This window comes from Quercus suber, unplaced genomic scaffold (assembly GCF_002906115.3).
Source record: "Quercus suber isolate HL8 unplaced genomic scaffold, Cork oak 2.0 scaffold_490, whole genome shotgun sequence".
In the NCBI taxonomy this organism is placed as follows: Eukaryota; Viridiplantae; Streptophyta; class Magnoliopsida; order Fagales; family Fagaceae; genus Quercus; species Quercus suber.
The window spans coordinates 98203-242381 of NW_027069939.1; the positions used below are offsets into that span (position 1 = coordinate 98203).

General features: G+C 34.8%; 4 protein-coding genes and 1 non-coding gene across 6 annotated transcripts in view; 3 read left to right on the top strand and 2 right to left on the bottom strand.

Annotated features, from left to right (window-relative positions):
• The first annotated feature begins 9876 nt into the window (after window positions 1–9876).
• Window positions 9877–10494, top strand: LOC111992221 (uncharacterized). The gene has a single exon (XM_024024087.1). It carries the CDS (start codon window positions 9877–9879, stop codon window positions 10492–10494), a length of 618 nt encoding a protein of 205 aa, XP_023879855.1.
• A 37098-nt stretch (window positions 10495–47592) lies between these two features.
• LOC111984273 (uncharacterized) lies at window positions 47593–48467 on the bottom strand. The gene is made up of 2 exons (XM_024015898.2): window positions 48077–48467; window positions 47593–47897 (listed from the first exon to the last, which is right to left on the bottom strand). The coding sequence occupies exons 1-2, from the start codon at window positions 48465–48467 to the stop codon at window positions 47593–47595; spliced, it is 696 nt and encodes a 231-aa protein (XP_023871666.2).
• A 7437-nt stretch (window positions 48468–55904) lies between these two features.
• On the top strand, window positions 55905–115435 carry LOC112025419 (probable LRR receptor-like serine/threonine-protein kinase At1g07650). The gene is made up of 26 exons (XM_065763058.1): window positions 55905–55972; window positions 56054–56145; window positions 57193–57481; window positions 73470–73682; window positions 91151–91222; window positions 91311–91382; window positions 91461–91532; window positions 91644–91715; window positions 91846–91917; window positions 92039–92110; window positions 92212–92283; window positions 92416–92487; window positions 92580–92651; window positions 98452–98520; window positions 99213–99278; window positions 100032–100094; window positions 100178–100213; window positions 100322–100359; window positions 100512–100894; window positions 101088–101283; window positions 101603–101749; window positions 102725–102843; window positions 102980–103196; window positions 103304–103541; window positions 113482–113636; window positions 114677–115435. Exons 1-26 carry the CDS (start codon window positions 55905–55907, stop codon window positions 115048–115050), a joined length of 3411 nt encoding a protein of 1136 aa, XP_065619130.1. The 3' UTR covers window positions 115051–115435.
• LOC112025428 (small nucleolar RNA U19) lies at window positions 92975–93085 on the bottom strand. Its single transcript, XR_002884252.1, has one exon. It is a non-coding gene; the product is annotated as a small nucleolar RNA U19 (small nucleolar RNA).
• A 19483-nt stretch (window positions 115436–134918) lies between the features above and the next one.
• The window catches only part of LOC112025406 (probable leucine-rich repeat receptor-like serine/threonine-protein kinase At3g14840), a 15037-nt gene continuing 5776 nt past the window's right edge, over window positions 134919–144179 (top strand). For both annotated transcript variants that reach the window (XM_065763064.1, XM_065763065.1), the window contains exons 1-13: window positions 134919–135179; window positions 139986–140163; window positions 141131–141202; window positions 141297–141365; window positions 141441–141512; window positions 141618–141689; window positions 141826–141897; window positions 142011–142082; window positions 142173–142244; window positions 142363–142434; window positions 142523–142594; window positions 142823–142891; window positions 143771–143836. In XM_065763064.1, coding sequence (XP_065619136.1) covers window positions 135077–135179; window positions 139986–140163; window positions 141131–141202; window positions 141297–141365; window positions 141441–141512; window positions 141618–141689; window positions 141826–141897; window positions 142011–142082; window positions 142173–142244; window positions 142363–142434; window positions 142523–142594; window positions 142823–142891; window positions 143771–143836 — 1061 coding nt within the window. In that variant the 5' untranslated portion in view covers window positions 134919–135076. The remainder of the gene's footprint in view (window positions 135180–139985; window positions 140164–141130; window positions 141203–141296; window positions 141366–141440; window positions 141513–141617; window positions 141690–141825; window positions 141898–142010; window positions 142083–142172; window positions 142245–142362; window positions 142435–142522; window positions 142595–142822; window positions 142892–143770; window positions 143837–144179) is intronic.

A 144179-nucleotide genomic window follows, 5' to 3' on the forward strand; every position in this document is an offset into this window, starting at 1 on the left:
AACAACTCAAAAACAGGAGCATGAAAGTTGTCTACCTATATTTTGTTCATCACTTTAATGAAAATTCTCCTTAAAGTATAACAAATTGGTGAATTTGCGTGATATTCTCTATTTTTGTACCATTAACCCTATATGAGTGAGTAGTGGGTCTGACTCTTCGCATTAGAACACAAGTTGGTTGGTCCTAATTTGTTATTCCTAATCTCGCTCCAAAACTAACCTCAACATTAGTTTTATCCTTATCATGTGGAAAAAACAATAAAAGTTGAAAATAATATTAAAACCCCATATTTGTTCCTTTTCCTTCCTCCTTTTACAAGTGTGTTGTAGACACTCGATTTTGCACCCATAATTTAATTAAGGAAGATAGCTAAAGTGATCATTCGTATACCCGGAAAATCATAGTTGCATTACATGCATTAATTCATTCATTGCTTATCATAAAATTGATCTTGAGATTCTAACGGTTACGACGGTATGCCCGATTTCCAAATTGGACCATTGGATTGAAAGATATCGCATGATCAAGTTTGCACAGTCTACATGCATTTTGTTTGATTGGAACCAACCACACATGATTAATTTAAATTAATTTTGATTGGTTAGACAATTAAAATTGATTAAATAATTTTGTGATTGGTTGTTATTTAGTGTCAAAAATAGACTTGCTTACATGAGAATAAAGTGAATAATCAGATAACAACAAAATTGTGGATAATCAAGACTTTTTGGAGTGTTCATCTACAAGATAATCATTATTGTAAAGACTTGAATCATCTGAAAAGGGGTTTAACTTTTAGAATACATATTAAAAATGCATCTAAGTGCAAGTCTTGGCTCAAAAAAACCTCAAAAAATGAGTCCAAAGTGGACCAAAATTTAAACATGGGTCCGGCACCTAAGAGGGCCATCCAATTGTCACAAATGCAAGGATCGGCTTGAGGGCTTCTAGATTGTGATAAACTTACATTTTTCAATTTTTTAGAGATAAGGATGCGTCCTAGTTCATATTCTGATCATTCAGCTAATTTTTTGAAGCACTCTAACCTCTATAAATAGAGGATGCCTCTCAAAATTTAGCACACTTTTTCACGCTTTCTGTCCCCCATCTTTCTAGCTCTTCTCTTCTTTTGAATTCCCCCTTATGTTAAAGATGTTCTAGAGGCTCTTGCCTTAGGAATTTCTTTTTTGTAAGCAAAGTATTTTAGGCTTCAAAGAGTTGAATAAATTTCATTGAATCCTAAAATATTCTTTCACTAAGAAGAGCACACTCATGGAAAAGGTAATCTATTTCTTTTCTTTTTCTAGTCTTCTCTATTAATTTTTTTGATGATGCATGTTTGATTATTTCTGATTCTTGATATAATTGCCATGTTTTGTTTAAAACTTTTCTTTAAATATATTCTTAGATGATTTTTTTTTTTTTTTTTTTTTTTGTGATTTTTCTTTTGAATCTCAAATTCTTTCACAACTAAATTAAGATAAATTTATTCTACATACATCACATATTTAGAAAAAGACTTCAACAAAATTTAACTTCTTTCTTAATCTTTAAATTTGCAATTATGTCACAAAGAAAACTTTTCTAAAAAAAATCAGATCTGTATTTAATAAAAAATACAGGATAATTTAATGTATTAAAACAAAATCAGATTTGTATTTAATGAAAATACATATCAGTTTTATGTGTTAAAAAAAATCAGATCTATATTTAATGAAAATATAGATCTGTTTTGTGTGTTAAAAATCAAATCTAAAAAATTCAGATAAGTTTTTAGTTTAAAGAGATCTTTGACAATTAGCAGAATTTGAGATTCAAAAGAAAAATCACAAAAAAAAAAAAAAAAAAAAAAAAACAACTAAGAAAACCTCAACTTCATTAAATTGAAAATTAACTATATTGGTACAAAAATGACAGTTTACATGGCATTAAATTCTAATTACAACTAATAAAGAAATAAAAATTACATCNTTTGTCATGTATATTTAACATATCATTCATGTTATGCAAAAAAGGGTATATTGGTCAATAGAGTCTAGAAGACCAAACTCTGTCTGGGCGGAATAGGTGCCTAACACCTTCTCATTCTGTAACCTAACTTTCAGGCTTAGGATTTTTGGATAGGTAAATTAATGTATTATTTATTTTCCCTTAATTTTTGGTAGATTGTAACTAGGAACAAAAGCTTTGTATTCTTTTACATAAATTGTAATTAGGACTCAAAACCTTGTAAGGTTTAATTTACCAAGATTGTATTTATCATTATTCAATCAATTGACAATGAAGTATTTTGGTCATGTGTTTTGTATTTTAATTTTCCTTATTATTTTTTTTTTTGGTATAAAAAGTAAGTGGCGACTCCACACCACTTCCAAGCCTATTACTCCTATTACAATACTGAAGCCTATGAGCGTAGAAGACACTCCGTTGTTGTAACATCACAATCCCATATTCGACCAACAAGACAGTTCAAGCCACAAGAAGTCTAAAGATCCTAACACTATGGCAAAAGGGGAAGAGCATCTGAACATCGAAGACCCTTATGGTGCAACAGTTTTAGAACTTGAAGAGTAATTAAGAAGAGAACAAGGCTGACCATAATCCACCAACTATGGAGAGTGAGAAGAAGATCAACAAAAGGATGAACAAGATAGAAGAGATGATCAAGAAAGCTTGTAAGATGGAGGATCTCGTGGACTACCAATCACTCTCACTTTTCCAAGATTGTGAGATTGCCTCCCGAGTTCAAGATGCCAACCTGATGAGAATCAACAAGCATTTAATGATCCATTACATGTTCCAGTTGGGCCTATTACTAAAGCAAGATCCAAGAAGATCAAAGAAGCACTTAATGGGTTGATTCAAGAGATTTGGGCTGATTCTAACGCAGGACATTCCAAGCTTGGCCCAAAGTAAGATGAAGGCATAATAAATTTAATCCAAGCTATTGTGGGCTGATCTGGTTTAATCGAGTGTGATTTATGGCGTGGATTAATGGCTGATTGACTTTCCAACTCCATATCAGTTAATAAACATTTTTCTTGTTCTAGAGCTTCTAATTTCAAACCAAATCTACCTTAATTTTAGGCTTTTATTATTTAGAATTTTTTTTGGCTATTTTCCTATTTTGGATCTGCTAATTTCAGATCAAATCAACTTTTATTTAGGGCTTTATTATTTAGTACGTTTTTTATATTTTCTATTTTTAGTCATGTCTTATAAATAGCATGCACTCATTGTAATAGAGGATGATTGAATAATAATAATAATAATAAAAAGGTGAGGCTTTGCTTTTTTTTTTTTTCTTTTTATTATTATTATTATTATTCAAGAATTGTGAACTTATCAGGGATTCTTTCTTGTGGCGTTTAAACTTTATACCTTTGGTTCGTGATTTAATTATAATCATTAGGTTAAGGTCTGTTACTTATACTTTTGGTTTGTGTTTCACATATAAACGTTGGGTCAAGGTTCTATCAAAATCCGAATTTTAGCTTTCTTGGGCAATTATTCTGAATGTTCAAATAGTATATAAAACACTATGAACATTTAGACCCCCAATTACAATATTATCAATTCAAGCTTAATGTCAAACAATATATGTGTAGAAAATGAACACAAGCTAATAATAGAATTGATAAACAATCTAAACCAATTAAAATCACATCCACAGCAGAAATTAAATGGCAAAGATTAAGAGAAGATAGATGCAAACACAAGGACAAAACAACAATGTGTTATCGAAGAGAAAACCGAAGCCCTCGGCGAAAAACCTCTCCGCCACCCTCCAAGCGGTCAATAATCCACTAGAAAATGTAGTTGGGATACATGAACAGCAATAGACCCTCCAAGCCTAATTTACCCAGTGTACCTAAGGCCTCCAAGCTTCTTGCTCCAACGAGGTTACGCCGAACCTTTGTCTTTTCTAGCTTACTGGATTCCGCTATAGCCCATAGCATCAACCAATAACCATTGGTCCTTTCCTAACTGCTTCCTAAAGCACCAAAAAGCCTTCTTATAGATGTGGGTATGGTGAGAAAAGGATTTGGATAGGAACCTCTCAAGGATGTAACAATGGAGAAGGTAAGAGTAGAGGAATTTGAAGAGTCTCTATGAAAAGATTATGGATGAGTCAATCTTGTTTTTCTCTAGGGTTTCTCTCTCAAAATTCTCTCTGGAAACTCTTTACATTTCATGGGTATAAAAGGTATTTATACTAGGGTGAGAAAGGAATGCGAAGAGTCAGTTTTTCCAAAACAGAGCTGGCTAGCGACTTGATTGAGTCGCGAGTTTAAGCTGCGAGCTAACTGAATGGCCAGTTTGAACTTTTTGTCCTATAGCGCAACAGTTGGCATGACGGTTCAGCTTCTTTGCATGCTTCGCTCGTGTGCATCATCTGGCGGCTTGCTAGTCACGAGCCACCCGCGAGATACAGTCGTGAGTCTATTCTTAAGCATTTCTTCACACTCTCTCACACACTACCCTTACAAGATTTGCACCTAAATACAGGCTTTCTAAATGCTGGATTACAAGAAAATTTGGCACGGAATAAAGCCAACAAGATGGTAGATTAAATTCAACTTTACAATCTCCCCTTTTAGCTATTCCGTGACAAAATCCTACAACAAACTCTACACTTAACGTGTGAGTTGGGAATAGTTGATTAAAACTCACTCACACCTAACTCTAGAATCTGTGAAGCTCTTGAACCATAAGAACAAGTATCTCCTGAAACACAACAACAGAATATGATCATTGTATGCAAAAAACTTGTAATGCATATGGAGCAAGCACAATGCGATCAGGCAAAATGGAAATAAGTAATAAACCATGGCTTGACCAAAAACGAACAATCACTATAAATAGTGATCACAATGCTCATTCACACATGGAATGAACATCTGGACATGCAAGCTAAAAAACTCAATTGTAAAGTATCATTTGTATGTCCAACACTCAACCAATGCAACAACACAAGGTAATTGCATTAAGGATATAAAATCCAACACAGGGTAAAAAAGTGACGTACTTAAAGAAAATGCATGACATTTAACAACAAGTACAAAAGCTACAAAGCATGGGTACAAAAACCTTAAAAGCTTACAAAAGCAAAAAGGAAAAAAAAAAAAAAAAAAAACTAAAACTGAATATATCATCTTATATATATACCACAGAACCAGCGACTTTAACCAATCCACACAAGAGTTTATAAAAACCAGCAAGCAAAAGGATAAGCAAAATAAAATTTTATTTCTATCCAAAAGTATGTGTGACTGTATATCAGCTTCCTCTTCTTGAGCACACAACTCCCCCTTTCAGTATGCACACTCTTGATTCTTTTGTTGCTCTCCCCCTTACTGTATGCTATCTCTCCCCCTTTTTGGCACGAATAGCTAAAGACTTTCTTCTAGCTTTTGCTGAATAGTATCTAATTATGTCTCAATGGCTATGAGACGCATTTGAGTTTGGTTGTTGATGGAGTAGAGAAGCCGTTCTAAACCGGAAATCTGTTGAAACACATTTTCAATCAGAGTGCTTAACTTATCAGCTTGAGAGCTAAGAGGGGTAGATGGAGTGCCAATTGTTCAAGACCCAATAATTCCCACTACCACACCACATTTAGGGCTAGGGTATAAGCCTACTGATGATGGCTTGTTAGGGATAGAGGTGAGAAGAATGGCTCGAGCTAAAGCCAAAGCCAAAGCAAGGGGACTTCCTTGTCCCCTAGAACCCCTAAAGCCCTATACTCCAACATTGAATGGAAAATTTGTCAAAACTGGAGATAGTCAATGCTATTAAGGATTCCCTAAACTGAGATTTGACCCTGAGACAAGATCAATGGTGCCCGGATTTGAGCTATTATTTGATTGCTACAACAAGCTTCCAGAACTAAAGAAGGAAGACATAAATTGGGTCCTTACTGATTGGGCTGATTACATGGACCTTGATGCAATGACTACGCTTCTAGGAGATGCCATTTGCAATATAGAAGAAGAAGAGTACTAGGAAGCTTGCCAACATGCATTGAAGAGCTCGTATGAAGCAAGCACAAGTGATAGAGAAGCCCTTGGTGATGATAATGAAGGAAGTAATAGCAAGAGTGATAGTAGTAGTAATAGCAATAGCAGTAACAATGGAGATGGAGAGGATGATAGCAACAGTGAGAGTGAAAGCAACAATAGTGAAGACTATGATAGCTACTATAGTGGCAACGATTAGGGTGAACCCCCTAGTGATAGAGATGATGAAGATGTAGGACTCTTTTGTGAAGATCGCTCTGATGATGATGTAGACTATTATGATGGAGATATAAAGGATGATGCTAAAACTAAACCATAAACATGGAGAGTGATGCTGAAAGTGATCAATATAGGCTAGTAAATGTGCTGGAGGCTACAGGAGAGGAGGTTGAAGAGGCCAACAATACAGATTATGTTGATCACCCTTATAGGCATCCCTTCGATTGGAGCTGTATTACTGATGTTAGTTCAAGGTTTGGTCCTCGATATGACAAGCATGGTAGAGAAATTCTTGAGTTAGGATCATTCCACAATTTAAAGCTTGGTTCACTGACCCCATACACTACGGAAGAAGATGACATAGACGCTAGATTGGCCACCCTAGACAGAAAGCTGATGATCCATAGTTTCAAAATTTTAACATTAGAGAGTCTTGAGGATGAGAGAATGAAAGGGAATGAGTCAGAATACCTCCCCCAATATATCCATTTAGGTAACAAAAGAAAGCCAAATTTATTTAGTGAATGGATGGACAGCATAGAACACCTAGATGCTCATGAGACTGACAAGCCCATAAATATGGAGATTGATAGTGAAGGCATGGATTATATGGATGAAGATCCCCTGGTACTGATGCTGAGGGAAGAAGGAACTCGCAGGGAGCCGCCTGCCATCGTTGAAGCCATAATTGAGTTGAAGAAGTGGGCATGGGAGGGAGCCACCCACCCCATGGAGGACCCTGTCAAGAAGATCAAGACCAATCAAGCCAGTCACTCCTGCCAAAAACATAGTTTCAATTCCTATTAACTATGTTTCTGCTAGTATTATTGTTCCAGATTAAAAATCTCAAACAAAAAGAACTACCTGCTATGATACCACTATGTTGGAAATTTAGACCCCTTAAACACACAGATTGCGTAGCCTAGATTAATTAGCCAAGTTGTTACTTAGTCAAATTAAGCAATTCTAGGTTAAAACAATCCAAACAATCATATCAAGAATATAAAGCAGCGGAAAATAAATAACACAAGATATGATCACCCAGGAAACCACACGGTAAAAACCTGGGGAGGATTTGACCCACCGATCCTCAAGGCTAACCTGAATTCACTATGAAAGAATTGAAGTTCATACAAAAGGACTACAAGCTCCCCGCTCGACTTCCTAATGCTACCCACCAGTAGAACTTCCTGACACAACCACGCGCAGGCTCCGAATCCACGGACTACTTCTTTCTCGAATTCTTCAATCAGCTACAAGCTCCCCGCTTGCTTTTCTTTTAAGTTCCAATGGTTGCAACAGTAATGATCTTCAAGATGTTGAAATCATCTCTACCATGAAAACCCTGAGTTTTGTGTAAAGGAAAGCTCCTCAAAGATCTCACAAAAGATTCACACAAAACTGCAATGTATGAGCAACAATACAATATGGACAACCTCCAAAAACGTGACTAGGGTTTTGTTTATATACCTAGGGTAAAAACATAAAACCCTAAACGTTTAATGAAATAGGGCTGAGTTGGAAATTCTGCAGAAAATTCAACCTGTACAATTTTCGATCGATCGAGTCTATTCTTCGATCGATCGAGCCAGGCCGAAAGTCCCAAGTACTTCTGCAGCCACTCGATTCCAACTTTACAATATTAAACCAACTTTGAGCAAGTCTAAATAAGACTAAATACAATGTTTTGATCATGGTTTGCCAACATTACAAATTAGAGTTCTAAATACATAAAATCCTAAGACCTTAGAACCTAACAAGATGGATATTTTAGACATAGTTAAAATATGTATTTATAGTTTTAATTGGACTATTATAGTTAATTTTTCTATTTTTTACTAATTTAATATTTTTATATATATTTAAAATAATTATTAAATTAATTATGTCGTCATCACAGTTCGACCTTGGTTTGACCTCAGTTCGACCTCAAAAACCTTGAACCTCTTCCTTTTATGGTTCAATGAACGGTCCGGATCTGAAAACCATGGTAAACATCACCTGCAAGAAAGCTAAACCACTACACGATCCGAGAGGAATAACACATAAAGGCAAGTAGTCTAACATCCCTCTCTCTCTCTCTCTCTCTCTCTCTCTCTCTCTCTCTCTCTCTCTCTCTCTCTCTCTCTCTGTAACCTGTGCGATTTTCGATCGATCGAGTCTATTCTTCGATCGATCGAGCCAGGCCGAGAGTCCCAAGTACTTCTGCAGCCACTCGATTCCAACTTTACAATATGAAACCAACTTTGAGCAAGTCTAAATAAGACTAAATACAATGTTTTGATCATGGTTTGCCAACATTACAAATTAGAGTTCTAAATACATAAAATCCTAAAACCTTAGAACCTAACAGTCTATTTCTATAGATTTTGTTGAGTTTGTTAAGAACTCTTTTCATTATAATATGATTTCTGATACTGCTTATTTGCTAGCTTTGAATGTTATTATTTCAAAAATTGGTAAAGAAACTCTTAATAATAAGAAATCAAAATAAGGGCATTTAGAACCTATAAAAGAAGGAACCTAACCTATTAACCTGGGAACTGATGATGAACCTAAAATGATACAAGTGGGCAACACCCTGACCATCTCTAAGAAAGAAGCATTAGTTGCCGTACTGATAGAATTTAAAGAGGTATTTGCATGGTCCTATGATGACATGCTGGGGATTGATACAGATATAGTACAGCTTTGCATTCCAACATATCCAACCATGAAGCCGGTCAAGCAGAAGTTAAGAAGAATGAAACTAGAATGGACTCTCAAGATCAAGGAAGAAGTCGAGAAACAATACAATGCAGGATTCTTGAGGGTGGTTAACTACCCAGAATGGTTAGCTAATGTGGTTTAGGTGCCGAAGAAGGATGAAAAGTTAGAATGTGTGTAGACTCTTGAGACCTGAATAGGGCTAGCCCAAAAGATGATTTTGCCTCACATTGATATCTTGGTTGATAATACAATAGGACATGCTTTGCTATCATTCATGGATGGATTTTCAGGATACAATCAGATAAAGATGGCTCTAAACGATATGGAGAAAACCTTGTTCATTACTCTATGGGGGACATATTGCTACAAGGTCAAGCCATTTAGCCTTAAAAATGCTGGTGCTACTTATCAACGTGTAGCCACTACTTTGTTACATGAATTGATCCACAAAGATGTAGAAGTTTATGTTGATGACATGATAGTGAAGTCCAAAGATCGTGAGGGGCACATACCAACCTTATAGAAGTTCTCCGAAAGAATCCAATTCTATAAGCTGCGGTTGAATCCCAAGAAGTGCACTTTTGATGTAACCATCGGAAAGCTATTGGGATTTATGGTGAGCCAAAGGGGAATTGAAGTTGATCCAGAAAAAATCAAGGCCATTGTAGAGATGAAGCCTCCCAGGATTGAGAAGGAGATCCGAGGGTTTCTAGGAATGATACAATACATTAGCAGATTCACAGCTTAGCTCACCATGACATGTGAGCCACTTTTTCGGCTGCTTAAAAAGAAAGTTCCCATGGTTTGGAATGAGCAATGTCAAGAAGTTTTTGAAAAGATTAAGAATTATTTGATGAAGCCACCAATACTGGCTTCACGATATCTAAAAAGCCATTATTGTTGTATCCCAGAACTATGGACACAACAATGGGGGCTTTGCTTGCTCAATACCTAGAGGAGTCTAGGAAGGAGAATGCGATTTACTACATCAACGAGAAGAAGTTGGCCTATGAAGAAAAGTATTCACTACTTGAGAAGACATGTGTAGCGCTTGTATGGGCAACCCGCAAACTTAGGCATTATATGCTTTCTTTCAAAGACTTTTTGATTGTGAAGTATTTGATGGAAAAGCCCATGCAAGATGGGAAGACAGCTAAATGGGTTTCACTTCTGTCAAAATTTGAAATTAAATATGTGACTCAGAAATCTATGAATGGGAGAGTGATTGTTGATCACTTAACCTACTATTCACCTAAAAAAGTTGAAGAGATCCAAGGAGACTTTCTAAATGAGGACATCATGGGGATTGAGGTAGAATCATGGATGATGTATTTTGATGGAGCAACTAATCAATATGGAAGTGGCATTGGAGTTCTCTTAATTTCTCCAAAATGGACACACAACCCATTTTCTGGTAGGCTCAACTTTCCTGCCACTAATAATGCCACTGAATATAAAGCTTGCATTATGGGGTTACAAGCAACCCTAGGTCGTGGAGTAAAGGAGTTTGAAGTATATGGTGACTCAGCGTTGATAATCTCTTAGATTCAAAATAGATGGAAGATCAAGGAAGAAAAGCTGATGCCTTATCATGAATGTCTTCAGAAGTGAGCCTTAAAATTCAACAAGAACCAATACCAATATGTGCCAAGGATGCAGAATCAGATTGCAGATGCTTTAGCAACAATGACATCCATGATGGATGGGCCAAAGGAAGATGTAGCTAGACCAATAGGTGGAACAAAAAGAAGAGCCAGCTTATTGCATGACAATAGAAGAAGATAAGGAAAAAAATGGAAAAGGTGAATGGTATTCAGACATCTTATAGTGTTGGGAAATTTAGACCCTAGTTGGTAGAATTAACAAGTTTTAAACCCAAGTTGTTAATTAGATTTATTATTAATAAAACTTGTTAAAACAAACAAACATCAATATCATTTCAAAATCATACAGCGGAAAAAATAAATAAGACAAGATATGATGACCCAAGAAAACCAATGAAATCAACCAATTTCACAGTAAAAAGTCTGGGGGGAAACCTTCCCAAAAAGTAATCCACTATAGTAAAGAGAAGTTTCAGATCTAGTACAAAACCTTTGTCCCTAGACTCTACAATTCCGTAGATGAACTCACAGCAAAAACCTTCTATCGGTTCAGAACCTCTGAACTCTTCAATATATGAATGTCACCCTTTGATGTTACATGGATCTTAATATGTGACTAACTCCTTTGCACGAATCCTAGTACGTAACTCACTCACCAACTTAAGGAAGAAGAATGTTGGCTGCAAAGTTCTTCACTTCATCACCAATGAAGATCAAGAAGCACTTGGTTACAAAACCTTAAGGCGCAAAGACGCAGTAGCTTCTTTCAGAGAGAATAAGGCATTGGTCACCTTTTGCATATGTTCTCCTTGTATTCTCTTATATGACAGCCTCTAAAATAAGCTTTATATAGGTCTAGGGTTGTGAGAAAAGAAACCCTACACAGACACAAAAGCCTGGCCCAAAAACAGAAATCTGAATTCCCGTAACCTTGATAGATAGCAGGTGTCAAGCAAGTGTTGAGGTTTAATGAATCTCAACAAATATAGCTATCGAAGAGGTGTCAAGAAGGTGTCGAGGGGACAGAAACTTTCTCGATCGATCGAGAAGCTATCGAGATTGCGATAAGAATCAGCTGAAGAGCTCGACAAATAGCTAAGTGTTGAGGAGGTATTGAGCAACTATCGAGTTTTAAAATTCAGTACTTTCTCACTTGATTCTTGGACAGACTTGCATGGCTTTAAAACTTGAACTTGAAATAAGGTTTCTTGAAGTATTAAACACATTTTAGATCTGCCAAAATACAAGTAAAGTGTGTTTTGTCAAAGGATTAGCCAACTACATAAAATAGTAACATATGTTCTTAACAAATGAACCACATATGTCCTAACAATCTCCCCTTTTGACAATCCGTGACAAAACCACAGCTAACAAATGACCATATGAGAGAAGTCATAAATCATTCAACTCATATTCACTTGTTGAATACAATAAATTATATCCTAATACAAACTTTTGAAAAACTTTGCAAGAAGAGAGTTTATGGCAAGTAGACTTTGACAACCTGTATTTTTGAAACACTTTAAACAAAACTCATCAAGACATCTTGTGTGAAATAGAAATAATAGATTGCATACAAGTATAATGAACATGTGTATAAAGATAGAGAAGAAACAACACATGTAAAGGTATGTGAAGAAAACATACATCAACATATAAAGAAGATAAGGTCAATGTATGTAAACAATGGTCACAAGACCCAAGGTACAAGAACAAGGAAGCAAGCACTCCCCCTTACAAAGGAATGTATTTCTCCCCCTAATATGTAGAATCTTTAAAAGGAAACCACATATCTCCACAAATTCTCCCCTTTTTTGTCATGATTGACAAATGGTACAAGAAGCTAGAAAGCTTCACCCGAGAGACATAAAGATGATCAATGGGGCACAAAGAATCCATATAAATGTATGAATGTAATGAAACAAGATGCTATGGATGACAGGATAAAAGAAGGATGCAAAACATGTAAAAAACACATCTCTCAACAAGAAAAATGTTAAACACATAGATCCCAAAACACACGCACACACTAAACAAGTTTAGCCAATTTTATATTTCAAAAACAAGTCAAGATAGTTTAGTGAGTATACATTAGCACATGTAACACCTTTGTGATGGCCAAATCACATTGTACCTGCACATGTATCAAGAGTAGTAAAGAATATTGCGTGTAGTGTGTGAAAAATATTGCAAGATTGCATATGTGTATACATGTTATGACGATCTAAGATATGAGAAAATAACTTTAATTCATACACAATCATAACTGTTTAATGGGGACTATCACCTTTGAGTTACATCCTATAACTCCCACGTCTCCTAAAACACACGCTTGCAACCATATTTAAAGCATTTTTGATCTTTTTGCTTTTTATTTTTCTTTGCATATTTTTCTTTTATTTAAGCATATCATGCATGGGCATAAAAAGAGAGAAAAGAAATACCCAAGATGTTAAGCATTTGACATCGCACTTTTCCTATGCCGAAGCATACGAATGTCTTTGACACTGCACTTTTGCTATACCGAAGCATACAAGTATCATATTATGATTGACGGGCAACAGTGGTGAGATGGTTATTTATGCCTTTCTCTTAGGATTTTCTAGTCCTACCCATCAAAAAGAGTGATATGAGTGTTAAGTTCAAGAGATAACTTAATCTTACTTATCACAAACAAAAGCCACAAAGCTCACTTGCTTAGTCATTCATGGAGATGCTCATCTAAGCTACACAAGATACAAAATTTAGAAACTTTGTTTCAATGGCCATCCAAGGTACACAAGTACCAAAGTACACAAAACACACACTGTTTTTGTATTTTTCTGATTTTTCTCTTTCTTTTTATTATTTTATTTTGAAAACAAAACTAAATAAAAACTAAACAACCAAACAAAAACAGACAAATAACATGAAAGCATGAAAGAAATATGCATATGCATCAAGGTATGATAGAAATGTGCAGATGCATGAAAAACAAGAGCCACAAAGCTCACTTGCTTAGTTGTTCATGGAGATGCTCATCTAAGCTACACAAGATACAAAATTTAGAAACTTTGTTTCAATGGCCATCCAAGGTACACAAGTACCAAAGTACACAAAACACACACTGTTTTTGTATTTTTCTTAAATAAAAACTAAACAACCAAACAAAAACAGACAAATAACATGAAAGCATGAAAGAAATATGCATATGCATCAAGGTATGATAGAAATGTGCAGATGCATGAAAAACAAGAGCCACAAAGCTCACTTGCTTAGTTGTTCATGGAGATGCTCATCTAAGCTACACAAGATACAAAATTTAGAAACTTTGTTTCAATGGCCATCCAAGGTACACAAGTACCAAAGTACACAAAACACACACTGTTTTTGTATTTTTCTAATTTTTCTCTTTCTTTTTATTATTTTATTTTGAAAACAAAATAAAATAAAAACTAAACAACCAAACAAAAACAGACAAATAACATGAAAGCATGAAAGAAATATGCATATGCATCAAGGTATGATAGAAATGTGCAGATGCATGAAAACATAATTCCAAATAAGATAAGAAATCAAGCAAAGAGAGTCCTACTTTAGATAGAAAGAAATAAAGCACAGGATAAATAGAAAAGACAATTAAGTCTTAGGCTCTTTTTTCACCCACACAGCACGAGTCTTTGGCCGTGAAGATGAAAAGGCACGTGTCCTAGTATGTCTACTAAAGGACATAGAAGAATTAAAATTCTCTTGAAATTAAGTTAAAAAGCTTAAGACTTCTAATAACTCTCCAAACAAAGGTGCAGATCCTCGAGAGGAAACCTGTGACCGTTTGGACAATTGCTTATGAGGATACAACTTAAAGCAATCAGGACGAATGTGCCCAGCAACACCACAATAATAACAAACATTAGGTTTAACAAAGGATTTAGAATTAGCCAGACCAGTTTTGGATTTCATACCTTTATTACCTTTCTCAGATTGTGGCACAAAGACAGTCTTTGATCCAGAAGCCGTGGAAGAGGAGGGCTAGAGGATACAGCATATCCTAAGCCAGTCTTATCAGAACTAGACTTTTGAGCACTCAATACCTCATCAAGCTTTGCACTAGACATCCTCTCTATTTGAGTTCTAGCTTGACTAAGCTCAATCTCAAGATTCTTGACCTTCTCTTCTAACGAGGCGTTCTCCACAACAAGAGTCTCAACTAACCTTGTAGTCTCATCCAGTTTGACTAATAGATCAGCTTTTTCAGTTTTTACCTCATTAAGCTCTTTTCTACTAAGATGAGAAATCTTCTCAAATTTTATAAATTCAATGCATATCTTATCATAGGCTTCATGAATGGTCATCTTCTTGGGTATTTCATCATCAGAAGAATCCTCACTGTCACTAGCACTCTCCACAATCACCTTATCAGTTGTGGCAGTAAAGGCCATAACTTGACGACATTCATCCACAAACTCATTAGAAGAGTCATCCTCAGTATCACTCCAAGTAGCAACCAACCCTTAATCTTTTGACTCCTTGGTCTCTTTTTTCATGAGGTAATTTGGGCACTCTATTCTCATATGACCAAAACCTTTGCATTCATCACATTTGATGAGGGGTTTCTCATTCTTGCCATTCCTAGAGGATTTAGGTTTCCTAGGATGTTTTCCCTTATCCTTTTTCCTAAACTGAAGAAGTTTGATAATCTCATCAGTTATGAAGGTTAGATCCTCATCCTCATCTTCACTATCATCTTATCTTCAGAGTCCTCAATCTCTTCCTCTATACCCTTAAGAGCCAAGTTTTTACTCTTTTCACCTTTCCCCATTGAGCCTAATCCTATCTCATAGGTTTGAAGGTTCCCTACAAGCTCAGTCAAAGAAATTTGATCAATGTCCTTTGCTTCTTCAATGGCAGTGATCTTGGCATGGAATCTTTCAGGTAAGGACCTAAGAATTTTTCTAACAATCTTGGATTCTGCAATAGATTCTCCAAGGTTGAAAGTAGAATTCACAATATTCTTGAGTTTAGCATAAAACTCATCAAATGTCTCATCTTTCTCCATCCTTATTTCTTCAAAACTACTAGTGAGTTGTTGAAGCTTCACAATCTTTACTGCTTAGGTACCTTCATAGGTGGTCTCAAGAATGGTCCATGCTTCCTTGGCAACTACCGTGGATGATATTTTCTTGAATTCCTCATTGGTCATCCCACAAAACAAAGCATTCAAGGCCCTACTGTTGAAATTTGCCGCAATGATTGTTGCATCATCCCAATCCATCGGCGCTTCCTTTGGCTTAATCCAGCCAACTTCAACAGCTTGCCATACTTGTTCACCTAGAGCCTGCAAAAAGACTTTCATACGAACTTTCCAGTACGCATAATTAGTGTCATCAAATAAAGGAGGTATAAATAAAGATTGTCCTCTATCCATGACAACAGGGGTCAATGGATCACACTCAGGAAATTAAACCAATCAGAGTGAACTTGCTCTAATACCACTTGTTGGGAAATTTAGACCTCGGTTGATAGAATTAACAAGTTTTAAATCTAATTTGTTAATTAGATTTATTATTAATAAAACATGTTAAAGCAAACAAACATTAATATCATGTCAAAATCATGCAGCGGAAAAAATAAATAAGATAAGATATGATGACCTAGGAAAACCAATGAAACCAACCAATCTCACAGTAAAAAACCTGGGGGGAAAACCTTCCCAAAAAGCAATCCACTATAGTAAAGAGAAGTTTCAAATCTATTACAAAACATTTGTCCCTAGACTCTACAATCCCGTAGATGAACTCAAAGCAGAAACCTTTTACCGCTTCAAAACCTCTGAACTCTTCAATATATGAACGCCACCCTTTGACGTTACACGGATCCCAATACGTGACTAACTCCTTTGCATGAATCCTAGTATGTGACTCACTCACCAACTTAAGGAAGAAGAATGTTGGCTGCAAAGTTCTTCACTTCATCAACAATGAAGATCAAGAAGTACTTTGTTACAAAACCCTAAGGCCCAAAGACGTAGTAGCTTCTTTCAGAGAGAATAAGGCATCGATCACCTTTTGCATATGTTCTCCTTGTATTCTCTTATGTGACGGTCTCTAAAATAAGCCTTATATAGGTCTAGGGTTGTGGAAAAGAAACCCTACACAGATACAAAAGCCTGGCCCAAAAACAAAAATCTGAATTCCTGTAACCTCAACAGATAGCAGGTGTCAAGAAGGTGTCGAGGTTTAATGAATCTCAACAGATACAGCTATCGAGAAGGTGTTGAGGGGACAGAAACTTTCTCGATCGATCGACCACTTATTGAGAAGCTATCGAGATTGTGATAAGAATCAGCTGAAGAGCTCGACAGATAGCCAGGTGTCGATGAGGTATCGAGCAGCTATCGAGCTTTAAAATTCAGCACTTTCTCACTTGATTCTTGGACAGACTTGCATGGCTTTAACACTTGAACTTGAAACAAGGTTTCTTGAAGTATAAAACACATCCTAGATCTACCCAAATACAAGTAAAGTGTGTTTTGTCAAAGGATTAGCCAGCTACATAAAATAGTGACATATGTTCTTAATAAGTGAACCACATATGTCCTAACATATAGTACCTTAAAGATGGGCATACCCACTGTTTGTAGACAAGAATGACCAATTGACCATCAAGAAGTTGTCCACTAATTATATTATTTGTGGGGAGAGGCTTTACAGAAGATCATATGATGGAATTCATCTCCTTTATGTGATCACCAAGGAAGCATAGCAAATAATTGAAGAAGTCTATGAGTCAATCTATGGGCCACATATGAATGCACACATGCTATCACGAAAGATAATGAGGCAAGGGTATTACTAGACTACTATGGAAGCAGATTGCATAGCTCATGTTTGGAAGTGTCATTAATGCCAAGTCCACGAAGATCTAAAGCACATGCCAACTATGCACATACCATGACTTCACCCTGGCCGTTTTCTACATGGGGAATAGATATTTTTGGGAAAATTCACCCAACAACATCTAATGGCCATGAATTCATACTTATTGCTATAGATTACTTCACTAAATGGGTGGAAGCTACCTCATACAAGGTTTTGAATTCGAAGAAAGTTACTCAGCTTATTCAAACTAATATCATTTGTAGATATGGGGAACCACATGAAATTATCTTAGATAATGGTTTGCATTTTAAGGGAGAAACGGAAAGGCTACTTTGACAGTTCAATATTCAACACCACAAATCTTCACCTTACCATCCTCAGACTAATGGAGTATTTGAGGCTGCAAATAAGAATATAGGGAAAATCTTGAAGAAGAGCATGAAGAACTACAAGGATTGACATCTACCATTACCCTATGCACTTTGGGGGTATAGGACATCAATTCGATCTTCCACAGGAGCCACTCATTATTCATTGGTGTATGGAATGGAAGCAGTCTTTCCCATTGAAATGGGTGTCCATTCACTAAGGATAGTACTAGAAAGTGAAATTCTAAAGTAGATTGGTTGTAAAGCAGATATGACCAATTATGCATGCTGGATGAGAAAAAACTGAAGGCCTTGTACCATATTTAGGGTTATCAAAGGAGGCTCAGGAAAGCTTTTGACAAGAAAGTAAGAACTAAAGATCTGAAGTTGGAGGATTTAGTGCTGAAAGAGATCCGAGCCCTGATTCAAGAGACAAACAAGAAGTTCAAGCAAAATTGGGCAGGCCCATATATTATCAAGCAAATATACTCTGGGAGAGCAGTAAGGATGATGGACTTAGATGCAAACCCTTTCACTGAGCCAACCAACATGGATCAATTGAAGAAATACCATGTCTGAGGTGGTAGTTTGAAAACACCACGTCTAAAGTAGTTGCGAATTATCCTATTTCCATTCATAGGTTCATAAAAAATAAATAAAAACTAAAAAATAAAAAATAAAAAGGGGTAGCTTGAAAACCCGAAAGGGTGATCTACGCAAAAGGAGAGTAAAGAAAAAGAGAGAGTGTGAGAGAGCCTACTAGGTTGAAAACCCAAAAGCGCGGCCTTGGAAAAAATTAAGGCACACAAAAATGAACTACGTGATGACCTGATCCTTCTGCCAATGAGGGTACTTAGGCAACCATACATTGGTCCGGTCACAACTTCCCCAAACCCAGCATTTACCCATTAAATTTTTTTTCTCTCCAAAAATTCAACCATTCCATTAAATCATGCCATTACATAAAACCCAAACTCTAAACCAAAACCATAACAAAAAAAAAAAAAAAAAAATAAAAATAAAAAATAAAAAATAAAAAACCAAACCAAACCAAACCTTAAAAGTTGAACCTTAAAACAGAACCCTTAACCTCAAAGTCCTAAATAATTCCTAAACCTAAGAGTTTTGCATCAACTTTTAAAATAAACATGTTCAAAGCCAAAAATAAGAAGATCACTTTATCTTTAGTCTTTTCTCTTTAGGTTGTTTATTGATTCCATCTGAGTTAGGTACTTTGTCATCTTTGTCCCTCCTTTTAAATTTAGCCTCCTTGTCAGCAATCTTGTCCACCAACTAGTTAGAGCATTCTGTAGTCATCCTGTGAAAGTGAACCTTGACAAAAGATTGATCCACTCAGTCAGCCATCTCCAAGCCTAATAGCATGTTCCTTATAGAAGTAGGATTTGTGTCCACAAGAGTGAAAGGTTTTCTTCCTTTTCCACTGGGCATTCCTTACTCATATTGGAATTGCCTCAAGAGTCTATCTGCCTTATAGGAAGTTGCCCCCTTAATCCAACCATGAAAATGTGATCTGATCCTTGAGACCGTAGCAGAGGGGGTGGACACTTCCACCAATAACAATTCCATCAAATTGAAGCACTAGATTTCTTGTTCAGAAATTTCACCCAGTTGCTTTTAGTTTGACACTCAGTTTTGACGACAGTCCTACTGAGGAAACTGCTAGGACCATAATTGCTAATTGTAGGCCTGGCAATCATATCCAGTCTTTCCATCAGCCATATCTGTAAAGTCAAGGGACTCCTAAGAAAGTTTTGTGACTCTCCACCATGAAATACAGAGTCCAATCCTAAAAGAGTTTCTGCTAGGATAAGAGAAATAGGATTATCATCACCCTTAATTTGACTCACAATACTTATGACTTAAGCATATGCAAAACTGGGCCTTCCAGAGTAAAGAAAAATTTTCCCACGAGGCAAAGAGCCAAGCCAAAATTTTTTTGCATGTTGTTAGTCACTCCATAAGTGCGTTTGTTAATCAGTATTGAAAGAATTGCATGAAGATTCACCATATGTCCTTCAATCATACTACTGGTAATTGAAGTAAGAAAACCTAGAGCATTAGACAAAAATTCCCTATACCTAGGATCACAAAAAACTGCTACAGATTTCTTGCTCAGATCATAACCCAGAATAGCTGAAAATTCTTCAATTGTGGGACAATGTTTAGCAATTTTAAATCGGAACACATGATCTTCAAGATCCTAGAACTTCACAGTAGCATGGAGGAAGTCCCACTTGATTTTGACATTCTTCAAAGCCTTGATTCCCTCTAGTTTGTAGGCTGTAAAATTGGTCTTCGTACTATAATCAAAGTTACGAACCTATCTGTTGATATCATGAATGGTTGAATGAGAAAATTTTTGGTTGTTAGCCATGGATAACTTTTGCTTGTGATTATTGTGTCTTGCTAACCTTGATGCAGAGATTTGTTTGTAGGATAGATGCTAAAATAAGCTACCTCAATCCTTAACAAGGTTTAAATAAGTTTCAAGAGTTTGTAGTTGACTAGGAAAGTGTTTCATGGTCACAAACGAAGAAAATATTTTTTTCAAAAAAATTCAAAAACGCAAAACACATGTTGGAAAAGCATGAGGAGCTGGCCCACAATGGGGTATGCCAGTTGGCACTCCCAAGTGCCGATTGGCGCTCAACTCCACCAAGGCTCACTTATCATGTTTTATGTTTTCGGGCACCTTTCTGATCTGTTTTTGACTCTATTTAACACTCAAAAAGATTTTTTTTTTTTTTTTTGGTTCAACTAGAGCATTAGACATGTCTTGTCCATTTGTGAAAAAGGTCACCTACATCATTGTTTTTGAAAGGAGAGAAAAAAAATCAAATCGAGATTTTTCAAAGTCATGTGTTCATCTCTTAAACTAGGGGCATTCGGCCATACCTTACCACTCTTTTTGGAACAAGTAAAAATCACTTTTTCTTTTCAAAAAAAATGAAAAAAAGAAAGAAAAAATAATTTTTTTTTTCAAAAATGAAAGGTCATCGTGCACAAGTCTTTAAACTAGGGGCATTTGGCTATGCCTCATTCAAGTAAGAGCAAATTCCATCAGAATTGGTCATATAAGTTTAAATTTTTACTATAAGACTTCATCAGGTAAATTCTAAACTTGTCTCATCTAAATTTTTAACAAGATCAAAAACAATTCAAAGGACAAAGTGTTTAGATTAGTGTCCTTAAATCCTATTGTATGATATTATGAATGGCTTAATGTTATGATTAATAAATTTGTTTCATTATTATCTAAAATAATGGTAACATTAATATTTGGAAATTATCATATAGTCCATGAGATGCATAGTATGTTATTTCATCATAGAAGATATAAATCACAAGTTCTTTGTAAACTCAGAATTTTAGATCATAGTTAGTGATGAAATTGGGCATTTCATCTGCGAAGACTATAACATAACAACTAAGATGATTTGTCTTGATCATGAAAGTGGAGACTTCTAGTTGATACGTTAATATGTTTTAAGAGTTAAGACATGTTGAACTGGACCACTATGGGATTCATTATTCTCCTAACAACTACCAAATGAATAATAAATCTTACAACTTCTATTTACATCAACTCTTAATCCTGAGAGAATAATGGACCTGATCATGAAGTGTAGGTTACTTTTATTATATCAAGAGTTAGATCTAAAGTTACGATCAAAACCTCAGTATGTTGGGCAGTCACATTTAGTGTTGATAGAACATATATTCTTAAGATGAAATTCATAGTCACTTAACGGAGATATAAAATATTCCCTTGAGATAAGTTTAATGGGTTTGATTATTCAGAATGTTAGGCCTAATTACTTTAGTAAGGAGTTACTAAAGTATATATTTATGAAATTGTATTTCATAAATATATGATGGATAACTTAAAGAATTAAATCGGGTACTCAAAGTGGCAGTATACATTCATGACTTTGTATTACTACTAATATTTTAATGAAGTTGTTGCATATATAATAAAGTCTTGGGTTATAATTTATTAATAAGGCCTAAAGTGCAATTATATTTATATAGTGGTATTAAATATAATTAATGGTAATTTTAGACTTGTTAAGAGTTGACAGAAAAGCCCAATGCCCATTAGTGCTAGTGTCTTATTTGTTCCCTTTTGGTCCCACTCCAAGCCACATACTAAAGCCCAATTGGAATGGTCCAAAAGGCTAGCCCAATTAGACAATCATTTATAAGGAGAGAAACATATAAAATTTTGTAAGAGAACGAAATGGTTTGTATGTGAGTGTTGGACACTCTATTATTCTCCCATGAACACATTCATATAAACTGATTGAGAGACCACACTTCTTGGGCGTTAGTGGAATTGGAGTGAAGATTAAAAGCGTTCCCAAGTATTTCTAATCTTTTTTTTGAAATTCACCACACCAAGGTATACTCTCTTGTTCTTATATTTTGAAATTTACATAGTACAAGTTATCAATTGCGAATGAAGTTGATCTGTTACTTTTTCTACTGCGTATGTTTTGTATGCGATACAAACATGTATTTTTCCAACACAAAGAGCTAAAAGCTGAAATTAATACAAATTTATCTAAGAAACGTTTCTTCTTGTTATTGTAGAAAAAAAAAAAACATAAGTCAAGCATCATTGGGACTCCAGGTCCACTTGCGTGAAGATCTCCTCGATGCACCTTTGGAGGAGCCACCATCAGTATCTCCTTCCTGACTTGAATAAAATCGAGATTCCTGTTGTTGGTTCTGAAGTTCAAGGTTTATGATCCTTTCCTCTAAGGACCTTGTGTTGGCATCAACCAATGCCATTCGGCTCGCCTGAAAAATCAACAAGGACAAGTATTAGATAGATTATCAGGGAAGTCCAAGTGAAGACACCCAGAAAGCATCATCTCATACCCAGCTCACTCCATTGATCACATATTACGAAGATTGAGTGTGTGCTTCCAGTTGCAAACCTCCAATCATCCGTATGCTTTCTTCCACAAGATCAACATTAACCTGAAACACAAATTTACCAGATCGTGAGCAGTTCAATGAGCCAAGAAGAAATGAGAACAAGGAACTAAAAGATTCAAGAACACACTGGATCAAGCCAAGGGACATTTGGGGTGTGTTTTGGCCTATCTAAAGTCATGGAGCTGTACGATCCATCAGGATTCATCGCTTCATATTGCCATGCAGGAAAGTGAGGACAAATCTCCATGAATAAATCTTCAAAGGATAAATCTCCATGAACAAATCTTCAAAGGACAAATCTCCATGAACAAATCTTCAAAGGACAAATCTCTTTGAATAAATCTTTTAAATGACACATCTCCATGAACAAATCTTTAAAGGACAAATCTACATGAACAAATCTTCAAGAACAATTCTAGATTCCTAGGTTCCGAGGTAGAGAAGCCCCTTAGTTACCTTCCATCAAGATCAAGGTAGAGAAGCCCCTTGGTCGCCATAATCCAGGTTTCGAGGTAGAAAAGCCCCTTGGTTACCTTCAAACAAGATCAAGGTAGGGAAGCCCCTTGGTCACCACAATTTAGGTTTCGAGGTAGAGAAGCCGGGTTACCGTTCAACAAGATCAAGGTAGAGAAGCCCATTGGTCGCCACAATCTAGGTTAAAAGGTAGAGAAGCCCCTTGGTTGCCACGATCTAGGTTCCAAGGTAGAGAAGCCCCTTGGTTACCTTCCATCAAGATCAAGATAGAGAAGCCTCTTGGTCGCCACGATCCAGGTTCCGAGGTAGAGAAGCCCCTTGGTTACCTTCCAACAAGATCAAGGTAAAGAAGCCCATTGGTCACCACAATCAAGATCGAGGTAGAAAAGCCCCTTGATCGTCACAATTCAAGATTAAGATAGAGAAGTCTCTCAATTGCCCTAGGTTCTGAGGTAGAGAAGCCCTTTGGTTACCTTCTATCAAGATTGAGGTAAAGAAGCCCCTTAATCGACCCCTCACATTCAAACTGAGATAGAGAAGCCTCTCAGTCATCTCAGATTTCAAGATTCACTTCAAGATTATCAGTTATCAATTAAGTTTAGTATTCACAATTTTCACTTTTCAAAACAGCAAAACACTAGTTCTATGTTCCAAGGTTTTAGGTACTAGGGCTAAGTAATCTTTAAAAAGTCAACCTCAATTAAATCATGGCTGCTAAAATTAGTGTCTTTGTTTTACATTGACATTTGCTTTGCAAGCTCTATCAATGAGGGGGATTCTATAGACACTCGATTTTGCACCCATAATTTAATCAAGGAAGATGGCTAAAGTGACCATTCATATTCCCAAAAAAATCTTAGTTGCATTACATGCATTAATTCATTCATTGCATATCATTAAAATGATCTTCAAATTTTAATGGTCGGACGGTATGCCCAATTTTCAAATCGGACCATTGAATTGAACGATATCGCATGATCAAGTTTGCATAGTCTACAAGCATTTTGTTTGGGTGGAACCAATCACGCATGATTAATTTAATTTAATTTTGATTGGTTAGACAATTAAAATTAATTAAATAATTTTGTGATTGGTTGTTAGTAGTGTCAAAAATAGAATTGCTTGCATAGGAATAAAGTGGATAATCAGATAACAACAAAATTATGGATAAACAAGACTTTTTGGAGTGTTTATCTACAAGATAATCATTACTGTAAAGACCTGAATCATCAAAAGAAAGGGGTTTAATTTTTAGAATACAGATTAAAAACACATCTAAGTGCAAGTCCTAGCTCAAAAAAACCTCACAAAAGGAGTCCAAAGTGGACCAAAATTCAAACACGGGTCCGACACCCAAGAGGGCCATTCGGCACTTTCCAAGTGCCGATTGGCACAAATGCAAGGATTGGTCTGAGGGCATTTGGATTGAGATAAATCTTACCTTTTTTTATTTTTTAGAGATAAGGACACCTCCTAGTTCATATTCTGATCATTCAGCTAATTTTTCAAAGCATTCCAATCTCAATTGATAGGCCAAAAACGTATTGACTCCTTATGATGAATTAATTTATTAATTAGACAAGTTTAATTAATTAATCAAATTAACATGCAAATGCATGGTAGCACAAACATATCACCAATTAAACTAAGTATGCAGTGAAAAATAAATTGACACAGTAATTTATTTACGAATGGGGAAAACCAACACGGCAAAAACCCCCACCGAGTGATTTTAAGGTCACCACTCTCGAGAATCCTAATACCTTATACCAACCTACAGTTGAACCCTTACCCCAATACCCAATTAGACTTGTTCTGTAGTGACAATCTCTCCTTTTGATGCATGGCTCCTAGTAAGTGACTAACAAATTGCGTGGATCTCAGTACGCGACTTCAATCACCAACTAGAGAAGATTGTTGGCTGCAAAGTTCCTCAATTCATCCACATGATGAAGATCCAAAAGATGCTTGGTTACAAAACCCTACAGTGCACAAACACAGCAACTTCTTCACAAGAATGATGAGCTAGAGCAAAACTCTGTCTCCAGTCACAATTTGCTTAAACAAACTTTGCTCAACACTTGTGCAACTTGTGTCCTCTTTGACGGCCCTTAAAATAATCTTTTTATATGTTTAGGGTTGTGAGAAAAGAAAGCCCAAGCACATAATCACGGATTAGAGTTAAAACAGAACTGAAAATTTGTTTTTCTTAAACCTCGACAAATGCCTAGCTGCCGAGCTACTGTTAAGCCATGGGGATGATCAACTCTTTAAACCTTGACAGATGGCTAGCTGTCGAGCTAGCTGTTGAGCTTTAATGACAGGCACTTTCTTGGCTTGAAACTTGGACAGACTTGCATGGCTTCAACACTTGATCTTGAAACAAAGTTTCTTAAAGTATTAAACACATCCTAGATCTACCTAAATACAAGTAAAGTGCGTTTTGTCAAAAGATTAGCTAATTACATAAAATAGTGACATATGTTCCTAACAAGTTCATCATATATGTCCTAACATCTATAAATAGAGGATGCCTCTCAAAATTCATCACACTTTTTCATGCTTTTTGACCCCCTTCTTTCTAGCTCTTCCCTTCTTTTCAATTCCCCCTTATGTTAAAAACATTTTGGAGGCTCTTGCCTTAGGAATTTCATATTTGTAAGCAAAGTATTTTAAGCTTCAAAGAGTTGAATAAATTTCTTTGAATCCTAAAATATTTTTTCACTAAGAAGAGCATGCTCATGCAAGAGGTCTATTTCTTTTCTTTTTCTAGTCTTCTCATATCAATTTTGTTGATGATGCATGTTTGATTATTTCTGATTCTTGATATAATTGCCATGTTTTGTTTAAAATTTTTCTTTAAATATGTTCTTAGATAATTTTTTTTTTTTTTTTTTGTGATTTTTCTCTTGAATCTTAAAATCTACTAATTGTCAAAGATCTCTTTAAACTAAAAACTGATTTAAACTTTTCAGATATGATTTTTAACACATAAAACTGATCTGTATTTTCATTAAATACAGATCTAATTTTTTTTTTAACACATAAAACTGATATGTATTTTCATTAAATAGAGATCTAGTTTAAACTAATTTGTATTTTCATTAAATACAGATCTGATTTTTTTAACACATAAAACTGATATGTATTTTCATTAAATATAGATATAATTTTATTTTTGTTAGGTTCTAAAGATTTAGGAATTTATGTATTTAGAACTCTAATGTGTAATGTTGGCAAACCATGATCAAAACAATATGTTTAGTCTTGTTTAGGCTTGCTCAAAGTTGGGTCTTTCATGTAAAGTTGGAATTGAGAGGCTGCAGATGCATTGGTGAATTTCGCTCTGGCTCGATCAATCGAAAGAAAGACTCGATCGATCGAATCTCGGGCAGAATGTTTTTCTGTAGAATTTCCAACTCAGCCCAAGCCCATTAAGGATTAAGGTTTCAAATTTACTTCTCCCACTATATAAAGGAAACCCTAAGCCACGTTTTTGAGACTTTTGAGAGAGAGAAGAGAGTGCCTTTTTTGTATCTAGGGTTTTATACCCAATCCTTTCTAAGTCTTTGTTGCTTATATTTGCGGTTTGTGTGAATCTCTTGTGAGATCATTGAGGAGCTTTCCTTCACATAAACTTAGGGTTTTCAAGGTAGAAATTATTTCAATATCTTGATGATCAACTCGGTTGCTACCATTGGAGCTTAAAGAATAACAAGCATGGGTACTTGTAGCTGATTAGAGAATCCAAGAAAGAAGGAGTCCGTGGATTCGGAGTTTGCATGTGGTCGTGTCAGTAAGTTCTACTGGTGGGTAGCATTAGGAAGTCAAGCGGGGAGCTTGTAAGTCCTTTTGTATGAATTTCGATTCTTTCGCATAGTGGATTCAGGTTTACCTTGAGGATAGCTAAGTCAAATCCTTCCCAAGTTTTTACCGTGTGGTTTCCTGGGTCATCATATCATTGTGTTCTTTATATTTCTGCTGCTTTGCATGATATGATATATTTGTGTTAACCTAGAATTGCATAATTTGACTAAGTAACAACTTGACTAATTAACTAGGTTAATCCAATTGTTGTTTTAAGGGGTCTAAATTTCAAACAAGTGGTATCAGAGCGGGTAACTCTTCTGTTTTAGATCTTTTGATCTAAGAACTGATCCTTGACCCCTGTTATCATGGATAATTTGAAGTGTCTTTCTACTCATGTTTGTGATGATTTGAATAAAAAGGACATTGTTGTTTCTGTTGATTTTTTTTGATGCTTTTGAAACTCTTCGTAAGGAATTATCTAAATCTTTAAAAATTTCTAAGAAATTCAAGGAAGAGTTAAAATTGGCTAATCTTGAAAAAGAGGATTTCATTGTGAGATTAGATGAGTCTAACAAAAAGGATGAATTTTTGAGAAATCAAATTTTCTCTAAAGATGAGAAGATGAAAAGTTTGGAACAAGAGTTAGTTGAGTCTAAAACTAAAATTGAAAATTTAACTAGTACCAAGTCTGTTGTTGATAACAGAAGTGTTTCTGTTTCTCTTAAGCCTAAAATTGAGAAAGTTTATATCCCTCATTTCAAGAGAAATAATAAAGAAAATGCTTATTTTGCTAGGTTAGACAAAGGTAAAGGTTCTGATGTAGATGCTGAAGTTTCTAAACTTAAGTCTAAACCTACTGTTAGAGAGCATAATAAATCTGTTTTTGTGCCTACCTGTCACCTTTGTGGTGTTGTTAGTCATATTAGACCAAACTGTTCTTTGTTGAGGCAAAAACCGAAATCTGAGACTAGACTTGTTGTTAGAAATACTGATGTTCCTAAATTTGTTCTTGTTTGCCATTTTTATGGTGTCCGTGATCACATTCGTCCTAATTGTCATAAATTGAAATTTAAACATTCTGTATGTCAATCTAGGATATGTGATGATATTTCTCCTACCATAAGTCCATATAAATTGTTTCATATTCTTTTGAAAAATTTGAGTTTGTTGGCTTGTGAAAGGAATTTGCAGGATTTCAGTCTTTCTCAGAAGATTGGTGTAATCCCTCAAATACACTCTGCTTCACATGGATTTTCACCTACAAAGCCAAAGACTTGGGCTAGATGGGTGAGAAAAGATTCTCCAAGGTGAGTGTTGCTGACTTGTCCCTGAATTAATTCTTTCAATTGTTTGTGGACATGTCTTGTTTTTGTTTTTGGTTGTTCTGTTTTTTAGGTTTTTTTTTTTTAATTAAAAAAAATCTAAAAACATTGAAAATTTTTCAAAAAGACAAAAATATTTTTATTTTGAGTCTTGTTTTATTTTTCTTGAGGATTATATGAATTATGATATATCTCTCTTGATTTAGAACATGCTTGACATTGTGGAGAAACTTGACTAGCATGTGTTATATAAGTGCTAAGCTATTTTTGATTTTGTGAGTATGTACTAATTTGTACATGTTCTCAAGGGTTAATTAAGAAATTGATATTTCTTGTTTGTGTACCCTCTATAGCTTAGTTTTGCACTATCATGCATTGCTTTTGCATTGTTTATTTAGCGTAATATGTGATTTTTGTTTTTGGTCATAAATTTTCTTTTAGAACCAAAAAGATTTTTGTGTTATAGATCTTGGATTTGAAATCAAGGTTGGCCACCTTATCTTTACATAACAAGTTTATGTACCTTGTTTAGCTTTGATGAGCTTATTTATTGCACTTTACTAGTTGAAACTTTGTAGTGCATGTTGTGTGGGAAAGATGTTTATGGTGTTTATCACTTTGTCTTAATCTTGAAGTCACATGTTATTTGACTGTCGGACTTAATCCTTTTAAGAAATGCATAAATAACTATCTCACCACTGTTCACTAGCCAATCATGAACATCTTAGTGCATATCTTAAGATTTTGTGCTCAAGAAAGTATAGCACATGCACAAAAAGAACATAAGGTGTAGGATCGAATCTCGGGCAGAATGTTTTTCTGTAGAATTTCCAACTCAGCCCAAGCCCATTAAGGATTAGGGTTTCAAATCTACTTCTCCCACTATATAAAGGAAACCCTAAGCCACATTTTTGAGACTTTTGAGAGAGAGAAGAAAGTGCCTCTTTTGTATCTAGGGTTTTGTACCCAATCCTCTCTAAGTCTTTGTTGCTCATATTTGTGGTTTGTGTGAATCTCTTGTGAGATCATTGAGGAGCTTTCCTTCACATAAACTTAGGGTTTTCAAGGTAGAGATTATTTCAATATCTTGATGATCAACTCGGTTGCTACCATTGCAGCTTAAAGAATAACAAGCGTGGGTGCTTGTAATTGATTGGAGAATCCAAAAAAGAAGGAGTCCGTAGATTCAAAGCTTGCACGTGGTCGTGTCAGTAAGTTCTACTGGTGGGTAGCATTAGGAAGTCAAGCGGGGAGCTTGTAAGTCCTTTTGTATGAACTTCAATTCTTTCGCATAGTGGATTCAGGTTTACCTTAAGGATAACTAGGTCAAATCCTCCCCAGGTTTTTACCGTGTGGTTTCCTAGGTCATCATATTATTGTGTTCTTTATATTTTCGCTACTTTGCATGATATGATATATTTGTGTTAACTTAGAATTGCATAATTTGACTAAGTAACAACTTGGCTAATTAACTAGATTAATCCAATTGTTGTTTTAAGGGGTCTAAATTTCTAACAGTTTTAACACATAAAACTAATTTGTATTTTTATTAAATACAGATCTGATTTTTTTAGAAAAGTTTTCTCTGTGACACAATTACAGATTTTGGAATTTAAAAGAAGAAATTAAAAATTAGGTTGAAGTCTTTTTTTTTAATATGTGATGCATGTAGAATAAATTTATCTCGTGAGTGTGAATTCTCTTTCAAAACGTCTTTTTTTATGTTATGTCCAACAATAGATTTGATTTTTTTATACAAACCAAAAATCATTTTTTTAACTGTCCAACAACAGATATGATTTTTCTTGATAAAATCACTTTTAAAAAAAAAAATTACACAAAAACATATTTGACATTTTTTAAATAGAAATGTTGTTCTTTTTAATTACATCAAAACATATTTGATTTTTCTTTTCAAATCTTTTTTTTTTTTTTTCATAAAAATAGATTCGATTTTTCCTTACAAATCTTTTTTTTTTTTTTTATTCACAAAACATATCTGAATTTTTCTAAAAAAAGAGTATACATTCATAAGATAAATTTACTTGAGTTAGTTCAGGTTAAGTGTTTGTCATGTATGTTCAACATATCATTCACATCATGCAAAAAAGGGTATATTGGTCATTAGAGTCTAGAAGACCAGGCTTTGTCTGGGCAGAATGGGTACCTAACACCTTCCTATTCTGTAACTTAGCCTCTGAGCTTAGGATTTTTGGATAGGTAGATTAGTGTCTTTTTTTTTTTTTTTTTAATTCTCTTTTCTTAATTTTAGGTAGATTGTAACTAGGAACAAAAGCTTTGTATTCTTTTACAGAGATTGTAAGGTTTAATTTACCAAGATTGTATTTATCATTATTCAATCAATGACAATAAAGTATTTTGATCATGTGCTTTGTATTTTACTTTTACTTTTTTCTTTTTTTTTTGTATAAAAAATAAGTGGCAACTCCACATCACTTACCTAGAAAGAGAGGTGCCCTTAAAAGCACCCAAATCTCTTTTTTGGAGAGCACCCTTTCTCAAGAAGTTTGTGGTCCCTCACATGTGCAAACATACTAGAAATAATATCTTATATTTCTTATCATTCAATTCCAATTTATTTATTTATGAATCATCTATTCCATTGCGTTTAATTCTTTTCAAAACTCCTAAACATAGTGCATGTGAAAGAAATATTTTGTCTAGGGGACTAACATTTTATCCTATAAGTTAGTTTCATAGGACATGATATGCGATACATATTTTATTGATCAGTGAAAAAAGTACATATTGTAGATATGTATTGATTATGCTCTAAATACACAGTTGCGTATTATATGAATCTTATTATATCGTAAAATTGTACGTACTGTACGATATACAGAGATTTATGAATTTAAATCGATTTTTTTTTAAAAAAAAATTATGCTTTGATTCGAGTTCAAAAAATTGTTAAACTTATTTTTAATAGAAAATTGTAGGGCTACTTGATTAAGCCCATTAAAAACAACATGCCCATGAGTTTTTCTTTTCCCCTTTTCTCTCCTTCAAAATTTGGGCTACACACTACTTGACTCTTCACTTTCATATTTGAAAATTTATTTTATATACTACAAATAAGGTACAATATGATAATATTATTATTTTTAATTTTTTTTTGTTATTGATATATCTAAGAAGCTAGATTGTCAAGAATAAATAAAAAGAAAAATTATTGAAATAAAAGAACACAAAGAGAAAGTAAATGATCATTATGATGATGATGGACAAAATATTGATGAAGAAATAATTTTGCAAGATGATGAATGTGATAATAAAATTGGCATAGATGGAGACGATTAAGCATGATGAGAAAGAAATCATTACTTTGTTTCATATGTCATGAATTATCACTTTTGAGTTTAATCAATTTTAATGTGAGGACTATAAACATATGTTAATTTGATTTATTTAATTAATATTGTCAAATATTATTATATAAGTAATATTAATTAAATTAATCATGAGTTCCACAAAAAAAGAGTTAAATATGTTTTGATAAAATGAATATAATTTTTATATTTGTAAATCTATAATTTTTTTAAAATTTTTTAATATGTATTTATGTATCTTATGATACATGANTTTTTTTTTTTTTTTCATAAAAATAGATTCGATTTTTCCTTACAAATCTTTTTTTTTTTTTTATTCACAAAACATATCTGAATTTTTCTAAAAAAAGAGTATACATTCATAAGATAAATTTACTTGAGTTAGTTCAGGTTAAGTGTTTGTCATGTATGTTCAACATATCATTCACATCATGCAAAAAAGGGTATATTGGTCATTAGAGTCTAGAAGACCAGGCTTTGTCTGGGCAGAATGGGTACCTAACACCTTCCTATTCTGTAACTTAGCCTCTGAGCTTAGGATTTTTGGATAGGTAGATTAGTGTCTTTTTTTTTTTTTTTTTAATTCTCTTTTCTTAATTTTAGGTAGATTGTAACTAGGAACAAAAGCTTTGTATTCTTTTACAGAGATTGTAAGGTTTAATTTACCAAGATTGTATTTATCATTATTCAATCAATGACAATAAAGTATTTTGATCATGTGCTTTGTATTTTACTTTTACTTTTTTCTTTTTTTTTTGTATAAAAAATAAGTGGCAACTCCACATCACTTACCTAGAAAGAGAGGTGCCCTTAAAAGCACCCAAATCTCTTTTTTGGAGAGCACCCTTTCTCAAGAAGTTTGTGGTCCCTCACATGTGCAAACATACTAGAAATAATATCTTATATTTCTTATCATTCAATTCCAATTTATTTATTTATGAATCATCTATTCCATTGCGTTTAATTCTTTTCAAAACTCCTAAACATAGTGCATGTGAAAGAAATATTTTGTCTAGGGGACTAACATTTTATCCTATAAGTTAGTTTCATAGGACATGATATGCGATACATATTTTATTGATCAGTGAAAAAAGTACATATTGTAGATATGTATTGATTATGCTCTAAATACACAGTTGCGTATTATATGAATCTTATTATATCGTAAAATTGTACGTACTGTACGATATACAGAGATTTATGAATTTAAATCGATTTTTTTTTAAAAAAAAATTATGCTTTGATTCGAGTTCAAAAAATTGTTAAACTTATTTTTAATAGAAAATTGTAGGGCTACTTGATTAAGCCCATTAAAAACAACATGCCCATGAGTTTTTCTTTTCCCCTTTTCTCTCCTTCAAAATTTGGGCTACACACTACTTGACTCTTCACTTTCATATTTGAAAATTTATTTTATATACTACAAATAAGGTACAATATGATAATATTATTATTTTTAATTTTTTTTTGTTATTGATATATCTAAGAAGCTAGATTGTCAAGAATAAATATAAAGAAAAATTATTGAAATAAAAGAACACAAAGAGAAAGTAAATGATCATTATGATGATGATGGACAAAATATTGATGAAGAAATAATTTTGCAAGATGATGAATGTGATAATAAAATTGGCATAGATGGAGACGATTAAGCATGATGAGAAAGAAATCATTACTTTGTTTCATATGTCATGAATTATCACTTTTGAGTTTAATCAATTTTAATGTGAGGACTATAAACATATGTTAATTTGATTTATTTAATTAATATTGTCAAATATTATTATATAAGTAATATTAATTAAATTAATCATGAGTTCCACAAAAAAAGAGTTAAATATGTTTTGATAAAATGAATATAATTTTTATATTTGTAAATCTATAATTTTTTTAAAATTTTTTAATATGTATTTATGTATCTTATGATACATGATATGAAACACATTACAATTTTCCTTTTGATAAGGGAAAAAATAGTATTTATTGAAGTTGGGACATAAGCTGACGGTATAGGCAAAATTGACGGTCTGAAGCTGACGGTTGTGGTTAAAGCCATCAGCCTCCATTGTGCTTCCATTAGTTAATTGGTAGGGATTTGGTTGACGTGCAAAACACACATGAAGGACGACGCCACGAGTTAGCTGACAACAATAATGCTGAAGGGACTGGGATAAAGCCAACGACTCTGATATGGATTTGCCTTGGCCTCCACACTTGGATATATAAGGAAATGTCTTGCATCCCACGATTGGTGTTAGTCTCTTACAAGGAAAAGATTCCGTAATATACGCTCACAGAGATTCTTATAAGGAAAAAACTTCTAGTCTAAGGAGGAGATGTCAATCCTCTACTACTATAAAAACCCCAATACTCTAACAAATCAAGATACGCATAATTAGACCCTCTCTAGCACTCTAGAGTTGTAAGAAGTTCTAACTTAACCTTCGGAGGGTATTTGGCCGGCACCACACCGGTGTCCTCTGTTAGGTCTTCTTTTTCTTTTGTGCAGGTCACGTTTTGAGCGCGCGAGCATTGTATGGCTCACTGGTGACATTTTCAACATTATCACCTTTTGATAACTATGCTTATAAGTATTGGTGTACAGGAGTTTTGGAGGTGCAACTTGCCTGCATCCTCTCAGGTTAACTCTGCATATGATCCAAGGGTTTTTAGGTTGTGGATGTAGGCTATAACTTATAAAACTATATCATGCTCGTTAACCTATGGTTACTTAACAACCATTTCAACACTGTACACCGTTACTGCAATGAGAATTTTTTTTCGGATGCGGATCCGAATGTGACATACCAGTGACACTCAGAAGAAGAAAATCTGAGACACAAATTGCGTAGTTTTTCTTGAAGTAGAAGTTAGACCTTTATTGTTGCAATTGTCAAAGTATGGTGTTTTGAAAATTAAAGTGTACCATCTTTGGGATGAACGATGCAAGATTGCAATATAGGCTTGGTTACTATTGAAGTTTGCTAACTCTGACTAGGTCAAATTAGAACTACAAGGCTCCATTTTGCTTTTCCAAGTACAGGAGGGATCTTCAAAAGGAAAATGGGAAATAATCATTGCTATATATGAGGTGGTATAATTTATAAGAGATATAGGCTCTTATATAATAATGCACTCGCCTCTTGCCTCTTGCCTCTTGGTAGCATTCGATTAAGCTATTGGATAGGGTTCATCAATATTAGATGGTCTAATCGGGTGGCCTCCACTTATATACCACTATCCATAATGATGTCCTTTCGAAACCAGTATAGATGCAAAGTGTAAAAAAAATATAACGGTCTAAAACGTGTATTGTAGGTGTTAAGAAAAGAACAAAATGACTTATTCCTCAAGTGAGAATGAAGCGTTAATTGTTTCCGTAAAGCGAACAAATGTGCAGATGCTTTAACAAGAAAATATCCAAATTTAATCCAAAATTTTATTCTTTTTAGCAGTCCATCTGTGAACTTATGTATACTATTATTTTATGATAACTCTGGATTGTATTATGAGAGGTTGCGGCCTTTGCACTCTTCTTAATTTCTGTAATGATATTTGGTTTTTACCCAAAAAAATAAATAAATAAACAATTAGTTTAAGTTTAAAGAGCATGATCAAGTTTTGCCACGTTTTTATTTTAATTGAAAATATTATCAAAGTTTTCGATAAATGCTACTAATCCCCTAGCATATATTTAGATCCTTTATTTATTTTTATTTTTTTTTTGGTGGAAAGCGGGAGGTATTTTTTAAATAAAATTGAGTTCATACACTACCAACACCTGTACCTGGAACACATAGTCTAGTGTCCCCCAGGCCAGTCAAGTCCCTAACATATGATACATCAACAAAAGTGGGACATTCACTATATACATCCATCAGATTCCTTTGGCAAGTCCCCCGCTTCGCCAGAGCATCAGCACATCCATTTGCCTCACGATACACGTGAAGCACGTGCACTTCCCATTCCTGTTCCAAGAGGTTCCTGCAATAACAAATCAAAGGCATCATATTAGTAGGGTAATTCATATTGTTTTTTGTTAGCCAGCTGATAACCACCTCTGAATCCAGCTCAAGCTGAAGGAATTTTGTGCCTGTATTCCATGCCATTACCAGACCTTGTCTAACCGCGGCCAACTCAGCCATATTATTTGTTGCTAGACCCACATGAAGAGAGAATCCCATGATCTACCGTCCCTAGTGGTCTCGCAACACTCCCCCTGCGCCAGCTGTTCCAAGGTTGTTAAGGGCACTACCATTCGTGTTAAGTTTAATATAGGGGTAAGGGGGCGCATGCCATCGAAGAAGCTGAGGAACCAGAATTGGGGCTCGTCTAGTGGAACCGGCGAGGAAATGGAATTCTGTCGCCGCTTGAGCGGAGGAGTAGATAAGGCTATGTTGGGAACGAGATGGATTCTGGAATATTCTTTCATTGCGTGCTAACTAGAGTTTCCAACAAGTGAAAGGGAAATAGACTTGCCAAGGGGGGTGATGGGGCAAAGTGGCCCTATCCAGCGTAGTGTTGTGTCTCAACCAGTCTTGTAATGGCATCCGAAAGAAGGAGAGGGGCAAGATTCTCAGAGATTGGTGCCATACCTCTTTTGCCCACGGGCAGTCACGAAGAATATGGATAGTCGTTTCCGGGGACTAGCAACGCGGGCAACAGGTATCCATAGACGGGCGCCCAAAAGATAGGTATGTTTTGGTGGGAAGACGGTTACGCATTGCCTTCTAGAGGAAGATTTGGATCTTTTTGGGACAAGGGGCATCCTAGATCCAGTTCCACACGGCTTTGTTCCATGGGGTCTGATGTTGGTTAAAAAGAAATTTGGACGCAGACTGGATAGAACACGTACCCTTATTGTAAGGCCATAGGAAGGTGTTGGTAAGGCGAGCAAAACGGGCCACTAGGATACCTAGAAGTAGGTCTTGGAGATGGGGGGAAAGAGAGAGGTTTAGGGAATCAAAATCCCACGTAAGGCTAGCCCAGAGCAAATTAACCCTACGGTCTTCATCATGGAGGAGGAAGGGACCCTCAATATAGTTTCATAAGGAGCCGTTGGGAAGCCAATGGTCCTTCCAAATTCTAATAGTCGCTCCGTCTCCTACAACCCACCTCATACCATCAAAAAGCAATTTGGCCCCAATCGGGAGAGCGGTCCAAATATGGGAGCCTCGTGAGGTACGAGGACTAGTAAACAGGGTAGTGTGAGGAAAATATTTGGCTTTAAGCACCCGGGCCCATAACGAAGTAGGGTTGGAAAGGAGGCGCCAGGCCTGATTCATAAGTATAGCATGGTTTCTGTGCCTGGTGGAGGATAGACCCAACCCTCTAGCCTCTTTAGGACGCGTGACTGTCTCCCAGTTAACTGTGTGGCAGCTCCTGTGATGCTCGGTATCTCCCCAGAGGAAGTTACTGCATAGCTGGTCTATTTGGTGGCAAATTTTTTGAGGGAGAAGCGTGGTTTGCATGGCATATATAGGGATAGAGGTGGCAAAAGCTTTAACGAGGGTGGCCCGACCAGCCATCGAAAGATATTTGGCCTGCCATCCCTCAATTTGCTTGCGAATATTATCCACCAGATATTGATAGGAGCTAGTAGTGTGGCGGGTGGTAAAAATGGGCATTCCCAGATAGGTACCAATATGGACCGTGGTGGGAAGGCCCAGAATTCTAACCACCTGCTCTTTTAAGCGCCGAGGAGTGCGGGGAGAGAACCAGGTTCTGGACTTATTAACACTTATGAGCTGTCCGGACGACTCGCGGAAATTTTGTAAGAGTCTATAAAGATTCTTACAGTCCCTAGTTATGGCTCTCGTAAACAGGAAGACGTCATCAATAAAGAATAAATGCGAGAGGCGGACCCCAGTTCTGAAGTTTATCGGGTGGATAAGTTTATCACGGACAGCCTCATCCAACTTGATGGACAATCTCTCCAAACACAGGATAAACAGGTATGGGGAAAGAGGGTCACCCTGTCACAGCCCACGACTAGGCACGACTTCTGGGAGAGGAGACCCGTTCCATAGAATATGGAACCGAGTAGAGGAGATCATATTCATGATGAGGGTGATGAGGGTTGGAGGCAGTTGGAAAAATTCAAGAGTTTCCTAGATATATGACCACTCGAGTCGATCATAAGCTTTTTCAAGATCCAGTTTGAGCGCAACATATCCCACCCGTCCCCGGCGAGATATAAGAGTCTTAATAACCTCTTATACTATGATAATATTATCGCTCGTCCGACGGCCCGGAACAAATCCCGCTTGACAGGGGTTGATGGCCTTGGCCATACAAGGTTTGAGACGATGCACAATAATATGGGACAGAAGTTTGTAGAGGGTATTGTAGAGGCTAATAGGATGAAATTGATTGATCAATTCAAGGTGGGCTACTTTTGGAATAAGGACCAAGCTCGTGGTACCCCAGCTTGGAGGGATAGTGAGATGCTCAAAAATATCTTGAAAGACCTGAATGATGCTCGGGCCTAAACTAGTCCAATTTGATTGGAAAAAGAGAGCATGGTAGCCATCCGGACCAGGGGCCTTTAAGGGAGGGAGATCCCGAAGGGTCAGGAGAATTTCTTCAGGTTGGGGGATCCTAGTAAGAACCTGAGCTTGGGTAGAGAAGGGGCTATTGGGACAGCAGAGCCTCGTAGTCCTAGATGTAAGGGGTCGAGACGCAGATGTGGCCTGGAATAGATTTTTGAATGCATTGTGAATATGGTGGCTTAAGGACTCCCTAGTAAGCCATAAGCCCGTGTCATCTTTTAAGGTAACAACCCGTGAGTGACAGCGACGTTGGATGGTTTTGATGTGAAAATATTTAGTATTGGCATCCCCATAGTTTAACCACATGATACGCGAGTTAAGACGCCAGTATAAATATTCTTGATGGAGAACAGTATTATATTCTTGAGTAAGCTGGGTCTCGAGCGAGTAAAGATAGGCGGTGGGTTTCCTAGCCAAGGCCACTTGAAGACCCCGAAGTCTCGCTAACAGACGGGTTTTGCGATGGAATAAATTTCCAAAGTGGTTTTTGTTCCAGAACTGGATGTTTTTAGTCAGCGCTTCCAGGCACCGAGGGAACCTCGATAAGGAGGAGGAAGTGGAGGGAATCCGACCAGAGGCTTGCCAACTATCCTCCACAAGGGAAGGAAAGGTGGGATCGGTCAGCCACATTTGCTCGAACCGGAATGGTTTGGGGGGTCTTTGCTCAGAAGGGTCAGTGTTAAGCAAAATGGGGCAGTGGTCAGATTTAACCCTAGGGAGATGGTGAATTTCAGCGGCAGGAAAGAGCAACGCCCAGTTGGCATTGACCAAGCCTCTATCCAATCGCTCTTTAATGGTGGTTTGCCAATTTGGGCTTTTGTTGGTCCACGTGAAACGAGGACCATGGTAACCAAGGTCCATGAGGCCACACTTATCCATGCAATTACGAAAAGCTAAGATGCGAGTCCTATTAACCGGAAGACCTCCAAGTTTTTCATCATCCGACAGCATATCATTAAAATCCCCTAATAGGACCCACGGAAGAGATATATTCCTAGCATAGCTTTGTAAATAATCCCAAAAAGTTTTACGCTTATAAAATTGAGGGGGGGGGGGGCGTAAACAGCAGTAAGTAAAAAGGAAATGGACAAAGAGGATACCGTCACAAGAGCGTGGATACTATGGTCGCTGCAGGTGATAATCCCAAAAAGTTTTTCTGGCGGCATCTGGCTGCTTTGGAATGAATGCCCAAAAAATTTAATTAGATCCTTTAATTAAATTTTACAGCTTAAACAAAATTAGACTAAATCCATCAATAAGTCCAATATAAACCAAAATTTCATATCGCAAGCATATTCAAAAATGAATTAAAGCATGCAAATAGCAATATATGAATGCAGAAAAGAAATCAAACTACAAGCAAACACCAAGACGTATTTATGAAGGAAAACAGAGTACTTGGGTAGAATAAACCTTTCCATCAACACCCTATCAAAAAAACTCCACTAGTATGAATAGTTGCAGTATAAGGATGATTATGAACCTTTCAAGCCCATATCCTCATAAGTACTTAAACCCTGTTCTAGCTGACAACCGATTTCATCGAGCCCCTCAGAGTCATCTTGAGCTTCCAATAGAAAAACACCAAACTTGATTTGGACTTCAGATGGCTCCAATGGTTTTCAAACCAATCAACACTATAACACTCAAATATGGTGAAGAATATGATGGTTAAAATCTCTTCTCTGAGATATATCAATGTGAGAGGGTAGGGAGGAGAGAATGAAAGAATTTCACTCTTAAGGCCATGGGCTCTATCTCTTATACAAAAGGCTAGGATGTATACATGATCTCTTTAGTCTTATAAGCTTAGCTCGTACTCTTTTCCCACGTCCTACATTCCGAAATTATGTACTATTAATTACAATATAAGCCAAGTTTGGCTTATGTTGTAATTTATAGTACATAATTTCTCTCTGTTTTCCAGTCATGACCTGTTGCAACCTAGCTACGTCGTGACTTGCACTTGATAAAAATTTTACCTTTGGCTGTCACGTGTCCAATCCGTGGGTAGTACATATCATAGACATGTCACGTAATTCACTTCCAACAGTTTTGATCAGGTTCAAGTACATTCTATCCTCAGAAAAATACATTAAAATGAGAGAATAAATTACAAACAAATTTAGCATATAATTAAGCCAACAAAAACATGAAGTTAACGGTTCCGAATCATCTAATCTCCGGTACAGTTATTGTTTCAGTAAATTTGAGGCTTTCATGCATGGCATTAAGATAATCATGACGGCAATATTAGAATGCATGATCACTAGCTGATGTGAAGTTCCAGGTCATGATGAAGTTGATAACTTTAATACCCACCAAAGAAAAGGCAGAATAAAAGCCAGTGCCATTTATGTCAACGTCAAGCTTATTGGTTAGATCATGAATTGAATGTTACAGAATAAATAGAATGAGACTTTGTGAGACTTATCAGAATATAATATCTAGTCAATAACATTACTTTATGCACAGTAAGTCCCATATGTTAATGTGTCGTTTCATGCTTCTTTATGGTCAGATAACCACTCAATTAGAAACACCAATGTCTCCCATGGAATGTAGGGTTTTGAAAGTGGTTACGTGCCAAATTATGGGTAAGAGTTTAGCTGAATGGCTTATGTTTTTATATTCTCATTTTGTAGCATATGCGCTTGGTTCTTTGGGGTAGAAAAATTAGTTTAGCGTTTTTGATGTATCATTATCATGTGGGTATATATAAAGTTAGTTTAATTTATTTGGATGGTACATCCAAAAAAAAAAAAAAAAAAAAAAGGAAAAAGAAAGAAGTAAACGAGTTCGGAGCCTTAATTTATACGACGGTAGTGTCTTGCAGTTAGGCTACATTGTCTTGGACGGAAGGTTGTTTCAAATGAAAACAGTCCTTATTAATAATTCCAGTAGGACAACTGATGAGTAAAAAAAATAATCTGGGATTGTCATTTCCATTAATGACGATTAAAGCAAGCGTTACACATTTATTGCACGTATTGATGATGAAATGTAACAGATGGAGCAATGGTAACAAGTGAGCTGTGTATTTCAGAACTCCCATTGATAACGTACTAGTTGTTACTCATAAATGCTGGAATTCATATTGTCCATAAAGCCAAGGAACAATGGAATCCAAAGGTAAGGAACAATGGAATCCGAAGGTATACACAAATACTCATCCTGACAACCTTCCAAGTAGGATTGCTACTAGGAGATTTTTTTTCTCAATCACCAAGAGTCCGCTAAAAATAGTAGCGGAGCTACTTCACAAGGCCTAGAAGTATATGAATGCAGAGGATGCAGTGACCGCTAAAGGAATGATGACCAAAAGGAAGCAGGATGAAGGTGTTGGGATTAGTGCCCTTAAATCCTATTGTATGATGCTATGTATGATATTATGTATGACATTATGTATGACATGATGTATAACTTAATATTGTAATTAATAAAGTTGTTTTATTATTATCTAAAATAATAGTAACATGAATATTCGGATATTATCATTTAGTCCACGAGATGCATAGTATGATTTATGTGATTTAGTCACAGAAGATATAAGTCACAAGTTCTTTGTAAACTCAGAATTTTAGTTCATAATCGGTGATGAAATTGGGCATTTCATCTGCGAAGACTATAACATATCAACTAAGATGATTTGTCTTGATCATGGAAGTGGAGATTTCTAGTTGATGTGTTAATATGTTTTAAGAGTTAAGACATATTGAACTGGACCGCTGTGAGATTTATTATTCTCCTAACGACTGTCAATTGAATAATAAATTTCACAACTTATATTTGCATGAACTCTTAATCCTGAGAGAATAATGGACCTAATTATGAAGTGTAGGTTGCTTTGATATATTAGGAGTGAGATCTAAAGTAATGGTCAAAACCTCAGTATGTTGGGCAGCCACATTTCGTGTTGATGGAACATATATTCTCAAGATGGAATTCATAGTCTCTTAACAGAGATATAAAATATTCTCTTGAGATAAGTTTAATGAGTTTAGTTATTCAGAGAGTTAGGCCTAACCACTTTGGTAAGAAATTACTAAAGTATATATTTATGAAATTGAATTTTATAAATATATAATGAATAACTTAAAAGGATTAAACCGGGTACCCCAGGATTAAGACGTAGTAATCTTTAAAGTGACAATCTATATTTATGACTTTGAATTACTACGAATATTTTATGAAGGGGTTGCATGTATAATAAAGTTTTGGGATATAATTTATTAATAAGGCCTAGAGTGCAATTATATTTATATAGTGGTATTAAATATAATTAATGGTAACTTTGGACTTGTCAAGAGTTGACAGAAAAGCCCAAGGCCCATTGGAGCTAGTGTCTTATTGGTCCTTTTGGTCCCACTCTAAGCCACACATTAAAGCCCAATTGGAAAGGCCCAATAGGCCAGCCCAATTAGATAATCAGTTATATATAAAGGGAGAGACATACAGAATTTTTTTAGAGAAAAAGTGAAACACTATTGTGAAGTGGTGTGTATGTGCGAGTGAAACCACTCAATTATTCTCCCTTGGAAATTGATTGAGAGACCACACTTCTTAGGCGTAAAGTGGAATTGGAGTGAAGATTAAAAGTGTTCTCAAGTACTTATAATCTTTTGTTTTGAATTTCACCGCACCAAGGTACGCAATCTTGTTCTTAAATTCTGAAATTTACATAATGCAAGTTATCTATCATGAATGAAATAGATCTTTGTTTATTGCTTCCGCTATGTGTTTTGTATGAGATACAAAACTAGATTTAACCAACAATTGGTATCAGAGCCAGGTTTTCATATCATGATTGTATAGCATGTGATTGAATTTTAGAATCAAAGAATATCATTTTCTTTGTGTTATGGGATTCTTGAATCTGCCGTGATTGTTCTATATAATCACATTTATAGGATTTTTGATTTCATAATTATTTTTTGGAGATTGACTTTGCGTTGATGTGAAGTGAATTCCTTTTAAAATGGAATTCCATCTTCAAAAGCATTTATGTTGGCCCACGGTTGTCTTTTGTTGTCTTAAAGGATTCATTTGAATCCTTGCTATATAACAATGATTGAAGACCATTCGGTTATATAGATTGAAGTTTCTATAGACTTCTAGATGATGTTGTTATATAACCGTCAAGATAGAAGTTTAACACTTAATGGTTTGGACAAAGGCACTGTTACGGGATAACACTTTCATGGCCTTATGTCACTTCCAAGGCAATAACTGTCATGTGCGTGAACCAAGTAATTGCACTGCTTGGATTTCTCTTTTGCACCGCTTGGCTATTTCGAGTTATAAAAAAAAAAAAAAAAAATTCTAAAGCCCTATAACAGCGTTTTTAAGGACCTATAGTAACGTTTTCAGGACCTATAATGACGTTTTGTAACTCGACTTCCATTAAATTGAGTTATAGGCAATTTTTTTAATTTTTTTTACCTATAACTCGATTTCATATAAATCGAGTTACAAAATGCCACTATTGGTCCTGAAAACGTTACTATAGGCTCTTTAAAAACGCTGCTATAGGGCCTAAATCGATTTTGAGAAACTCGATTTTCAAAAGACGGGCATTTCCCTAATTAGTTTGAGAAAGAGGGCAAAACGCTGCTTAGTTTGCCCAAAAAGGGCATTTAGCAATTTTGTCCGTGCGAATGTTCAACTTACTAATGATTTTTATGCATTATCAATTCATAAGCTTGGATAAATCTAGTTTGTTTGCTTCAAATTAGGGGAGTTCATTCTTAGTTTCTCAAGAAATTAAAGAATCAACTAGCTATGCCTAAAGATAATTACCTTAAAGGCCAGGAATTCGGGGGTTCCTTTGTTTTATCAAGTGAAAAATCTTAGGACTTTTCGTTTGAAAAAAAGAAAAAAAGAAAAAGAAAAAAGAAACTAGAGGTAAAATTAGCTCATGGAAAAGCAAAAGCTTTTTGTGAATGCAAGATAATTTACATTGAACGCATTTGTTAGTCTACGATGTTACATTCTTTAGTTTGATGCTTATATTGATAAGGATTCTTTGGTTTGACGCTTTTGGTGGAAACCAAAGAAAGACACGGGTAATTTGTTTTATACTCATACAGCCAGGTCTGAGCATTGTGGACCGATGAATGAAGGAAAATTGGGGTTTAAAAATTTTGGTAACTTTGTTTTGTTAGTGAAGCGTACATGGAGGGTTTTGTGTTTGTCCCGGAAAAATAGATTATGTATTAAAGTCCTCACCGCTATGTATAAGGTGGGCAAAAATTGGCTCAAAGTAGGGGTAGCTAAGTTTGGAAAGGGTCAGCCTATTTTGTTTGGAAAAGAGCGTGGACAAAGTTTATTTACAAAATTAGTTGTAACTTAAATCTATAACTTTGCTCAATATCTATTAGAAGTCAATTTTCACAAACCTACCATTAGATTACATTTTCTTATTACAGTTTAAAATTATGCATAAAATATAAGCTTATAGATCATATAGTAAATAAGATCCGATTGACATAAAATTTGATATGTGTATTCATAGCGTAAAGAATATGCAATTCCACAGTTAAATTTTCAAAATACGTAGTAATGTTTATTTTATTGAATAAGGTTGTAGCCTTAAGTTATAAATTTTGTCCAAAGAACATTTGTAAAATTGTGGGAAAGATAGACAAAATGTTGTAATGAAATGAAAATATTTGCTTATTTCCAAAAAGGATAAAATTGTTTGATTTTAAATTTTAGGAGAAAAAATTGTAACATACTCCCAAACATAAAAGAAAGTGCTTTTTTCCCTTAATAATGATAGAATTTTGAACCAAATACTCTAATGGTGTGTTTGAATAACATGATTTGGGCATTTGGATTTGGATTTGAGTGATTAAAATTCAAATAACTTATTTGGGAAGTTTAAAAATGGTCAAAGATTTGGATTTGACAAATCCCCAATGATTTTAAACCTATAAAATGTTTGGATTTGAAATAACTCCTAAAATCAATGAATTTGAAATCCCTTGATTTGAAATCTATTAATTTGAAATCCGAATCCAAATCTAAGTTCCCAAACAACACCATAAGAGAATTGATTTAGCAAATAATTTAGAAAAAAGTGATATTAAAAACTTTTAAAAAATAATTTATTAATAATTTTTTCTAAAAGGACACATTAACCGTGCTCATAATAAGATATAATAGTATTATAATATAATATTATTATTATATATCATAATATACAGAGGTAAAAGTTAATTGATGCCATATTAGTTTAGAAACTATTCTTAAAAAAATTTTATTGGAAAAAAATGTAACTAATTTTTTTGATAATTTTTTTTTTTATATTTCTAAGAAAATAGTATTAAAATTTCCTTAAAATACATAAAATATAGGAACTACAAGAGCCATAAACAAATACATAAACAATTAACAGTAGTTAATTAATTGAGCCATGCGTTTATCACCTGTGCCGCACTACAAAAAATGATTGCTATCTAGGAGAATTCAGCAAGCACTACTGTTATCTTCAACTCAGCCAAATAAAAAATGCTAGCTCTGCCTTCCTCATAGCCGTGCATGAGGAAGTGGATGGTGGGACATTGTAGGTAGTCTATAATTTGGGGACTATGGAAAGAGGCTTTTAACGAGACATTAGTATAGATTTCCTGTCAATTATAAAAAAAAAGTATAGATTTCCGGTCTCTGCTCCAGAAGATTCTTATTCTATTTATCTTTTAGTTGCTTTTTGGGAAAAGTTAACTAATATACCAAATTTAAAAATTATTTTTAAAATTTTTTATGTAAAAATAAAATTAATTATTTTTAATGATTTTTTGAAATTAATAGAAGTTTTAAGAAAATTCGTTTAGAATATATTTTTATTAAATTTTTATGAAAAAAAACACGACATGAATTTCCTGTTCCGTCTTTGCTAGTTGAATGACCTCCACAGAGTCAGAGTTCCACAAAAGCCAGATACCTCCTAAGTACCAACAGTATCAGCATGGATTGCCCCGTCAAATGGGAATCTATCAGTAATTTGCTTTGCCCTCTCCCACCAACTCGAGTCTCTATAACAATTACCAGCGCAAGAGAATAAGTATTACCCAAATCAAAAAGAACACGTTGAAAACGAGGGTTTAAAGCCCCTTAACAGTTCCACAAAAGTACATTCCTTGGATCAGATTGAGTGGGTAAGGTCCAGTCTCACTGGGACTTTGGGCTCCCATCTTGCTCAACGCCTTCCATCCCATCTCCCTCAAGATTTTCCTGGAAACTCCTCCCCTTCCCCCAAGATTATTGCATGCTCTAGTATCCCTAGTGGGTATTCCCTTAAGCTTATCAGAAGGTTGAGTGGTGGAAGTGGGGCAACCATTTGCAGTAGCATCTTGTTCCTCATATTCCTCTTGCAACCCACAGCAACTATCCCGGCATTCATAATTCTCCTTTCGACGGCTTCGTCCAAGCTACTTGAGGCTTTCAAGCGTAGCTCCAGAGAGAGAGGTGATAGCGCTCTCCACCCGAAGATCTTGGCCTCTGCTTCCGTTGGCCTATCCAAGGGGAAGACCCACCAATGCTTTATCCACTCCATCCATGCCGGGTCGCTTAGAGGGAGCGTCCCTAACTTTTGGCTTACTGGCGTCAAAGGAAAAATGTGGCTCCAAGCTTCCATCTCGGCCTAATTGAACCACCCCAAACCATCGTTAGGCTTGCTTTTATTTGATTCATCATCCCCTCTAATAATGCCATTACTTTCCCCTGACGAAAAATTGCCCACTGGTGCTTGCTTCCGTCTTCTATGAGGACTAGCCAAACTTTTTCCCTTCCCACTTGGGGTTCACACAGCAAAAGCACTCAGCGAACTCACGCCTTTAGATGGGCAACTATCACTAATCTTGATGTCAACTGAGCTGGGATGCAACCCAACCCCTACGACGAAGGAGAGAGAGTGAGCCAAAGACTGACTTGAGGGGATGGCTCGAGGAGACTCAACGGCTATATTTGTCGTGCCTTGCGAGTAAAATCCACTCTTTTCCAATGCAATATTAGAAAGGTCTTGTCTTCCCTTTTTCCCGTTCCCTTCAAAAGATCCGCGATGGGACTTAAAGTCATTTTTGGAAGGTTGGTGATTGGCTAGAGGCACATGGCCTTCCCTACTTCCTTTAGCACTTGCATCAGACCCATGGGCTGTCATACTTGTAGGGAAACGTGACTTACCTGCTTTGGGTCCTGCATTTCTTCTTGTGACCAACATCCATGGTCCAAATTCCTCACGCGTCTCTTCATCTAGCTTGTCCACAGTTCGGGGTTCAGGCCAACTGGTCCCACTTCCTTCCCCCCCCCCCCCCCATTCAGACCGCTTTCCTCCTCCTATCTCTACTTGGGGCTAATTGCCCGGACTGTATATGGGCAAGCTTCTTGCCAATGTCCAGCATGGCCACATGAAAAGCATAAAGAGCTTATACCTTCATATTGGATTTCTTGAACCACCCCTTCCAAAAGGATTCTTCTAACCAAAGGCTTATTAAGGTCGACTTGGATGCAAATCCTAGCGTATCTTCCCCTCGTCTCTAAAGCCATATTGGCATCAATCCTTAAAACAGGTCCGATGGGATTACCAATCTCTTTAAGGAAGACAAGCTCATAATATTCAAAAGGAAGTTCAGGTAGGCGAGCCCATACTGCCACCAAGCTACAAACAGCCAATGAAGGTTTAAAGTTTGGTTCCCACATTCTCATTGTTAGGTAATGGCCCTTACAAACCAAGCCCCCCCCCCCTAAGCACCCTATCATAGTCCTCAACAAGGCCAAACTGAATCAAAAATGAAGTCCTTCCCCAAGTCTACACAGTCTAACCTACCCGCTAGTTTCCACATGCTCATCACCCTGGAGTGCAGGAAATGGAAGCCCACTGTTCTCCCATAAACCTTAACTATAAGTGCATGAGCCCATTTAGCTCTAATGTGGCTTCTAGTCTCCGGTTGGAGCTTTACCGCTATCAGACCCTTGTTCAGATCATCAATGTCCACAGCAGGCACACTACTCTCCATGTTTGCTACTTCCAAGTTGAAAGCTTGCATAAACGCTCCTGGGATTTCACCCAAGAGTTTATCCTTGAAGGATATCGGGGAAGTAAAAGCAGTGGTGTCTGTTGACTCCTTGATTTTTTTGGTACTCCGTTGGAGTTCAGCATCTTCCTCTCTAGACCGCTCACGCTCAGGCCTCTCACACTCGGACCTCTCACACTCCATCTAACACCTTGACTATTCTAACTTAATTTTCTCACCCAAAACCATAATAAATAAACTATCATGTAATATCACTCAAGTGATCTATCCTTGAGGAGGAGAAGGATTTAAGTTTGATATATAGCACTTGAGTACAAGTGATATATATAATTTTCAAGTAATATATATATATATATCTATGTTTTTTTTTTTTTTTTTTTTTGAGAATCGAGTACAATTTATATAAACTGCTTGATTCAATATATTATCCCAAATATAAAGATGCTTGGAGTTGATTGGAAAAAGGTGCCGAACAAGACAAATGATGGCGGCCATGATATTGTGATTATATTTTTTCTTTTTTCTTTTTTTCTTTTTGCATGAAAACATTATTAAAAAAGGTTATCAATTATATATTGGCCGGATGGTTGCGTCTCTCTCTTCTCCCAATCACACGTCACATTGGGCAATAAAAACTGTGATTTGATCTATGCAATTATGAGGAAGGACATTGAAAAAGAAAATGGAAAAAAAACAAAAGAGTCTTTAAGATAATTTTTAAGGATATGTTAACTTAAGGTGACATTAAGCAATTTTAGGAAATATAGAGTCAATAAATAATTTTTGAGTTTTTTTTTATCATTTAAGTACTATTTTTAATCACCTTATAATTTATACAAGTTTTTTATTGTGAATCATCAAATAAATCATTCTTAAAGGCACTATAACATTTTCAATTGTTAATAGAGTTTATATTTCATTTAGGGTATATGTTACTAAACCATTTTAAGAAAATTTATAGAAAAAAAAATATTAACTTTTTTATATTTTAATTTTTATAAAATTTTTTAAAATGAATAATTAATTTATGCCTTAAGGCATACATCAACTAAATCCTTATTAATAAATTATAAATCATTTAACACGTGAATGATAATATTTTAAAAATTTAATACTATTTTATGAGAAATATAAATAGTTATTAAAAAAACTATTACTTTTATNCTCTCTCTCTCTCTCTCTCTCTCTCTCTCTATGGTGGGTGAGGTAATGGATCAATGATGGTGCGATTTGGTATAGTGGTAGTGCAGTGGTGTTTTTGGTGGGTACGGCGGTGGATCGATGGTGGTGTGATTTGGTTTGTCTCTCTTCTCCCCTCACATCGTTAGACAATCAATATAAAGCATGACATTAGACTCATGTATATATTTTCTTTTATTAAATTTTTTTTTTTTTTTATATCTGAGATAGAAATCTCATTCTAGTCTAATTTAAATGTATATATGTGTGAAACTCTCGTGGAGACTTAAACCCCGCCCTTGCCTCCTTTCTTACAAGAACTTACACTTGTAAAGAGACTATCATGCGAAGGATACACAATGATGTATATCATGTTAATAGACATATGCCACATATAAATATAATAATATTGACTATGTTTAACAATATTACCCCACATAATATTTAGCATGAAACCATAAGATTTTTTATCCATCAAATAAATTCTATAATTTTAGATAGAATCAACGTGATAATAGATAAATTAGATAGTACAATTACTAATTCTTGGAGAAAGCCTACTCTGTGTTATATGAAAACAACTACCCTTTATAAATTGGACAGAGCTTGAATTTGAACAATTTTATGTTGATCACGTATTATGAAATAAAAGAAATAATTAGTAAGACACGGAAATATGAAGATAAATATGAACTTCTCAAGTGGTCATCAGCACTTTTTATTTTTTGAAAAAAAAAATAATAAAAAAAATAAAATAAAATAAAAGTGGTCATCCACACTTTTCAATTGATACAAGGATACAAGTTGTTTTTTTTTTTTTTTTTTTTAGTAATTTGGTAAACAACGGATTTCATTAAAGATCAACTAGGAATAGTTTCACAAACATTAGGACATACCTATTACGATACAAACCAAGAGAATCAAAAAGCAAAACGGGGTTTATAACAGTAGGGGGCAGCAAAACGCGAACCAACATCAATGGAAGAGGCTCCCAACTTAGCAAGAGCATCAGCGCAGAAGTTCGCTTCTCTGTAGCAATGAGACACCTTAGCCTGAGGCAACTGCAGCAGGAGGTCCCTGCAATCATCAACAAGTCTAGAGAAGTCCCCATTAGACCTGCTGTTACAAGAAATAATTGAAATTGCTGCTGCTGCATCAAGCTCCACTTCAACTGCTTAGGCTTGTATATCAACACACAAAGCCAGCCCCTCACGCAAGCCCCACAACTCAGCTGCAAGACTAGAAATTGCATCAATCTTTTTTGCAAAACCAGCAACCCACTGACCATCCCTATCTCTAATAAGTCCTCCACATCCAGTAAGCCCATTTGCACTAGTGACTAACCCATCAATGTTAAGCTTATACCACCCATCAGCAGCTTTAGTCCATCTTATCTCCTTCAACCCCATATCTTTCTTTTCGGGTTGACTGTCAACATAATAAATGAATTCTTGCACTTGCATTTCAACCTGCTTCACCAGATTAGGATTACAAGCACAGTTTTTGAAAACTCTATGATTCCGTTGGATCTAGAGATTCCATAATCGAAGGAGGAAAAACTGGGACCAGTCATAATTCTTATCCACTGCACAGCTAGAGCTTTTGGCATTTAAAAGAAGCCGTCGGTCTAGCTCTAAGGAAAAAGAAGCCCTAAGCTCAGAGGGGCATGTCGCCAGGCTCCAGAAGTTTTGAGCTATGGGGCAATCCCTTAACACATGTAAAATGCTCTCTCTATCTTCAGAGCAAGAATCACATCCACCAAGCTCAGTAATACCTCTATCACAAAGGACACTCTTCACGGGGAGACTCTGATGGAGGCACTTCCATAAAAACATGTGGACTTTTGGAAGGGTTCTCACCTTCCATATCCATTTCCCCTTGAATTCAGGGGAGCGCTCATCACCTACAGCCAACAGATAGGCATTCTTTGGGTCAAAACTACCATTGAGATTAAAAGTCCAACTTCTCTGATCTTCTCTATCTGAGAATCTACGAAGGGGAGTGGCTAGGATTACATGCTTGATATCCCGAGGCAAATCAAAAGACAGAAACCTTAAATCCCAACTTCCATCCAAAATAATATCTCTAACCAAAAGGTTCTCCTCCCTTCTAGAAAGGGGCCTTCAATCAAGGATCTCAAACAACTTGCATTGAGCCACTTATTGTGCCAATAGCTCAGCATGCTATTACTTCCTATAATCCACTTAGAGCCTAACTCATAAATGGCCTCACCCTTCTTGATAGCAGTCCAGACCCGAGAATGAGCCCCTTTCCTGCGTGCTCCCAGAGACTAATACTTTTTACGCAAAACTTCAGCCTAGCCAGCATCTCTACAGAGATGCATTCTCCATGACAACTTAGCAGCTAACGTCAGATTTCTTCCTTTGGCCTCCTGAAGGCCCAAACCACCTTTAGCTTTTGGTTTTATGACTTTCTTCCAATTTACCATATGCATTTTCTTAACCGAATCATTTGATCCCCACACAAAATTTCTATTGATTTTGTCCAAGCTATTTAAAACTCTAAAAAGGGAGCATGCACCCTTGCATCACATAGGAGGGAATGGCCAAGATAACAGCCTGAGACAAAACGACTCTACCTACCATGGACAGCAAGCTAGCCTTCCAACCTTGCAGTTGGGCTTGAACTCTCTCAATGACAAAATTTAAGTCTTGAGAAGATGCACCTTGATGCTTAAGGGGAAACCAAGGTACTTACCAAGGTTGGGGGTAGACCTAATACCAAGCACCTCACACATCTCACTGTGATGCTCAGGACTGACATTCGGAGAGAAGAATACCTTCGATTTTAGGAGGCTAACCTTTTGCCCAGATAACTCACAGAAGGTGTCCAAGGCTTCCCTAATATTATAGCAGTTCTTCATGTCAACTTTAGCAAAAAGAAGCAAATCGTCGGCGAAAAATAGATGAGAGAATTCCAGGCCATTCCTCGAAGCTTTTATAGGGTCCCAAAGCTTAGCACTACATTTCTCCAAAATAAGATACCCAAGCAACTCCATGCACATAATAAACAAGTAGGGAGATAAAGGATCCCCCTGTCTAATTTCTCTAGAGGGCAAAAAAGACTCAAGCTTCCCCCCATTGAAAAGCATAGAAATGGATGAAATTGAGACACAGCTTATAATAAGCTTAACGAGATGTGGAGGAAAATTGTAGAGCTTCAACATATCACATATAAAATGCCATTCCAGCCTATCATAGGCTTTTTCCAAGTCTAATTTAATTGCCATGAACCCTACCTGTCCTTTCTTTAAACTTATGGTGTGGATGAGTTCTTGAGCTATGATCATATTATCAACCCCCATTCTACCCGAAACAAAGGCAGTTTGGAAAGGGGAGATGAGATTTGGAAGATGAGGCCTCAATCTCTTAACAATCATTTTTGTGACAACCTTATAAATAGTGTTGCACAAGCTGATGGGCCTAAAGGAACCCAAACTATTAGCCTCAAGGCATTTCGGAATGAAGGTAATGAGAGTTTCATTTAAGTATCAGGCATGGTACCGCTGCTGAAAATCTCCTTAACTTCATCAAAGACAGAACTCCCCACAATATTCCAATACGCTTGGAAGAAACCAGCGTGCAATCCGTCAAGTCCAAGTGCCTTAAAAGGTTTCAAACTCCAAAGACCATCCTTAACTTCTTGTATCGAAATATCCCTCGACACCTGATCACTCGCCTCTGGTGACAAACGGCTGCTCCATGAAGGAATATCCCAAGTCCCCTAGGAGCACTGACAGCACTAGATTTAAAAAGATCCTGAAACCCTGTCCTGATAAGGGCAGCAACCTCATCTTCATTGTGATACCAGACATCATGACTATCTTTTAAACCCACAATTCTATTCCTTTTCCTCCTGACCAAAGCCGAGGTGTGAAAGAATTTTGTATTTCTATCACCTTGTATAAGCCAGTTATACCTAGATTTGATGGACCAGAACTCTTCCTCCTGTTGTAAAACATCAAAATACTCCTTCCTTAACTGGTTTCAATCTCCAGGAGGTGTTCACTTGGTGTCTATTTGCAATGCTAGTTTGAATGCCCCTCAACCTAGCTTCCACCCTGTTCTTCCTCTGAAAAGGTTGCCAAGACATCTTTATTCCAAATTCTAGCATCTTCTGTGAATTTCTCTATATTATATTTAAGAATCCTATCATCTTCCAAGCATCACCTACTGCCTTAGGGAAAAGGTGGTGACATCCACTATGTTAGAATCTGAAGCCATCAGATCTCATAGTCTGATCATAGGAGAGTTATCACACTTCACAAAAAAAGGCACAGAGAGAGAGAGAGAGAGAGAGAGAGAGAGAGAGAGAGAGAGAGAGAGAGAGAGTTTGGAATTGAATAAAAAAATATTTATTTTTGGGATAATTACAATAAACCCACCAGTGGTATGGCCCGTTTTCATTTTACCTACCCGTGGTTTAAAACTTTACACTTTGCCCACCTGAGGTAACTTCCATTAGCCTTCCGTAACCTGCCTCTCCGTTTGCCGTTAGAAAAACACATTTTTAGGCAAAAACAAATATAACAAGAATCAAAAAGCTAGGATTTTGATTGCTTAAGGACTTCTACAAGAACAAAATGGAGGAATATAAATCAAATATAAATAAAAAAATCCAATAGCTTCCAGAATCAAAGAACTCTATTCTAATCTAATATACTACATTGGGCCCCACTAACATGATTCTTGTTATGGCACTTTTTTAACATTTCTAGACAAAAAACTCAAACATAGAACTGTATTCCAGCGGCAACCAAAAGCACATGTACTGTAATCTATACAACGACTAACTCATGAAATCAAACCCATATGTTTATTCTTAACATCCGAGGGGCCAAAGGGAAAAAAGAAACAAAAATCTCCATCCACCAAAGGGCAAGTTAGATAAATAATGAATACATGAGGCCCACTGAGTTAAATCCAATCAAATTGCAGTAAATTAACAAACCCCCAAAACCAAACCCAACATAAAACCCAATCTCATTCTCAGATTGAAAGTAGCAAGAGAGAATCAAAGGGTTTCAAATGAGTTCCAGCAAAGGTGAGAGGAAGAACCATTGTCGTTAATGGTGGCGGTGAAAGAACCATTGCAGCAGTGCAAGTTGTAGCTTTTGCCATGGGTTCCTCAACAATTTGGTTTGGTTAACATGTGGTGAAGTTCTTGCTAGGGATATGCCAACTAGGTGTTTTAATTGGAGTTCTACCTCTTTTGTGTTGTGGGTCATATATGGGTTTATGTAGATATTGTTTAATGAGAAAGGCTAAACAGTTTATGTAGACTTATTTCCTATATGATATGAGGGGTTGCCCTAAATTAATAAAAAGTGAATCAGAGTGGTCCAAAATTTCCTATATTCGATGTTTTGGTAATGATGCTATTAAAATTCATCCCTAGCTGTGTAGATTGGTCCAAGACAGATCCTAGCCATAAGTTTTCTCATATTGAATCAACCAAACAATTATCAAAGATTGCCAAATTCCCTTTCAGTTTTTTTTTTCTCTCTCTTAAATTTCCAGTTATACTTTAAGAAGTAATAATAAAATGGAATGTTCTATTCTCTCCAGCTGCAAATGATCGAAATTCAAGAGCTGCATTTGATGACAAACCAAAATAAGAGAAGCTCCAGATTTGTTTGCGCAATGGTAATACAAAAACAATGTGGTTAGTCCATCTTTCACTCTCGCTTTTCTTTTATAGATTTCTTAATTTTTTTTCTCTGTTTTATTTTCAAGTGTAATTTCCAAATTTTAAATGTGCCTATAGGGTTATTTGATGATTATCTAGTTGGAGAGAGGCAAGAAATTTTTTTACCTGCAAACAAGTTCAAGTATTTAAATTTCTCCTTTTGCCCAAGTCATTATTTCTTTCTCAGCATAACACAATGCAAGAGTAATGCAATGATATATTTTTCTAGCTTAGATTATTGGTAGAATTTCTGTGAAACAATCTTGGACAATATTAAGGGTCTACTTAGATCCATAGGAAATTTTAGGAAACACATGCATAATTTTTCAGATCTATAAAATTTTCATTTGCCCAAACTCAAACACTCAAATACACCTTGTACACTAAAAAAAAAATCTTTTTTTACAAATTCCTGATGCAATAAGCTATTCTTGGTATAAAGTATGCATAATAAAAGAACACCAAAATCTGCTTAAAATTCCGCAGGGCAAGGATCTCGTTATTATAAAGAAAAGAAACCTTTCCCTATCCTAGCTGCCTTGACTAATTTAAGCAGGAAGTATCATATTCTTTTTTCCTTTTCCTGTCTTGGATTTGTTCATTTTGCATGATAAGTAATGTCTGTAATTCCATTTATCTAAAGCAAAAAAAATATGTCTCTAATTCCACTATTTTACTATTTCATTTTTCCATCTACTCTACTTAATAAAGTGGAGAGTGGCCCCATTTATGATGACTCAATTCTTGATAGAGTCTTATGCAGGAATTGAAGTCTCAATTCTAATATCCCTTAAGTCCAAGTAATGGAATGGACTAGATTCATTTGTATAGTTTTGCACAAGTGATTTTGCTATAATTTGGGTTCTCCTTTGCTGTAACAGTATCGGTCTTTGTGTTGTATATGGAGGTTGCAGGTTGCAACTAAAGCTGCAATATGCTGTACAGAATGATGTAGAGTTTGCTCTGCTGTCTGGTAGTTTGGCTAGCACCAATTTTTTTTTTTTTTTTTTTTTTTTTGTGTGGTTAGATAGGGATTAATTTAAAGATTTTGAGTTTGTTTACTTTGCATGCATCATGTGAGCCTAGATTTTTGGGTTGGGTCTTCTCCTATGTGATTTCAACAACTATGTGTGTAGGTATGTGTAATTATTTTCTGTCATTTTTGTGTGTAAGCATTTGGGTTGGGTCTTATCCTGTGTGATTTCAACGAACATGTAGTGTAAGAGTATAACTTTTGTTGTCAGGTGTCAACCACTTTGTTTTATGGCTACTGTAATTGTTGTATAACTTACTTTGGTCCTTTGAATCGACTCTTTTGTGGACCTATTTTATGTGTAATTTAATAATTATATAGAATTTGGGTTTGATTCATTTCTATCTGTTTAAAATATTTTTATATATATATAAAAAAAAAATTTGAGATGTGGGTTTGTTTATAAATCTATTATAGGATGCTGGGTCTTGTCTATTAATATTTGAATTGTTGTAATCTAAGACTTTTAGGGATTTTTATAGGTTTGGGGTCATCAGGAAGATGGGTTTGATTGAATAAAGAAAAGGGGCTATTTGGCACAATATTTGTGAATTCATTAGATTTCAACAATAATTATGTTTTGTTTGGTTTTTGAGATAAAGTTGGAATAGAAAATTAATTTGGGTTTTTGACTGTGGATTGATTTTGATGGTCAATATAACAGAACCTTCTGCTATTAGGGAGCTTGGTAGAACTTTTTTTTTTAGTCCTAGAGTGGCTGTATAGCTTAGGGACTGAAACAAAATAAATAGTAAGATTAAAGATTTTGTTTTTTTTTTTTGTTTTTTTTTTTCCAAGAATTTTTCTCATCAACAAGAGGGTTGTTGTAATTTGATTCAATCGACCACTTTATGCTGGTTGATGACACATTGGGCGACAGTTTGGATTTAGAAGTTGATGACTTAATTAAAGTGTGACAACATAGCAGATAAAGATGTGAGTGATGAAGAGATTGAAGCAAAAGAATTGGAAAGGCAAATGTGGAAGGATCATATCAAGCTCAAGAGGCTAAGGAAAGACAGAAGATTGTAGCCCAACAAGTTGTAGAGAAGAAAAAGCCCAGGCAGACCTCTAAGATCAGGCTTGGAGGAAGTAGACCACAGGATGGGATTCTCAAGTATAGGCTAAAGCTGATGGAAGTTTGCAAAGCTCACGGCTTTGTCTATGGTATCATTCCTAAGAAGGGTAAGCCAGTGAGTGGTGCTTCTGACAACATTGGAGCTTGGTGGAAAGAAAAGGTGAAGTTTGATAAGAATGGGCCAGCAGCCATAGCCAAGTATGAAGCAAAATGCCTTGCCACGAGTGAGGCAGAAAATAATTAGAATAGGAACTCTGAAAGCATTCTCCAAGACTTGCAAGATGCTACTCTTGGGTCACTTTTTTCTTCTTAAATGCAACACTCTGACCCCCCTCAAAGGAAGTACTTGCTAGAAAAGGGAGCTCCACCACCTTGGTGGCCAACTGGAAATGTAGATTGGTGGGTGAAGTTAGGGCTACCGCATGGTCAAAGGCCTCCTTATAAGAAGCCGCATGATTTGAAGAAGATGATGAAGAAAGTTGGAGTATTAACATGCTGGATCTGAATGAATGCAATCACATGTTGCAATCTTATAAAAAAAAGTTGTGCACATCAATTTAAAGGATTCTGCAATCACATGTTGCTGAATGCGTAGCAAACTTGAAATGTCATATTTACATGTTTGCACATACCAAATTAAAAATGTCACATTAAGTTTGATTGCACATATGCATATTTATTCTTGATGTGCTGCTACTTTAAAGTAGTGAGAAGGGAATTTGAATTATGCATGTCAATCTATAGAACAAATGGGGTTTAATGGATAGCTTAGTGTCATATTTGATATTTTTATGTTCTGGTCTTTTGTAGGATAGTTGAATAATAAAACACTGCATAGTGATTGACTTTGCATGGATTATAGAAGGATTCACAATTCTAAGATATTTCTGAATGCACTTTTTTTTTTTAACTATTTGCTTTGTCATTGCCCATTAAACAATAAGTTAGAGCAAGAGTTGCACTTATCAAGTTTAAAAAAAAAGGATCAAGAGCTGCATATTTAGAAATTGATTTTTTCTATCTTCGATCTTAAAAAAAAAGAATCAGATTCAATTCTAGTTGCATTAACAAATTCTATTATTTTATATGGATTGTAAATAATATAAAATGTCTTTTTTAATGAATGTTCTGTGAATTGTTATTTGTATTAGTTTAAAATATTATTGATTGATGATTGTGAAAGGGGTTTTTTATTTTTGCTCTGTTTTGTGCTTTGTCAATGGGTATCATGGCAACAATCTAAAATCGACCTAACTTTGCAGGTAGAAAATTTGAATGGGAATTCTACATAGTTAAATGAATATAATCTCAAGTTTGGATGGGAATTCTACATAGTTAAGAAAGTTTTTGACTTTGTTATAGAAACTGACAATAAAATTTAGCTTGAGAAGTGCATATTTTTTTAATATAGCAAACTTACAAATTTGATATCTAACTTCTACATGTCGTAATACATTTCTTAACGTGTTTTAATGACAAGCTTATATTAGTGGTACTTCAAATGAATGTAAGAACAACAAATGAAGAAGATACAAAAAGTACTTTAAAGTTGTCTACCAATTTATTGGAAATTGATATTTTAGCATTTATTGGATATTTGAGGATGTAAAGGATTGAAATCCTAATTTTAATTTTAATTTAAGTTTGATTTATATTTTCATTTCGTAATTTAATGTTTCATATCAAGGATAGGAATCCTAATGTGAAATCAAAGATGATGAAACAAAGAATTATTTAAATCTTCGTACACAATAGCTATCCCGTGCATCGCACGGGTTAGCGACTAGCGGGGTAATAAAAACTGTGATTTGATCTATGCAATTATAGAGGAAAGACATTGAACAAAGAAAATGGAAAAAAAAAACAATAGTAGTGCTTTCAAGATAATTGTTAAGGATATGTTAACAATAAGGTGCCACTTAAGCAATTTTAGAGAATATAGAGTCAATAAAGCTAATTTTTTGAGTTTTATTTATCATTTTAGTACTATTATTAATCACCTTATCAATTTATACAAGTTTTTTTATTTTGGTGGACATCACAATAAATCATTCTTAATAGGCACTATAACATTTTCCAATTGTTAATAGAGTTTCATATTTCACTTAGGGTATATGTTACTAAATCATTTTAAGAAAATTTTTTATGAAAAAAAAAAAATGATCAACTTTTTTTATTTTCAATTTTTCATAAAATTTTTTCTAAAATGAATAATTAATTTATGCCTTAAAGGCATACATCAACTAAATCCTTATTAATAAATTATAAATCATGTTAACACGTGAATGATAAATATTTTTAAAAAAATTTGATACTATTTTTATGAGAAATATAAATAGTTATTAAAAAAACTATTACTTTTACTTTTTTCATAAAAAGTTTATAAAAATATATTCTAAGCGAATGTCCTGAAAACTTTTATTAACTTTAAAAAATCATTAAAAAATAATTATTTTTATTTTTACGTAAAAAATTTTAAGAATAATTTTTAAATCTGGTATATTAGTTAACTTTTCTCAAAAAGCAACTAAAAAAATAAATAAAATAAGAATTCTTCTGGAGCAGAGATAGGAAATCTATATTAATGTCTCATTAAAAGCCTCTTTCCGTAGTCCCCAAATTATAGACGGGAGAGGTTTGTGTCCAGTGATCAGTTTCACCGGACACGTTGAGATGTAGACACATGTTTGTATCCTAGCATAATTTCCCACCATCCACTTTCACATGTACAACTATCCGGAAGGCACAGCTAGTATTTTTTATTTGGCTGAATTGAAGGTAACAGTAGTGCTTGCTAAACGAGAATTCCTAGATAGCAATCATTTTTTGTAGTGAAGCACAGGTAATAAAACACATGGTTCAATGCGAAGGGATATATTTTATGTATTTGTTTATGATTCTTGTTAATGAGTGTTCTTAAGGTATTTGTTATTGGGTCATTTTAAGAAAGTTTTAGTACTATTCTTGGAAATATTAAAAAATTATCAAAATATTTAGCTACTTTTTTTCCTAATAAAAAATTTCTAAGAATAGTTCATAAACTAATATGGCATGCATTAACTTTTATCTTTGTATATTATAATATATTATATTATAATACTATTATATCTTATTATAAGCACGGTTAATTAATAAAAAATTTCTAAGAATAGTTCATAAACTAATATGGCATGCATTAACTTTTATCTTTGTATATTATAATATATTATATTATAATACTATTATATCTTATTATAAGCACGGTTAATGTGTCCTCTTGGAAAAATTATTAATAAATTATTTTTAAATAGTTTTTAATATAACTTTTTTTTTAAAAATTATTTTCTAAATCAATACTCTTGTGCTGCGTTTAGATGACATGATTTGGACATTTGAATATGGATTTAGGTGATTGAAATTCAAATATCTTATTTGGACAATTTAAAAACGATCAAGGGTTTGGATTTGACAAAGCTATCAAGGATTTTAATACTTTAAAATGCTTGAATTTAACATAACTCCTAAAGTCAATAAATGGGAAATCAAGACATTTCAAATCTATTAATTTAAAATCCAAATCCAAGTCTAAATCCAAGTTTCCAAGCACAACCTTAGGTTGCATTTGGGAACTTAGATTTGGATTTTGATTTTAAATTAATAGATTTGAAATTAAGGGATTTCAAATCCAAATCTTTGACCTTTCTTAAACTTTCCAAATCATGTTATCCAAACACACCATTAGGGTATTTGTTACAAAATTCTATGATTATTAAGGGAATAAAGCATTTTCTTTTATGTTTGGGAGTATGTTACAATTTTTCTCCTAAAGTTTAAAATCAAACAATTTTATTCTTTCTAGAAATAAGCAAATATTTTCATTTCATTACAACCTTTTGTCTATCTTTCCCACAATTCTACAAACGCTCTTTGGAAAAAATTTATCTACAAAATTAATTGTAACCTAAGGCTACAACCTTACTCAATAAAATAAACTTTACTACGTATTTTGAAAATTTAAATGTTGAATTACATATTCTTTATGCTCTTAATACACATAACAAATTTATGTTGGGATTAGTGCCTTTAAATCCTATTGTATGATGCTATGTATGATATTATGTATGACATTATGTATGACATGATGTATAACTTAATATTGTAATTAATAAAGTTGTTTTATTATTATCTAAAATAATGGTAACATGAATATTCAGACATTATCATTTAGTCCATGAGATGCATAGTATGTGATTTATGTGATTTAGTCACAGAAGATATAAGTCACAAGTTCTTTGTAAACTCAGAATTTTAGTTCATAGTCAGTGATGAAATTGGGCATTTCATCTGCGAAGACTATAACATATCAACTAAGATGATTTGTCTTGATCATGGAAGTGGAGATTTCTAGTTAATGTGTTAATATGTTTTAAGAGTTAAGACATATTGAACTAGACCACTGTGAGATTTATTATTCTCCGAACGACTGTCAATTGAATAATAAATCTCACAACTTATATTTGCATGAACTCTTAATCCTGAGAGAATAATGGACCTAATCATAAGTGTAGGTTGCTTTGATATATCAGGAGTGAGATCTAAAATAACGGTCAAAATCTCAGTATGTTGGGCAGCCACATTTCGTGTTGATGGAACATATATTCTCAAGATGGAATTCATAGTCTCTTAACAGAGATATAAAATATTCCCTTGAGATAAGTTTAATGAGTTTAGTTATTCAGAGAGTTAGGCCTAACCACTTTGGTAAGAAATTACTAAAGTATACATTTATGAAATTGAATTTCATAAATATATAATGAATAACTTAAAAGGATTAAACCAGGTACTCAAGGATTAAGACGTAGTAATCTTCAAAGTGACAGTTTATATTTATGACTTTGAATTACTACGAATATTTTATGAAGGGGTTGCATGTATAATAAAGTTTTGGGATATAATTTATTAATAAGGCCTAGAGTGCAATTATATTTATATAGTGGTATTAAATATAATTAATGGTAACTTTGGACTTGTCAAGAGTTGACAGAAAAGCCCAAGGCTCATTGGAGCTAGTGTCTTATTGGTCCTTTTGGTCCCACTCTAAGCCACACATTAAAGCCCAATTGGAAAGGCCCAATAGGCCGGCCCAATTAGATAATCAGTTATATATAAAGGGAGAGACATACATAATTTTTGTTAGAGAAAAAGTGAGACACTATTGTGAAGTGGTGTGTATGTGCGAGTGAAACCACTCAATTATTCTCCCTTGGAAATTGATTGAGAGACCACACTTCTTGGGCGTAAAGTGGAATTGGAGTGAAGATTAAAAGTGTTCTCAAGTACTTATAATCTTTTGTTTTGAATTTCACCGCACCAAGGTACGCAATCTTGTTCTTAAATTCTAAATTTTACATAATGCAAGTTATCTATCATGAATGAAATAGATCTTTGTTTATTGCTTCCGCTATGTGTTTTGTATGAGATACAAAACCAGATTTAACCAACAGAAGGAACTAGCCATAACTCTGATAGGAAAAAGTAAGTACAAAGCACTGGACACATAGCGGACAAAAAGAGGAACCTCCTAAATCGAAGGCCTAAGTTTACTCACTCCACTAGTGATGCCTATCAAAAAGGTATTGATGCAAATAAAGGACGAACTTTCTTTGTAATGGTCTAGACCAATTTACGCTCCAGTAGAAGTCAGAGACAAAAGTAAGTACTGTAGATTCCACCAAGATCACGGTCACCGCATTGACAAATGCAGACATCTGAAGGACCAAGTAGAAACCCTAATTTGTCAAGGAAAATTACAAAAGTTTGTACGAAAATCGGAGCCATATAGACAACAATAGAAGGATGAGAAAGATAGGGAACAAGAGATAGGGGACAAAAAGGCCCACATAGGAGAAATAAGGATGATCTTTGTAGGGTTGGTAGCGAGAGGATCCTCTAAGTCATTGAAGAAGGCGTATACAAGGGAAGTGAACAACGTCCATTTGCAATTCCCACCTTCAAAAACGCCTAAATGCAGCAAGCCAGAAATCCTCTTTTCTGAAAAGGACGCCCGCGGCATCAGACAACCCCATGACGATCCATTGGTGATAAAGCTTAGAATGGAAGAATTCAACATTCATCTAGTGCTAGTAGACAATGGAAGTTCAGCAGACATCATCTATCTACCAACTTTCCAACAGATGAAGCTGAGCAAAGAAAGGCCTTGACCATTCACTTCCCCATTGGTAAGTTTCACTAGGGATAGGGTCATTCCTAAAGGTGTTGTTAAGCTAACCATAATTGCAGGCACTTATCTAGCACAAGTCGCCAAGGAGATTGATTTTCTCATGGTTGATTGCCCTTTGACGTACAACATCATCCTTGGACGACCAAAGTGGCGACATCGACTTATTATCTAAAGGTTAAATTCCCTACAGCCTATGACATAGGGGAAATCCAAGGAGACTAAATCCTTGCAAGGGAATTCTATCAAGTCACCCTAGCAATAGGGGAAAATCATACATGGATGATAGACAAACTTGAACAAATCCTTAAACCATCAAAAACACCACAAGAGGTTGAGATTGTCCTTGGAGACCCATCCAAGGTCTTGAAGATAGGGTCAATACTTTCAGCGTCAAAAAAGACGAAGATAATAACCTTCCTAAGAGAGAACCAAGATGTATTCGCTTGGAAGCATGAGGATATGCCCGGAATCGATAGGGAAGTCATCCAACATTGTCTTAATGTTAATCCAGAGTACAAACTAGTATAGCAAAGACGGAGAGTATTTGCACCTGAGCACAATAACACAGTAGCTGAAGAGGTTGAGAAACTCCTAGAGGTGGGTTTCATAAGGGAAGTGTTGTACCCTAATTGGCTAGCCAACGTGGTGATGGTAAAGAAGAACAATGGCAAGAGAAGGATGTGTGTTGACTTCACAGACCTCAACAAAGCATGCCTGAAGGATAACTTCCCCTTACCCAAGATTGACCAACTGGTTGATTCAACTGTCGGACACAAGCTCTTAAGTTTCATGGATGCCTTCTCCTGCTACAATCAAATCATGATGGACGAAGAAGATCAATAGAAAACCGCGTTCATCACTAGCCAAGGGTTGTACTGTTACAAGGTAATGGCTTTTGGATTAGAGATTGCAGGGCCCACGTACCAAAGGTTGGTAAACCACATGTTCTCTCAGCAGATAGGAAGAAATGTGGAAGTATATGTAGATGATATGCTAGTGAAGAGTAATGACAAAGCAGATCACCTGGACAACCTAACGGACACCTTAGACATACTACATGAGTAAAAACTACATGAGTAAAAAATGAAGCTGAATCCAACAAAATGTGTTTTGCTGTTTCGAAAGGGAAATTCTTGGGATTCATGGTATCTTAACGAGGCATAGAGGCTAATCCAGACAAGCTAAAGGTGATAATGGAGATAAAATCCCTAAAGATGGTGAAGGAAGTATAGAGCTTGACAGGAAAAGTTGCTGCCTTAAACAAATTCGTCTCTCAGGTGGTAGAAAAATACCTACCTTTCTTCAACGTCTTAAAGAAAGCCTTTCAGTGGACTGGTGAGTATGAAGAAGCCTTGACAAAGCTAAAGGATTACTTGACACAATCATCATTGTTAAGCCCTTTGATAATAGGAGAAAAGCAGCATTTTTATTTGGCAGTATCTAATACGGCAATAAGCTCAGCACTGATTAGGGAAGATGAGGATGTGTAGAGGCCAGTGTATTATACCAGGAGTCGAAGTGAAATACCCTAGTAGTTGCCTCCATAAAACTCTACCACTACTTTTAGGCACATCCCATCATCATCATGATAGACTAACTGATAAGGAAGACGATAAACAAGATAAATGTAGCAGGGCAACTCATCCAATAGGCCATAGAGCTTGGCTAGTTCGACAAAGAATATTGGCCCTAAGTCGCAATTAAAGCCTAGGTCCTCACCAATTTCATTGCAAATTTCACTTACCCTCAAGAAGAAGAAGAGCCCTCAAAGAAGACTTGGACTATCCAAATAGACGGGTCCACCACCAAGAAAGCTAGAGGAGCAGGTATAGTCCTCATATCACTAGAGGGAGAAATCCTGAAGTACGCGGTTAGATTGCAATTCCTAGCAACTAACAATGAAGTCAAGTATGAAGCATTCCTAGCAGGGCTAAGTCTGGCAAGAGTATTAGAAGCCAAGGCTCTTATCGTCCAAGCCGACTCTCAGCTTGTAGTTGGTCAAGTAAGAGGAGATTGTGAAGTAAAGGAAGAAAGAGTGCAAAAGTATTTGAAGATCTTCCAAAAACTCCTACAGCATTTTGACATTGTCGACTTCTAGCAAATCCCTCGAGCAAAGAATGCTAAAGCTGATTTCTTAACACGACTAGCCTCGTCTGACAACCATGACATATGTCTTGAGTTATGTATGGAAACAAGGGAAGAACCAAGCATAGAAGGAGAACATGTGATGAAGGTACATGAATAAGACGAATGGATGACTCCCATTGTTTGTTACTTGAAAGAAGGACAGCTCTCAAAAGATAGGATTGAGGCATGGAAGATGCATATCAAAGCTGCTTGCTTCATCATTATTGACCATGTATTATACAGACGAGGACACTCCATCCCCTATCTCCCGATATGCTAACAAGGAAGAGGCCGACCATGTATTGCGAGAGATACACGAAAGAGTCTATGGTAACCATGCGAGAGCAAGATCTTTGGTGGGAAAGGCACTCAAAACAGGTTATTACTGGCCAACACTATAGAAGGACGCACATGACCTCGTCAAAGCATGCAACCCGTGCCAACGCTTCGCGAACATCCAAACGTGACTAGGGGAACCAATGACGCCAATAACCGCGTCTTGGCCTTTTGCCCAATGGGGAATCAACATAATGGGACCACTTCCTATAGGAAGGAAGCAATTCAAATTCACCATTGTCGCAATTGATTACTTTACTAAGTGGGTGGAAGTTGAGCCAGCGGTGATGATCATAGAAGCTAAGATCACTAGCTTCGTATGGCAGAACATAGTTTACAGATTCAAGATTCCTAACATAATCATATCGGATAATGGGAGGTAGTTTGACAATCCCATGTTTCAAAAATTTTGCTAAGACTTAGGCATTAAGAACCACTACTCTTCCCTAAGACACTATCAGGCTCAAATGGAAGTGACAAATAAAAGCTTGCTAAAAATTATCAAAACTCAGCTTGAGGAGGAAAAGGGTGCTTGGCCTGAAGAGCTACCACAAACGGGGGAAACACCATTCAAACTGACGTTTGGAATTGAAGCTGTCATACTAGTGGGAGTAGGGCTAACGAGCATCCAGATCAAAGATTATGAAGAGTAGAGGAACCAATAGGACTCAACAGCAACCTGGATCTAATCAACGAGGTGAGAGATGAAGTTATGAAGTGAATGGCAAAGTACAAGGAAGCAATGGCCAGATACTACAATAAGTAGGTAAAGGTGAGAAAATTTGACATAGGTGACCTCTTCCTTAGGAAAGTCTCACAAGCAACAAAGGACCCATCCCAAGGGAAATTAGGGCCAACATGGGAAGGACCATATGAAGTAATTCGTCATTCCAGAGAAAGATCATATTACCTGAAGACCCTAGACGACCAAGAACTGCCACGTCTATGGAACATAGAACACCTAAAGAGATACTGTCAATAAGAAACCCCAAGTATTCTAAAATGCCTACTTTTATTTAGGTGTATTTTCTTCTTTATTGTTGTTTACCATACATAGACAAATGAATATATTTTTTCTCTCTATCAATAAAGCATGAGTAGAAGTACTGTTCAAAAATTATTTTCGCAGATTTTTCCATTATAAACTATTGGCCAAGTCGTCATTGATACATGACATAGAAAAAAGTTATTAATACATAACAACATTGTAATTTATACATGACTTAAAAATAAGTTATTAATACATAATAACATTGTCATTCATACATGACTTAGAAAAGTTATTGATACATAACAACATCATCACTCATACATGACTTCAAAAAAGTTGTTAATACGCAACAACATCATCATTTACACAAGACTTCAAAAGTTATTAATACATCACTAAATTTTCCTTCATACTTGATTTAGCAAAGTTATTAACACATAACAACATCGTCATTCATACATGACTTAAAAAAAAAAAAACAAAGAGGTGTTATTAATACATGACAACATCATCTTAAAAAGAGGTTATTAACACATAACCACACCGTCATTCATACATGACTTAAGAAGAAGTTATAAATATATAACCACTTCGTCATCTATATATGACTTAGAAAAAGTTGGAGTTGTTAACACGTAACTGTTTCATTCATACATGGTGTAAAGACTTCATCAACACACAACAACGTCGTATTCATACATGGCTTAAAAACAGTTACCAAACAAGTTCAAGGATAAAAATACTCATAAATTGTATGCTCAAAACGGACGAGCCCAAAAGATTGTTCAAAGAAGAAAAGCAAATAAACATGCTTAAAAAAATGAGCCCTAAAGAACATTTTTCTTTTTTTTTACAAAAAAAATAAATAAATAGATAAATAAATAAATAAAAAGAAGGTTGAAACCCTTTTTCTAAAGGAAGACTAGAAGGGGACGGATCAGTTGGGACATTCTCACTACACCTAGCATGACCTTGCTCTCCATCGCGGCCTCGGTAGAATGATCTACCAAGATCTTTTTCTTCACTTCTTCCATATCAAGCTTAGAGAAGTCCAACTCTGGGTGGTGCTTGGCCAAGTATTTCGAAAAAGGTTGAAACCCTCCACGTAATAATTGCAGAGCTTGTCTAAGTACTCATCCGAAGCCTTGAACTTCTCCCCCGCCTCTGAGCTAGCCTTCTCGACCTTCAGGAGGGCCTCGTCAATCTGTTTGTCCTTCAAATTTGAAAATTCCTTCTTAGTGTAATGCTCTTCTCTAGAGTCTTCAAGTATTCCTTGTCCTTTTTAGGCTCCTCAGCAAGGAGAGATTTGTCTCCTAAATGACTCATTCTCAACAGAAAGGGATTCCACCTTGGACTTGGCAATCGTGTACTTCTCTTCATAATCCAAGTACTTCCTAGAAATGTACAAGGGTTCACTCAACACCAGCAAAGAAAAGAAAGAAGCATTAGAGAAGAAAACACAACAAAAGAAGAAGACCTTATTTCACTATTCATACCTACATAACCTTGTGCACGTGAGACGACATCAACTCATGAGATGGCTTCACCCCCAAAGTTGAAAGGTAGTCAACCAATATCACCTTATGAGCTTTCAGCACTGCGACTCTCGCATCTTCCTAGACAGATCCCAGAGGAGCCTTGTCCTTGACTTAGCTTTGAAACCTCCGTCAGTGGAAGCAAGTAATTCTAGGGAAAAGGTGGGCAAGGTTGGATGCTGGGAGATAGACTTAGCAACAAGAGAAGTCACCATAGGATCGTCCTTGGGTGTCTCCGTGTCCCTTTGGCGTTTCCTCATCAGAAGACTGTCTGTCAGGCCTCCTTTGGCCTTCTTCTATTAGGTCTCAACCAGTTTAGCTTTACTAAATCTGGTCGTCATTCCTAATTTTTTTTTTTTTTTTTTAAAGGGAGGAGTTAATTACTAGTACATTGAATATACTCAAACAACAATTCAATAAAACTTACTTTTCTTGATGATCTCAACGTTATTTCGGACGTGGTTGGAGGGTTCTGGCCTGAGGAATTGCAGAAATGAGCTTGTTAAAGTCCTTAACAGACTCGAGATAATCTCTAACCCTCTCAACACGAGAATGGTACCTCTTCTTTAGACGAGGGTGAACGAAAGTTATGAAAACAACAACACATGCATATTTATCAGCACCACATCCACTTAGAAAAATTATATACATAACAAAGAGATTAAATAGAAAGATGCACCAGACATAAGAGTACCCCAAATACGGAACAATTTAGGAGCATCATCTAGATCCTCCCCTGGAGTGAACTCCCAGCAATCACCAGAGACAAAGAAAAAGTTTGTTTTCCAATTTCAAAGAGACGAGGGAGTCAAGAACCAACCTTGAACTTCTTCCCCATGGTTTAAATTCCCAGTAGCCCAGATCTTTGGATCGTCTTAGATGATAGAAGTGTAGGAACTCTTCTATCCTAATAATGTCCTAGTCACTGGTAGACATCCATATCACCATACAGAGACTACTATCCTTCATGAGTTTGGTACTGGCTAAGCTGGAGCAAGTTGTAAAAAGAAGAAAAGCTCTCTAATGAAAGGGTGGACGGGGAAATGAAGTCCACTGATGAAGTCAGCCTCATAAAAGCACACTTCGTTAGTGTAGGAGTGACAAGCCCTATCGTCATCATTAGGGATCCTAATTTTTATTGAAGAAAGGAACTGGCCTCTTCTCATCCTTCTCCATAAGAGAACAGCATATGCCCTAGGTTTTATGAGGGGTAGAAGGAGAAGTGACTTTAAGGGCCCCACGGTCCTCAGATGAAGACAAGCCTGTTTCAAGCTCACTAGACCTAACCTTCTCACTAGACATTATCAAGGTTTGAGCAACTCCTACTGAATGGTGAATCAAAGGTGAAAGTTCAATATGTGTATAAAACACTCTTGAATGTTTAGACCCCCAAAATATAAAATATCAATTCAAGCTTATAATCAAACAATTAATGTGCGAAACATGAATAAAAGCCAATCACAGAATTGATAACAAATCTAAGCCAAATATAAACACATCCACAGCAGTAAATATAAGGCAAAGATAAAGGGAAGGAAGATGCAAACACATGGACAACACACGATGTGTTATCAAAGAGGAAATCGAAGTCCTCGGCATAAAACCTCTCTACCGCCCTCTAAGCGGTAAATAATCCACTAGAAAATGTAGTTGGGATACATGAACAGCAATAGACCCTCCAAGCCTAATCTACTCAGGTACCTAAGCCCTCCAAGCTTCCTGCTCCAACGAGGTTGCGCCGAACTTTTTTCTTTTCTAGCTTACCGGATTCCGCTACTTGATTATAGCATCAACCAATGTATATTGGTTCCTTCCAAACTGCTTCCCAACAGTACCAAATAAACCTTCTCACAAACGTGGGTGTGGTGAGTTAAGGATTTGGCTAAAGGCCTCTCAAGGGTATGACAATGGAAAGGAAGAGATTAGAGGAATTTGTAGAGTCTCTAAGGTAAAGATTGGGGATGAAGCAATCTTGTTTTTCTCTAGGGTTTCTCTCTCAAAAATTCTCTCTGGAAGCTCTATCAATTTAGTGGGTATAAGGGTCTATATATAGTGGTGTGTGTTTGGAATACGAAGAGTTAGTTTTTTCCAAACAGGGCTGATTAGCGGCTTGACTTCACTGCTTGTCCAAATCGCGAGTTCAAGTCGTGACGTAACGGCCTGGCCAGCCTGGAACTTTTGTCCTGTAGTGCGACAGCTAGCGCGACCCTTCAGCTTCCCTGTGTACATCTCACGTGCCAGCATTTGGCGGCTTGCAAGCCGCGAGTTAGCCGCGAAACTCTGCCTTCTTGCACATACTTGAGTTTTTCTTCATATCTTCTCACACACCACCCTTACAATGATCCTACCTAAATACAGGGTTACTAAGTGCTTAAATTACAAGCAAATTGGCACGGAATAAAGCCAACAAGATGGTTGATAAATTTCAACCTTACAAAAGGAAAAAGAAAAAGAAAGATAGAACTATAAGGACAATCCCACCCTACGAAGGACCTAACCCTAGGACGTCTCCAACCTACAAACTTGAGCAAATCACACAGACGATCAAAAAAGAAAGAAACAGAAGGGAAATCTGACCCAACTAAGGAATGATCTACCATAAGAGCACAAAAACAAAGAGGGAAGCTCGAAGAGACTTACCAGAATCGAAAAAGGAGTTGATGAGGAAAAAACTCAGAAGAGGAAGAAGAGCTCCGAGAAAACGAAATGCCACGAAGAGGAAAAATGAAGAGAAAGTGGAAAGAAAAGAAAAAGGAGGGAAAAAAGTAGAATAAATAGAAGATCGTGTGTAGGAAAACCGAGATGAACTGACACAAAAGAGACATCCTGACCGTACACGTGTCATGTGGCAGACGAAGCATCAACTTGCAATAAATGCGCCGAACATGGAACATGAAGCAATGAACGATTATGTTCTTATCTTGTCTCACAGACGAGAATACGAACAAGGGGGCAGCTGATAAGTCAAAAAATAACCTGGGATCGTCATTCCCATTAATCACGATTAAAGCAAACGTTAGACATTTATTACATGTGTTGATGATGAAACGTAACGGACGAATCAACGGTAACAAATGAGCTATACACTTCAAAGCTCCCATTGATAACGTACTAACCATTGCTCATAAATGCTGGAATTCATTGTCCATTAAGGCATGGAAAAACTATAAAAGAGGAACAATGGAATCCAAGGTACACATAAATGCTCATCCAAAAATCACTTTAAGTCAGTTTCTCTCTAAACAAATTTCTCCTTTTCTGACTTAATCATCGAAGTGTTTTTGGCAAACACTACACTAGTGTATTCCATTTCATTCCAAATTTTTATTGCAGGTTTACCTCAGAGACACGACCAACCACAGGATCATCCATCTATTGAGACAAAAAGCTCCACTGCTGATTTTTTGCATCATCCACAACTTTCTTCTTTTTTATTTATTTATTTTTCAATTTTAAGGAAGGGCAACTTTCTTATTTAGAATAAAAAGCTACTAGGTTAAAAAAAACTATATTGGTTGTATGTTGCCCTTGTGGTCCATTCTATTATCAACCAAATTAATGGAAGATTATTAAAATTCTCCCTAATATCATTGATGTAACACACCACACCAATTAAAATAAGTCACTAAATACAAAAATATAACAAAATCAAAAAGGCAAGTGAAAAAAAAAAATTGAGTTTCTATTAGATTACTTGCTTTTATTATTATGGACATGTGGTTGTATTTCAAGAATATCTAATAAAAATAAAAACAATTCAATTTAATTTAAAATACTCATTTATTAATGAAAGATAAAATTTATAAGAAATTTAGAGTTTATTCTTAAATTTTCTAGAAGATTATGATCCTCCTTCAAAGTAAAGACATGAATTTCTCAAAAAAAAAAAAAAAGAAAAAAGAAAAAAAAGAAAAAAAAAAAAAGAAAAAAAAAAGTAAAAAAAAAAAAAAAAAAAAAAAACCCTCAGTGGTGACACAATTTTTGCTCCAAGAAAACTGTGTTTAACTAAAATTCTACTTTTCTAGTCTTTGAGAATTTTAAAATCAATCTGAACTATTGAAGCCAAAATTAAAAGAAGAAAAAAAAAATCTTCTTCTAATTAATAGATGAAAAGGAATTAGAATTAAAGTGTTTAGAATATGCAACTACACCTAAAAACTATATAAAAATAAATAAATAACTAAATGAATACCCGTAAGCCCAATGCAAATGCCCAATCTAGAATTGAATGGCTCGCAGTTGTGGCATAGCAAATCAAAATTAGCGTCACTTTCGGAGTCATAGTACTCCAGTGATTAAGTTAGCAAAAAAGATAGATTGGTGTTTGTTGGTTATTTATTTATTTATAATTTAGTTTGATAGTTTGGTGGAGGATTTGAATTAAAAAACTCTTTCTAATAGTAATGCTTAAGGTCTATTTGGTATCACTTTTTTGTTCAGCTTTAGCTTTTATGTACAAATTTTTAATATCTCATTTTTTCTAATTTAAAAAAAAAAAATACAAGAATACTTTTGTACACTTTTAGTAAAAAGTTTTCAACAAAAAATAAAATAAATTTATGCCAAATGCATACTTGTATCTCCAATTCAAATCTTACATTCCCCTCCCCTAGTATTTACTTTGGATGAAAAAAAATTACATTTTAAATCCTATAATTTAGGAGGTGTAACAAATTAAATCTTAAAGTTTCAAAAGTAATCAATTAAACCTCATAATTTTAAAAGTAACAAAATTAAATCAGGAGATTTCAAAAAGTCACAAATTAAACCTTCAAATCCATACCTAATTTTAAACCCAATACATAGATTTAATTTGTTACTTATTTTATAAATATTTTAGGATTTTATTTGTTATTTCTAAAACTTCAATGTCTAATTTTTTATTTTTGCAAGACTGTAAGGTATAATTATTCCTTGTCCAAAGAAAAAAAAAAGAAAAAAAAAAAGAAAAAAGGAAGAAGTAGAAGACTGAAGAAGTTTGATTTATTATCATGAAAATTATGCAGTCGAAGCCCTTCGTGAAATAGGTGCACAGTTGAAAAAGACAGACTGGAATTTCAGCGTGGATCCATGCAGTAATGAGTCAAGTTGGACAACGTTAATTCCAACGGAATTGAAGCCGTATGGCTTCAACAATTCTATCACCTGCAATTGCTCCAACCATGATGGTGTATGCCACGTTGTTGAATTGTAAGTACTACTTTCATTTCACTTTGTGAGCTTTCAGAACATTATGAATGGAAAAAATTCAGTCACCTGTCAAACCTTTTTATGCCCATCATAGCGGAGTGCTAGACCTTCTTGATGGGAAAATTCTGTCACGCATGCACTAATACACACCCTCTTGCACCTACATAAAAATCATAATCATAAGTTGAAGTTGTGACTTTAAAATATTATATATATATATATATATTTAGAGAGAGAGGTTGGGTTCAAGTTATACCTCATGTAACTCTAAGCAATATTATACCATGTTATAAAAATCATAATTTGAAAATCTCACCATTGAATTACATGTTCTATATGCTCTTAACATTCATGCCAATTTTCATATTAATTGGATGTTATTTACCATTCGATCCATAAACTTATCTTTTATGCATTATTTTAAACTACAAAATCTTGAATTTAAATAATTGATTGATGATATGACTATTAATCTTTGATCACTTTGAAATTTTGCAAGTACGGAGAATATACGAAGATAATGTAATTTAACGATGGATTTGTCAAAATTCACATCCAATTAAAAAATATTGAGTGGTGTAATACTGCTTAACTCAACTTATATGTGTGTGTGTGTGTGTGTGTGTGTGTGTGTGTGGGCGGACAAAAATTGGCCCCCAAGGAACCCCACAGATTACAGTTGTAATGTCTTAATACGCAATCAATTTTTAGTTGAACAATAGGAAATAAACACTCCACAATGGGAAGCTCAAACAATTAATTTTATTGACAACACACTTTACAAATCTTTCTATGGTATTTCTCCTAGAAACTCTATTGTTCCCGTGGTACTCAACATTCTCTTTTTCTCCCCCTTAGATTTATCACCCCTCTCTCTCTTTTTATTTGAAGAAGTAACATTCTTTCTGTTTTTCCTCCCTTCTTTATAGGTCTATCCCTTGTCCTTATCTTTACAGTTGTCCTGTTGCCAACCAAACTCTCAAGGATATTTTTCTTTACTTTATCGGTTCCTTCCCTTCCCTTATTCTTGAACTTTGACTCTTGGGGGATGTCTGTACTGTTTAGATTGTCTCATATGCATTTAATGCAGTAGGAGTTAGGTAAGAACCCCCTTATTAATGCAGAGGTAAGAATCTTTAATCATCTTATGTGTTCTGGAAGTTTCCCGCAGTCCTTGGCATCTTCTGGAAACTACACATGGATCATCCATGCACCTTGCTTCAAGTAAGGCTAGTTTCTTACCTTTTCCACGGGAACCATTTTCCCATGTTGCTTTCCCTTTCTGGGTATGTAAGATGGTTCATCTTTCTTTTCCTTATAGCCTATTGCCCTTTTGGACTTCCTTCAAGGATACAGGCTAGGCCCAGTCCATTATTGGGGTTAAGGCCTGGATGGGGACTCTTCCACTCCCCACAATAGCCCCCCACGATCTCCAAGTCATTATTATTGAAGTGGGGATCGTGGTTCAAGAAAAAAAAATGGTACAATCATTAACTGACATTTAGGAACAGTGGCAGCGTTAGGCAATTAATGTTGCAAACACGCTTGAGCTTCTCACCCCATGTTTAACAACGCGTGTTACAAGATGAGCGGTTAGATGGGCCCTTTGAAAAATGGAAAATGAATGGGAAAGGAAGGGTCTTAGCTGTCCCTTTCTCTCCATCACCTCCCTCTATATAAGGAACACAGACCCATACTTGGTTCCTTTTCTATTGAACTCTCACCAAAAATACAAGAAGAGCAAATCATTCTCCACTGCATCTTTCTGCGACAACCTTCAAGTGACCACCAACGTGTGTTTGCTTTTCCATCTTGTTTTGTAAGTCCATTTCTTTTCTTCTTTGAAAACGTAGCTTCGCCTTCTCATCTCTGTTCTTAGTTTTCTTCTGCTTCTTCCTTTTCTTCCTTTTTCTTTTTGTTTCAACCCACTTTGTAGAGCATTTTAATTAATGGAAAAGTTTAAGTCTATGGTTGATACTCTTGAGAGCTTAGGAAAGTTTAGAAGGAAATACAATCTTCCTGATGATGTTGAGGTGAGGTATTGCCTGGAATCCAAGGTAATACTCTTAAAAGGGGAGGGCAACGTGGTAATTCCACTCATTGCCATTGTAGAAGGGGGCGTTAGGATCCCCATGAGTGACTTGCTCACTAACTTCTTACGCCATTTTAAGGTCTATCCTGACCAATGTATCCCTAACATATTTAGGATCATTGATAGTGTAGACACTCTTAATAAAAGGCTTAGATTGAAGCTTACCTAGCATGACATCAACTACATCTATAGTTTTCAAGATAGTAAAACCTCTAGGTTTTACTTTAAGATCCAGCACACGGAGGTGAGGCTCATTTCTGGCCTTCCAGATTCTGACAAGGAAACAGAAGGAGACTATTTGATCATCTCGGGTGATAGGCCAAGAATGTATTGACCCCTTGTGATAAATTAATTGATTAATTAGCCAAGTTTATTAATTAATCAAATTAACATGCAAAGTGCATGGTAGCACAAACAAATCACCAATTATCTAAAGTAAAGGAATCCCAGTACCTTATACCAACCTACAGTTGAACCCTTACCCCAATGCCCAATTGGACTTGTTCTATAGTGACAATCTCTCCTTTCAATGCACGACTCCCAGTACGTGACTAACCAATTGTGTGGATTCCAGTACGTGACTTGATCACCAACTTGAGAAGGATGTTGGCTGCAAAGTTCTTCTATTCATCACACAATGAAGATTATGAAGTTACTTGGTCACAAACCCTAAGGTGTACAAAACACAGCTGCTTCTTCAAGAGAAAGATGAACTAGAGCATATGTCATTGGTTCACAATATGCTTGTGAAAAACTTTTGCATTCAGTTGCATCATCTGTGATGGCGCTTAAAACAATCCTTATATATGTTTAGGGTTGTGAAAAAAGAAAACCCAAACATACATTCACAAACTGGATGAAAATCAGCTTGAAGAACTAAACTTCATAAACCTCGATAGATACCCTATTTGTCGAGCAGCTGTCGAGCCTCGGGCTGAAACAACTCTCTTTAAACCTCGATAGATACTAGCTATCGAGCTTTAAAATCCTGCACTTTCTAACTTCATTATTGTACAGACTTGCATGGCTTTAACACTTGAACTTGAAACAAGGTTTCTTGAAGCAATAAACACATCCTAGATTTACCAAACTACAAGTAAAATGCATTTTGTCAAATGATTAGCCAATTACATAAAATAGTGACATATGTTCCTAAAATTGAATCACATATGTCCTAACAATCTCCCCTTTTGGCAATCCATGACAAAACCACAACAAACAAATGAACATATAAGAGAAGTCATAAATCACTCAACTCATATTTACTTGTTGAATACAATAAAATCTATCCTAACACAAACTCTTGAAAAACTTTGCAAGAAGAGAGTTTATGACAAGAAGATTTTGACAAACTGTATTTTTGAAACACTTTAAACAAAACTCATCAAGGCATCTTAGTGTGAAACACAAATAAAAGATTGCATACAATATATAAGAAGCATGTGCATAAAGAGAGAAAAGAAACAACACATGTAAAGATAGGTGAAAGAACTGTAATAACAACCTCAAATGTATATATATTAACAAGTACAAGGTTTGCTATCACAATATGATCACAAGATCTAAGGTACATGAACAATGTCTCTAAAATAGAGAGAAAAGAAAGAAAAAAAAAAGTTCTCACTACATCCTTAAAAAATATGAACACTCCCCCTAACAAAAATCTCCTATACTAACCTTCCCCCTATGAGTATGACTACTCTCATATCCAAAACTACTTCCTCTTTTTGTCGCGAGTGACAAAGGGTAAGTATATCAAGTAGACATCTCATCATCATTGGGTTTGCTAGCATCTCCATCCTTATCATCCTCATCGTCAGATGCCTCGGGAGAAGGAGAGGGAGACTCTACGAAGCCACCAAGGCGAGCCTGTCGTCTGGCAATACGGTTGATACGAGTGTTCACCTGGCACAACTCATCAGTGAGAATGTCAAGGCAAGCATTCATGCACTGAAGTTGTGCCATGATCACATCAAGAGTCACACCACCCATAGAAGAAGAGAGAGTAGAGGTGGATAGAGCTAAAGAAATGGGAGGAGTTGCCGTCCTAAACCGCCTCGAATGAAACTGCGCCTTGTTCCGTTTAACGATAACGGTGTCAATGGCACACATGATAGGGAAGTGGTTGAAAACGGGAAAGGGAACAGAAAAATGACGTAAAATCCTCATGAAAGCCGAAGGGAAGATGAGCTTATCACAAGTCGCCGTATCTCTATATACATCTATAATAGAAAGAATAAAATGAGAGGGAAAATCTATAGTAAGATGGTCTAAAAGAGAAAGCAAAAATCGAGCATGGGGCTCAGTAATAGAGTTATAGTGAGAAAGAGGATGCAAAACAAAGATCATAACCATGTTGATGAACCGAGGACCTTTAGCAAAAGATGTACAAGGAGTGAACTGACGATTACCCCAATTAGAATGACGCTGACAAAAAGAAGATATAAGCTCATCTTTAGACACAGTCTTAAGACGCTCACAACTAGGGTAGTCAAGATGCGCTACCCTAGGGACATGGAGCACGTCAAATTCAATATTCGGTCTGACCATAATGCGCGTACCTCAAATGTGAGTAACAAAGAGAAGTACTAAATAATCAAATCCATGCATGTTACAGTAAAACTTCTATACAAGCACGAATGGACAAGTAACCGAAACGTCACACAGTGACTCACAACCCCTACTGTGAATGACAGTGGGTAGGTCAGTGTCAAAGAAGTCCGAAAAAATGACTTGGCATTCCAAATGAATGCCTTGTCGAGAAAAGTTCTCTGAAAAGTCCTGTCGGGCTTTATCATCACTGAACCAAACATGTGCGGGAGTAGGATCAAAAGATGTGGATGCCCCAGAACAAAGAGGGTTCTGAGACGTAGTAGACTTACGTTTAGGTGCCATGACGCAACTAACGTAAACAAGAGAGAGAGAGAGAAGGAAAGAGAAACATGTCGAAAAACACCAAACACAATCAATATATAAGAATATAGAGAATGTAAGGTATGTATGCATGAAAATGCATGAGCATGTGATATACAATAGTAAAAACATCATGGCTCAGCCTAATTCAATCCTACCAGCACACAATCACTTCAAAAGGTAAACACATAACTATAATGCATGAAACATTGTTATAGTGCAAATGTGATGCAATGCATGAAGTTTTAAACTCAATGAAGCAACACCCAACCCAAAATTTTTACACAAACTCATTAATTTTGAAAAATCCTCAAAAATTCTTCAAAGGATCCAAGAAGGGAAAAACACAGACATGAATGCAATCAAATATGCAACTCAACCAAGGATCCAAACAACATTTTAATCCCTCAAAAACATCTATCAACAAGAAAAATCTTAAGCACATAGATCTCAAAATACACACACACACACACACACACACAAACACACACACAAAACAAGTTTAACCAATTTTATATTTCAAAAACAAGTTAAAAGAGTTAGTGAGCATACATTAACACATGTATTCCTTATGATGGCCAAATCACATTGTACCTGCACATGTATCAAAAGTAGCAAAGAATATTGCGTGCCGTGTGTGAAAACATCGCAAGATTGCATAAGTGTCTACATGTTATGATGATTTGAGATATGAGAAAATCACTTTAACTTACACACAATCATAATTGTTTGATGGGGACTATCACCTTTGAGATACATCCTATAACTCCCACATCTTCTAGAATACATGATTGCAATCATATATAAAGCATTTTGATATTTTTTTTCTTTTTATTTTTCTTTGTATATTTTTCTTTTAAGCAAACCATGCATGGGCATATAAGAGAGAGAAAAGAAATACCCAATGATGTTAAGCATTTGACATTCCACTTTTGCTATGCTAAAGCATACAAATATCATTTCATGATTGGTGGGCAACAGTGGTGAGATGGTTATTTATGCCTGTCTCTTAAGATTTTCTAGTCATTCTTGTCAAAAAGAGTGATACGAGTGTTGTTAAGTACAAGAGATTATTTAACCTTACTTATCACAAAGCTCACTTACTTAGTTATGCATAGAGATGCTCATCTAATCTACAAAAAATACAAAATTTAGAAAACTTTGTTTCAATGGCCATTCAAGGTACACAAGTACCAATGTACACAAACACACACTGTTTTTGTATTTTTCAAATTTTCAATTTTTATTTTTTTATTTTTATATGAAAGACAAAATAAATCAAAATTGAAAACTAATGAAACAAAAACATGTTAACATAAAGACAAAGCAATGCATAAAACTAGATGCAAATGCATGAGGAAGGAGGAAGAGAAGAGAAGATCAATCCATGGAGATAACATCAATGTTTTGGCGAAGGAATTCAAACCGTTTGCTGTCAAGAGGTTTGGTAAACAAGTCAGCCTTCTAATCATCAGTGTGAATAAACTCAAGAGTAAGAGTACCATCTTCGACAAACTCCCTAATGAAGTGATGTCGAATCTCTATGTGTTTAGTTCGAGAATGTTGAACCAGATTCTTAGAAATGTTAATGGCATTGATATTGTCATAATAGATGGTGAGATGCTCTTGACAAATACCGTAATCATGGAGGAGTTTTTGCATCCATAGAAGCTAGGTGCAACAGCTACCAGCAACGATGTGTTCAGCTTTTACAGTGGATAAAGAGATGAAATTCTGTTTTTTACTTATCTAGGAAACAAGATTATTACCCACATAAAAACAACTCCCTGATGTACTCTTTCTATCATCAGCATTCCCAACTCAATCAGCATTAGAATACCCAGCTAAGACATCATTTGTGTCCTTGCTGTACCACACACCAAAGTTGACAGTGGCTTTGACATACTTTATGATTCTTTTCAAAGCAATCATATGAGACTCTTTGGGATTACCTTGATATCTAGCACACACTCCCATACTGTAACTAATGTTAGGTCTACTGGCAGTAAGGTAAAGAAGATTACCTATCATGCTTCTATAAAGAGATGAGTCTACACTTTTACCTAACAAGTCAACAGTGAGTTTAACATTTGGGCTCATAAGAGTTCTAACAGAACTAACAGATTCCAAACCAAACTTCTTCACAATATTTTTAGCATATTTAGATTGAGATAGAAATATACTTGAATCTTGTTGATGAATCTGTAATCCAATGAAGTGAGTTAGCTCTCCAATCAAGCTCATCTCGAACTCGGCCTGTATGAGTTTTGAGAAGCTATGAGCAAGTTCATCCTTAGTTGACCTAAAAATGATATCATCAACATAGACTTGAGCAACTATCAACTCACCGTCTTCCCTCTTTATGAAGAGAGTTTGATCTACTTTTCCTCTGGTGAACCCATGTGACACAAAGTATTGTGTGAGCCGATCATACCAAGCTCTAGGAGCTTGCTTTAACCAATAAAGTGTCTTCTTGAGGTACAACACATGATCTAAAATGTGTGGATCAATGAATCCTTTTGGTTGAGCCACATAGACATCTTCTTTAAGCAGCCCATTCAAGAATGTAGTCTTCACATCCATTTGATAAAACTTGAACCTCAAGTGACATGCCAGGGCTAGGAGAATTCTGATGGACTCCATACGGGATACCGGAGCAAATGTCTCATCATAGTCTACTCCTTCCATTTGTGAGTATCCTTGAGCTACAAGATGAGCCTTGTTGCAGATCACATTACCCTCCTTATCAGTTTTATTGTAGAATATCCACTTTGTGCTAATGATGTGCTCACCCTCCAGTCTAGGTACCAAAGTCCAGACATCATTCCTTTGAAACTGAAGTAGTTCATCGTGCATAGCTTCAACCCAGCTTTCATCATGAAGAGCTTCCTTAACTTTAATGGGTTCAACCTATGACAAGTAACAAGAATAAGACACAAAGTTAGCAACACATTTATCAATTGTATGCTTCCTTAGTGTAAGTTCATTCATCTTTCCCACAATAACTTCAGGAAGATGATTCAATTTGATCCTGGAAGAAGGTCCTTTCTCTTCATGGGTTTCAGAATCAAGTGAAGTAGATAAGTCTGCTGAATCTTCTATAACACTTGGAGTATTTGGAGTACTAGGAGATGTGGGCTCTTGTTCAACAATTTCTTAAACTTCCCTAGGCTTAGGAGAAAGAATCTCTTTGGGGATTTCCTTACTAAATTTCTCAAAACCAGAATCTAAAGATTAATCAATAACAACATTTGTTGTTTCCATTACCTTCATGGTTCTCTTGTTGTATACCCGATAAGCCTTTCTTGTAGAGGAGTATCCCAGAAATATTTCTTCATCACTTTGGGAATCAAATTTTCTCACATTCTCTCTATCCTTAATAATGAAACAAGTACTTCCAAAGATTCTGAAATACTTAACATTTGGCTTCCTTCCCTTCTATAACTCATATGGAGTCTTCTTGGTACCAAGTCTAAAATACACCCTATTAACCGTATGACAAGCAATGTTGACGGCTTCTCCCCATAAGTTTCTAGCCACATCCTTGTTGTGCAACATGGCTCTAGCCATATCTTGAATAACCCTATTCTTCCTTTCTACTACACCATTCTGCCGATGAGTAATAGGAGCAGAGAATTCTTAAGATATACCTGATCTTGTACAAAAGGACTCCATATATGAGTTCTCGAATTCTTTACCATGATCACTTTGAATTCGATCAATCTTCAGGCTCTTTTAATTTTGCAGTCTTGTGCACAAAACTTCAATATGCTCAAGAGCATTAGACTTGGATCGTAGGAGAATGACCTAAGTGTACTTAGTGAAGTCGTCTACCATAGCCATGATGTATCTCTTTCCACCAAGAGACTCGGTTCTAGTTGGACCCATAAGATCCAAATGTAGTAGCTTCAAAATTCTGGATGTAGCAGATGTTTGAGTGTCTGGATGTTTAGCTTTTGTTTGTTTCCCAAGCTGACATGGTCCACATACCACATTGCTCACTCTACTTAGCTTTGGTATCCCCAAAACTGACTCATGCTTAGATACAGTTGAAAGATGTTTGTAACTAGCATGTCCAATCCTTTGGTGTTATAGATCTTCATTTGGTAAATGAATGCTATTGCACACAATATCAACATCAGGAACTAAGCCATAACAGTTGTCTAGAATGCAAACACCACTTATGAGCTTCTTTCCAAACTTATCTATGACAAGGCATTTTCCTTTAAAGAATATTGCCATGAAATCTTGATCACATATCTGACTTATGCTCAACAGGTTCACTCTCAGACCTTTTACATATAGAACATTTGCAATGTCTGACAGTCCAGGTAGAGATATGATTCCCTTTCCTTTAATCTGTGACTTGTTCCCACACCAAAAGTGACATTACCACCTTTCTTAGACTCGAAAACTTTGAAGAGAGATCGATCTCCAGTCATGTGTCTTGAGCAACTGATCTCAAGGTACCACATACACATGTCCATAACCTTAAACGCGAACTTCATCATGAAGCACACTTCGTGCTTAGATGACAGATCAATGGGAATGGTGTTTTCTCTCATCTGCCTTTTATAAGCTAAACCTTTAACTTTCACTCTTCTTAGACGAACTCCTTTGCACATTTTCATTCTGAGATAGTCTAATTTCTTCTTTGTCAAGCTGAGATCTTTTCCAATAGTCATCATAATAGAATTTAAATAACTTTTCTAATACACTCAAACAAGTAGAGATTAGAAAAATAAGATGTATTTGAAAACAAAGATCTCTTCAAGCCGGTTGCAGCCATGACAACAGGGGTCAATAGATCACACAACAAAGATAAAACCTAATCAAAGTGTGCCTGCTCTGATACCACTTGATAGGCTAAGAATGTATTGACCCTTTGTGATAAATTAATTAATTAATTAGCCAATTTTATTAATTAATCAAATTAACTTGCAAAGCACATGGTAGTACAAACAAATCACCTATTATCTAAAGTATGCAGCGGAAAAATAAATTGACACAGTGATTTGTTTACGAATGGAGAAAACCTACAAGGCAAAAACTCTACCGAATGATTTTAAGGTCACCACTCTCGAGAATCCACTATTATCAAAACAAGCGATTACAAGTAAAGGAATCTCAGTACCTTATACCAACCTACAGTTGAACCCTTATCCCAATACCCAATTGGACTTGTTCTATAGTGACAATCTCTCCTTTCAATACACGGCTCCCAGTACGCGACTTGATCACCAACTTGAGAAGGATGTTGGCTGCAAAGTTCTTTTGTTCATCACACGATGAAGATCATGAAGTTGCTTGGTCACAAAACCCTAAGGTGTACAAAACACAACAACTTCTTCAAGAGAAAGATGAACTAAGGCATATGTCTCCAATTCACAATATGCTTGTGAAAAACTTTTGCATTCAGTTGCATCATCTAGAAACTCTATTGTTCCCGTGGTACTCAACATTCTCTTTTTCTCCCTCTTAGATTTATCAACCTTCTCTCTCTTTTTATTTGAAGAAGTCCCATTCTTTTTGTTTTTCCTCCCTTCTTTATAGGTCTATCCCTTGTCCTTATCTCTACAGCTGTCCTATTGCCAACCAAACTCTCAAGGATATTTTTCTTTACTTTATCAGTTCCTTCCTTTCCCTTATCCTTGAACTTTGACTCTTGGGGATGTCTGTACTGTTTAGGCTGTCTCATATGCATTTAATGCAGCAGGGGTTAGGTAAGAACCCCTTCATTAATGCGGAGGTAAGAATCTTCAATCTTCTTACGTGTTCTAGAAGTTTCCCGTGGTCCTTGGCATCTTCTGGAAACTACACATGGATCATCCGTGCATCTTGCTTCAAGTAAGGCTAGTTTCTTACCTTTTCCGTGAGAACCATTTTCCTGTGTTGCTTTCCCTTTCTACGTATGTGGGATGGTTTAGCTTCCTTTCCCTCACAGCCCATTGCCCTCTTGGAGTTCCTTCAAGTATACAAGCTAGGCCTAGTTCGCTCCCGTGGCCTAGTCCATTATTGGGCTTAAGGCCTGGATGGGGACTCTTCCACTCCCCATAATATATATATATATATATATAAATTAACAATAGGGTTCCCTATTTGAGTTTCAACATTTTGGGTACTAAAATACCCTTACACAAATCTATAAACTCTCTAAAATACCCCAATCTTTTAGTTAAATAATTTTAAATTGCAAACATAAACTGGTTAAAAAAGTAATTTACTATTCTTAAATTTTAGTTTTTTTCCTTTATTTTCTCCATTTAGCTTAAAACTTAGGACACTATCTCCATCTTACTTTTAAACATTATTCCACATTACTTTACCTCTTTCATAAAAAAAATATATGAACAATTTTTTTTTTTTTGAGAAAAAATAATGGTTATTTATATATCTCTTTTAAACATTATAACACTAAACCAAAAAAATAAATAAATAAATAAGAGTATTATTGCACGTGTAAAGTGCGCGTGATAAGTCTAGTATATATATAATCCCTTGAAAAGAAAAATAGCTCCACCTCCTACTTATAATATGGCTCAAACAAAAATTATTTTTGAAATAAAATCAAACATTAAAGAAAAATTAATCTGTTGCATATCAATTATTTTAAAATAGTAGAAGAATGGAAACAATTTATTGAAAACTTCCTCTATTATTCAAAACTAGCTGTGGGCGTGTGCGCTATGCATGATATTTTTTTTTAGGTTGGTCCCATTAATTTTATTTTTGCAATATAATTCCTCTCAAGAATTAAAAGGAAAGTTAGCAAAAATATTCTTTTTCTACACTATAATTCAAAACACCGAAAACATAACTAAAACTTTAATAAAACTTAACAATGACTAATTGGACCAATTAGGAAAACAAATTGTTGTTGATAATTTATTAAGGTTATTTTCTTTGCAAAAATTGCAATTTCGTCCACCAAAAAAAATTATCAAATAAACAATTATTGGGAAAATCTTATAATCAAGTTTCTATATGAATTGTTATTAAATAATAATAATAATGAAAATACAATCGCAAAAGCTAAAATATGCTACACGTCCAATTATTTTTGTTTGACTAACCTTTGTTTTTGTTTGAATAAGTGGCATTGTTCTGTACTTCTAATACAACTATTAAAAATACTTTGTCCACCCAAAAGGATTAAAAAATAAACAAAACTTAGTAAAGTCTCATAGTTTAACATCTAAATTGATCACTATAAAAAATCAAATTCTAACTTGCAACTAATTATTAACCCAAATAAAATCAAACCAATGAGATAAAGAAAAAGAACTTGTGATTGGGAATTGGAATACCAAAATACTTAAATATCCATAAAAGTTGATATAAATTTACCAAAATGAACCATTAAAGGAAAAAAATAAATGGTGGAAACAATATAAAAAAAATCCACCAAAATGAGAAACAAAATTGGAGAAAGAGAGAGTATTGACCTTTTTTGTAGTGGACAACTTAGAAGGAATATGAAAGAGAGGTGGAAATAAAGTTCGAAGAAATTTATATGAAAATTTAGACGGAAGAGGAAGTGTGGAAGTAGATGAAAGGTTGAACAAAATGAAACTGTAAAATTTAAGAAGATAGAAAGGAAAAAAAAAATTAAATTAAATCTATAAAGGGAATCAAATGAAAATTTTTAAAAGAAATTGATTGAAGGTGACGGAAGATTGAACTAAAAAGACAATAGCTAAAGAAGATGAAAGTTTAACAAAGTAAAAATTACAAAAAACAAAAATAAGGAAGGATGCTAAAGATGTGGTGCAAAAAGAGTTTTGTAAAATTTATTACAAAACTTCCATTATTATATATAGTATAGATATGTATAGACATTTTTTTTGGTTTTTGATTCTTCATTAATTTCATTATTTAGGTTGAGTTTGGATTGCATTGAAATTATTTCTCTCTCTGCGTTTGGCGTTTTTCTGTGGTTCTCGTGCACTGTTTACGGGACCCACAAGTACGAATTACAACAAATCTAACTTTAAAATTGGGTCTCACAGAACTATTCACACATTTAAAAATTATTTCGCTACAGTGTTTTCAATTTTTAGCTTTCAGTAATAAGCGGTATCCAAACAGACCTTAGTTATAAACATCTAAATAAAAGTAGATGAATATGTAAAGGCAAACTTAAATGTAATGTTAAAACCGTCCAAGATAAATAAGAGATCTAGGGTTCAATATCTGCCTACACCAAAAATCGATTGGTGTCTTGGTCTGGTAACAAAGAATACAATCATTAGAAGCAGATGTTTTAGGTTGTAACTATATATAAAAAAATAAAAAAATAAATAAAATTAATCTATATATATATATATTTGAAAAAGAAAAAAGAAAAAAAAAAAAAAGATGTTATTTCTCTCTCTCTCTCTCTCTCTCTCTCAATTTTTTGGTTGATATATATATATATATATATTTTGCATCTTTGCTTTGGGTTGATATTTTTTGTATTCTTTGAACTCGACTTTTGGTTGATGCAATTTAATTTTGTATTTGAAGTTGTCACTTTTTTTTTTTTGGTTCTCTTTAATTGTTAATTTACTCTAATAGATTATTTAAAAAAATAATCCTACTAAAACATTAATTTACCAACAATTGTTAACTATGCTTTAATTTAATCTTCTATCATCTATAGCACCATGTTTTGTTTTAGTCTTTCGATTCAAGTTATTGAGCCATATTTCAATCTTTGATCGCAAATTTTGATTTTCTCTCTATTTCTCTATTATTGGACCAACTATTTTTAGATCATAGAGTGAGGTCAAGAGGAGCAAGTGTAGAAAGAGGCTTTTGTCATTTGCAATGGGTAGTGTTGAGAAAGGTAATACAAAATTTAGAGTTTTCTTTGAGAACCTTATTTTCATTTGATTGTTTTTATATAATATGCATTTGATTGTTTATGATTTTGCTTCATCAAATGCAATTTTATTTTTCCTCAGAATTTGAGAATTTGGGGGCGACGAAATTGTCGGTGGTATATGATTTGGTGGAATGGGTTGTTGGATCTGGTGTAGGGATTGTATCAAATTGATGGAGCTGCTAAAGCCAAAATGTTATGGTTTATGCCATTGCCTTTATTATTGTTGGTTTTTATTTACTTATTATGGTTTCTGCCCTCGAAAAACGTTGTATATAAATATGACAAAAGATAGTACCATTTTTTGCCTTAGTAAAGTTAGTATTGGTATTTTATATATAACTTGGATAGATTGAGTTTGTTTTGTGTGTATACTCGCTTTTGTGTGGACACATTTGATGCTATTCTCCTTCTAGGCTTAGATTTGTGATCAATAATAATGGTTAGGTGATTTTTTTTTTTTTTTAAATGTATTGCTGTGCATTGATGAGATTGTCCTCATTCAAGTAGTTAGCCATTTGCTCTAACATCNATTTTTTAGTATAATAACAATCGTTTTGATTTATTAATTTTAAAGGAGATCCAGATTCTTCCCTTTGTCAAGAGATCACATTAATAGGTTTGTCATACTTTCTCTCCCTTAGCTCTCAATTTGTGACATTCATTTTCTCTAATTATTTATTTTTTTCTGTCTTTTCTATTTGTTTACATAGCCAAATATATCATAGGATTTATTTTAATATAATATTTTAATGGGAATAGATTTTTTATTTTATTTTTTTAATGCAGCTTAAATTTGATAGTTAGGGATTAGCGAATTTGAATCCTGAATGTCTCCATTGAAAACATCAAGAGGTGCTAATTAGTCGAATTACAAAGTTTGTGGTGGATTTTGCCGCGATTCGAGTTTAACTAGATCTTAATATCTTTAATTGTAAATTTATTAATATTAAGATGTAAATGCAATTTTATATTTATTTCATTTGTTGATTCTTTAGTAATACTTATCAAACCAAATGTATGAGCACATTATGATTATTATAAAATAGTTCACAATATTTGTATGTATCTCATTTTTAATTATACTGTGTGTAAAATTTTGACTGTTTCATCACAAGAAATGTTCAAACTACATTTTTCAATTTATATTGGAGATGATTTAGCTTCCAATAGTTGAAATTAGAGAAATTTTTAAACTTGAATATGTTAACATTTTATCTAAAACAATCCCATGCATTGCACAAGTTAGTCACTAGCCTCTATATATAATAATAGGTAAAGCTAAGAGAAATTCAAATTAAAATTCCAAATTAGAGTTCCAATTTTACGCCATGTGTCCTAAATTATTTATTCTTAAAGAGTTTTATTTCTTAATTTTAGAATCAAATGTGGGACCACATCATAATATTCATCCAAGTAAGTTATTAAGTACAAAAACCAAATAGTCTAGAATAAATGAATCGTCAAAAAAAAAAAAAAAAAAAAAAAAAAAAAAGGTGCTTCACAATAATAAAAAAAAATGGACAATTTACATTTTATACCTAATAATATCCCTACAAATTTTTTAAAGAGTTAACAAAATATAAAAATGACAATCAATAGTATTTAAATATTATATATATATATATATGAATTATATTATGCATCTTATTATATATATTTAAGTGTATCTATGCATATGCATGGGGTTACAAACTAGTATGTATAAAAATTGAAGCGTAACATTTATTATTACTATGTTCTTGTTGAGCCACATCAATAGCCATATTATCCACTTATTTCCAATTATTTCTCTCTTATTTGTTACTCTTTCATCTTCTTATTAATTTTGTACCTTATTGTTACACTTTCTCCAACATTTCCCTCTTTCTTTTAACTTTTTATCTCTCCACTACTCTCAACCTTCAATTTTTTTTTTTAATATATCCCTTCATTTTTCTTTTATTTTAACTATTCTTATTTTCATCCTATTACTATAATTGGTTATGCTCTCTCTCTCTCTCTCTCTCTCTCTCTCTCTCATGTTTTTTTGTGGTTTTCCAATTTTTTGTATCTCTACTTTAGTTTGATGAATTTATGTATTCTTTAGATCTCTACTTTATGTTGATATAATTTGGTTTTGTGTTTTAAGTTAATATTTTGTTTTTCTTTCTTTGATTTTTAAATGTATTCCTGTTGCATATAATTAAAAATAGTGTATAAGAATATAATGTTATTCTATTTTATAGCATAGCTTGGATAATTTGGTGTTTGAGTAATGACTCTATCTTCCATTATTTATTCTTTCTTGTAACTCTACTTTAGGTTGATAAATTACTGTATTTTTTATAACATTATTTTGGGCTAATACGATCTGGTGGTGTGTTTTTTGAGTTATTCATTACAAGTCTTCTCTCTCCCTCTTATAACTTTTATTTGATTTTTGTTTGTCATAATACTTAGTTATTTTGGAAATGGGAATTTGAATTTATACCATAATACAACCATAGCTATGTATTTGAATGTGGCTATCAACTATTTGATTAATATCAAGCGTACTTTTATGATAAGTTTTGATTATCATGATAATCTTTTTTAAGAGAATGAAAATTTTGAATAATATAATTCAAACTTAAAAAATTTATTTGTATAGAAAACAAAGGAAAATATAACGCGCTATAACATAATATAAAAAAAATGGACCTCCTAAAAAATGAATAATATCAATCTAACAAATCCAAATAATAAAATGATGATATATTTTTTGAGATAGATAAATGAAATATAATTTAGAAATAGTTTGATTTTTTGGGAGAATAAATTATTTTCCACTTATATTATACCATAACTACAAAATAATTTTCTATTTCCATGCATTGTGTAAGTCTATGACTAGTCTATATATATAAAAGTGTAGCATTAATGGTTGCAAAACTCCTATTGCGCCACCTCATCACCACATCATTGACCACAGAATCATTATTTTTCTTATTTTTTTTATTACTAATTTTTTTATTTTTTTTTTTTTTTGTGAGGGGAAACTATGTAAAGAATGGAAGAGAGAATATCAAAATTATAGTAAAAGAGTGTGAATAAAAAGAGACAAAATAAGAGAAGATGAAGAGTGATATTAAAGTAGAGAGTAGTGGAGAGATAAAAAGGTAAGGGAAGGAGAAATGTTAGAGAAATTGTAAATATAAAAAAAAAAAAAAAATGAGTAAATGATAAAAATGGTTATAGAAATATTGGGAAAAAAAAAAAGATAATAATGTAGATGCTGATGTGGATCAACTAAAGCGTAGCAACAATTAATGTTACACTCCAGCTTTTAAATGTGTGTGTATATATATATAGACACACACTTGTGGGCTAATAGGCAAATATATCAAGTATATAAGAATAGTACATAGCACTCGTATTCTACATGCCCATAATAAGCACTACATGTATTCTACATGACCATAGTGAGTTGTGTCATTTTTATTGTTTAATTTCTAAAGTCATACAAACACATATATGTGGAGATGACTTGTGTGTACTATAGACTTGGTTTGAAAAATTCAGTTGCAACAGGTAAATAATAATAATAAGAAGAATATCATTGACGTTGTCACACAGATTTCTTAAAGGACAGGATCTTACCGGTGTTCTTCCACCCGCTCTGGTGAAGCTACCCTACCTGAAGACGGTGTAAGAGGCGTAACCACTCTTTGTTTTACTACTTTGGACTTGAAAATTGATTTGAGCATCTAATTACGCTATTTGCTCTTCATTGTAGTGAATTCATTCGTAACTGTCTCAGTGGTACTATACCCCACGAATGGGCTTCTTCTACAACGTTGGAACGTTTGTAAGTGACTCCTTCAGTTCATATCCAAGTTTAGCCAATAAATGCTCATTCTTATTTGATCAGGTGTATTTGCTGTAGAGACATCAGTATGAACAACATATCAGGAGCGATCCCAAGCTTCTTGGGAAACATCACCACACTTAAAAATCTGTATGCTCTTTTTGTATCATTCTTTCTCACCTATCATATAGTTAGTAAAACTATAACATTCTTTCTTCTGGTCTAGCGAGCTCTAAATATTTAAGGAAATTTTATATTCAGGTTCATGTCCAACAATCTTCTTTCTGGAACTGTTCCCCATGAGCTTGGAAAATTGGTTAACTTAGAGAATCTGTGAGTGTTTCTTTGTTTTATTTTATTTTAATTTTTTAATCACATTTGATAAGTCATTTCTAAATTCTCCTTGATTTGCTTCATCCCTTAACACATGAAATGGTCTGAACTTTCCTTTTGGTGACTGCAGCGTCCTTAGTGCTAACTATCTAACAGGGGAGTTGCCAATTAATCTCACTAATCTGATCAAATTAACAGAACTGTAAGTGGTTACTGTTATAATCCTTTCTATATAGCTGATAGTATTTTTAGATTTTTCCTTGAAAAATAAGCTTTCAGGTTTGTATTTTGTTCAATAATGTTTCTATTTTGGAACATATCAGTAGATTTAGCAGTAACAACTTCACTGGAAGAATGCCTAGCTTTTTTCAAAGTTGGAAACAGCTTAAGCAATTGTATGTGTCTTTTTCCTACATTTTCTTATATTCAATATAAATCTCTCTTAAGTAATAGTTTCAGGTGTGCTAAAGATCCATTTGAATTGTGTTGCTAACAGAGAGATCGAAGCTAGTGGTTTTGAGGGGCCCATTCCTTCTAGCATTTCTATCTTGAGCAATTTAACTGAGCTGTGAGTACTACCTTCTAAGTTATTTAGCGGTTCTTGAGTTACATAATCTCAAAGATACAATTGTGAGTTTTTTAAATTTAAGAAATTTAATGCTGAAGAACTAACAGTTATTGATGGTGCAACTCTATGTAGAAGGATCAGTGACTTAGTAGGAGAGGGTTCGAAATTTCCAAACTTAAGTAGCATGACAGGGATGATTAGATTGTAAGTAATTCTTTTGTTGTAAAATGCTATGAATTGAAATGCTAACCAAATTTATAGCAGTTTTTCTTATCTGAGCTTTATTTACATTTCAGGATGCTGAGGAGCTGTAATATCTCTGGACCAATTCCACCATATATATCAAACATGACACAACTTCAAATCTTGTAGTTCTCCTATCTTTTTTTTTTTTTTTTTTCCTAATATTTTTTGCCTCTTTTTTATTGGAAAAGGATTGAACTGCAGTCCCCATATAATTGGAGAGAACATGGTCAATTATCCCCATTAATTATTTTAGATACATGCATATGTGATATAACAGTTCAAATCTTTTGATTTATCAAAAAAAAATTTGAAAATTCAAACCTTTTTTTTTTTAATATAACTAGTTGTCAATTAATATGTAGAAGTTTAATACTTTATTTTCTAGAACTTGAGCCCATAATCACTCCAATAATATTTTTTATGAAAAAATATATGTTGTAGTAGATTATGTCCTAAGACTGCTTGGAGGACAATCGACAAAGAACCAAAAGTCCCCTCAAAAGACTTAAGAAGACCAATAATGATCCATTAATCTTTGCCTCCTAACTAACCAATTTTTCTTTTTTAATTTAGAATAGAAACTTAAGCTAAAATGGGTACTATTTGACAGAGATGTGGTATTGAAAAGTGTTTGTTGTTTAGACCCCCTTAAAACAGATTGTTTAAACCTAATAAATTAGCCAAGTAGTTACTTAGATTAATTAGGGAGAATTTGACCTAATTATCCTCAAGGTAAACAAATCCACTAGAATAGAATGGAAGTTTACATAATATTTACCACCTAAATCTATTGCTACCTCTAGTAGAACTTGAAAGCTCGAAAATGTGTGAAAACACAAGAGTTATTTAGACCCCCCAAATTAAAGTTACGGCTCGATTGATTTTACTCTAACTTAATACTAAGTGCGGAATAGAGTAAATGCGAGCGGATAAACAAACAAGCTACTATAACCCATAATCATTATAATACAACAGTAAAATGAAAGGTAAAAAAGTAGGGAAGAAGAATGCAAACACAAGATAACACGCTGATGTCTTATCGAAGAGGAAACCGAAGAACTCGGTAAAAAACCTCTTCGCCGCCCTCCAAGTGGTAATCGATCCACTAGACAATCAGTTGGGATACATGGGTTAGCAAGAGACACTCCAAGCCTAATCTACCTGATGCACCTAAACCCTCCAAGCTCCTACTCCAACAAGGCTTTTCGGAACCGTGTCTTGTTTAGCTCTTCGGATCCCGCAATACGCCCGATTGCATCCGCCAAAGCCTGGCTTCTTCCAATGCTTCCCAGCAGCACCAAAACCTCACTTGACACTCTGAAAGGGCGTGGTAAGTGTTTGGGCTATCAACCTCTCAAGTGTATGAAAATTGAGAGGTAGGAGTTAAGGAAAATCCACAAGCAATTGTGTAAAGAATTGTAAGTATACCAAACTCTAACTCACAAGGTTTGTTATTAGGGTTTTCTCTCTAAAGTACTCCTCAACATATGCGGGTAATGTAGGTATATATAGTGTGGGTACAGAAAGTATGTATCAGATAGGACAATCTAGCAAAACAGAATGTTTCTCAAGTGTCTCGCGAGAAGGCCTTACCCACGAGCTACTTGCGAAACATAGCTGTCTCCATCCTGTCCTGACTCTTTGCATTCCAGTCATGTGTAAGATGTAGCATCATTTCGTGGGATGCTTAGTCGTGAGATACCCGCAAAAACACTTCAGTCTTCAATTTACCTTGAGTCTTCACACTCTCTCTCTCACACACAACCTTTACAATTAAATCCCACATTAAATACAGGGTACAAAAGATTGAACATAATTATAATCAAATTTGGCACAAAATTAAAGCCAACAAAACACATAGTTGTAAATTACAACTTTATAGAACTTACTAACTCGACCACGTGTAGCTCTGATTCCACGAACTCTTCTATCTTGGATTTACAAAACACAAGCTCCCACACTAATGACTTTGAGATCCCCCTCAAAAGTTTTAAATCATCAGCATATGTTGATCTTGTAGTAGCAACTTGATTCCACTAGTTCTTGATTGTAGATCTCGTTCCGGAAAACACTTGTAGAGTTAGAAGGTTACATAAACCTCACAGATCTCGCATGAGTAACTCACAAGTCTTCCAAGAGCTTGTAAAATGTAGTTAGGGTTTTCCTTTTATACATAGAAGTGTTTCACTCAAACTTTAACCTTTTTGCGAGCTTGGGCCTGATTTAAAATCTGCAGAATTAACTTTTCTGCGATTTCGATTAGTCGAGTCTAATTTTCGATCAATCAAGTTTCATATAACTTGAACTCTCCTTTCTACTTTTATGTACTATATGCTTAACAAATTTTCTAGATTATCAATTACATTGGTTTGAAAGTGACTATCACTTAAAGAGTTACATCATATAGGTCTCACATCTCTTAGAAAACATGCTTGCAATCATGTAAAAGCATTTTGCATTCTTTTTGCTTTTCTTTTTCTTTTGTTTCTTATTCTTTTGAAATCAAAAGCTCATTTAATCTTGCTGTACAAGTGCTACACCTTACTGAGCATGGCTTTTATAAATTGCACACAGGTGTCATGATTGGCAAGTAACAGTGGTAAAATGGTTATTTATGAATTTCTCCTAGGATTTTTTAAGTCCTTACAATCAAAAGAATGTGACATCAAAATCAAGATCGTTTGTTTAAAGACTACAAACAACTCACACAATTAAGCACTAAATATCACAAACTAGCAAAGTGCAAAAAAATAGCTCATCAAAGCTAAACAAGGTACACGATCATGAAATGCAAATTTCATTGGTCAACCTCAAATACACATTAAGTGATGTGTAATACAAATATTTTTTTAATTTAAAAATAAATAAATAAAATCCTAAACAACCTAGAATGAAATGCATGAATGTAATGCAAAAATAAAATCCTGAACAAAAACATTTTGGTCAAACGGATAGAGAGATAAAGCATATGGACCATGTCAGAGAGACTCACTAAGGTTGAGTCTTTTGCATCCACACTTTTTTAGATGCAAACCTAGTGTTGGAGTTTCTAGACATATGAGATTGTTGATCAACTCCAGCATTGGCATAGAGGCTAAAAGCCTTTACCAATTCATGAATAAGTGTCATGGGATCTTGTGCTTTTGTCATAGACACTTTTTGTTTAGTTGCTTGCTTTGTAGCGTGCGACTTGAAACAATTTGGGCAAGTATGCCCAGCTCCACCACAAAAGTGACAAAACCACTAAGGTTTGTGTTGTTTCTTACCTCTAGGATAAGTAGGTTTCTTGGGTTTTGTCTCACTAGGATCTATCCTAATCTTCCTAGTAGTTAGAACCACTTCTTTAGGAACCCTAATTTTTGGTTTAGGGATAGATACACCAAGAACAAACTTAGTGGGAGTAACAACAGATGCAAAGCCACTCTCAACAAACCCTAACCCTATCTTATCAAAAGTAAATTTTGGAACATTTAGCATGTTATCAAGTTTAGAAGTAGAAGTCCTATCAAGTTTTTCTTTAGTAACAAATAATTCAAATTCTAAACTTTTAACTTTTTCAACCAAAGACATGTTCTCAATCTTAATAGTAGTTATGAGTTCATTAGCTTCAAACAATTTTACCAACAAACTTTTCTTTTCTTGCTCAAGAGTGTCTATCTTTTTCAAACCTAACTCAACATTCATGGCATCATTTGTTGCAATCTTGCAAAGCTTGTTATAAGCCTCTTGCAAGTCAGCATTCTTAGAGAGTTCCCCATCAAAAGGGTTCTCATCAACAATTTCAGTTTCACTTACTTCAGCAGTAGCAGTGAAAGCCATGTAGTTTCCTTCTTGATTACTTCCAAACTCGTGATCAGAAACTTCATCATCACTATGGATAATAGCCATAACTTTTCCCTTTGATCTCAAATATGTGGGATATTCTGACCTAAGATGACTATACCCCTAACAACCAAAACACTGTTAGCCTAAAGAATTGTTAGAAGATTGAACAACTTTATCTTTTGATTTTTCAAAAGTATTATTCTTGGCTGTTTCATTCTTCTTCACATTCTTAGAGTTAGCATTGTTTCGTCGATTTCTTGCCCATCTATTATTGTTTCTTAGAAAGTTTCTAAAGTTCTTGGCAAGATAAGAAATCTCTGTAGAAGAGATCTCATCATCAAATCCACAGTCATCTACATCATCTACAAATTTGAAAGCCATAGATTTGGATTTGCAAGTCTTGGGTAAGTCAAACTCGAAGGATTGAAGAGATCCTACAAGTTCATCAACATGAATGGTGTCAACATCCTTGCTTTCAGTTATGGCAGTGACTTTGGGTCTAAAATCTTCAGTTAAAGATATAAGAATCTTCTTAACGGTCTTAGGTTGATCATATACTTTACCCAAATTAAAAGTTAAGTTAACTATGTCATTTAGTTTTGCATAAAACTCATCAAAAGTTTCATCATTTGCCATTCTAATGTTCTTAAACCTAGAGGTTAACTATTGCAGTTTATTTATTTCCACAACCTTAGTGCCTTCACGCACAATTTACAGAATATTCCAGGCAATGTGAGCAACCTCTACATTAGAGATCCTCTTGAATTTTTTTCCATTAAAGCTTACTGCTTCTTTTTAAGCAGTAGACCATTGATCTACAAGGGTGGTAGGTCTTTTCCAACCATTTTTCACAAACAACCAAACCCTCTCACCAAGAGATTTCAAAAAAGTTTTCATCCTCACTTTCTAGTAGGCATAATTATTCCAATCAAAGTGGAGAGGGATCACAAGAGAGTGACCATGTTTTATGACCACAGGGGTCAAGGATCAACTCAAGATAAAGCTACCTAAACAAGAAATAACCCACTCTGATACCACTTGTTTGTTTGTTAGACCCCCTTAAAACAGATTGTTTAAACCTAATGAATTAGTTAAGTAGTAACTTAGGTTAATTACGAGATCAAGGTTAAACAGTAGTAAATCATTTCATGCACAACAAAAAATAAAAGGCACAATGATATGATTACCCAAGAAAACCAATGAAACTAACCGTTTCAAATAAAAAAACTAGGAAGATTTAACCTAGCTATCCTTAAGGTAAACAAATCCACTAGAATAAAATGGAAGTTTACAAAAGATTTACCACTTAAATCTATTGCTACCTCTAGTAGAACTTACTAACATGACCACGTGTAGCTCCGATTCTACTGACTCTTCTATCTTGGATTTGCAAAACACAAGCTCCCATACTTATGACTTTGAGATCCCCCTCAAAGGTTTTAGATCATTAGCAGTTGTTGATCTTGTAGCAACAACTTGATTCCACCAGTTCTTAATTGTAGACCTCGTTCTGGTAGACACTTGTAGAATTAGAAAATTACAAAAACCTCATAGATCTCACAAGAGTAACTCACAAGTTTTCCAAGAGCTTGTAAAATGTAGTTAGGGTTTTCCTTTTATACATAGAAGTGTTTCACTCAAACCCTAAACATTTTTGCAGGCTTGGGCCTGATTTAAAATCTGCAAAATTAACTTTTTAGCGATTTTCGATCGGTCAAGCTTCACAGAACTTAAACTCTCTTCTCTACAACTTGAATGTTCTTGAATCGTGATTTGTACAATCTTGAGAAATGTCTAACACCTAATCTAGACATGTTTTTGTTCTCAGTTTGCCAACTTACACAAACTAAGAATCTAAACATTTAATCCTAAATATTTAAAACCTAACAGAAAGCATAATATCACCACTGATTACATAAACATTTTTGGAGTTTCTCTAGTTGTTCGTTACAAACTTATTATGTTTTTATTTTGACTTACATGCATTTTAGTATTGGAATTTTTGTGTCTAGCTTACAAGTTTTTTTCATATTCGGCGGTACAGTTATATACCTTCTTTTTTGTTATTATGACATCTGTATTGTTATATTCTTGCAGAGATCTCAGCTTCAACCAATTGGATGGAACGGTTCCAAATTTTGATGGTCTAGAAAGCTTGACATACATGTAATATTCATAACCAAACCTTTAACATACTTCAATTATAGAGTAAATTCAAACAATTAATTAGGCAGCTGAAGCACCAACGATATGTAACCAGGTTTGGCTTTTGGCCAACATCTATGGGTGAATGTGCAATGAACTTCACTCTGCATGCACCTAAAACCAGAACCCTCTTCATCTGCTTTATCTTTTAGAATAAACATAAAAGGACCTTATATAACTGGGTCGTTACTATAGAAAATAAACTAGGACCTTTAATTTTTTTTTTTTTCTTTTTTTGAGAAAAACTAGGACCTCTAATATAGTCTTATTATTAACGCTCTGTTTGTTTTGGAAATAATATTTTTTAGAAAATGAATCATTTTTTAAAAAGTATTTTCTATAAAACTATCTCATTTTTCTATATTTGATAGCAACCTCAAATGAGTTGAAAAATAGTTTCCCAACTTTTCTTATTTAGCTTGCTATGAGATAAAGCTGTTTTTCAAAAAAATTTAGTGGAAAAAAATCTCTAAAAATAAGCCATATTTTTTTAAGTTGACCAAAGACAGTTTTCATTTGACTTATTTTTTTATACTACCAAACACTAGAAAAAACAGAAAATTATCTTTACACAACGTTTTCCATCGAAACATTACTGGTGATATTGTGCTTTAACCGGTGATATTGTGTTTTTTTTTTCCTTAACTAAATAGGTATCTGACAAGCAACTTGCTCACTGGGGCCATTCCGGACTGGATCAAGAACAGAGATGATAAATAGTAAGGGTTTTCATCCTAAATTCTACTTCAATTTTGCATGGACTTGTGAGTCTGGACAAGCATACTTTTAAAGTTATTAACAAGATATTATATACATCACTTTGGACAGTGCTTCATCTTATGGCCTCTTTATAGATCAGTTGCAGATTTTTCTCTCTCTCTAGATGAGTAGCTGATCTCAAACAATCACATGCTAGCTTTGTTTTGGATCTTGCTCCATGTGGCTCTATAAAAAAGCAATTCATGAACAAATATACTTTCCATTGTTAAGTTGGTTGTCTAATATCTGGGTAGATTGGACTGATGACTAAAGTTTGAGCTAACTGGATAAGGTTGTTGGTATAAGCCCGAATTGATGTTGGATTATCATTGACAAACCAGTTGCATTGTTTTCGGAATAGAGCAATTTGGAAGAATATTACACTACACGTTACATGCAGTCCATCATATTAATGATCATACTATACTTTAGGGACTGTAAACATTAGCCAAAATCTTTCATGTTGTGGCTAATTTGGTAAAGAAGGCCGAGAATGATAGTATTGACTAACAGTTATTTCAAACTTTAAAAGTCCATATTTTCTGTGATGCTGATCCTGAATTATTGAAATGATTTCTTTTATGAATTTTCTTTCCATCTTGTATTGTATAAAGTATTAACTGTTTTAGCAAAATACTCTTATAAAGTTCCCTTAACTTCTTGTTCGGAGTTATAGTGAGTTATTTAGTATAATTATTATGCTTTTTGTGCAGCCAAATAGATCTTTCTTACAATAATTTTTCAGAGAGCTCAGCCCCACCTTGTCGTGAAACTCTGTACGTCTCTCGCTGTTGGAGCTTTATACACTTTGCTCTCTTCTCCAATTATGTGAAACTAACGTTTTCTTCCCTTGCTTCAGAAATTTGTTCAAAAGTTCTTCTGGAAGGGACAACTTGTAAGCTTCAAACTTGTGAACTTATTAAAGACCCCATGATATTGTTTTTAGTCCTTTTTCAGGTTTATTTTGTAGAGCTGACACTCTTTATCTACTTCACTGATTAAGAATACTTCATGAGTGCCTGAACACTCCATGTTCAAATGGTAATTATATATCTATTCAAATAAAAATTAAATATTTTTCCTGCAGAAGATAACAACAAAAAGTAATTAAGAGTACAAAGGAAATTTCATTGTTGTTCTATCACAGCTACTTGTATTTGATTGTCAATAATATGGATGCTGCTTCTATATAGATCGGTATTCATTGCATATAAATTGTGGAGGGAAAGCAACCATTGTTGGAAACATTCAGTATGAAGAGGATGAAGACTCAGCTGGTGCAGCGAAATTTGATCATGGAAGGGAGAATTGGGGATTCAGTAGCACTGGACATTTTTGGGACGTAAACTCTCTGGAAAAAAATACTGGCCACATAGCAAATAATGTATCCATACTCACAATGAACGAGTCCGAACTATACACAAATGCACGCCAATCTCCTCTTTCATTCACATATTATGCCCGCTGCTTAGCAAATGGAACTTATAAAGTGAAACTTCACTTTGCGGAAATAGTATTCAGAGACAATAGATCTGTTTCCAGTCTTGGAAGACGGATATTTGATATTTATGTCCAGGTATTCTGTCAAATTTATTTTTTTCTGTATATAATACTGGAGGAGTTCTAGGAATCAACATTTTCAATAAATTAGGGGTAAGACTGTCTACCATGACCTCTTTTAGACTTCGCAAAATTGGGAGCTTTGTGAATTGAGTATGACATTTTCTTTATATTATAGTAGAGGAGTTGATTGAATTAATTTGCTGCAGGAAAAATTAGTGTGGAAAGATTTTGATATTGAAATTTCTGCAAGAGGGGTTGATAAAGCAGTTGTGGTGGAATATAAAGCAAATGTTACGAATAGAAATTTGATGATTCGCTTTTACTGGGCTGGGAAAGGGACGACATTTACCCCAAAGAGAGCAATATTTGGTCCTCTCATATCAGCTATCTCTGTGGAATCTGGTAACTGTATTGGAGATTGAGAATCCTGTTGTCCAACTTCTTCCATACTCAGATTAGATTGATAAAAAATAGAAACATAGAAATTAGTGGAAGTAGAACACCATAATTATCTTTATCTGCATTTAAAATGAAAGACTCAAAACCATGTTAAAGTAGAACACCATAATTATCTTTATCTTCATTTCATGGCCATGCCCAGTGAATTTGTGTCTCTACACCATCTGTTTCTATCTAGCTTTGGATTTTATGTATGGTGCTAAATATATTTCTGAATGCAATCTTATAATCACTGTTCTTAGCTAATTTCTTTTCTCTGTAGATTTCGTTCTCCCTGACCATGAGGATGGCACAATGAAGATATTCATTGTGGTCGGGGCTATAGTTTTGGTGCTACTCCTCATTTTTATGATTTTGGGCATTCTTTGGTGGAAAGGCTGCTTGGGAAGGAGGATACCAAGGGAAAATGGTAATCTGCGCAAATCTTGATGAGGAAATTAGAAAGGACTGTAATCATTTTCTCCAACTATGGCAGAGTTGGAACAATGTATACAAAAATTTTATTTTTCTTTTCCTTTCCATGGATGATCAGCATTCCAAAGTAACCCTTGAAAAGCTACTGCCTGATTGCAGGACTGAGGAGCATATGAACATATCTTTGGATGATGCATGATGATTGGAGTTATTTAGTTCCAATTTTGATGATAAATGACCCCATGAAATCATACGAAAAAGCTAAATATCATTTCTTTAAAAAAATTATGCATAAAGTGATTTTTAAAATGAATAATGCATGATTGGCTAACGCTCACTGTAGTTGAGCAAATGTCTAAAGCTTTGCATAGATCAAGTTTCTTAGAGAGAAAAGATTATCAATTGCAAAATCCTTAGTTTACATTGTAGACTAAATAGATGTGTGCAATGTTATATACATTTGGTTAGCCTACAATGCAAATCTTATATTGCTAGTACAATGTAAACCTATAATTACCCTTTTCAATTTTGAATAAACTCACTTTCGATGTCCTCAAAGTTGAATGAAATTTGGTCTGTCTGTTTAATATTCTTATTTTTGTTATAAAAATGATCTTGTATCAAGCGTTAGGCACATCTCATTCTATTCTAAACTAATGGAATATCTCACCTTTTCATTTAGTTCTTCTTCTTTTTTTAATCAATAAACTTCTTGTAATTGCTGTGCAGAAGTAACAATGAAGCAAAAGACAAAGTCTAATGGTTTTCAGTACTTTTTCATATATTTTTCTTTTATTTCTTATAGCTTCTATGTGATCAACTACAATTTAGTGCCTTCTAAAGGAATTTAATTTTCTTTTCCTTTAAGAGTCATCTAATTGGTCAACGAGGCATGAAAATATTTTGTTATAAATTGGTCTTGTTATACTCTAAGATGCAATCTGACATCTTACCCTGATGCCTTTGATAGAGTTAAAGGGATTAGATCTGCAAACTGGGTTTTTTACATATAGACAAATAAAAGCTGCCACTAGTAACTTCAATGTTGCAAACAAGATTGGGGAAGGCGGTTTTGGATCCGTTTACAAGGTATCTGACAACACTTTTCACCATTCTAGAATGATTTTTCCCCCATCTTTTTTTTTTTTCTTCTCCTCGTAGACATTTGGAGAGATTCATGATGAAATACATACCTAAAATGTATTATTTTATATTCTTGATGCAGGGCGTACTATCTGATGGTACTATAATTGCAGTTAAGCAACTTTCATCAAAATCAAAGCAAGGAAGCCGTGAATTTGTGAATGAAATAGGCATGATATCTGGTTTACAACATCCAAATCTTGTTAGATTGTATGGATGTTGTATTGAAGGAAAACAATTATTGTTGGTATATGAATACATGGAAAACAATAGCCTTGCACATGCTTTGTTTGGTAATGGTAAGCTAATATTTTATACTTTACCATGCATTTATATTAATAATATAAGAATGATGACAAAAACTAATGATGAATTTCATTGATTGGGTTATGAACATCAATTTTAGGTTTCGCGGATGGCCAGTTAAAATTGGACTGGCCTACAAGGCAAAAAATATGTGTTGGCATAGCAAGAGGTCTAGTTTTCTTGCATGAGGAATCAACACTGAAAATTGTTCATAGAGATATCAAACCCACTAATGTGCTGCTTGACAGAGACCTTAACCCAAAGATCTCTGACTTTGGTTTGGCCAAGCTAGACGAAGAAGAAAACACCCACATTAGCACTAGAATCGCTGGAACAATGTGAGCTACCTTCCTCTTTTTTTGCCTCCTCTTTACTTCCTTTTGGAGTCTATTTTTCCCTCTTTTATTTGTTTTATCACCTCTGCAGATCTTAATTATGAGGTATTGTGAATAGATGCTGATCACATCACATAAATCTGTAGTGCTGAGTTACTGCCTTGAAAGTATACAAGAATATGGCAACTATGAAACCTCTGGACTAAGACTAGTATAGAAAATACTATCACAAGAATATTGATGAAGGTACTTGACTAAATGTTATGTGTTAGGAAATTAGGTGTCTACCTATGATACAGCCCGTGCTTTTTATTCTAATCTGGATAATACATCATTTGAGAGAGCATGTACTAAAAAATAAGGGCTCTCCTTAATTCCAGTAACATAGTAATCAATTCCTCCTCAAAAGCTTCCAATGGTTGCAAAAACTTCTTGCTCAACGTTGGGTTGGCTCTGATATCATTTGTTGATGAAAGGAAAAGTGCTAACCACATTTTCTCTACACCCTTAAAGGACTAGTTTAGTCATAAATGAGACCTTTTGTAGTTGTTAATAAAGCCCAAATGATGTTGCAGAAACCTGAAAAAAGCACACACGATGCTCTCTTGTAGGAACAAAAACTAAATTGTTAGTTTCAAGTAGTAAACCTCGAATCCATGAGGGTTTCCTTGAATCCACAAGATGATAAACTGAAACCCACTAGAGAAAAGTTTTAGAAAAACTCTGCAATTTTATTAATGATAATTTTTGAAAAAATTTACAAACTTAGAGGCCTATTTAAGGGCTCCGTAAAACTTGATAGACAAGAGAATATATTTGAAAAATAAGTCCCAATTAATACCTAACCATAACAGAAACCAAACTTGGCCTGAAAAGCATTAAAAGCACCAAAAAACAATAAATAAATGCCCTAAACCTAAAATAATGAAAATTACATAAAAATACCAAATATAAAAAATTACAGAAATTAATTTGAATATTCTGTTCTACATCAAACCCCTCCCCTTCAAACAAACTCGTCCTCAAGTGATGGGTGAAATCTGGAGAACAAATACTTTGAATACTTCATCTTCCTTGTCTTCTTGCCAAACTTGAAAGTCATCAATTGAGCAACTTGAACTTCTTGTCCTTTGATCTTCATGCAATTGAAAATATTCACCAAATAAGAGTCAATGATCAAATCAAAATTTTCCACCCCAATAAAATCAATGGACTTTGTTCTGGTATCTCCCCCCAAAATAATAGGAGCATGAACATTGCAATCATCTAACTTGACTTTATCGAGATCCTTGAAACTTTCCTCTCCAATTTCATCCTCAATGGTCTCTACCATCTTGACTTCAAGACCTTTCTCTATAATAGCATCTTCATTATTCTCCTCCACAATAATCTTGATTTTAGGATCTTCTTCCATAACAAGACATTCATTAATTTCCTTAGAAATATCTATATTTTCTTCAAGAAAAGTATTTATTTCAACATACAATTCTTCCCTTAATGGTGGAATATTTGGCTCTTCAAAATAATTCAATATGAATTTCATGACCAATAATGATAATCTTGTTTTGTATACGACAAAAATTAATCACAATCCAAAGGATAAAATTTTATAGAAATCATCTTTTTCATCCTTGACCATGAACAAATTTTGTGTTGACCTTGTCAGGTTTTATCAGATTGTACTTGTTCCCACCAACGTAAGGTGTACTCACTAAGTTTATACAAAGCAAGCCCAACTTTTCTCTCATAACAAATATTCTCATAGTCAAATAAATTCTCTAAATCAAGTAACCAATCAAGAAAATCTTCTTTTTAAAAAAAACCATTAAAACTCGCAATTCTCTTATAAGGCCTATATGAGATTTGCTTACCAATAGGTTGCCTATGAGTTACGTCTCTGTTGTAGTTATCCCTATTGTTTCAATTCTTTAACAGCACCATCTTATCATAGATATTTGTGAGTGCTTGTTGTACGTTACGCAATATTCGCTAAGTTATTCATTATTGTTGTGGTGTTGGATACCGTCTCACCAGTTAGCAATCAGACTAGGGTAAGTCAAGGCTCTGATACCAATTGATATGGCAGAAGCCTGAAGAAAGCACATACGATGCTCTTTTGATGGAACAGAAACTAAACTGTTAGTTTTTGGTAGTAAACCTCGAATCCATGAGGGTTTCCTTGAATCCAACAGAAAAAGTTTTAGAAAAACTCTGCAATTTTACTAATAATAATCTCTGGAAAAACGTTTACAGACTTAGAGGCCTATTTAAGGGCTCCGTAAAACTAGACAAATAAGAAAATATATTCTAAAATAAGTCCTAATTAATACCTAACTATAACAAGAACCAAATTTGACCTAAAGAGCATTAAAAGCACCTAAAAACAGGGAAATAAATGCCCTAAATCTAAAATAACGAAAATTACATAAAAATACCAAATATAAAAAATTATAGAAATTAATTTGAATATTTTGTCCTACATCACCAAATCTCCCTAGTATATGCTTGACATGTAACTCAAAAAACACCCCACAACACACTCAATAAATATCCATTCAATCCGGGGCATCACATCTATAACCTCTCTGGGTTGCTAACTTGACTTAAGTTTGACATTGGTTTAAAACGGTGAAGTATGGGACCCAGAGTTCAGTTAGTACCATGACCTGGTTGGTTCTGAGTCCACAATGAAAACTTGTGGCATGACTAGGACACAGTATCAAGTCAAGGGGTTGTAAACCACAAGTTACTTTCTTGACATAGGCGAGTTGGTTGAGAGGTAGATGAGCCCCGAGTGAGGACGTGATTATGAGATTGCATGGAGGGCCCGAATGAGGAGAAATCAAGAGTGAATCTGGGATATTCATTGAGGTCGAAGTTGAAGATGCAGCCTAAAGAATTGAGTGTTGAGAATTTTGGGGGTAAATAATGGAAAACATAAATGAAGTTGACTTACAGGCTCAAATAAATTTGCTATCTTTAAGATAATATTTACGTCCACTCAATTGAGTTTGCAATAGAGCCCTAGGATAATCACCTCCAAGATAAAACTAAGTTCGAATTCTATAAGTAGAAATCTTGGAGAATCATGAAAATTTCTCTTCAATGTAGGATATATATACAAAATTCCCAAATGTGAGATGCAAACATAGATAAAAATATGTGCCAAAGAAAACAATCATACAAGACAATATTTACTACGTCCATAGAGTTGCAGTCATTTCACTATTCATAGGGAAAAATACAAGATGAGATAGTACAATTTTTCTCTCTAAAAAACAACACCAAACCCTAATTTGAAAAACCACAGTTTTTACGGTCTGCACAACGAATTCACAATGAACTAAAAACAAGCCAAAAATTTTCCATGGACTAAGCCTCAGAAAATCTCTTATTAAAAACTGTATCACTTTTATATCGAGTCAGGTCATAATCTGGATCAAATACAACTAGGCTCCACATAGCTCAACAAATCAGCCACTTGGAAACTAGTTCAATCAACATCAGTCACATACCTCGAAACACAATCTCTCATCACTACAACTCATCCTCGTGTCCTCAAGTTAAAAGGTCAACTAAAGCTACACACAGCTTCAACTTCTCAATGGTGACACCTTTAGTCAACATATATGTCAGATTTTTAGATCCAAAAATCTTCTCAAGTATCAGTGGTTCATCTTCAACAAGATAATAGATAAAGTGGTATCTCACCTGTATATACTTCGACTTTGAATGAAAAACTAAATTTTTTGCAAGAAAAATGTCATTCTAATTGTCACTGTGTAGAATACCCATCTCCTGCTTCTTGCCCAATTTATCTAAGAAACTATGTAGCCAAATAATCTCCATTGTAGCTTTAGTCGTTGCAACATATTCTACTTTTGTAGTAAACAGATTAACAATCTTCTATAGATTTGAAGCCCAAGATATAGCTATACCACCTAGAGTAAATACAAACCCAGTAGTACTGTTTCTACTGTCAATGTCACCTGCTAAATCAACATCTAAATAACCCAGTAGTTTCAAACTTGCACCTATGAAGCAAAGACATGTATCTGATGAACCTCTTAGATACCTCAAGATCCATTTGACTACCTCCCAATACTTCTTTCCTGACCAGCCCATGTATCTACTCATAACTACCACTGCATGTTCAATGCTTGGTCTTGTACACACTATAGCATACATAGGCTACCAATAGCTAAGACATAGGGTACCTTGCGCATATGCTCCCTTTCTTCATTTGTCTTCAGTGACTATTTTTTACTTTAGTCTAAAATGACTACCCAAGGGTGTGCCCGCTAGTTCAGCTCCATTCTTGTTAAAACATGCTACGAACCTTCATCACATATTCTAACTTTGAAAGTTTCAATGACCATTAGCACTGTCTCTAGTGATTCTCATACCAAATATTTGTTTTGCAACTCCCAAATTCTTCATTACAAACTGTTTTGACAACTACTTCTTCAAATTATTTATCTCATCAGTATCGGACCTCGCAATGAGCATATCATCCACATACAACAATAAAATGATATAAGAGTTGTCAAAGAATTTAATATTTCAACAATGATCACCTTCACATCTCTTGAATCCAATTCTACACATAAAAATATCAAATTTATTGTACCACTAGTTTGGAGCTTGTTTTAAGCCAAACAAGATTTTTCTTGGTTTACAAACTAGACTCTATTGTCCTTGACCAATGAACCCCTGTGGCTAACACATGTGAATGTCTTCCACCAAATCACCATATAGGAATGTTGTCTTCACATCTATCTACTCATGTAGATTCTTTACAACAACAATTCCCAATACTACTCTAATTATTGACATCTTCAAAACTGGAAAAAATATTTATACGCAGTTACTGCCTTTATTCTACTAAAAACCTTTGACAACCAATCTGGTCGTGTAGTGTTTTCTACCATCATGCTCATTATTTATTCTGTAAATTCGCTTATTGTGCAAAGCCTTCTTTCCTACTGGAAGTTCAATCAATTCCCATGTTTGATTTCCCAACAAGGAATTTATCTCATCTTTCATGACTAATTCCCATTTTCTTGAATTTTCATCTTGCAAGGTTTCATCATAACACGTTGGCATACCACCATTAGACAACAGGATATAATTTAAGGCAGGTGAATAACGCTATGGAGGTCTAGTGATCCTAGAAGATCTGTAGACTTCAGCTACATATGTACTCTAATCTACTTGTGAATTTACATTTTCCTTTCGTCTTCACCCATTTTCTAGACAATATTCTCAGTCAATTCATTTAAGTTGACAAACTCAGATTTCTTATAATTTATCCCTATAACATCTGGCACTACAATTGACCTGCCCTTATACATAACCTATTCATTAAATATCACAATTTTACTTATGATGATATTCCGATTATGTTCATCCCAAAAATGGTAGCCAAAGGTCTCATCACTGTAGTTAATTAAAAAACATATTTTAGACTTTCCATCAAGTTTACTACGTGCATCAAAATCAATATGAATATAAGAAATACAACCAAAAAATTTTAAATGGGAAAACTTTACCTCTTTACCGCTCCATACATTTTCAGGAATTTCGAACTCCATGGGAGCTAATGGTCCTCAATTATCAAGTAAGCTGCAATGTTAACTACATCAGCCTAAAATTGTTTTGGTAATCCAACATGCAACCTCCTACTCCTAGCACTCTCATTGAGAGTCCTATTCATGAGCTCAGCCACACCATTCTGTTATGGTGTCCCAAGAATGGTCTTTTCCATCCTAATTCTATGTGTAGCACAATACTCCTTAAACCCTCTATCTATGTACTCTCCTCCATTGTCTAACTTCAAATATTTTACCTTCAAATATTTTACTGTCTCAACCATGGCCTTCCACTACTTAAATGTCTCAAATACCTGTTTTAGTAAATGCAATTGTGTCTCTTGGACTTGAGGTCATATACAAAGTACCAATTTTCTTTCTACGAGCCAATACCTACGCTCCCTTTAGAACCTTCTAGGTACCACCAACAAAGAGTATTACATGCCCTTCATCATCAAGTTGTCCTATAGAAATCAAATTCCTTTTTAGGTCAGGAATATGCAAAACCTTCTACAATAACCATACAGTCCCATTAGGCAGTAGAATCTGAATGTCTCCCATACCCACAATATACAAGGTTTCTCCATCAACCAAATACACCTTTCCAAAATTATCTCCAACATAATTCTATATGATTTCTTGTTGTAGAGTGGTATGAAACGAAGCTCCTGAGTCCAAAACCCAATCTTCAAGAGGATTATTTATAGCAAGAAGTAGTGCATCCTATACCTCTTCTATTACAGCTTTAGTAGAATCATCATCATTCTTCTTCTTTAGATTTTTGTAGTGCCCCTAATGCGACTAGCCTTGCCATAATTCTAACATCATACTAGTTTACAAGATCTAGATTTACTTCTATTTCGATTGGAATTTCTGGATTTTGATCTACCGCAATTTGAATTTTTGTCATTCCCTCTACCCCTTGTCTAAAGGTTTAAGGCATAACCAAATTTTAGGGTTTCACCTGTGTATCTTCTGCGAACATTCTCAGCTAAAACTAAATCTAGTATGTCATTGTACTTCAATTTTTTTTTTTTTTTCCAGTAGAATTGCTTACTTCCATTCTAATGGCCTCCCAACTATTTGGTAAAGAGGCCAAAATGATCAATGCATGGATCCCATCATCAAAATCAACTTGTACAGAGGATAATTGATTTGTGATGATGTTGAATTCGTTCAAATGTTGTGCTATTGATATATTCTTTTCCATCTTTAGTTTAAATGGTTTCTTCATCATACGCACCTTGTTATTTGTTGATGGCTTTTTATAAATACCAAACATGATGTGATCTTTTCCTTCACAGCATTGTGTGCAACTGATCTTGATAGAGTTAATCAAATAACTGCTAGTACCTGCCTATTAAGAAGATTTCATTCTTCATCTTTCATAGTTGCAAGTTTATCTCCCAAAAGAGGCAGATGCAACTTCCCATAAAGGTAATCCTTGATTTGCATTCTCCCAAATCTAAAGTTGAATTTCTCTATTCCAAACGCCTTTCTTGTTCCTCTTCCATTGCTCCCACTCAAACCCTAACCCTAGGCTTTTATCCAGTTGTAGGGAATATACACAAAATTTGCAGATCTGTGAGATGCAAAAATAGAGAAAAATATGTACCAAAGAAAACAATCACACAAGACAATACTTACATGCTTCGGCAATTTGCCTACGTCCATAGAGTTGTAATAATTTCACTATTCATAAGGAAATGTATAAGATGTAACAGTACAATTTTTCTCTCTAAAAAAAAACACAACCCTAATTTGGAAAATCACAATATTTATATAGCCTACACAACAAATTCATAATGGCTAAAAACGAGCAAAAAAAAATCTCCCATTAAAACTGTAACACTTTTATATTAGGTCGAGTCATGATCCAGATCATACACAACTAAGCTCTACATAGCCAACATTCAACTGTATGTCATACTATCAAAATTTATATGTGCTTTTGGGAGCATAAAAATCTATAATCATTATCAAATTTCATGAATATGGAACACTATTTATACACAACAAAGAGTTGCACTTTATAAAGCATACAAGTCTTCTAAAGCCTTCTGAAATATTTCTATAACCTTCCATAGCAGCACACCTGATAGCACACCAAGCTACTTTGGCTTCCCCTAGCAAAGAATTCCCTGGATCCAGATTATATAAAATGTGGAAGTAAAATAAAATCCTTATATTAGCATCAATTGACATCAATCACGATCAATTGGTCCAAAAAGGTCAATTACCATTAATAGGTATAATTTTGTGTACACATTAGTACATTACAATATCTTCATGTCCTATGAAATTATTCATTAGAGCATTCATGTGTTCATGTCTTGTGAAATTATTCATTAGAGCATTCATAGTAGTGGTGCTAACAAATTTGGCTTTTAGAAACTCAAAAAATTATTTGGGTAAAATACGTTTTTAGTCCCTATCCTATACACCATATTTCATTTTGATCCATAACCTTTCAATTGTGTCAATTTGATTCCCAACCTTTTAATGTCGTGTCAATTTAGTCTCTACTATTATATTTTAAATGAAAATTGATGATGTGTTTAATGGCCAAAATAAAAAATTAGCTTCTGTTGATGTGAGAATAAACTAAAATTTTATTTTGGCTGTTTACTATGTCAGCAATTTTCATCTAAAATATAACAGCAGGGACTAAATTGATACAACACTAAAAGGTTATTAACCAAATTAACACAATTGAAAGGTTATGGACCAAATTGAAATATGGTATAAAGGATAGGGACCAAGTATATAGTTTACTCAAATTATTTTATCTATTTTAACACATTACTTTACAATACAACTAACATCGAAAAGTTCTATTATATTACTACTTTATTTAAATATTATTTCTTTATTTTTTTTTTCTAATTCTTTATTTATTCTTCCTTTGTCCCTTACTCTCTCTTCCTCTTCGTCTCTCTCTCTTCTCTAAAGCAAAAGCAACCAACAAACCCACACCTAGAATACAAAAGCAACCTTCCAATTACATTCACCCAAAATCAACATAACCACCCATAATCTACCATTTGTAGCGAATACCATGAAGCAAAACCACCCAACTAAAGAAAAAGAAAAAAACACAATAACCTAGAACCAATCTTAGAAAAATCCAACCAAAACCCAAGAAAAATAAGCCCAAATCACACACAAATCAACCATCAGTTCCACAAATGATAAAAAAATAATAATAATAATAATAAAAAACCACAAAAATTTCATGCATCCATGGAGCTTCGGTTTTACCCATATGGAAGCCTAAATCCCTTCCTTTGAAACTTCAGTTTTGAGATGAGAATATAAAGGAGAGAAAGCAAAAAGATGGAGGGTTTTAGTCAAAGAGAGAGAATAGACTAGATAAGTGGGTAGGAAATTTGTGACAGATGTGAGAAGAGAGAGGAATTGAGTTTGGTGGTTCATAGTTTCAGGTTTGGGTTCAATCTTTCATAGTTTCAATAGAGTGACTGGGGCGAAAGGATGCAGAGAGAAAGAAAAAAAAAATACAAAAGCAAGAAAGAGAGAAGTGAACCAATTAATGAAGAAGAGAGAGAGAGAGCACATTACTTTAATAGAAAAATCAAAAGGTATGAAATAAATAAGGATCACGTTAATAATCCATTTTAGGAAAATTTTGATACCACTCTTATAGGAAATAAAAAAACTATCAAAATTTCCCATAAAAACTTACATTAAATGGATTATTAACCAGTGCCCTAAGGGCACTCGTTAGCATTTCCCAATAAATAAATATTTTATTTTATGACTTTTGAGCTATAGTAGATTGCCATAAATGGCAGTTCAATTTAGCCCATTTGCAAAAAAATTTAAGTATGCCACCATCAATGTAGCATACATTTTAGTGTTTTGGGCGCTAAAATAGCATTTTAGCTATTTTAGCACCAACATTGTAAATGCTATTACACTTTGTGTTTGACACATTCCCCACACATAAAGATGGATCTACGTAGACCATGGACTAGGTGTATGAGATAATTTGTCCCACCCACCTTTCGACATTCATTTTTCTTTAAGTGCTACTACTTAATAAGCTACCCACTCATAGTTTTGGATAGCTTATTTGCTACATGTTAGACCCAAAAAAAAAAAAAAGTTAACTTATTTTCCAAAAAACTAGTTTTGTTGTTACTTTTTACTCTTGCTTTTGTTATTTCGTTACTGCTTCTAGCTCAATGAAGCTAAACTCAGTTATGATAGCGCCATTAATTGCCTGATTGCATGCCTAACAGTTGTTTGGATAATCTGGTGGTTAGAAATTGACCAATGTTGGTAAGATCATACTAGTGAACGAAATATCATGGTAATTGTATGTGTTGCAGAGGCTACATGGCTCCAGAATATGCATTATGGGGTTATTTAACCTACAAAGCAGATGTTTATAGTTTTGGAGTTGTTGCATTGGAAATTGTTGCTGGGAAGAACAACATAAAATATCGACCAAATGAGAAATTTGTATGCCTCTTGGATTGGGTAAGATTATCCTTCGCATGTTGTTTTGAAACTTACCGCCAAAACAACAATATAAACCCAAGTTGCATATGTTGGAATAAGCCATTTAACTATAGGTCACCCTGCTTTATTTTCCACTGGGTTCAAGTTGGGAAATAAACATGTAAAGCAAAAGTTTGGCCAATTGTATCTTTTTCTTATTTTGGAGACAAAGTTTGGCTATAAATTTTTGGTTGTAGCCTAAGACTATAACTCCCTCTCAAAAAATTAACATGACTACATATTTTGAAATTTTAATTAATGAATTTCATTTTTTGTATGTTATTAACACACATGCAAAATTTTACACCTATCAAGTGTTATTTACTATTAAATCCAAAAACTTATTTTTTATGCATAATTTTGATTACAAAAAATAGAAATTTCAACATTCAATTGATGACATAATTATTGATCTTTAATTTTTTATACATTTCACAAGTATGGAGGATATAAGAAGAAAATGTATCTAATGATGGATTTGCCAAAATTCACATCCAATAAAAAGATATTAAGTAGAGTTGTAGATTTAAGTTACAGTCAAGTTTGTTGCCAAATTTTGTCAGTCATGTAATTAAATTACTAATTGTTTTTTCTTTTTTTTTATAACAAAGTTTGCAAGCTAGTTTGTAAGTGATGGCTACAAACTCTCACTAAAAAATTAAAATTGCTACATATTTTGAAAATTTAACCATTAGATTGCATGTTCTTTATTTTTTTAAGATGCATGTCATATTTTGTTCAAATATAATGTTATTTACTATTTTATCCATAAACTTATTTTTTATGCATAATTAAAGACTGCAAAAATTTGAAATTTAAACATTTAATTAATGACAAAGCTATTATTTTTTATCTTTTTGAGATTTTGCAAGCATAGACAATATAATAAAAAAAAATGCAATCTAATGATAGATTTATCAAAATTCACATTATACATATATATATATATATAAAGGGATTTGTAGCCATTGCATTTGCAGACAAACTAATTTGTAGGTAAATTTTGGTTTTTTTTTTTTTTTTTTTTTTTACAACAGAGAGGGGATTTGATAGAGTTGGTAGATCCAGAATTGGGATCTGAGTTCAGTAAGGAAGAGGTACTTAGAATGATAAAAGTAGCTTTATTATGCACTAATACATCACCAGCCCTTAGGCCCACCATGACTGCTGTAGTGAGCATGCTTGAAGGCCAGACAGTTGTTGATGAAGTGGCCAGGGATCCAGGTATTTATGGCGATGAATGGAGGTTTGAAGCCTTAAGAGACCAATTTGGTCAGAGCCCACAACTAAACTCAGTTGAAGATCAGGGCCTCTTTCAGTCAGCAAATCCAACATGGATTGGCTCTTCTTCTACATCTGCCCATGATCTCTATCCCACTAATCTTGACTCTCGGTAATAAATTCATATATAAAAGCAACTAAGGCACAACCAGCTTATGTGACAGGCAATGTGCTTTCTTAATGATAAGAAACTATGAGCTTGTGGTTTTAATTCCAAGATAATACTTTGAATGGGATTTGGTTAGGAATGAGACATTGCTCTGCGGAAAGCACACTCATTCACTAAACCCATTGTGAACTTGTGGACCAGTATTTGCTCTAGAATGAAGCTAAACTGTAATTTCGCAAATTGTTCCTTCTTGAAGATTATAAATTTTACATTAGACAGTATAATCTAGAGCTGCTCATCTAAAACAATATATGGTACAGAGCTTCCAATAATTGTCTTCTACTGATCAAGTTGTCTCCCTATTTTGTTAATGATAATTAGTCTTTTTTGGACTCCGTAGATTTATGTTGTATATATCTCTTAGGAAGCACGGGTGCGTTTTAAGACTCGGGTGCGGGTGCGGATGCGGGTACGGGACTCGGCAATTTTTGAAAAAGGTGAGTGCGGGTGCGGCGGGACTCGGCGATTAAAAAATTATTAAAAATATTTTTATTTATATTTTTAATATATTGCTAAGCATACTTTTTTTCATTATATACACATATCCCAAATTTAAGAGTAATAATAGATAATAACTAAAATATGATGTTCCTAAATTAAATAAAACCCACAAGATGAATCTTTTTTTCTTTTTTTCTCTCCATTCACCTGCCACAAGAAGTCAACAATACATCTAGTCTCATCAAAATATTAACTTTACCTTTTATTTATTTTTTATTTTATTTCCCCAAGGCCTTTGGTCTCATCAGAATATCAACCTTACCTTTTATTTATTTTTTATTTTATTTTCCCAAGGTTTCTATTTTCCAAAACTTAATCTACACCACACCTTTTAAAAAAAATCTCTACACCAAGTCAAACTCAGCCTTTTCCTTCTGCATATTTTTTCTTCTACTTCCCGTTAGTCTTTCACTCTTTCTTACCCAACCATCTCCGGCTCTCCTCTCTGTCCCCTTCCTAGTTCATACCTTTTCTTCTTTTAACCTTTCTTTAGTTTTCTTAAACCAGTCTGAGCACACCACAGACTCGCAGAGAGGGAGAGCACAGAGAAGAGAAATGAGTTTCAGCTTGAACCGGCCATATCGGCAGTTTCGGCCAGTACGGCCAATACAGCCGAAACGGCTCGAGTCGGCCCGAGTTGAGCCGCGTCGGCGCGAGTCGGCTTCGCCACGTGGCAGGACGCGGCCCGACGCAGCACGGACGCGCGATCAGTGGCATCCGACGCATGTCGACGCGTTGGGCCGTGTCCGACGTGAGTGCGGCACCTCTGGCGCCGCATTCGTGCTTTCCAGTATATCTCTAGATTTTGTGTATGTAGAGAAATTGATGGTGTCATAATCGTTCATATGTGTGGTATATATTTGATTTCCTTGGATCATTTGAATGAGAAAACCGGAATTAAAATGAACCTAATTATCACATTCCGTTTAGGATTTATCACATTGTGAAATGTAAAACTTGAACATTACATCCCGGAATATAAACTACCTTATGGCCTTCAATTTTTTATTTAATTTTTGTCCTCTACCTCTCTACTAAAAGAAGGAGAAGGAACTTTAAAAATAACACAAAACATGGCTTAGGTTCTTCCATTTAACACAAAACATAACTAGAAAGCGAAAAAATTCTTCAGGTAACATCTAAATTTGCTGATCTGAATTCAACATGTAGGGATTAGTGTATTCACTAGAGGCAATGGGTGACCATATGATATGAGAGGGAATTGTAGCAAATCATCATCTGTTGAAGACGAAGACACCGTACTTGCGGTGAGATCCAAAACGATGTTGTCCAAGCATTTGGTGAAACGCGTGTCTAAGTTAAAGAAGAATAACATCGTTTCTCATTAAATATGACGATGTCGTTTTGGATAAACAATGCAGCTGTGATTACAGAGCATTGAAATGTTGCCGTTTTGTTAAGTAAAGTTAGTTACTCATCAATCAACACGTGTATAAGTTAGTTATTGATTAGCATAACAAACTCGTATATTTTGGCTAACAGGTTTGAGATATTTTGATCTTACTCTTAGAGTGTGTATATATATATATATATATATTGTAACCTAGGAAGCACAGACTTTTTATTTAGAGTGTCGTACTCATGTCGTATTCATGTCATACCGGTGTCATTCTGGTCATTTTACATTATAATTTTTCAGAATTACTTGTGTCACCGTGTTCATACCATACTCGTATCCGTGTCCGTACTTCTTAAATGATAACATATTACGTTGTATAATTAAGTTGATGAATTCCAGTTTTTTATTTAGTCTCTCTCTTTCTTTTGTATGAGATTCTATGGAGAAAATTGACATTTGCTCCTTTCACGCAAAATTTCTAGCAAAATGTCCATATTTTGAAACTATTTAAAAAAATGCCCCTGTTTTGAAACTCAATTTTTTAAAACTCGAGTTATAATGAAAAACTCGATTCGCCCAAAATTGAGTTACTTGAAAAAATTTATGTGTAACTCGAGTTCCATGTAAATTTTTTCAAGTTTTTGCCTATAACTTGATTTTAGGAAAATCAAGTTTTTCATTGAAGCTCAAGTTTTAGAAAATCAAGTTCAAAACAAGAGCATTTTCCTAAATAGTTTTAGAACAGTGCCATTTTCTGAAAAGTTTGCACGAAACTTATAGCGGTACCATTATCCATCTCGGTGGAAAATATGCAAGAGTTACACGTATCCTACCAGGCTAACAGATCACAATAGAGAACATATAACACGAACAGTAGAATTAAAGTATAAAGAGAATGACCGTTCACTTCTCTATTTTGCGAATAAAGTGATATGATAATGTTTTCCTTGGCCAAGGTTTAGATTCTTCAAGGTAGCTTTAAATTGTTATTATATTCACCTTTTTTTTTCCCTTACGAAAATGCTTAAATTCACATCACAGGATGCCACGTATTCCGACTCGTATATATATGTTATTGGCATGACGCATGAGCAATTGAACGTTTTTATTTTATTTTTTCATTCTTTCTTTATTGGTTTTTTAATTGTTGCACATAATTGACCAGTTTAATTCTCAACATTATCAAGACTATTATTATTATGTTAATTTATTTATTTTTAATAGAACATTTGACCGGTCTATGTTAAGTCAATAAACGTAATCGGCAATTTTCTTAACGACGTGCAAGCACTTGGCCAAGTGGCTAGATGGGACTAAATTTGAAAAATAAGTAACAAAAACCATATAATTGTTGAGCACGTGCACCATATTAATCCAGCCCACACGATAATCTGTAAAATATTTATAAGGACAAATGTACAAACAGAGTGTAAAATTTCATTAATCTTTTGATGCCATTTATTCAACCTTAATTAATGTGAGTTTGCTTACAATTTGATTGATTTTCTACCTCATTGGTAATTTTTTGGGGATTTTCTAGTTGTAATAGCAAAACTCTATTATCAAATTCTTGTGAAAAAATACTTTTAGATAGCATTCCAATACACAAGATTGACCATGAAAGTATTATAAATTTTAGAAAGATCACGAATATAAACACCAATGACTTATATAGTTTAGTTTTAAGCCTACATATATAGGTGGTAATGAGAGAAAATTTCATTAATAGATATGGAGATACAAAAAAAGCATATAGAAACTCTCACAAAACCCAAATTCCAATATTTAAAATTAAAAAAATTAAAAAAAAAAAATCTCTTTCACAAATAACAAAGAACAAAGAAATTGCTATGATTCTTCTAATTTGCCGCAAAATCTCAAATATTGCCACATCAGAGAGAGTTCTCACCAATTTGTGACACACTCATGGTCTCTCTTCACACTTCTCTGAATAACAAGCTTCTTAAATATACAAGCCTTACAAGGTTGTATGTCGGCAAGCATATGCAAGAAAGCCATGCAACAAGGAAGTCAACAACTTCGGCAACCAAACATGCATTTAATTTTTAGGGTTGATATTTCAAGCCAATACTGGTCCACATAGGATGATACAAGATCCAGCTTTTGTTTACACTTGACAATACATGCAAATAATGCTTGAGAAAAATCAAGCCAACCTTTTGACAATTTCACTGATCAATGAGGGGCTAATTGATATGGACAAAATTTGGATACAATTCTTTAAAAATTTATCAAGACATATCTATTAAAGTACAAGCTATACAATTCCAAATTTACCAGAGTAGTTTTTGCTTGCAATGATAGTACAAATCAATGATTGATATGTATTCAAAATTGGGGTCTATGTCAAACAGCCTTAGCCTCGTAGTCACTTGTAACTTGCAAGTTGCAAGTTGCAAGTTGCAACTACTTTGAAATGGACAACCTGAAATATATAATTGCCATCTTTAAAAAAAAATAGATAATTACTTCAAAAACTAACATAAGACAGGTCAAATATTTAGGGGTACTGAATTAGTAATATTAATCATATGATTTGTTGAGAGAGCAACACGTGGTTAAAACTTAAAAGTAGACACATGTTACCATCATATTGAGTCCAATTAGACAAATATATATTTTAGCATGTCTACATGTCAATTTATGTAATTTTAATATTTTGGTTGAGTTCAAGTCAACTTTAAGCAATGGTAAATAAGAATTTGGACAAATTTTATTATTGAATTACATTTTCTTCTTATACTATTCATATTTACAAAAATTCAAGGTCTGAAATCATTAATTATCTTATTTATAAAAAATTTAAAATTTTAAGTTTTTGTGTTTCAAAATTATGTATAAAACATGAGTTTATGGATCAAACAACAATAACATCTGATTCACAAGAAAAATTGACATGTATGTCAAGAAAATATAAAATATGTAATCTAATAGTAAAATTTGGCTTGTAGAGAATGTTGTTCATGTCAGCTCCCTCCTCAAAGACCACCAAAAATAAGTTATCACCTACTTCTTTGTAATACATAGAGTCGACTTGGATGTTTTTGTTATGTGCACAATCTTTTATTGATTTCTTCGAGCAAACGAAGGCGTCCGAGTTTGAGAATTTGAAATGTTTAAAATTTGTGTTATTTATTATTTGTTTTTGTCAAGTAAGTAATTAAAAATAAAACATTATTGATGTAATTAAATAATAAAAAATTGTTATATTATTTTTTTTTTTTCATTCGTAGTCATTGTTTGAAGATGTTTATAATTAAGAAGTTATATGATATAAGTTGCGATTGACTTGAAATTTGTTTAAATTATATATATTTTTAGTTAATATTTTATATATTATAATTTTACTATATTCTTTATAATTTTATTATATTATTTATGACATCATCAATCCAACCTTAAAACTAAAAAGTATTATATCTTTTGGTTCTTTGTTTTGTCCGATTTTTAAATTATTATATTAACTCTTTAATTAGAGTCTCTTTAGGATGTTTTCTCCCAACATGACACATAACAAGAGCTAACAACAATCATGTTGAAAAAATGGCCACATAAATTTGTGGATGAATGTTTTGGCTTAATAATAAATGTACCATCATAATATCATCAAGGAATAGTTGGTGATGAGTCCTTAGAAATCAGTGGGCTGAATGGTCTTCGGATGTTGATGATCTTGAAGAGTGAGTCCTAAAAAACCAAAGAAGATCAGAGAAAACCGGTGGAGGCCGGTCTTGAATCCTCCGATGGTAAAGTTAGTGGATTGAAGTCGAAAAGAAAGCACTTCAAAGACTTCACCAATTTTTCTCCAAAATCAAAAACGTGTCCATACCTCTACGTAGAAGGGTCTTTTATATAGTGTTAGCTTGACGGTTATTTCTCCTATCGTCATAGAGTTTGGAGGATTCGGAGGGTAACTTCCATAACTGTCATGGGCGTTACCTCATCGGGACTTGTGTTCTGATTCAAACAACATGACTCTTGGTGAACCTCACTCGTCCATCACTAAGGACGGACGAAGTTCGCTACTAGTACGTCCTTCATTGGACGAGTGAATGAAGGACGAGTTTAAGAGGACGGTAAGAGAGGGACGAGCGTAACAGCCATTCATTCTCAACTTTGTACGTTGTTATGGACGGTCATATAGACAAGTGATCAGCTTGGTGTTTTTCTTACACCATCAGTTGCCCCCTCGTCCATGTGTCGTCCAAGAAAATATAGTAATTTACTTCTCTGGATGGACGAGCTTCTTTCAACAATCAGAGATGCCACGTGTTACAATCTAATTGATAGTTCATTTCGTCGATTCATTTTTTTGAGACGAAGACCACGTGTCATCATTTGGTTGGTTGTGTCGTTTTATGTGCTTAGGTCAACCATCTATAAATAGTGGAATGCCCCCACTACCCTCCTCACTTCTGAGATTTTCCTTCCTTGACATTCATTGTCTAGAGCCTCGTCTAAGAGTTTCCTCGCGTCCATAGTTTCAGTTCGTCCTAGAGCCAGGTACTCCCTCTCTCCTCGTCTTTTAGGTTTTCAAAATTTTCTTTTCTGGAAAATGTCAGAAATCACCATTTTCTCATCTAGCGATAGTACAGAAAAAGCTATAGACGAGTATTACGACGAGACTAGTGATAACTCTAGTGATACCAATAGTACTAGTAGGGGAAACACCACTGATGAGGAGTATGTCTCAGGGGTCCCTGGGCTTCCTTTAGAAGAAGTACAGAAACAACTTAGAAAAACTTTAGGGTCCCAGGTAGGTACCTCATCTTCCATCCCTCCATCCAGTCCCTTGGACGAGACGGAGGTAACTGTATATAGTTATGCTGTAGATATTCCTTCCAAGATGGACGAGGAAAGATTAAATAACCTCAGGGAGTGGTACCAAATCCCAGACAAGTTTAATCCTAGATTACCCGTCCGTGGAGAGTGGTGCTGTAATCCTCATTTGGGGATAGGTGTATATAAGGCCTACCTTCTTAGAGATCTTAGGTTTCCTTTAAATTCTTTTACCAGAGAGTTGTTAGTTAGGTTAGGTTTAGGAGTGTGTCAATTCAACCCAAATGCATGGAGATTAATTATCTCTATGCAAATTTTGTGGAGGGAAGTGTTTGGAGGGGACCGTCCTATTACTGTGGACGAGTTCCTCTACTGCTATAAACCCTCAGAGATTCATCAATCTTCTGGCTTTTATCAATTCACAGCCAGAAGTAAAGATTGTAGATTGGTGAAATCCTTGGCCTCGTCTGACAGAAAATGGAAGACGAAGTTTTTCTTTGTCTCTGGATTCTGGGCTGGAAATCCTATAGACGTTGGCCGGGATACCTTTGGTCGTTTTACTAGGGACCTAAGGAACCTTCGTCCTGAGGGTAAGTCCCTTAGCTTTCCCCCTCTTCTCTCTCTTTCCTTTTATTTATTATTATCTCATTTAACTTCAATTTATTCCATTACAGCCGTTGGACGACCCACTTTGAGCAAGTTGCACCGTGATCACGTCCACAGGGCTCGTCTACACACAAACAAGGATTTCCATTCCTTGGTCAATCTCAGACGACTAGACAAATGGGGGTTAGGTTCTAATCCGTCTGACATTGCACTTGCACATGAGATTACAGTAAGAAAAAGTAAGTATTAGATTTCTGCATTCCTTGTATCTTTTATTTTCATTTTCCTGTCTAAGTGAATTCTCTTCGTCTCTTTATAGGAATGGCAACCATGAGAGGCAATAAGGGAAATGAGGTAAGTACTGAGGGGACCCGTCCTGAGCTTGATCGCCAAGCTCGTCCTGTAGCTGGAGAGAAGAGGAAGACCATATCCAAACACTTGGATTTGGAAAACCTCCCTAGCAGACATGGTAAAAAGGTCAAGCATGGCTCGTCTCAAGTAGTTAAGCCTACTCCGTCGTCCCATCAGCTAGCCAAAGTCTATGATATCAACTCGTCCACTCCTGTTGAGTCCACCCCGTCCAAGACTCCACCGTCCAGAACTGTGCCCACCTTGTCTCAACCGTCCTAGAGGGCCCCTTCAAACATTATTGAAAACGAGGATCTAGCCTGGGAGCGTTTCAAGAACGCTGTTTCAGACGAGGATATAAACGTCTGCTACGACATGTCCCTTAAGGACTTTGAACACTCTGGTGTCCATGACCTTTTCAAGGTAACATTTTTCTTCGTCTTGACCAAATGTACATTTTTCTTCTTCTTCTTTTTCTTTTTTTAACTTATATTTGTTGTTGACTTTTATAGGGCATGTCCAAGTTTATAGCAGCGTCCAGACAGGCCACCGGGTTGGACAAGACGAGGATCTTGCTAGAGACGAGGATACAGGAGTTAAAGGAAGAAGCTAAACAATGGGCTGAGGTGGCCGCTAAGATGACGGACGAGGTGAGGGACTTGAAAGCTTTGGTTGAGGATTTGAAGGCTAGTGCTGCAGAAAAAGATGCTCGTCTTGAAAACTTGCAAAGAAAGAGCGACGAGCACAGCATTCTCCTCTCCAAAGCCAAGGAAGATGCAGTGGCTGAATTCAAAGCATCTAAACAATATACTGATGCTATGGATACCAACTATGCAGCAGGGTTTGAAGACTTTAGGATGGACGCTGTTGAGAAGTTTCCTGATGTGGACTTTAGCTCCATCGTGCTCAATTTGAATGTTGCCACCACTAGCTCTCTCCTTCATCTCGACTCTGAGGATGCCAACATAGAGGACGATGCCACGACCCAACCTCAGGACGACCCCAACTTAGATGCCTCAGCTTAAAAAATACCTTGATGACTTAAGGTTTTTATATATATATATATATATATAACTGTTACCAAATTCATCAAGACATTATCAGCCTAGACTTAGTAATAACTTAACCCACCCCCAAAAAAAAAAAAAACAGAAATAGTGGTTTTGAAATTAGTGCATAAAGAAGAAGAAGAAGAAGAAGAAGTAGTAAAGAGAAGTAGTAGTGCTACAAAAAAAAAAAAAAAAAAAAACAAAAGAAAAAAGAAAAAGGAAAAGGATAGTTTTATTACCTCATCCAGGAAGACGCGCTACTTGTGCTTTGACTGGAATACTCCGATGATGATCCATAGAAGCAGTATGAGCGTATTACGGGTGAAGCTGAAGCCCATCTCTGGATTTTCTGAGCTTTAATTTCTTGCTATATTATCTATCTATCTCCACCAACTTGTTATGCACTGAGTTCTTCGTTCAAATTTGTATTTGTATGAATCAAAAGGACGATAAACACCATGCTACATATTTATCTATACTTAGCAAAAAAAAAAAAAAAAAAGCAAAAGAAAATAAAGAGAGATTGTCACTACGGTTACGGAACTTTGTTTTTTTTTATAAGGAAGGGTCAGGCAGGCTCTGATTATTTGTTGCCCTTCTTGTTTTAATTTCTTTGAGTTTTTTTTTTTTTTTAAAGTTATTGAAGAAGAGATTTGATGTATCATATCATATGAAACTGAGATATATATATATATATATAGTCTAATACTTAGCCCCACAAAAAGTAATAAAATAAAAATGCTATACTCTAATATGCCTTAGGGTCAAACGAGTATACCCTCCCAGGATGCCATCTTAGGGCCAAGTAGGGTTATAATAAATAAATAAAAAGAAAAAGAAAAGAAGAGAGAAGATAAGAAGAAAGACAACTAGACACGTGCAATGAAAACTGGTCTTGGTTTTGATTCCTAAAAAAAAAAATGACAAAGAAGGCTATTGCATTAATTGTTAGACACTGGATTCTGTATAGTTGTTTAATGAGCTCTTTTATTTCCAAGAGTAATTTAATTATATTATGGACGATCAAATAGAGGACAACTGATGGTGATAAAGAAACCCAAGCTAATCACTTGTCTATATGACCGTCATAACAACGTACAAAGTTGAGAATGAATGGCTGTTACGCTCGTCCCTCTCTTACCGTCCTCTTAAACTCGTCCTTCATTCACTCGTCCAATGAAGGACGTACTAGTAGCGAACTTCGTCCGTCCTTAGTGATGGACGAGTGAGGTTCACCAAGAGTCATGTTGTTTGAATCAGAACACAAGTCCCGATGAGGTAACGCCCATGACAGTTATGGAAGTTACCCTCCGAATCCTCCAAACTCTATGACGATAGGAGAAATAACCGTCAAGCTAACACTATATAAAAGACCCTTCTACGTAGAGGTATGGACACGTTTTTGATTTTGGAGAAAAATTGGTGAAGTCTTTGAAGTGCTTTCTTTTCGACTTCAATCCACTAACTTTACCATCGGAGGATTCAAGACCGGCCTCCACCGGTTTTCTCTGATCTTCTTTGGTTTTTAGGACTCACTCTTCAAGATCATCAACATCCGAAGACCATTCAGCCCACTGATTTCTAAGGACTTATCAGTTGGCGCCGTCTGTGGGAAAGTAAGATTTTTTTGTCTTTTGAACTTAGTTTATTAAGTTTTGTAAATTCTTTCTCCAATAAAGGGTTGAAATGGTTTGGACAAGATCTAATGCTACTAGTCCAGGCCTCAACAAAGTAGGGACGCTTCTAGTAACCCTCATCGCGATCGTCAATCAGCACCACCATGCAACCATCTTCATTCCAACATATGCAATCCATGGCCGCTGCTATGGGGAATTAACTCGTCAGAACCAGTAGTTGGTTAGACAACTTGAGTTAAGGAAGCAACGTCATGAATGGAACACCGAAGAACGGGCCCAAAGTCAAGAAAGGAAAGGAATGTTGAACCTGAAAACCAGTCAAGGATACCGCTTCACGGAGGGTACCTCATTTGGAAAGGGAAATGGATCAAATGAGAAGGGTTATGGACGAGATGAGGGAAAATATGAGGAAAAAACCCTGTGGAAGACTTAGTTCACAGGACTGATTCCCCTTTGTGGCTTCCATTAATGCTCATCCTTTGCCACCTAAGTTCAAGATGCCTCCTTTAGATTCGTATGATGGGACGCGAGATCCTTTTGACCATATTGCCACCTTCAAAATTACTATGCATCTTCAAGGAGTTCCAGATGAAATAATGTGCAGAGCTTTTCCTACTACCTCAAAGGACCTGCACGAGTGTAGTTCAGCAAAATACTCCTAACACGGTGATATCCTTCGAAGAGTTAAGCAAGTTGTTCATTATTTTATTGGAGGCAGAGGCACAAACGTTCTTCGTCTAGAGCTTACTAACCATAGAGCAATGGAGAATGAAAGTTTGCGGTCCTTCATCACGCGGTTCAACAAGGATGCTTGGCGGTGGACGAGGTGGATGATAAGCTCCTTCTGGCAGCATTTTATAATGGATTTCATTCTGATTTTGTTTATCCACAAGTTATGATAAGCGCCTCAACCATGGCTAACTAGTTCATTCAGCCAGAAATTATGAATGCGGAGGATGCTATCATAGCCAAGAAGAGGAAGAGAGTTGAGAAAGTTGAAGCCACCCAATGCGTCAGTCGGAGCAGGCCCTCGTCCTAAAAGAGACGAACAGAAGATAAGAGGGAATCGATGAGAGATAGAAAGGGTTGCGCGAAATCAANATCTATCAACACCTTTCTAGTCTTGTAGTTAGCAATAAGGAGGGTGATGTCAATAGCATCGTCATGAGGATGGTGAATTCTCTCTGCATCCTCGTCCGTGAAGGTGATCGCCTGCTCATCCGTAGTTCTTTCGCTCGGTAATCGTCCAGAGAGTTAAACGTTCTGTACTGCTTTCAAGTATGCTTTCTTTGACTTGGACGACTGTCTTGTAGGACTTCCCCCTAGGATGATCCGTATTTCTCCGAGCGGTGGTCGTGATGATTCCTCTACCTTCCCTTTCAATTTCTCGTCCTTGTGGTCTCGTCCAAGGAAATTTCTCAACTTTCCTTGCCTGATAAGATTCTCAATCTGCTACTTCAAATCAAAACATTCGTCTGTATCATGCCCATGATCTCTATGGAAGCGACAATACTTATTCCTTTTGCGCTTGTTGGGATCTCCCTTCATCTTCTCTGGCCACTTCAAAGAAGGCTCGTCCTTGATTTGCATAAGGACTTGCTCAAGTGGCACGTTCAAGGGGGTGTACTGTTGATTTCGCGCTGAAGGACCTGCTTTCTTCTCTCGATCCCTCTTATCTTCTGTTCGTCTCTTTTTAGGATGAGGGCCCTGCTCCGACTGACGCATTGGGTTGGCTTCAACTTTCTCAACTCTCTTCCTCTTCTTGGCTATGATAGCATCCTCCGCATTCATAAAGTTCTGGGCTGAATGAACTAGTTTAGCCATGGTTTGAGGCGCTTATTCATATAACTTGTGGATAAACAAATCAGAATGAAATCCATTATAAAATGCTGCCAGAAGGAGCTTATCATCCACCTCGTCCACCGCCAAGGCATCCTTGTTGAACCGCGTGATGAAGGACCGCAAACTTTCATTCTCCCATTGCTCTATGGTTAGTAAGCTAGACGAAGAACGTTTGTGCCTCTGCCCTCCAATAAAATTGTTAATGAACAACTTGCTTAACTCTTCGAAGGATATCACCGTGTTAGGAGGTATTTTGCTGAACTACACTCGTGCAGGTCCTTTGAGGGTAGTAGGAAAAGCTCTGCACATTATTTCATCTGGAACTCCTTGAAGATGCATAGTAATTTTGAAGGTGGCAATATGGTCAAAAGGATCTCGCGTCCCATCATACGAATCTAAAGGAGGCATCTTGAACTTAGGTGGCAAAGGATGAGCATTAATGGAAGCCACAAAGGGGGAATCAGTCCTGTGAACTAAGTCTTCCACAGGGTTTGTTTTCCTCATATTTTCCCTCATCTCGTCCATAACCCTTCTCATTTGATCCATTTCCTTTTCCAAATGAGGTACCCTCCGTGAAGCGGTATCCCTTGACTGGTTTTCAGGTTCAACATTCCTTTCCTCTTCTTGACTTTGGGCCCGTTCTTCGGTGTTCCATTCATGACGTTGCTTCCTTAACTCAAGTTGTCTAACCAACTACTGGTTCTGACGAGTTAATTCCGCCATAGCAGCGGCCATGGATTGCATATGTTGGAATGAAGATGGTTGCATGGTGGGTGCTGATTGACGATCGCGATGAGGGTTACTAGAAGCGTCCCTACTTTGTTGAGGGCCTGGACTAGTAGCATTAGATCTTGTCCAAACCATTTCAACCCTTTATTGGAGAAAGAATTTACAAAACTTAATAAACTAAGTTCAAAAGACAAAAAAATTCTTACTTTCCCACAGACGGCGCCAACTGATAAGTCCTAAGAAATCAGTGGGCTGAAAGGTCTTCAAATGTTGATGATCTTGAAGAGTGAGTCCTGAAAAACCAAAGAAGATCAGAGAAAACCGGTGGAGGCCGGTCTTGAATCCTCCGATGGTAAACTTAGTGGATTGAAGTCGAAAAGAAAGCACTTCAAAGACTTTACCAATTTTTCTCCAAAATAAAAAAAGTTTCCATACCTCTACGTAGAAGGGTCTTTATATAGTGTTAGCTTGACGGTTATTTCTCCTATCGTCGTAGAGTTTGGAGGATTCGGAGGGTAACTTCCATAACTGTCATGGGCATTACCTCATCGGGACTTGTGTTCTGATTCAAACAACATGACTCTTGGTGAACCTCACTCGTCCATCACTAAGGACGGACGAGGTTCGCTGCTAGTACATCCTTCATTGGACGAGTGAATGAAGGACGAGTGTAAGAGGCTGGTAAGAGAGGGACAAGCGTAACAGCCATTCATTCTCGACTTTGTACGTTGTTATGGACGGCCATATGGACGAGTGATTAGCTTGGCGTTTTTCTTATACCATTAGTTGGTTTTATTTGAATCGTATAATATAATTAAAATTGGGAAAATAAAAGAGTCAAATGTAAAACAACCGGCTATACAAGAACAAAATAGTCTAAAAAAAGACAAAGACCTTTTTGTCTTTTTTCTTTTTTAGGAATCAAAACCAAGACCAGTTTTCATTGCACGTGTCTAGTTGTCTTTCTTCTTATCTTCTCTCTTCTTTTCTTTTTCTTTTTTTATTTATTTATTTATAACCCTACTTGTGGCCCTAAGATGGCATCCTGGGGAGGGTATACTCGTTTGACCCTAAGGCATATTAGAGTATAGCATTTTTTATTTTATTACTTTTTGGTGGGGCTAAGTATTAGACTATATATATATATATATATCTCAGTTTCATATGATATGATACATCAAATCTCTTCTTCAATAACTTTAAAAAAAAAAAAAAAAACTCAAAGAAATTAAAACAAGAAGGGCAACAAATAATCAGAGCCTGCCTGACCCTTCCTTATTAAAAAAAACAAAGTTCCGTAACCGTAGTGACAATCTCTCTTTTATTTTCTTTTGCTTTTTTTTTTTTTTTTTTTTGCTAAGTATAGATAAATATTGTAGCATGGTGTTTATCGTCCTTTTGATTCATACAAATACAAATTTGAACGAAGAACTCAGTGCATAACAAGTTGGTGGAGATAGATAGATAATATAGCAAGAAATTAAAGCTCAGAAGAATCCAGAGATGGGCTTCAGCTTCACCCGTAATACGCTCATACTGCTTCTATGGATCATCATCGGAGTATTCCAAGTCAAAGCACAAGTAGCGCGTCTTCCTGCTGATGAAGGTAATAAACTATCCTTTTTCCTTTTTCTTTTTTCTTTTGTTTTTTTTTTTTTTTTTTTTTGTAGCACTACTACTTCTTCTTCTACTACTTCTTCTTCTTCTTCTTCTTCTTTATGCACTAATTTCAAAACCACTATTTCTGTTTTTTTTTTTTTGGGGGGGGGTGGGGTTAAGTTATTACTAAGTCTAGGCTGATAATGTCTTGATGAATTTGGGTAACAGTTATATATATGCATTATATTGGTCCCATCTCTATTGTTAAAAAAATTTAATCCGAGGCATTATTCCCTTCATTCTGTAATGTGAGTTTCTGCTTAATTAAGCGACCAGACCAGCGTCGCAATTATTGTGGTTTTAGCTTTCTAAGCCCAATCTATGATCAATGGTATTGAAACTCAGTGTCGGTTTGGTCAAACACAATGTTAGGGACACGTGAATCTGACACGGAAATCGAATACTATCTTTTGATTTCCGTGGTGTGGATGCACTTCCTATTATTATTATTATTATTATTTATCTTTTTTTATACTATCCATTATATTATATTGATTGGATTATGCTTGCTATGAATTCTTATCAACCAGTTGGCTTTGGCAATGTAATCTAATCCCACTTTGTTTTTTCTCGTAGAAGCAAAAGCTAATAACTATAGCCACAAATTATTTTATAAGAATTTTATAAATTGTTGTTGTAGTCAATTTTTTACTAGTTATCATTTGGGTCCATACGTAATATCATTTTTTATTTATTTATCAATAACCACTCATCACATTAACCGTTTGTAAAAAAGTTTAGGGTAAACTATGTTTTTTGCCCTTATTCTATACATCATATTTCAATTTGATCCTTAACTTTTCAATTGTGTAAAAATAAACTAAAATTTTATTTTGGCCACTTGCTATGTTAGCAATTTTCATCCAAGATATAACGGCAGAAACTAAATTAACATGACATTGAAAAAATTATTGACTAAATTGAAATATGGTGTAAAAGATAGACACTAAATATGTAGTTTACCCAAAAGTTTATATCTCCAACATTTTTTCCATAATATAACTAAGTTTTTTGCCGGTTGGCTACCAGCTTTGGGTAATAAATTGCTAGTTACTACCCAATATATATTTTAGATAATTACACTAGCAATTTCCGACTATATAGCTGGGTTTAATGTGTTGCCATAAATCCTTCTAGACATAAAATGAAACATACAAATACTTTCCCTTTATGACAAAGTTAGATAATCCTTAGTACATACAAAAGTTAAAAACACTAAAAGCCTATTTGGGATGTGAGGTAAGTTTCAGCTTATTTGAGTTTTTAGCTTTTTAAAAAAAAAAAAAAATTATTTGTGGGTTTTATTTCACTCTTTAATACTTTTCATAGGTTCCATTATACTATTCAGCTAGCTTTAAAACTTTTTTTTTTTTAACAGTACTTTCAACAAAAAGTTTTCAATTTCGACTAAAAAAACTATTCTCAGATGAACCCTGAAAAGTGTCAATAAGTTAAGCTAAAAGGCTTTTTGCAACTTATTTTCTTTGATTACCGTCATGTTTTATAGTATGTTGTGTTCATAGATCAAAAACAAGAAGGCCCAGGCATGGTTGTAATTTGCTATTGATTTGTTTTTCGCTAGCATAATCTAAGTGTAATCCACCAACCCATCTGCCTCCATTCTTTTCCCTGAAGATCCACCTCCTTTCTTTTCCCTCAAGATCTGAGATTTTATGGGGTTCATATAGTGTGTTTTTATTTTATTTACATGATTTGGTTGAGGTAGTAACAATAATTTGTTCTTGGTTGCAATTGATTTGTTTTTGCTGTGATTTGCTTGTATTAAGGTAAGGTTTTTGACAAATTTTTAGAAAATGTTTTACATGCAAAACCAAATACTGGAAATACTTTTTTAGGTGTATTTTACAGAACACAACCAAACCAAAAAAGACTTAGTAATAACTTAACCCCACCCCCCCCAAAAAAAAAAAACAGAAATAGTGGTTTTGAAATTAGTGCATAAAGAAGAAGAAGAAGAAGAAGAAGTAGTAGAAGAAGAAGTAGTAGTGCTACAAAAAAAAAAAAAAAAAAACAAAAGAAAAAAGAAAAAGGAAAAAGGATAGTTTATTACCTTCATCAGCAGGAAGACGCGCTACTTGTGCTTTGACTTGGAATACTCCGATGATGATCCATAGAAGCAGTATGAGCGTATTACGGGTGAAGCTGAAGCCCATCTCTGGATTCTTCTGAGCTTTAATTTCTTGCTATATTATCTATCTATCTCCACCAACTTGTTATGCACTGAGTTCTTCGTTCAAATTTGTATTTGTATGAATCAAAAGGACGATAAACACCATGCTACAATATTTATCTATACTTAGCAAAAAAAAAAAAAAAAAAAGCAAAAGAAAATAAAAGAGAGATTGTCACTACGGTTACGGAACTTTGTTTTTTTTAATAAGGAAGGGTCAGGCAGGCTCTGATTATTTGTTGCCCTTCTTGTTTTAATTTCTTTGAGTTTTTTTTTTTTTTTTTAAAGTTATTGAAGAAGAGATTTGATGTATCATATCATATGAAACTGAGATATATATATATATATATATATAGTCTAATACTTAGCCCCACCAAAAAGTAATAAAATAAAAAATGCTATACTCTAATATGCCTTAGGGTCAAACGAGTATACCCTCCCCAGGATGCCATCTTAGGGCCACAAGTAGGGTTATAAATAAATAAATAAAAAAAGAAAAAGAAAAGAAGAGAGAAGATAAGAAGAAAGACAACTAGACACGTGCAATGAAAACTGGTCTTGGTTTTGATTCCTAAAAAGAAAAAAGACAAAAAGGTCTTTGTCTTTTTTTAGACTATTTTGTTCTTGTATAGCCGGTTGTTTTACATTTGACTCTTTTATTTTCCCAATTTTAATTATATTATACGATTCAAATAAAACCAACTAATGGTATAAGAAAAACGCCAAGCTGATCACTCGTCCATATGGCCGTCCATAACAACGTACAAAGTCGAGAATGAATGGCTGTTACGCTTGTCCCTCTCTTACCAGCCTCTTACACTCGTCCTTCATTCACTCGTCCAATGAAGGATGTACTAGCAGCGAACCTCGTCCGTCCTTAGTGATGGACGAGTGAGGTTCACCAAGAGTCATGTTGTTTGAATCAGAACACAAGTCCCGATGAGGTAATGCCCATGACAGTTATGGAAGTTACCTCCGAATCCTCCAAACTCTACGACGATAGGAGAAATAACCGTCAAGCTAACACTATATAAAGACCTTCTANAATGAAATCCATTATAAAATGCTGCCAGAAGGAGCTTATCATCCACCTCGTCCACCGCCAAGGCATCCTTGTTGAACCGCGTGATGAAGGACCGCAAACTTTCATTCTCCCATTGCTCTATGGTTAGTAAGCTAGACGAAGAACGTTTGTGCCTCTGCCCTCCAATAAAATTGTTAATGAACAACTTGCTTAACTCTTCGAAGGATATCACCGTGTTAGGAGGTATTTTGCTGAACTACACTCGTGCAGGTCCTTTGAGGGTAGTAGGAAAAGCTCTGCACATTATTTCATCTGGAACTCCTTGAAGATGCATAGTAATTTTGAAGGTGGCAATATGGTCAAAAGGATCTCGCGTCCCATCATACGAATCTAAAGGAGGCATCTTGAACTTAGGTGGCAAAGGATGAGCATTAATGGAAGCCACAAAGGGGGAATCAGTCCTGTGAACTAAGTCTTCCACAGGGTTTGTTTTCCTCATATTTTCCCTCATCTCGTCCATAACCCTTCTCATTTGATCCATTTCCTTTTCCAAATGAGGTACCCTCCGTGAAGCGGTATCCCTTGACTGGTTTTCAGGTTCAACATTCCTTTCCTCTTCTTGACTTTGGGCCCGTTCTTCGGTGTTCCATTCATGACGTTGCTTCCTTAACTCAAGTTGTCTAACCAACTACTGGTTCTGACGAGTTAATTCCGCCATAGCAGCGGCCATGGATTGCATATGTTGGAATGAAGATGGTTGCATGGTGGGTGCTGATTGACGATCGCGATGAGGGTTACTAGAAGCGTCCCTACTTTGTTGAGGGCCTGGACTAGTAGCATTAGATCTTGTCCAAACCATTTCAACCCTTTATTGGAGAAAGAATTTACAAAACTTAATAAACTAAGTTCAAAAGACAAAAAAATTCTTACTTTCCCACAGACGGCGCCAACTGATAAGTCCTAAGAAATCAGTGGGCTGAAAGGTCTTCAAATGTTGATGATCTTGAAGAGTGAGTCCTGAAAAACCAAAGAAGATCAGAGAAAACCGGTGGAGGCCGGTCTTGAATCCTCCGATGGTAAACTTAGTGGATTGAAGTCGAAAAGAAAGCACTTCAAAGACTTTACCAATTTTTCTCCAAAATAAAAAAAGTTTCCATACCTCTACGTAGAAGGGTCTTTATATAGTGTTAGCTTGACGGTTATTTCTCCTATCGTCGTAGAGTTTGGAGGATTCGGAGGGTAACTTCCATAACTGTCATGGGCATTACCTCATCGGGACTTGTGTTCTGATTCAAACAACATGACTCTTGGTGAACCTCACTCGTCCATCACTAAGGACGGACGAGGTTCGCTGCTAGTACATCCTTCATTGGACGAGTGAATGAAGGACGAGTGTAAGAGGCTGGTAAGAGAGGGACAAGCGTAACAGCCATTCATTCTCGACTTTGTACGTTGTTATGGACGGCCATATGGACGAGTGATTAGCTTGGCGTTTTTCTTATACCATTAGTTGGTTTTATTTGAATCGTATAATATAATTAAAATTGGGAAAATAAAAGAGTCAAATGTAAAACAACCGGCTATACAAGAACAAAATAGTCTAAAAAAAGACAAAGACCTTTTTGTCTTTTTTCTTTTTTAGGAATCAAAACCAAGACCAGTTTTCATTGCACGTGTCTAGTTGTCTTTCTTCTTATCTTCTCTCTTCTTTTCTTTTTCTTTTTTTATTTATTTATTTATAACCCTACTTGTGGCCCTAAGATGGCATCCTGGGGAGGGTATACTCGTTTGACCCTAAGGCATATTAGAGTATAGCATTTTTTATTTTATTACTTTTTGGTGGGGCTAAGTATTAGACTATATATATATATATATATCTCAGTTTCATATGATATGATACATCAAATCTCTTCTTCAATAACTTTAAAAAAAAAAAAAAAAACTCAAAGAAATTAAAACAAGAAGGGCAACAAATAATCAGAGCCTGCCTGACCCTTCCTTATTAAAAAAAACAAAGTTCCGTAACCGTAGTGACAATCTCTCTTTTATTTTCTTTTGCTTTTTTTTTTTTTTTTTTTTGCTAAGTATAGATAAATATTGTAGCATGGTGTTTATCGTCCTTTTGATTCATACAAATACAAATTTGAACGAAGAACTCAGTGCATAACAAGTTGGTGGAGATAGATAGATAATATAGCAAGAAATTAAAGCTCAGAAGAATCCAGAGATGGGCTTCAGCTTCACCCGTAATACGCTCATACTGCTTCTATGGATCATCATCGGAGTATTCCAAGTCAAAGCACAAGTAGCGCGTCTTCCTGCTGATGAAGGTAATAAACTATCCTTTTTCCTTTTTCTTTTTTCTTTTGTTTTTTTTTTTTTTTTTTTTTGTAGCACTACTACTTCTTCTTCTACTACTTCTTCTTCTTCTTCTTCTTCTTTATGCACTAATTTCAAAACCACTATTTCTGTTTTTTTTTTTTTGGGGGGGGGTGGGGTTAAGTTATTACTAAGTCTAGGCTGATAATGTCTTGATGAATTTGGGTAACAGTTATATATATGCATTATATTGGTCCCATCTCTATTGTTAAAAAAATTTAATCCGAGGCATTATTCCCTTCATTCTGTAATGTGAGTTTCTGCTTAATTAAGCGACCAGACCAGCGTCGCAATTATTGTGGTTTTAGCTTTCTAAGCCCAATCTATGATCAATGGTATTGAAACTCAGTGTCGGTTTGGTCAAACACAATGTTAGGGACACGTGAATCTGACACGGAAATCGAATACTATCTTTTGATTTCCGTGGTGTGGATGCACTTCCTATTATTATTTTATTATTATTTATCTTTTTTATACTATACATTATATTATATTGATTGGATTATGCTTGCTATGAATTCTTATCAACCAGTTGGCTTTGGCAATGTAATCTAATACCACTTTGTTTTTTCTCGTAGAAGTAAAAGCTAATAACTATAACCACAAATTATTTTATAACATTTTTATAAATTATTGTTATAGTCAATTTCTTATTAGTTATCATTTGAGTCCATACGTAATTTTTTTTTTTTTTTATTTACCAATAACCACTCATCACATTAACTGTTTGTAAAAAAATTTAAGGTAAACTACGTTTTTTGTCCTTATTCTATACACCATATTTCAATTTGATCCTTAACTTTTTAATTGTGTAAAAATAAACTTTAATTCTATTTTGGCCATTTGCTATGTCAGCAATTTTCATCCAAAATATAATGGTAGAAACTAAATTGACATGACACTGAAAAAATTATTGACTAAATTGAAATATGGTGTAAAAGATAGACACTAAATATGTAGTTTACCCAAAAGTTTATAGCTCTAACATTTTTTCCATAATAACTAAGTTTTTTGCCATTTGGCTACCAGCTTTGGGTAATAATTTACTAGTTACTACCCAATATATATTTTAGATAATTACACTAGCAATTTCCGACTGGGTTTAATGTGTTGCCATAAATCCTTCTAGACATAAAATGAAACATACAAATACTTTCCCTTTATGACAAAGTTAGATAATCCTTAGTACATACAAAAGTTAAAAACACTAAGAGCCTATTTGGGATGTGAGGTAAGTTTCAGCTTATTTGAGTTTTTAGTTTTTTTTTTTTTTTTTTTTTAATATTATTTGTGGGTTTTATTTCACTTTTTAATACTTTTCATAGGTTCCATTTTACTATTCAGCTAGCTTTAAACTTTTTTATTTTTTATTTTTACAGTACTTTCAACAAAAAGTTTTCAATTTCAACTAAATAAACTATTCTCAGATGAACCCTGAAAAGTGTCAATAAGTTAAGCTAAAAGGCTTTTTGCAACTTATTTTCTTTGATTAACGTCATGTTTTATAGTATGTTGTGTTCATAGATCAGAAACAGAAAGGCCCAGGCATGGTTGTAATTTGCTATTGATTTGTTTTTCGCTAGCATAATCTAAGTGTAATCCACCGACCCATCTGTCTCCATTCTTTTCCCTGAAGATCCACCTCCTTTCTTTTCCCTCAAGATCTGAGATTTTATGGGGTTCATATAGTGTGTTTTTATTTTGTTTACATGATTTGGTTGAGGTAGTAACAATAATTTGTTCTTGGTTGCAATTGATTTGTTTTTGCTGTGATTTGCTTGTATTAGGGGAAGGTTTTTGACAAATTTTTTGTGTGTTTTTATTTTGTTTACATGATTTGGTTGAGGTAGTAACAATAATTTGTTCTTGGTTGCAATTGATTTGTTTTTGCTGTGATTTGCTTGTATTAGGGGAAGGTTTTTGACAAATTTTTGGAAAATGTTTTACATGCAAAACCAAATATTGGAAATACTTTTTCAGGTGTATTTTACAGAATATAACCAAACAGGAAAAAAAAAATGTTTTCCTTTCCATAAAATATTTTCAGTTGAAAATGTTTTACACTCGAAAAACATTTTACATCTTGCCAAACATAGCTTAATATGTAGAGAAGCAACATGTGACTATGTTCATTCTGAGATTGGTTTATATATATATGTGTATGCACGCGCGCGCGCGTGTGCATGCGTGCGCAGGCATGGTTGTAATTTGCTATTAATATGTAGAGAAGCAACGTGTGACTATGTTCATTTTGAGATTGGTTTGTGTGTGCGTGCGTGTGTGTTTAGTCGTTGACAAATGAACTAATTAAACATGTTGATTTTTTGAAGTATATAAAATATGAGAAAAGTAATGGATACGTTAAAAGATATTATAGTTTATGAAATGTTATTAAAAAAATTTATGTAAAAAAAAAATAGTTGACTTGTTTAACATATTTTTATATTTCTCATAAAATAGAATCAAAGTTTTTCTAAAATAATATATTAAAAAATATCCTAAAAACTCTTGTTAATAAAACCTATAAAATATTATATAATATATTTTTACTTTAAATAAATTATTTTGATAAATTTACTGTTAATAACTTGATATATACTATACGATTTTTTAATATTTTATTTATTTTCCAAATAAAATTTACACATTTAAGTTATTATAAACACGAATAAGATAAAAATAAAAAGGATGGGTACAAATTGGTCTATGTGTATTGACATTTAACGTAGAAAGATAATAGCACTCGGATTAGTGCTTATATAATATAAAAATGGCCACATTTTTGGTTGATTTTTGTGTTGTGATCGTGTGTGGGTTTGTTTGATTTTTGGTTGATTTTGTGGTGTGTTTGTGTTGTGGTGGTTGGCGGTGCTAGGTTGTGGTGGTGGTGTTTGGCAGTGCTGAGTTGCGGTGATGTGGGTGGTGGTGCTGGGTCTGTGTGGTTGGCAGTAGGGGTTATCAGTTGCAGAGATTATGGGTTGAAGAGAGAGAGTTAGGGGAAGAGAGAATGTGAGGCGAGAGAAAAAAATGTTAAAATAATGTATAAAAAATTTACCGTAACCGGTGCACAGTTACTGTAGCGGTTGTGTATATGTGCATGTGTATATTTGCAAACTTTTGCAAGGATTGATGTGTGTGTTTTTTTTGTTAAAATGTGCAAAATTAAGCATTATTTTATATTTTGCAAACATTTGCAATGACTAATGTGGTTGCAAACTTTTGCAAAATTGTGTAAAAATCATGGTTTTAAAAATTGGACTAGTCAAAGAACCGAAAAATGACCTAGTTTCCTTTTAACTGACGATTTTATAGTTGAACCATCGACTTTTAAAATTTTTACTGGATAGGTTAAAGGTCTTATTCCCAGTTGAACCAACCAATCCAATTCAGTTTTTAAAAGCCATTGTAAAAAATACATAATTGCTATAATAACCATGTAAATTACACTAGTATAATTCATTTTGTATTTATTTTTTTATTAATTCTTTGCGTATCTCAAGGATGAAGAGAGTGGATGGTAGTTGTTACATGTAAAGAAAGAAAAATTGATATTTTATTGAATTATAGTGTAAAATAAATAATTTGATATGACATGTTTTAAAAAGTGAGTATGTAAAATAGGGGGAAAAAGTAGGTTTTTTATGCTAAAATAAATAGAAATTTTTGCACGAGCAAATGTGAATGCTTTAACCCATAAATATTTAAAGACCTATGCCATTTATTTATTTTAAGAAGATGTTTTCAATTCTCCATGGAAAATTAAACAATGCATTGTTTCTAAAATATTTGTGAAGAATGAGAGGTAAATACTGGAGTTCAAGTCTCGAAAAGGAAACTTCACACAAATATATACTTAGATTATATTAGAGTATAATTTCCACCTCGCGTGTGTATGTGTGTGTATATATATATATAAGTTTCTATTTTTCATAGAATTATTTTTAGGCACACACTAACACAATTTAACTGTCCACACATGCGAAATTTAAATTGTGACTTTAAATTAAATTGCAATTTTCGAAGAGTATGTTACTGTGTATTCAAGAGTTTTTTTTTTTTTTTTTAATGTTATTCATTTATTTGATGGGGAAAAAAAATCGATGAAATTTACCTTTTATTTTATCGATTTGACCGCAAGTGGAAAACGAAAAGTAGAATATTATAGATTATTTCCAAATAAATATATGGGCCTTCCCACAAATGTGGCAATTAAAATTTTGTACATATATTACCTTTATTACATGTTCTGCGATTTTTTTTTTTTTTAATGACAAATACATTTCTTGAAGTGTCTAATTATTTTAACCGGTGTGAAAATTATGGCTTTAAAAACTAGAACGGTAAAACAAAATTGGAAAAGAGACCAGCTCTTGGCCGGTTTTTATCAGTTTTGACCGGATCATTCTGAGTCCAATTCTTGAACTAATTTAACCTGTTGGTCCAATTTTTAAAACAATGGTGAAAACATATCAAAAAAATATATAAATAAATAAAAATCGTGAAAATTGTATTTTATAGATTTATTGATTTTTACTTGTTGTGTGGGCACACCCAATCTGTCAAAATTTTTTTAGAATTGTAGAATATTATTGCAATTAAGAGGGTTGAGGAGGGCTTGAGGCAGAATGGAAAATTTGTAAAGACTTCTTTTTTTTAATGGGGTAATAAACAGGTTCAAATGTGGAACATTAAAACACAAAATAAATTAATAAATGGAAACAAAAAATTGATAAGTCTGATGTAGTTCTATTTTGCAGTGCAAGCCCTTCGTGAAATAGCCGCACAAGTGGGGAAGAAAGATTGGAATTTTGGAGTAGACCCATGTAGTAATGACTCAAGCTGGGCAACACCACGTTCGAGTTTGAGGCCATTGTACAACAATTCTCTTATTTGCAATTGCTCCTATCCTTCTGGTGTATGTCACGTGATTAAACTGTACGCACACTTCATTTCCTTTCTATTCTATTACTCCGCATGTTTTAAATAAATGTTTGTCCAGCTTTGATTATATCTATAGATTCTATACAACTTATATATGCATTGACCTCCCTCCCTGAAGTTATTACACTGAACTCACCTCTAGTTTAGAATAAGACGCTAACCTCCCCAAACTAGATAAATGATAAGTGAAAACTATGTGAAAATCTGATAACGAGTTTCTGGTCTAGTAGCGTCAGAATGCTGAGAAGAAATTCATGTAATACATAATTAAAAATCGAACTAGAAAAACCTTGCTCTTTACTACAAATTGTAACCAATGTAGAGTACTCTTACATGAACCCAAATGGCATCATGTTCCCTTCTATACAATAAAAAGAATGGAGCAAAAAATCACAGGCTCTATCACATATTGTCGCGTGAGTTGTAATTACACATCTAAAAGGACTCTTAATGTTGAATTATAATCTACAAGCCAGTGTTTTTAATCTAGAACGAGTTTCTTCAACGTAAACATCATATATGGTATTCCCTTCCATACATACACAGTAGCATGAGCTGCACATGCTGTTTAAGTAGAGTCTCAATAGAACTATTTCAGCAATTGTCCAATTAAATCCACCCTCCCAACAGCCAAGTTGTTTATCAATGCAATAGGCCTTAAGGAACCATCTTTTTCCTATTATATTCTGGAGAGAGCACAATCATAGTATAGATGACTCCTGATTTAGTAAACGAAATATGTTTCCACTAAGAGAGTAACTAGCACTAGCACACCTAATGGCACCACCAAGGTGCTTTCAAGCTCGAGTACTAGACTTAGTATTCCAATATATTCTCTTTAACCCTTGCTCTCTTGAAATTTTCAATTTTCTCATCTTCTGCTCAAACATATACGGGAGGATTCTGATTGTATTCCAAATACATGAGCTAGTACATTTAATCTGTTACCTATTTCATACAGCTTTCTGAAAGGGCAAGATCTTGATGGCAGGCTTCCACCATCCCTGGTGAAGCTACCCTACCTAAATACAATGTAAGAAGAGTAACTAATTATTTGTTTCACTTACTAGCACCTGAATGAAAATGGATTTGAGCTTCAAATCTAATAAAACACTTTCCTCTTGAAGTGATTTCACTCGAAACTACCTTTCTGGTACAATACCACCTGAATGGGCTTCTACAAAGTTGGAAATCATGTAAGTTACTTCTAAATTAGTGTCACAGGTTAGCTAGTAAATGCTCATTCTTTTTATTAAACTAATTCACTGCAGGTCCATTACTGTAAACAATTTATCAGGACCAATCCCCAGCTACTTGGGAAACATTACCACTCTTATATACATGTATGTTCTTCTTATATCCTTCTTACTCCCCCTTTTGTTTAAGTAGTATTTTATTTTTTTTAGCTTAGCCCTGCTTCAACATTAAAGAAGATTGTAAACTTTCAGGAGCATAGAGAGCAATCTATTTTCTGGAACTGTTCCCCCTGAACTTGGGAATCTGGTTAACTTGGAGAATCTGTCGGTGTTTTTTTCTTCCCTCTTATTCTTTTGCAAATCACAATTGTCGATTCATTTCTAAATTCTCAATGATTTACTTAGTCAATCAACAGTAAGTAAGTTGAACAGGTCTGAACTTATCATTTTGTGACTGCAGCATTCTTAGTGCTAATAATCTCACTGGTGAATTGCCAGTTGCTCTCACTAATCTAACCAAATTAACAGAACTGTAAGTGGTTGTAAAATTTTCCATTTCTATAATAAAAGTGATTTTATATTTTTCCCAGAAAATTTCAAGTTTCTATGTAATTTAGTCTTGTTTCAATTTTTGGCCATATGCAGTAGGATTAGCAGTAACAACTTCATTGGAAAAATACCTGACGTTTTCCAGAGTTGGAAACAACTTCAGAAATTGTATGCCTTTTTTTCCCATAATTTTATTTGAATCTCTTCTAGTAAAACTTTTAGGTGTAATCTAACACATTAGAGTTGTACTTTCAATAGGGAGATCCAAGCTAGTGGTCTTGAGGGGCCCATTCCTTCTAGCATTTCTATCTTGAGTAATTTAACTGAGCTGTAAGTTATACCTTCTAATTATTGTTTTGTTGCATAATCTTTGTGATATTTTTATGTCATATTCAAATTCTTTATTGCATAATCCATTAACAATGATTGATGATGCAACTTTGTGCAGAAGGATAAGTGACTTACTTGGTAATGGTTCGGAATTTCCACCCTTGAATAGCATGACAGGAATGAACAGATTGTAGGTCATTCTTTTTGGTATAAGGTTATCAACTAAAATAATACAAGGTTATAGAAATTTTCTGAGATGATGTCAGTTTGTGTTGCAGGATGTTGAGGAGCTGCAATCTCTCTGGACCTATCCCAGCAAACATTTCACAAATGACTAACCTTGTAACTTTGTACTTTTTCTACCCTTTCCATCTTCCTTATAGGATTTTCTTCTTTTGCTAAAAAAACTAGTTAACTGCAAAAACCCAGATAGTTGGATTAGACCATGTTAATTATCTCTATTGAGAACATTATACCTGCATAAATACACGTGTATAAGTTTTACTATATTTCATTTTAATTTTTTTAATAAACCTTCTTTTGTATCATTATAACACCTCTTTGTTATATCCTTGCAGAGATCTCAGCTTCAACAAATTGGAAGAAAATGTTCCAGATTTGAGTGGTCTATCTTCCTTGCAATATATGTAAGTTAGAGTCAAACTGTAAATCAAGTTTCATGTCAGAGAAGTTCAAATAAGAAATTAAAATAAGTCACGTGTCATGATTTGGTTTTTGCCATATGTCCACAGTCAAAGATGCTAGGAATTTCTCTATAATCAAGGAGATTGTAGAGCTTATGTCTCACACAAATCCTAAATGAACCCTCTTAGAACTTCATGTTTTCTATATGCAGCTATACTTTTTCCCAGCATATTTTGAAGTCCAATAAGTCAATAGAAATAAGCTCTGCCAAACAAGGACACCAGAGTGTAGGGTGGGTTGGGGGCTTTGCCTCTTGACTCCCGTGTGATACTTTGAGGAAGGCCCATTACATGTGTAATGCAAATCTAGGGGTTGAGTGACAACAAGACTAAAATAAACATGTAGATTCATGAGGGGACTAGAATACAAAGTATGATGAATAGGGGCCTTTCCTGTGATCCTATAGATAATGTCACTATATGAATTACAGAAATTTCTAGATTGTTGAACCATATAAGTATTTTGTCTATCTGAGTATCCTTTTTATGTTAATCCGGAGGCCTACTTTCTGAAACTTAGTGGATACAAGTCAAATACTCACCATCTCCCACAAGAATGTCAGTTCACCGATGGATGGGCCTAACTTTCCTATGGCTGTGGCCATCAGCCTATTATGTCACATCATAGCACCAAGTCATATATGTGGGAAACACTTCATATATACATGATGCATCATAGCACCAAGTCGTCAAAAAGTATTTTACCTTTGAATTTCCTCCATTATCTTCTATTATTTATTTATTTTTTAATAAGTTTTTCTTCCATTAGTAATCTTATAAATCAGCTTTAACTATAACATCATTACTTTGCTATTTGAACAGGTTTCTGACAAGCAACTTGTTCACTGGGAATATTCCAAATTGGATCACTAGCAGAGACAATCGCTAGTATGCAATTCACCTTAAATTTTTTATTAGTTTTGCATGACATGTTTCCTTTTTATTGTGTAATTTTTTATGGAGTCTGCGGTTATTATTAAATTTTACAAAAATGCATAATGTTCAAATATACATTTCTTTGGATTTGTTCCATCTTGTAACCTCTTTAGGATCAATGACAGATCTCATTCAATCATAAACAATAGGTGAATTGACCCAATTTCCTTGCAGCTTTGATTTGAATCTTGCACCATGCGACTCCAGTTAAAAAGACTTGTGGACATTTTTTTTTACATTCTTATGTTGGTTATCTGTTCTCTGCAACATTATAAGGGCAGTAGAATTTTGAGTT

Bases quoted from the DNA above. Each gene is read 5' to 3' on its own strand.
- LOC111992221 (XM_024024087.1), top strand. From the start codon at position 9,877: ATGGGGGCTTTGCTTGCTCAATACCTAGAGGAGTCTAGGAAGGAGAAT.
- LOC111984273 (XM_024015898.2), bottom strand. From the start codon at position 48,467: ATGGAGTGTGAGAGGTCCGAGTGTGAGAGGCCTGAGCGTGAGCGGTCT. The intron at 47,898-48,076 runs GTAGGTTAGACT...GCTTGGTGGCAG, and splicing joins GAGCATGTGGAAACTAGCGG to TATGGGCTCGCCTACCTGAA.
- LOC112025419 (XM_065763058.1), top strand. From the start codon at position 55,905: ATGACTCAATTCTTGATAGAGTCTTATGCAGGAATTGAAGTCTCAATT. The intron at 92,652-98,451 runs GTAGTTCTCCTA...ATATTCTTGCAG, and splicing joins ATGACACAACTTCAAATCTT to AGATCTCAGCTTCAACCAAT. The intron at 100,360-100,511 runs GTAATTATATAT...GCTTCTATATAG, and splicing joins GAACACTCCATGTTCAAATG to ATCGGTATTCATTGCATATA.